At 49.3% G+C, this 122,341-nt stretch overlaps 4 protein-coding genes and 1 non-coding gene across 10 annotated transcripts in view; 2 read left to right on the plus strand and 3 right to left on the minus strand.

The window, feature by feature from the left end:
• NDUFAF1 (NADH:ubiquinone oxidoreductase complex assembly factor 1) overlaps nucleotides 1–3,732 on the minus strand; it is a 15,511-nt gene extending 11,779 nt beyond the window's left edge. Inside the window, exon 1 of one of the 3 annotated variants that reach the window (XM_019010259.3) lies at nucleotides 3,081–3,732. The gene's annotated coding sequence lies outside the window, so the exon portion shown is untranslated. Of the gene's footprint in view, nucleotides 1–2,780 lie in introns of all 3 variants that reach the window. The other 2 variants (XM_055362472.2, XM_019010258.4) reach the window with 2 other exon arrangements.
• Nucleotides 3,733–18,200: 14,468 nt separating this feature from the next.
• Nucleotides 18,201–89,249, plus strand: RTF1 (RTF1 homolog, Paf1/RNA polymerase II complex component). The gene is made up of 18 exons (XM_004056016.4): nucleotides 18,201–18,419; nucleotides 44,837–44,947; nucleotides 59,390–59,537; nucleotides 64,147–64,351; nucleotides 71,235–71,349; nucleotides 72,604–72,715; nucleotides 76,823–76,958; nucleotides 77,439–77,616; nucleotides 80,907–80,989; nucleotides 81,799–81,886; nucleotides 81,986–82,093; nucleotides 82,720–82,797; nucleotides 83,439–83,560; nucleotides 83,732–83,789; nucleotides 84,820–84,897; nucleotides 85,372–85,467; nucleotides 86,482–86,593; nucleotides 86,849–89,249. Exons 1-18 carry the CDS (start codon nucleotides 18,222–18,224, stop codon nucleotides 86,953–86,955), a joined length of 2,133 nt encoding a protein of 710 aa, XP_004056064.1. The 5' UTR covers nucleotides 18,201–18,221; the 3' UTR covers nucleotides 86,956–89,249.
• Nucleotides 55,237–55,338, minus strand: LOC115931009 (U6 spliceosomal RNA). The gene has a single exon (XR_004067584.1). It is a non-coding gene; the product is annotated as a U6 spliceosomal RNA (small nuclear RNA).
• Nucleotides 89,250–99,546: 10,297 nt separating the features above from the next.
• On the plus strand, nucleotides 99,547–109,769 carry ITPKA (inositol-trisphosphate 3-kinase A). The gene is made up of 7 exons (XM_031002543.3): nucleotides 99,547–100,645; nucleotides 107,681–107,777; nucleotides 107,853–108,069; nucleotides 108,215–108,419; nucleotides 108,620–108,721; nucleotides 109,006–109,077; nucleotides 109,181–109,769. Exons 1-7 carry the CDS (start codon nucleotides 100,157–100,159, stop codon nucleotides 109,382–109,384), a joined length of 1,386 nt encoding a protein of 461 aa, XP_030858403.1. The 5' UTR covers nucleotides 99,547–100,156; the 3' UTR covers nucleotides 109,385–109,769.
• Nucleotides 109,770–109,854: 85 nt separating this feature from the next.
• Nucleotides 109,855–120,038, minus strand: LTK (leukocyte receptor tyrosine kinase). 4 transcript variants are annotated; one of them, XM_055363429.2, is made up of 20 exons: nucleotides 119,853–120,038; nucleotides 119,163–119,306; nucleotides 118,893–119,064; nucleotides 118,301–118,451; nucleotides 118,003–118,149; nucleotides 117,623–117,779; nucleotides 117,365–117,547; nucleotides 115,223–115,321; nucleotides 114,276–114,428; nucleotides 113,769–113,864; nucleotides 113,302–113,497; nucleotides 112,130–112,220; nucleotides 111,928–111,992; nucleotides 111,617–111,746; nucleotides 111,425–111,522; nucleotides 111,189–111,281; nucleotides 110,990–111,091; nucleotides 110,723–110,857; nucleotides 110,559–110,649; nucleotides 109,862–110,461 (listed from the first exon to the last, which is right to left on the minus strand). In XM_055363429.2, the coding sequence occupies exons 1-20, from the start codon at nucleotides 119,893–119,895 to the stop codon at nucleotides 110,213–110,215; spliced, it is 2,595 nt and encodes an 864-aa protein (XP_055219404.2). In that variant the 5' UTR covers nucleotides 119,896–120,038; the 3' UTR covers nucleotides 109,862–110,212. The 4 variants fall into 4 exon arrangements, with proteins under 4 accessions (XP_063554548.1, XP_055219404.2, XP_063554550.1 ...); XM_063698478.1 differs by lacking the exon at nucleotides 117,365–117,547 and having other exon boundaries at nucleotides 109,855–110,461; XM_063698480.1 differs by lacking the exons at nucleotides 112,130–112,220; nucleotides 117,365–117,547 and having other exon boundaries at nucleotides 113,302–113,381.
• Nucleotides 120,039–122,341: the final 2,303 nt, after the last annotated feature.

The following is a 122,341-nucleotide window of genomic DNA, read 5'->3' on the forward strand; positions in this document are numbered from 1 at the left end:
TCTTAGGCAGGCATATGACTTGTCGTCAGGAGTTGTAGACCAGCCTGCCCAACATGGTAAAACCCCATCTCCATTAAAAATACAAAAATTGGCCTGGCACAGTGGCTCGTGCCTGTAATCCCAACACTTTGGGAGGCCAGGGCAGGCGGATCACCTAGGTCAGGAGTTCAAGACCAGCCTAACCAACATGGTGAAACCCCTACAAAAATACAAACAATTAGCCAGGTGTGGTGGCCCATGCCTGTAATCCCAGCTACTTGGGAGGCCTAGGCATGAGAATCGCTTGAACCCAGGAGGCAGAGGTTGCAGTGAGCCGAGATCGTGCCATTGCACTCCAGCCTGGGCGACAGAGTGACTCCAACTAAAAAAAAAAAAAAAATTAGCTGGGCATCGTGGTGGGCACCTGTAATCCCAGCTACTCAGGAGGCTGAGGCAGGAGAATCACTTGAACCTGGGAGGCAGAGGCTGCAATGAGCCAAGACTGCACCATCGCACTCCGACCTGGGCAACAAAAGTGAAACTCTGTCTCAAAAAAAAAAAAATACAAAAATTAGCTGGGTGTGGTGGCAGGCACCTATAATCCCAGCTACTCGGGAGGCTGAAGCAGGAAAATCGCTTGAACCCAGGAGTGGGACGTTGCAGTGAGCCAAGATCAAGCCACTGCACTCCAGCTTGGGCAACAGAGCAGGACTCTGTCTAAAAAATAAATAAATAAAAATAAAAAATTGTAAGGCCAGGCGCGGTGGCTCACGCCTGTAATCCCAGCACTTTGGGAGGCCAAGGTGGGTGGATGACAAGGTCAGGAGTTTGAAGCCAGCCTGACCAACATGAAGAAACCCCATCTCTACTAAAAATACAAAATTAGCCCGGTGTGGTGGCGCACAACTGTAGTCCCAGCTACTTGGGAGGCTAAGGCAGGAGAATAGCTCGAACAGGAGGTGGAGGTTGTGGTGAGCCAAGATCACGACACTGTAGTCCAGCCTGGGCAACAAGAGCAAAACTCCATCTCAAAAAAAAAAATATATAGAGAGATGAGGTCTTGTTATGTTGCTCAGACTAGTCTCTAACTCCTGGGTTCAAGTGATCCTCCTGCCTCAGCCTCTGGAGTACCTGGGATTACAGGCGTGAGCCACTGCACCTGATGAATACCACTCCTAATACTTTTTTTTTTCTTTTTTGAGACAGAGTCTCACTCTGTCACCCAGGCTGGAGTGCAGTGGCACGATCTCAGCTCACTGCAAGCTCCGCCTCCCGGGTTCACGCCATTCTCCTGCCTCAGCCTCGAGAGTAGCTGGGACTACAGGCGCCCGCCACCACGCCCAGCTAATTTTTTTTTTTTTTTTTTTTTTTTTTTTGTATTTTTAGTAGAGACAGGGTTTCACCGTGTTAGCCAGGATGGTCTCGATCTCCTGACCACGTGATCCACCTGCCTTGTTCTCCCAAAGTACTGTGATTACAGGTGTGCGCCACCATGCCCAGCCTACTCCTAACACTTTCATATCACCCTGATATATATTATCTCATGCCATCCACACACAAATCCTATGAAACAAGTCAGGTACATATTTCCTTTCTGTAGGATACAGACACCAATAGGTAAAATGACATTATCAATACTTTTTTTTTTTTTTTGAGACGGAGTCTTGCTCTGTCACCAGGCTAGAGATCTCCGCTCACTGCAATCTCCGCCTCCTGGGTTCAAGCGATTCTCTTGTCTCAGCCTCCTGAATAGCTGGGATTACAGGCGGGCGCCACCATGCCCGGCTAATTTTTGTTTTTGTTTTTGTTTTTTCAGTAGAGATGAGGTTCCACTATGTTGGCCAGAGTGGTCTCGAACTCCTGACCTCAGGTGATCCGCCTACATGGGCCTCCTAAAGTACTGGGATTACAGGCATCAGCCACTGCGCCCAACCTTTTTTTTTTTTTTTGAGATGGAGTCTCGCTCTGTCACCCAGGCTGGAGTGCAATGGCACGACCCTGGCTCACTGCAACCTCCGCCTCCCGGGTTCAAGTGCTTCTCCTGCCTCTGCCTCCCGAGTGGCTGAAATTACAGGTGCCACCATGCCCAACTTTTTTTTTTTTTTTTTTTTTAAGACAGAGTCCAGCTCTGCCCCCCAAGTTGGAGTGCAGTTGCGCGATCTCGGCTCATTGTAACCTCCACCTCCTGGTTTCAAGCAATTCTCTTGACTCAGCCACTGGGATTACAGGCGTGCGCCACCACGCCCAGCTAATTTTTGTATTTTTAGTAGAGACAGGGTTTCACCATGTTGGCCAGGCTGGTCTCGAACTCCTGACCTCAAGTGATCCGTCCGCCTCGGCCTCCCAAAGTACTGGGATTACAGGCGTGAGCCACCGCGCCCAGCCGACATTATCAATCAGGTTTGTTGATAAATCAAAATCATGTAAACAGTATGTTTTCACATGTATTATAAACGTAAGGGAACCAGGAAAAATTAACAGTTGATCTAAGGTCCCGGAATTATGGATAATATTTAAATTCCCCCGCGCCGGTTGCACTTAAATGATTTTACCTCTACACATACCGAAATTTGAGAAACAAATGATAGCTCATAAAATGTTTTCCAAACCCTCCGTAGTGTTATTTCTCTAATAATATAACTTTAATTATAAATGCTTTGTTTCATTTTTTTTTTCTACCAGTAAACAGAAAATCTAACCTATTAACTGGACAATACCGCCCTGAGGTTGACGGTGGGTTTTGACAACACAATCCAAGCAGCTAGAAGTGAGTAGAATTAGTAAAGCTATCCATGCCTTACCATGTGCCAGAAACTGCTCTAAGTGTTTCACTGACGGCTCACAACAATCCTGAGAGAGGTACTATTATTTCAATTAAAGAAACGAAGAAACTGACGTTCCAAGGCTAATTTACCCGAGGTCACACAGGTAGTGAGTGGCAAAATTCTTCCGCCTTGGCGTATACCTCCCGCACTCACGACCCGGCCTCCGGAGGCTAGACGTTCGCCGCGCTGGGGAGGCCCCCCTCAACCCTCAAGTGCCAGGGCTCTGTCGCCTCCCCACACCCAGGACACACCAACCGCCGGCCTGCCGCCGCTTACCTCCCCGAGCCTATAGTGTGCCTTCCGCCCAGAAGCCACTTTACCCGTATAGGTCCATCTGCTTTTCCCTTCCGATGCCAAACAAGGCGTCAGAACACTAAAGTTCCGGCCGAGTACAGAAGCCCAGGAAGGACAGCAAGGACCCCGTAGCCCAGCCAACTGAGGTTTTTGGAGGTGTTTGCTCCACTTGGTCGCCAGTTGTAAGGAAGCAGTGAGAATTCAGATAAGTTTTTCGCCTCTCTTTCCTGTATCCTTTCAGGCGGGAAACTCCATCCCTGCGTCTTTTTTTTTTTTTTTTTTTTGAGACGGAGTCTCGCTCTGTCGCCCAGGCTGGAGTGCAGTGGCGCGATCTCGGCTCACTACAACCTCTGCCTCCCAGATTCCAGCGATTCTCCTGCCTCAGCCTCCCGAGTAGCTGGGATTACAGGTGCGCGCCATCATGCCCGACTAATTTTTGTATTTTTAGTAGAGACGGGGTTTCACCATGTTAGCCGGGATGATCTCGATCTCCTGACCTCGTGATCCATCCGCCTCGGCCTCCCAAAGTGCTGAGATTACAGGCGCGAGCCACCAAGCCCGGCCCCCTGCGTCTTTCAAATAGAACCCAGTTATTGCTAACGCGCCTGTATCCCTTCCTTCCTTATCTGTCGCCTCAGTCCCCACAAGAACTGCCTGAGGCCTCAAAAGGCCGATTCTGCTGGAATTGCCCCCATGAATTCTTGAGGACCACCACGCACCTGGACAGCAGCCCCTCCTACCAGCCCTTCCCGAGTCTCGCCCCACAGGGTCGCCAGTTCCTCAGGGCATCTGTTTGTACCTTGTGCACACCTCTCTTAAAGCACTTTTTTTTTTTTGAGACGGAGTCTCACTCTGTTACCCAGGCTGTAGTGCAGTGGCGCGATCTGCAACCTCCGACTCCTGGGTTGGAGCAATTCTCCTGCCTCAGCCTCCCAAGTAGCTGCGATTACAGGTGTGCGCCACCACACCCAGATAATTTTTGTATTTTTAGTAGAGATGGGGTTTCGCCATGTTGGCCAGGCTGGTCTTGAAATCCTGACCTCATGATCCACCCACCTCGGCCTCCCAAAGTGCTGGTATTACAGGCGTGAGCCACCGTGCCCGGCCAAAGCACTTAAACATTGTTTGTTTTTGTTTGTTTGTTTTCTTACTGCCAGGGAAGACAGAATCAACATTGTATCTTTCACTCACTTCTCACTTCCTTTGCCACGCTGTGAGCTTTCTTGGATCCAGACTGCGCTGTTTTTCCTTTCCCCAGAATGTACCATAGCGGCGGGAATTTAGTGCTTAGTGTGAATTTGAGAGCATATAGTTCCGTAACACCTTTGTTCTCTAAGGTTCCGAAGGAGCTCACTAAATACAATAGCCCTTTCCATGTTTTCTCCTTCACTAGTTTCCGCGCCGCCTCCTCTTCCTCAAATTCGGCTTGGCTTCTCTAGACTCTACACTTGCCCCCTCAAACCTTCCCTTTCTGCCCCCATCACTGACTCTTCTATTCTCTTCCCACAACCTTTAATGCGGGCTGTCTCTCCATGGCCCATCCTGCATCTACTTCTTTTCTAGTTTCAAATATAAGTTATCGGCCGGGCGCGGTGGTTCACGCCTGTAATCCCAGCACTTTGGGAGGCCGAGGCGGGCGGATCACAAGGTCAGGAGATCGAGACCATCCTGGCTAACACGGTGAAACCCCGTCTCTACTAAAAGTACAAAAAAATTAGCCGGGCGTGCTGGCGGGCGCCTGTAGTCCCAGCTACTCAGGAGACTGAGGCAGGAGAATGGCGTGAACCCGGGAGACGGAGCTTGCGGTGAGCCGAGATCGCGCCACTGCACTCCAGCCTGGGCCACAGAGCCAGACTCCGTCTCAGAAAAAGAAAAAATCGAAATGTCTTTTTGTTGTTGTTTTTTAGGAAATATCCTTGAGTAATAAAGAAAATTAAATGTCTAAAACTAAATGTGTCATTTTTCCTCCTACCAATTCCTCCTTTCTCCCTATTTCTGTAAATGGCCACATCCTTCTAGGATGGAAATGCTTGACTGTCCTTGGCTCCTCTCCTTAAAATCTTCTCTTACTGATTTTAAATCCTGTTGCATTCTCTTGCTGTTTTTGATCTTTGATCTTTTCACACCTTCTTTCCAAGCCCACTGACACGTTTCTTGTATTTTTGGTTTTTAAAATATAGTAGCCATCCTAATGAGTGTGAAGTGGTATCTCATTTTGGTTTTGATTTGCATTTCTCTAATCATTAGTTGTTTGCTGCTTTTTTTTTTTTTTTTTTTTTGAGCCACAGTCTTCCTCACCCAGGCTGGAGTGCAGTGGCGTGATCTCTGCTCACTGCAACCCCCGCCTCCCGGGTTCAAGTGATTCTCCTGCCTCAGCCTCCTGAGTAGCTGGGATTAAAGGTGCATGCCACCACACCCAGCTGATTATTGTATTTTTAGCAGAGTCAGGGTTTCGTCATGTTGGCCAGGCTGGTCTCCAACTCCTGACCTCAGTTGATCCACCCACCTCGGCCATCCAAGGTGCTGGGATTACAGGCGTGAGCCACTGTGCCAGGCTGTTTGCTTGTTTTTTAAGTATAGGAAGCCCCATATGTGTTTATTACCAGTGGAGAAAGGAAGGCTGGAAGAGAGAAAAAAATATTCAAGTAGAAAGGAAGGACATGACAATGCCAGGCAGAAGAAAAGGTAGAGTCATTAGGGGAAGGAAATATAGGAAATAAAGGAAGGAAATAAAGGCAAAGAGCTGAGGGGAAATGATTATGTAGGTTAACCCAACCATGTCTGTAGCACCTTCTTCCTTGGCCTCCCAGACAGTGGTAGTGGGCTCCACCAAATCTTAACTATACCTTTGTTCACAACAAAACTGAAACCCAGCCAGGCAGGGTAGCTCACACCTGTAATGCCAGCACTTTGGGAGGCCTAGTCGGGTGAATCACCTGAGGTCAGGAGTTCGAGACCAGCCTAGCCAACATGGTAAAACCCTGTCTCTACTAAAAATACAAAAATTAGCCAGGGGTGGTGGCGAGCACCCGTAATCCCAGTTACTCGGGAGGCTGAGGCAGGAGAATGGCTTGAACCTGGGAGGCAGAGGTTGCAGTGAGCTGAGATCTTGCCATTGCACTCCAGCCTGGGCAACAAGAGTGAAACTCTGCCTCAAAAAAGAAAACAACAACAACAACAACTGAAACCCATCCAAATTAGACATGGAGACAACAGGGGCCCATCTATCTATTTGTGGACATAGGGCTGACAAATGCCATAAATGATAATATGACAAAGGGAACAAAGTGAGGGAAACTAAGAGCAGGCAACTACAAAGAGAAGCCCCTGCCTAAAAGGAAATGAACAGTAAGAGCATCATTCAGAAGCCTGGGACCGGAGGACATTGAAGCTGTTCTGAATCCGAATATGAATGGGTGAAGCCCTGTAGTCCCCTATAGTGCAGGCAGTGACAAAAGAGGCAGAGGTGTTTTTCAGCCCTGGCCAACCTTAGAAGGTAGCAGGATGATTTTTTGTTTGTGTGTTTGCTTGTTTTGAGATGGAGTTTTGCTCGTGTTGTCTAGGCTGGAGTGCAATGGCGCAATCTCAGTTCACTGCAACCTCCACCTCTCGGGTTCAAGCGAATCTCCTGTCTGAGCCTCCCGAGTAGCTGGGATTACAGGTGCATGCCACCATGCCTGCCTAATTTTTGTATTTTTAGTAGAGACGAGGTTTCATAATATTGGTCAGGCTAGTCTGCAACTCCTGACCTCAGGTGATCCACCCGCCTCAGCCTCCCAAAGTGCTGGGATCACAAGCGTGAGCCACCGCGCCAGGCCTGTTTTTGTTGTTTGGAGACGGAGCCTTGCTCTGTCACCCAGGCCAAGGTGCAGTGGCCCAATCTTGGCTCACTGCAACCTCTGCCTCCCAGGTTCAAGCGATTCTCCTGCCTCAGCCTCCTGAGTAGCTGGGACTACAGGGGTGTGCCACCACGCCCAGCTAAGTTTTGTTGTTTTAGTAGAGACAGGGTTTTGCCATGTTGGCCAGGCTGGTCTCCAACACCTGACTTCAGGTGATCCACTCACCTTGGCCTCCCAAAGTGCTGGCATTACAGGCATGAGTCACTGCGCCTGGCCAGGAGGGTATTTTTTTTTTTTTTTTTTGAGACCGAATCTCACTCTGATGCCCAAGCTGGAGTGCAGTGGCGCGATCTCGGCTCACTGCAACCTCCACCTCCCGGGTTCAAGCGATTCTCCTGTCTTGCCCTCCCAAGTAGCTGAGACTACAGGTGCATGCCACCACACCCAGCTGATTTTTTTTTTTTTGGTAGAGACGGGGTTTCACCATGTTAGCCAGGATGGTCTTGATCTCCTGTCCTCGTGATCCGCCCGCCCCAGCCTCCCAAAGTGCTGGGATTACAGGCGTGAGCCACCGTGCCCAGCCAGGAGAGTTTTTTTTTAATTTTTTTTTAAGCTGCTGAGTTTGTGTTAAGCAGGATCCTAATGTCATTTCCAATCAGTATTAAATGAAATAATATATGTAAAATGTTTGCATAATTATTGGAATTATTTGGTAAATGTACAAAAAAGCTAGCTATGATTGCTGAACTATAGGACAGTGTTCAACAAGTACACAGTCCAATAGAGGGCATGTCATCAAACAAATAACTGCAGCACAGTTAGAAACTATAGCAGAGGAACAAGACTGGCCCAAAGAAGGGTGTAATGAGTGCTTCTAGGCTAGACATTGAGTTTAACACTTCTCAGGCATTTTCTCTTTTCATTGTCAGAACAATTCTGTGAAGTAGATACTCATATTACACCTATTTCCCAGGTAAGAAAACAGATGTTAAGTAACATGCTAGTCACATGCTTATCACAGCTGTTGAAGTAGCAGAGCTGGGATTCAAACCATGTCTGTCTGCTAAATCCAGGATACATGCTCATTATTCACTACATTGTATCATGTCTGCTCATCCAAGTTAGGGAGTAGTTCCTAGAGGAAGAACATGAACTGAGCATTGAAGGATAAGGCATTTAACAGACAGATGAGAGGGAGACGGGCACTCCAGGTGAGGGAGCATGTATATGCAAAGGCAGGGAGTTATGAAACAGACCATGTGCCCACAGAAATGGAAGACTTCCGCTTGTCAGAATAGTGATGATTTCTACTGTCTTTTTTTTTTTTTTCCAGACAGAGTCTCACTTTGTTGCCAGGCTGGAGTGCAGTGGCGCAATCTCAGCTCACTGCAACCTCTGCCTCCCGGGTTCAAGTGATTCTCCTGCCTCCCGATTAACTGGGAGTACAGGGGCATGCCACCACGCCCAGCTAATTTTTGTATTTTTAGTAGAGACGGGGTTTCACCATGTCGGCCAGGATGGTCTCCATCTCTTGACCTCATGATCCGCCCACCTCGGCCTCCCAAAATGCTGGGATTACAGCCATGAGCCATTGCATCCAGCCCGATTTCTACTGTCTAAAAGCAACATAGAGTCAAGCCCAGGGCCATGCACTTACCATACCATGTCTCTTAAGACTTACCAGGGGCCTGACGCAGTGGCTCATGCCTGTAATCCCAGCACTTTGGGAGGCCAAGGCAGATGAATCACTGGAGGTTGGGAGTCTGACACCAGCCTGACCAACATGGAGAAACCCCATCTCTACTAATACAAAAATTAGCCGGGCATGGGGGTGCATGTGTGTAATCCCAGCTACTTGGGAGGCTGAGGCAGGAGAATTGCTTGATTTGGGTGGGATTGACTCTAAATCCATCCTTAAGGGTTGTACTAACTGGTTTTATCCAATCAGCATATCTCACCTCTCTGGCCCCAGGGATTGGCTCAGAAGTTGACAATTAACTCAGGTAGTACCAGGGAGGGCCAGTGACCTCTGGGAACAAGCAGCTTCTTCCTTCTTCCTTGGAGGCTACTGGAAGAGACCCTCTGTCTTCCTCTGGGTAATCTAGTGAGAGCTATTTTGTAACCATGTGGACAGAACCTAGAGCTGCCTGCCTGTGGGTGAGTTGGGATACCAAGGATTAAGGCAGAGCCAAGAACAGAAAGAAGCCAGACTTCTGACACCATCTGTGCTGCTGAATCAGGCATTCCCTGAGGCCAGACCTGCTTCTGGACTTTTCAGTCACGTGAGCCAAGATTATGTTGTTTAAACTAGCTTGTGTTGAGTTTTCTGTTACTTGTAGCCAAAAGCATCCTAACTGATACGGCTGTGGAGGAAGAAAACAGAACATGAAGTCAGCATGCAAGAGGCTTATTTTTTTTTAAATATATATTTTATTTTTCTTGAGACGGAGTCTCGCTGTCACCCAGGCTGGAGTGCAGTGGTGTGATTTCCGCTCACTGCAACCACTGCCTCCCAGGTTCAAGTGATTCTCCTGCCTCAGCCTCTTGAGCAGCTGGGATTACAGGCACGTGCCACCATGCCTGGCTAATTTTTGTAGTTTTAGTAGAGACAGGGTTGCACCATGTTGGTCAGGATGGTCTCGATCTCTTGACCTTGTGATCCACCCGCCCAGCCTCCCAAAGTGCTGGGATTACAGGTGTGAGCCACCACGCCTGACTGACATTTTTACTTTTTTTAATTTTTATTTTATTTTATTTTATTTTGAGATGGAGTTTCACTTTTGTCACCCAGGCTGGAGTGCAATGGCACAATCTCAGCTCACCGCAACCTCTGCCTCCCGGGTTCAAATGATTCTCCTGCCTCAGCCTCTGAGTAGCTGGGATTACAGGCATGCACCACCACGCCCGGTTAATTTTGTATTTTTAGTAGAGACGGGTTTTCTCCATGTTGGTCAGGCTGGTCTTGAACTCCCGACCTCAGGTGATCCGCCTGCCTCGGCCTCCCAAAGTGCTGGGATTACAGGCGTAAGTCACCTCGCCCGGCCCACGTTTTTACTTTTTATATGAAAGAGATATGTTAAAAAGGAGCCAGGGCACCTGTAATCCCAGCTATTCAGGAGGCTGAGGCAGGAGAATCGCTTGAACCTGGGAGGCGAAGGTTGCAGTGAGCTGGGATCCTGCCACTGCACTCCAGCCTGGGCAACAGAGTGAGACTCTGTCTCAAAAAAAAAAAAAAAAAAAAAAGGAGCCAGCTGAGAGAGACTGAAGGCACAGAAAATAAGAGCAATAATCAATAGAGTGATGCTTCTGAGAAACAGAAGTAACAAAACATAGGACATAGAAGGAGCTTTAGACAGAAGGGAATGCTCATCCATGCCTGCAACAAAGTAGGCGCTTAATAAATATTTGTAAATTGAGTAGATCAATGATTTGGGACCTTCTGAAAACTCTATATTGATAGAGGAATTTATAACTGATTTATAGAAGGCTACATTCTTCTGCATTTTGCATCTTGCCAAGTCATTCTCTGAGGTCACCCTAGCTTACTTAGGCTTTTGAAATACCTTGTTATCACATGCATGCAGACTTTTTCAGGAAATGTAGAGACAGAAAAGAATCTCTGATCCTGAACTCTTTACATGATTTTTAGGCTTCTCTCTGTGTGTCCAGTGTTTTTCAAAATGAGTCCCTCTCATAACTTACAAGGAAATCAGTCTAGGCATCTGTTAAAAATGCAGATTCTGGCCGGGCACGGTGGCTCACCCCTGTAATCCCAGCACTTTGGGAGACCAAGGCAGGTGGTTCACGAGGTCAAGAGATTGAGACCATCCTGGCCAACACGGTGAAACCCCGTCTCTACTAAAAATACGCAAATTAGCTGGGCGTGGTGGCACACACCTGTAGTCCCAGCTACTCAGGAGGCTGAGGCAAGAGAATCGCTTGAACCTGGGAGGCGGAGGTTGCAGTGAGCCAACATTGTGCCACTGCACTCCAGCCTGGCGACAGAGCGAGACTCCGTCTCAAAAAAAAAAAAAAAAAAAAAAGTGTAAACCAGGGAATCCTGTGTTGATAAGCTCACAAGTTTGGCTTTGATAAAGCAAGAATTTAAATTGCAGGGTTCACTTGTATTCATGGTTCCAAGCGTGTTGCAGTTAGCTGTGATATACATCTCAGGTAGTGAGTAATTAATCATACTCAATAATCAAAGTTGGCAAATAACTAACTTATACAAATAATTTTACTTTGGGAGGCCGAGGCAGGCGGATCACGAGGTCAGGAGATCGAGACCATCCTGGCTAACACGGTGAAACCCCGTCTCTACTAAAAACACAAAAAAATTAGCCGGGCATGGTGGCGGGTGCCTGTAGTCCCAGCTACTCGGGAGGCTGAGGCAGGAGAGTGGCGTGAACCCAGGGGGGCAGAGCTTGCAGTGAGCGGAGATTGCGCCACTGCACTCCAGCCTGGGCGACAGAGCAAGACTCCTTCTCAAAAATAAATAAATAAATAAAAATAATAATAATAATAATAATTTTAGCTGAGGTAGGAGGATAGCTTGAGCCCAGGAGTTCAAATCTAGCCTGGGTGACAGAGCAGAACCCCGTTTCTAAAAATATAATAATAATACAAATTAACACAAAAATACAAATAACTTTAAAGATATAAGATTGTTCCTATGGTAACATCCCTTTCACTCCTTGGTATTGTGATATGCTTTTCTGAAAGCTGTTTTTGAGTACAGTGGACACTTCAGGATATGTGTATATCCAATAAAAGACAGCCTCTGTTACATGTGCTGAGGTAGGAACAAAAGGTTATGAACTACAGAGCTATCCTGAGAGAGGCCAGAGAGAGGGCTGACCTTACAGCATCTTAAAATTAGTTCCCAGCTCAGCACAGTGGTTCATGCCTGCCCAACACTTTGGGAGGCCAAGGTGGGAGGATCACTTAAGCTCAGGAGTTTGGGATCAGCCTGGGCAACATATGGAGACCTCATCTCTACAAAAATAAAGAAAAATTAGCCAGGTGTGGTGGTGCATTTCTCTGGTCACAGCTACTTGGGAGGCTGAGTTGGGAGATCGCTGGGGCCTGGGAGGTTGAGGCTGCAGTGAGCTGTGATTGTGCCACTGCATTGCAGCCTGAGTGACAGAGTGAGACTCAGTCTCAAAACAAAATAAAACTTTGAGATGATGGACACTTGCATAGGAAAAAAAAATTAGTTCTCACTTACCAGGAGGAAACAATTAAATACAAAGAAGCCAAGGATTCCCATTTAATATATACTCACCATGTGTATTTTAGTCATGGAACTCAGGCCTCTGGTGGTAGACATTACCTCATGGATATACAAAGCATTTTCTGACACTCCCTGGTGCCACCTTGGCGTGGCACTCAAACCAGTCTAACGCTGCAGGGAGAAACCACATTATAGGATAACACATGTTGCATGATCCTGTTTTGGGGTGTGTTTACATGTATTCCCTAAGAGGTCTGGAACAATACACACTAAACTAGTCATAGGAGTTTTTCCTGGAGAATGAGATTGGGAGAGAAGAGGGATGAGGGTGAGGACCTCCTTTTTATTTTATATACTTCTGGATTTGGATTTCTTATTTTTTACTCTAAAAAATAAATTTGGCTGGGCATGTTGGCTCATGTCTTTAATCCCAGCACTTTGGAATTCCAAGGCAAGAGGATCACTTAAGCCCAGGAGCTCAAGACCAATGTAGGCACCATGGTGAGACTTTGCCTCTACAGAAATATTTAAAAATTAGCCGGGCATGGTGGAGTGCCTGTTGTCCCAGCTACTCTGTGAGCCATGATCCTGTCACTGTATTCCAGCCCGGGCAATGGAACAAGACTCTGTTTCAAACAAAACAAAACAAAACAAAACAAAAACCATAATAGTACATTATTTACAAAAAAAAAGTACATTATTTAAATCCAGGCACAGGGGCTCACATTTGTAATCCAAACACTTTGGGATGTTGAGGTGGGAGGACTGCTTGAGCCACGAGTTCGAGACCAGACTGGGCAACACAGGGAGACCCTGTCTCTGCAAAAAAATACAAAAATTAGCTGAGTGTGGTGGTGCGCTGTAGTCTCAGCTACTCGGGAGGCTGAGGTGGGAGGACTGCTTGAGCCTAGGAGGTTGAGGCTGCAGTGAGCCATGACGGTGCCATTGTACTCCAGTCTGGGGGACAGAGCAAGACCCTGTCTTTAAAAAATAAAAATAAATACAATTGGCCAGGCGTGGGGGCTCACGCCTGTAATCCCAGCACTTTGGGAGGCTGAGGCGGGTGGATCACCTGAGGTCAGGAGTTTAAGACCAGCCTGACCAACATGGAGAAATCCCATCTCTACTAAAAATACAAAATCAGCGGGGTGTGGTGGCACATGCCTGTCATCCCAGCTACTTGGGAGGCCGAGGCAGGAGAATTTCTTGAACCCGGGAGGCAGAGGTTGTGGTGAGCCGAGATCGTGCCAGCCTGGGCAACAAGAGCAAAACTGCCTCAAAAAATAAAAAATAAAAAATAAATAAATAAAAATAAATACAATAAATAAAGAGACTTTCAATACCTACAGTAAGAGGTCAAGGAAAGCTGAGCCTGAGGATAATCATCAGAGTAGCCGGAGCTCCAATAAGCTTAAACTCCCAAGCAAGGCAGTGTGCCTAAGCCAAAGGCCAGGCCCTAGTTGAGAAATAATGGGACCATGACAAATGGGATGGGGATATCTGGTTAATGCCCCTAAAGAATTTGAAATCCCAGGTACTCCCGAACCCTCTGAACCTGCAGAAATGATCTTCCTTCCAGCCTCCTCTCCTCCTTTTAGACACTGCAGAGGCTTGTCCCTGGCAGGACTGCAGGATTTCTCCTTCCCCTCAGAATCTGCTCTTACCCCTCTCCTGGCCACTAGACTTATATAGGGTTAAGTCACCACATAACCCAGTGGGGGACATATTGGGCCTAATAAAGGAGAAAAAGGACTATACGCCAAAAGAGCTGCAAGAACTAGCCAAGCAGGTGGTGGCAGGAGCTGGGAGAGTAGCAAACGACTGGATTCTGAGGGTGCCTGATCAAGAGGACCAAGTTGTAAGATTGGGCCGGATATGGTGGCTCATGCTATAATCTCAACACTTTTAAGAGACTGAGGCAGGAGGATCACTTGAGGATAGGAATTGGAGACCAGCTTGGGCAACATAGTGAGATCTTGTCTCTACAAAAAATAAAAATAAAAAAATTAGCAGGGTGTGTTGGCACATGCCTGTAGTCCCAGCTACCTGGTAGGCTGAGGTGGGAGGATTGCTTGAGCCCAGGAGTCTAAGGCTGCAGTGAGCCATGATCATACCACTGCACTCCAGCCTGGGTGACAGTGCAAGACTATGTTTCAAAAAAAAAAAAATTCCAAGATTAGATAATGGACAGTATTTTTTTTTTTTTTTGAGATGAGGTCTCGCTCTGTTGCCCAGGCTGGAGTGCAGTGAGTGATCTCAGCTCACTACAACCTCCGCCTTCCAGGTGCAAGCAATTCTCCTGCCTCAGCCTCCCGAGTAGCTGGGACTACAGGTGGGTGCCACCACGCCCAGCTAATTTTTGTATTTTTAGTACAGACGGGGTTTCACCATGTCAGCCAGGCTGGTCTCGAACTCCTGACCTCAAGTGATCCACCCTCCTTGGTCTCCCAAAGTGCTAGGATTACAGGCATGAGCCACCCCACCTGGCCTAACTTATTATTATCATTATTTTTTTAAATTTTGAGATGGAATTTCACTCTTGTTGCCCAGGCTGGAGTGCAATGGCGCGATCTCAGCTCACTGCAACTCCGCCTCCTGGGTTCAAGTGATTCTCCTGCCTCAGCCTCCCAGGTAGCTGGGATTACATGCGCCTGCCACAATGCACAGCTAATTTTTTTTTTTTTTTTTTTTTTTTTTTTTACTAGAGACGGGATTTCACCATGTCGGCCAGGCTGGTCTTGAACTCCTGACCTCAGGTAATCCGCCTGCCTCGGCCTCCCAAAGTGCTGGGATTACAGGCGTGAGCCACCACACTCGGCTTGGCCTAACTTACTATTTTTTTTGAGACGTGGTTTCTCTAAGTTGCCAAGGATGGATTCGACCTCCTCGGCTCAACCGATCCTCCTACCTTAGCCTCCCAAGTAACTGGGACCATAGACCTGTGCCTCCATGCCTGCTTTGTAAACTTACACCTTATAAGAACCCAAAGAGACAGACACTATCATTATCCTCATTTTACTAATTGGAAACTTTGACTGGTTGGGTTCTCTGGGAAGCTGACTCAAGAGGGAGTTTAAAGCAACGTTTATTCACTAAATTTAGACATTGATTAGACTCAATATGGACTAACTTCTGTAGGTGAATCATTAGAAGACCCCTTGCAGAAAGATCAAAATCTACAGATTTCGCTCAAAGAACATACTTTTATTAATTCCAGTCAAGGGCCACTGACCATGTCATGGCTTTCTTTTTAGCAGTACTGTGTATTAACACATTTAAAGAGGGTCCTCCAGAAGGGCACCACAGGCTTCAGGGTGGCTAGACATATGGAAGCTGGGCTGGTGATTCGGGGTCACCTTGGCCATTGTTCCAAGGATATGTCGGGGGAGAAAAGTCTATGAGCTGTATCTTAGGAAAACTCTTCTAGGGTAAAGAGGTAGTTGGACTTTATTTAGGTTGTTTTATTTATTTATTTATTTATTTGAGACAGGGTCTCACTTTGTCACCCAGGCTGAAGTGCAGTGGTGCGATTATTTTCTTTTTTCCTTTTTTTTTTTTTGAGAACAGGCTCGCTATTGTTGCCCAGGCTGGAGTGGTGGCACGATCTCGGCTCACTGCAACCTCCACCTCCCAGGTTCAAGCAATTCTCTGCCTCAGCCTCCCAAGTAGCTGGGAATACATGCGCCCGCCACCACGTCTGATTAATTTTTGTATTTTTAGTAGAAACGGGGTTTCACTGTCTTGGCCAAGTTGGTCTTGAACTCCTGACCTCGTGATCCACCTGCCTCAGCCTCCCAAAGTGCTGGGGTTACAGGAAAGAGCCACTGCACCCGGTCCAGATTATCATTATTATTATTATTATTATTATTATTATTTTTGAGAAAGAGTCACGTCTGTTGCCAGGCTGGAGTGCAGTGGTACGATTTCGTCTCACTGCAGCCTCCACCTTCAGGTTCAAGTGATTCTCCTGCCTCAGCCTCTCAAGTAGCTGGGATTACAGGAACGTGCCACCATGCCCGGCTAATTTTTGTATTTTCAGTAGAGACAGGGTTTTACCATGTTGGTCAGGCTGGTCTCGATTTCCTGACCTTGTGATCCGCCTGCCTCAGCCTCCCAAAGTGCTGGGATTACAGGCGTGAGCCACTGTGCCCGGCCTAATTTTTGTATTTTTAGTATAGATGGGGTTTTGCCATGTTGGCCAGGCTGGTCTTGAACTCCTGCCCTCAGCTGATCGGCCCTCTTCAGCTTCCCAAAGTGCTGGGATTACATGTGTGAGCCACCACGCCCGGCCCCTACTTTATATTCCTAATCACTAAAGGAAATAACTTCTGGAGCTGACCTTTTTATCAGCTGGCCTCAAACTTAAGTATAAAAGTGAACTTATTTCCTATACACACCAGTTCCCAAAACCTTCTTCTCTCCTCTTGTATTTCATTTTTTTGATGAAGGGCTCACCTGCCACTAGCTTCCTAAGCTAGAATCTGAACATCAATAGGTATCTGGGAGCACTCCTTCCCTTACCCCTATCCCAAATCCTAGGGATTCTACCTTCCAAATTATCCAGAGTCCATCCACTTCTTTCCATTCCCACAGCTTCGTCCTTAGATCAGGACACCATCATCTCTTGCCAAGAAGACAACAACAATCCAAGCGATCTCCCTGCCCTTAGTCCATTCGCCATACTGCGGTCAGAGTAATCTTTGAAAAACACAAATCAGGCCTGGGCGCAGTGGCTCATGCCTATAATCCCAGCACTTTGGGAGGCTGAGGCGGGCGGATCACCGGAGGCCAGGAGTTTGAGACCAGCCTGGCCAACATGCTGAAACCCCATCTCTACTGAAAATACAAAAATTAGCAGGGCGTGGTGAAGGGCGTCTGTAATGCCATCTATTCCGGAGGTTGAGGCTGGAGAATCGCTTGAACCCAGGCGGCAGAGGTTGCAGTGAGCCAAGATCGCGCCATTGCACTCCAGCCTGGGCGACAAGAACGAAACTCCGTCTCAAAAAAAAAAAAAAAAAAAAAAAAAAAAAAAAAAAAATTAGCCGCGCGTGGTGGCAGGAGCCTGTAATCCCAGCTACTCAGGAGGCTGAGGCAGGAGAATCGCTTGAACCTGGGAGGCGGAGTTGCAGTGAGCGCCACTGCACTCCAGGCTGGGCAACAAGAGCGACTCCGTCTCCAAAACAAACAAACAAACAAAAAAACACCACCACAAATCAGGCTGGGCACGGTAGCTCATGCCTGTAATCCCAGCACTTTGGGAGGCCAAGGCAGGAGGATCCCTTGGGCCCAGGGGTTCGAGACCAGCCTGGGCAATATAGGGAGGCCCCGTCTCTACTAAAACACAAAACCACACACAAATCAAATCATGTGGTTCTTCAGTTTAAAATCTTTCAACACTCAAGTTCAAACTCCCTAATTCAGCTTACTTATTAGGATCTGAGTGAGGCAGTCGCCGTGTCCTTCTCCAGCCTGGTCTGTCGCCTATCCCCACCCACAATCTCTGCTCTGGCCATAACTAACTTCAGTTCTCCGAACCTAACTTTATTATCGCCGGGCCATTTTGCCTACGCTGTTCTCTGCGTGCAACACTCTACTCTCCTTTTGGGTAATTCAGATGCATTCTCCAGGTCCCAGCTCAGCTGTCATTCGCACAGCCCGGGTCGGCAGGCTCCAGCCCCCAACCGGTGTCCACCGCGTGGTCCAGGCGACTTATGTCTTCCAGGCCGTCGGCCCCTTAAGTACACGCCATCAGTGTTGGACAGCTTGAAAGTAGGTAGACACGTGAGCCCCCTCAGAGAGAACCTGGATCCTTGCGGCTCCAGCCCCCGATAGGTAGAGAGCCCACCAAACTTCGGCTACGTAGCAGAGATATAGCCAAGGACTCCAGGGTAGTCGCGGGGGAAGCCATCACCATTCTCTGCCGGGAACCAGCGAGGGGGGAAGGCCCCGCCTCTTACGCTGCGTCGGGGGCGGGGCAGGGCGGGGCACCCGGCGACCTGCGAACGGCGTGCGGCGAGCAGGGGGCGGGGCCAGGGGCGGAGCGGAGCGCGCATGCGCGGTCGCCTTTGTGTGGGTCGAGCAGCGGCGGCGGCGGCGGCAGTGGCGGTCCCACTGGCAGGCGGGCAAGAGGGGAGTCCGGGCGGCGGCCGGCGTGGGAGCCGGGGGACCACCATGGTAAAGAAGCGGAAAGGCCGCGTCGTGATCGACTCGGACACAGAGGACAGCGGCAGCGACGAGAACCTGGATCAGGTAAGGGCAGGCCGCGGAGGCGCGGGCCGGCGGAGCCAGAGGGCTGTCGGGGCCGCGGGAGCCGGAGACGGCCGGGCCTGGAGCCTTCCTACCAGAGCGCCCAGCTCGCCCCGTGCCGTGGGCACCACTACAGCCCCTTTCCCGTCTTCCCGGAGTGTGCGGGGCCTTGGAGACCGGCCCGGGCCTGGAGACGGAGCCCCGAGGACTTGGCGCCTTGGGCGGGGAGGCGGGGCAGGGACCGGGCTGTTGGGCCTTGGGCTCGCGGGTAGCGAAAGGGGCCGCGATCTTCCGGGGCCAGATCGGGGCGGCGGGCTGTAGTCCAGGAGATCCGGGCTGGGAGAGATAGGAAGTATCGCCCGCCAACCTGGGAGGCTGGGAGGTTTTGGAGGAGGTGCAAGGGTGCGCGTCGAGCAGTGGGGGGCGAGGGCCAAGAAGATCCGGACTCTGGAAGATGGAAGTTTTTCGGACAAGGGGTGTGGACAGAGGGGAAGGACACTCGTAAATGTTCCTAGGAGCCTCTGCCATGCTTGCCAAGGATGACTTAGCTGTGGGCACGAGTTTATTTGGCGACTAGGGTCGTTTGTGTTTGAGAAGGGCCCCTGTTGAGGTGTCAGACCCAAAAAAACACTCTTGGGTGGAGGAAAGAGGGCAGATACTGGAAGTAATAGAGAACTATGTAGGACGACATGGAGGGACTGTGCATAGCCCAGGCCTCCTCTTGGCCCTTTCACGCAGCATCCCAGAATTCTTTCTTACTTGAAGACTGCAGGAAGCACTGAAAGTAACTTTTGGCCTCAGTGTCTTGGGGTTGAACTGTTTATATACTCTAGAAAACATTGTAGGGAGGAATCTGCTCTTTGTAGCGGTGCTCTAGTGATACCAGGCGATACAAAGATGGTCTCCTTTATGTTTAATGAGCAAATGATGTAAAGAAAGAATATGCAAGAGATAGTAGCTTTTGAGTAGAAAGAGTATTGAACTTGGAGTCTGAAAATTTGAATTCTAGGCTGGGCTTATGCTATTTTCTAGCTATGTATCTTTGGTCTTAAATGTAAAATGAAAATGTAACATCAGCCTTGTGTATCTAATTGGTTTATTGTAAAGATCAAGTGTTTGTAAAAATTGATGGCAGTGCAAGCATTTGCTAATTGTAAAGTTTTTCTATAAATGGCTTCTTGGGGGTCTTTTATATGAAGCCAGAGGTCTCAGTTTGAAAGTATTAGGGGCTGGGCGCGGTGGCTCACGCCTGTAGTCCCAGCACTTTGGGAGGCCAAGGCTCATCTGAGGTCGGGAGTTCGAGACCAGCCTGACCAACATGGAGAAACCCCGTCTCTACTAAAAATACAAAATTAGCGGGGCGTGGTGGCACATGCCTGTAATCCCAGCTACTCGGGAGGCTGAGGCAGGAGAATTCTTGAACCCGGGAGGCGGAGGTTGCAGTGAGCCTGGGCAACAAGAGCGAAACTCCATCACAAAAAAAAAAAAAAAAGAAAGAAAAAGAAAGTATTAAGGCATAAAAGGGGAGGACTTTTTATTTATTTATTTATTTTTTTGAGACGGAGTCTCGCACTGTCGCCCAGGCTGGAGTGCAGTGGTGCGATCTTGGCTTCACTGCAAGCTCCGCCAAGGGGAGGACTTTTAAGAAGAAAAGGACTGAGGAGGTGCTGTAGAAAGAAGACTGCTTTGAAAATGGTGGTAGGGAGGTGGAGAAGTAATGGGGCCTGTGTAGGACTATCTAAGGAATAGAAACTTTGTTTTGGGGTAGGAATTGAAAATGTTCTCATTGAAAGGCTCCTGAAGTTTACAAAAATATCAAAAGTATAATTTCGACTGTAAAAGTTTGATTGGTAGATAATTTTAGACTGGCAATTAGAAGGAGTAGAATCTATTTTTTTCTGTCTTTTCATCTACAAATGTGAATGTTTCAGATAATAACAACATTGGCTACCATTTATATAGTGCCTAGAGTAGGCACTTTAATTGTTTTGTTTACATTGTCAAGTTTTCACATTATGGTAAATTTGGAATTATTTCCTCTACTTTACAATGGAGGTTGAAAAAGTTAAATAACTCACAACTAGTAAGTGGTAGCATTGGGATTTCAACCCAGATCTGCATGAGTACAAAGCCTATACTGTTTCCACTATACCAACTCAATCTGTTAGTTTTAAATTTTTTTCATACTGCAAAATGATAATGTTTCACAGTCATTTTTCATGGTGCTAGAGTTCATGTTTATAAAGTACACTGGATAGTTTAGAGGAAATTGGTACATACATTAAAAGGATTATTTGGGGGGATTTCTTGGTAAAGCACTCTCAAGACATCTGTTCAAGTGATGAATGAACTGAACTGAAAATTATTGTCGTTAGTAGTTTCCCACAGAATTCTGATGAATAAAATAAGTTGAGTGCTTCTTTTCGTGGTAGAGATATTTCACCTGATCCACAAAAAGCTTTTTCAAAGTGGGAACTGCAGAGAATTGCCACTTTATTTATTTATTTATTTTTGAGACGGAGTCTTGTTCTGTTGCCCGGGGTTGGAGTTCAGTGGCACAATCTCAACTCACTGCAACCTCCGCCCCCTGGGTTCAAGCGATTCTCCTGCTTCAGCCTCCCGTGTAGCTGGGACTACAGGTGCCTGTCACCACACCTGGCTAATTTTTTGTATTTTTAGTGGAGACAGGGTTTCTCCATGTTGGCCAGGCTGGTTTCGAACTCCTGACCTCAAGTGATATGCCCACCTTGGCCTCCCAAAGTGCTGGGATTACAGGCATGAGCCACCATGCTTGGCCGGAATTGCAACTTTAAATCCAATTCTAAATATCTATTTGTAAAAGGAAATTAACATAAAATGTGTAAGTAATACCTAATACATTTTAACAACAAATTTAACTTCCTCCCCTTCAGCTTCTTATTTGCATTCTTGTTATCAGATGGGAACTAGATCAAAATTCCCTTTCCCTGCACATCCTAACGGGGTACTGATGTCTTCAGTTTGTCTGTTCAGCACTATGCCAGACTCTCAGAAGAATCAAAGAGGAAGATCTCTGTCCTCTAGACATTTTCACGAAAGACCTTTAGCACAAGTTCACTGTCAGTGCTGCTTGGGGGTCTTTAGGAATCCTAATGCATTCTGGATCTTTCCTGCCCCAAATACCTTGTGCTGCTCCATCTGGTTCTGAGTCTTCACTGGGGGTATAACATAAGACTTGCTGTCTAGCGTATGGTACTTGTGGAAGGAACAAACTATGACAGATCACCGAGTATCTAGTGTGGATTGGAACGCAGTTCGTAAGGAGGCCTTTTATCCCTGGGTTTTTCAGATGGGAATCTGAGCCATTATGTCAAAAATTTTACCTCCAGTTTATTCCTTACTGAAGGTGAGATAGATGGGCCTTCTAGGCTGGTTTTTCCTGGTGGTAGGGGCAGACCTCTGTGTCAGAAGCCACCTGGGTTGCTTATTTAAAATGTAGGTTGGGACTTAGAGGGTGCAGCAGTTCCCATCCTAGACCTACTGAATCAGACTCTCAGGGGATAGAGGTCTGGACTCTGCATTTGTAACAGGTATAGCTCAAGTAATTATGATTTATGTTAGTGATTAAGATCACTGCCTATATGCAAGTTAATCTTTTTAGTAACACACTATAAGTATTTAGAAGAGAAATAGCTTCCTGTGTCTGCCATAGTACTTCCAAGTTAAGCGTACATGTATAGGCTGGGCATGGTGGTTCATGCCCTGTAATCTCAGCACTTTGGGAGGCCAAAGTGGGAGGATCACTTGAGCCCAGGTGTTTGAGATCAGCGTAGGCAACAAAGTGAGACCTCATCTGTACAAAGACTTTAAAAATTGGCCAGGTGCAGTGGCTCACACCTGTAATCCCAGCACTTTGGGAGGCCGAGGCGGGCGGATCACCTGAGGTCGGGAGTTTGAGACCAGCCTGACCAACATGGAGAAACCTCGTCTCTACTAAAAATACAAAATTAGCCAGGCATGGTGGTGCTTGCCTGTAATCCCAGTTACTCAGAAGGCTGAGGCAGGAGAATCACTTGAACCCAGGAGGTGGAGGCTGTGGTGAGCCGAGATTGTGCCATTGCACTCCAGCCTGGGCAACAAGAGTGAAACTCTGTATTAAAAAAAAAAAAAAAAAAAAAGAATTTAAAAATTAGCTGGGCATGGTGGCGTGCCTCTAGTCTCAGCTACTTGGGAGTCTGGGGTGGGAGGATTGCTTGAGCCTGAGAGGTTGAAGTTGCAGTTACTTGTGGTCCCACCATTTCTCTTCAGCCCAGGTAACAGAATGAGACCCTGTCCCAAAGGAAAAAAAAAAAAAAGGCACTTGTATAACTAAAAGAACTTGACAGGGAGGTTTTAAGATGGCAAAACTGCTGGTTCTTTTTTTTTTTTTTTTCTTTTTTAGGCAGGGTTTCACTCCTGTCACCCAGGCTGGAGTGCAGTGGCACAATTACAGCTCACTGCTGTAGCGTTGACCTCCCTAGCTCAGTCATCCTTCCCCCTCAGCCTCTCAAGTAGCTGGGACTACAGGTGTGCACCACCACACCCAGCTAATTTTTAAAATCATTTGTAGAGATGGGGTCCCACTACATTGCCTAGGCTAGTCTCGAACTCCTGGGCTTAGGTGATTCTCAGGCTTTGGCCTCCCAAAGTGCTGGAATTACAAGTGTGAGCTGCCACACCAGGCCTTATTTATTTGTTTGTTTGTTTATTTATTTATTTTTGAGATGCAGTCTCACTCTATCGCTCAGGCTGGAGTGCAATAGCACGATCTCGACTCACTGCACCTTCCGCCTCCCGGGTTCAAGCAATTCTCCGGCCTCAGCCTCCTGGGTAGCTGAGATTACAGGCGCCTGCCACCACACCTGGCTAATTTTTTGTAATTTCAGTAGAGACGGAGTTTCGCTATGTTGGCCAGACTGGTCTCTAACTCCTGGCCTCAGGTGATCCAGCACCTGGCCTTATTTTAACCTTTGAAAGTTTTTAAAACTAAGACCTAGTTTGAGAGTTTGAAAGCTTTTCTTTTAGCATTTGACCTGATAGTGACTCTGTCCTTATTTTGACCACACCCTTCAACATTTTTAAATTTCAAGATACTTGCTGTTGGTGCCTATTGGGAAATAATAATTTGAGGCAAACCTCTGGGCTCTATGTCATCTCCCTTTATGGAATAATATTTATGCAGTAAGTCCTATAAAATGAAAAGCATTCAGGATAATAAAGGAACCAGAGTTCTCAATTCAAATCAGTACAACTCAGTATTTATAAAAATTTTACTCTGCCTTTCTAAAAAACTAAAAATTGAGCTATGTGCACACTGGGATGCTTTATTTTATAGGTTTCTTATTTAAAATGGAGATTATATTGTCATGTCCTGTTTTTCTCTGTTTATCTAACTTGAAGTAGCAATAATTAAATTTGTCTTTGAGAGAATAGGTCCCCCTAAGTATTTTCTTTTTTCTTTTTTTTGAGATGGAGTCTCGCTCTGTCACCCAGGCTGGAGTGCAGTGGCGCGATCTTGGCTCCTGCAGCCTCCGCCTCCCGGGTTCAAACAATTCTCTGCCTCAGCCTTCCGAGTAGCTTGGATTACAGGCGCACGCCACCACGTCCAGCTAATTTTTGTATTTTTAGTAGAGACGGGGTTTCACCATCTTGGCCAGGCTGGTCTTGAACTCCTGACCTTGTGATCCACTCTCCTTGGCCTCCCAAAGTGTTGGGATTACGGGCATGAACCACCGTGCCCGGCCAGCCCTGTAAGTATTTTCTAGGAGCTGTTTTTAGATACTACATGTAAAGAATATTATTATTATAAAGTATACTTCTATAAACCTTCCCCATAAATCTTGAGAAATTTAAAAGTTGTGCTTCTTGTTAATGTAGTGTTTTCCGCATTAATCAGAGGCAAATTTTGAAGTGTAGGAAGAGTTTGTGAGAAGTGTCAGTGTTAATTTGTGAAAACTTTGTGTCATGTTGCATCAAGCTTGATGTAATTCCCTTGTTAATTTCACTCTTTTCTTTTTTTTTTTTTTTTTGAGATGGAGTCTGGCTCTGTCGCCCAGGCTGGAGTGCAGTGGCGCAATCTCGGCTCACTGCAAGCTCCGCCTCCCGGGTTCACGCCATTCTCCTGCCTCAGCCTCCCAAGTAGCTGGGACTACAGGCGCCCGCCACTACACCCGGCTAATTTTTTTGTATTTTTAGTAGAGACGGGGTTTCACCGTGTTAGCCAGGATGGTCTCGATCTGACCTCGTGATCCGCCCGCCTCGGCCTCCCAAAGTGCTGGGATTACAGGCGTGAGCCACCGCGCCCGGCCAATTTCACTCTTTTCAAAGAGTGAGTCCCATGGGAGCTCCCTCCCCACCCAACCCCCGCCCAAGTTGGAGTCTTGCTCTGTCACCCAGGCTGGAGAGCAATGGCGCGCTGGGCTCACTGTAGCCTCCGCCTCTAGGTTCAAGTGATTCTCCTGCCTCAGCCTCCCAAGTAGCTGGGATGACAGGCACGCGCCACCACTCCCGGCTAATTTTACATTTTTATTAGAGATGGGGTTTCTCCATGTTGGTCAGTCTGGTCTCGAACTCCCGACCTCAGGTGATCCACCCACCTCGGCCTCCCAAAGTGCTGGGTTTGCAGGGGTGAGCTAACACGCCCAGCCCTGGGAGCTTTAACAGTGAGGCTTTTAGGAAAAATACAAAACTGATCTTCAGACACAGGTCATATTGGTGTATTTATTTTTATTTATTTATTTATTTATTTTGAGATGGAGTCTCACTTTGTTGCCCAGGCTGGAGTGCAGTGGGACGATCTCAGCTCACTGCCACCTCCGCTTCCCGGGTTCAAGCAATTATCCTGCCTCAGCCTCCCAAGTAGCTGGGATTACAGGCATGCACCACCATGCCCGACTAATTTTTGTATTTTTAGTAGAGATGGGGTTTCACCATGTTGGCCAGGCTGGTCTCAAACTCCTGACCTCAAGTGATCCGCCCTCCTTGGCTTCCCCAGAGTGCTGGGATTTCAGGCATGAGCCACCGCATCCGGCCTGATTGTTCATCGTTCAACAGATGTATTAGACAGCGTTAGACACTAGAGCTATTGGGTGAACAAAATGGAAGCAGTTTCCACCTTCAAGGAGTGTAAAGTGGAATGAGAGAGAGATGAGGTGGGGAGATTGCTCAGAGAGAGTAATTTCCTTACAATTGCACTACAGGCCATGAAGCAAGGACAAGAATACTGTGGAAATATTAACCAGGGACCCTATTCTAGCCTGATGAGAGTGACATTGAAACAGACCTGGAATATGTGTTAAGGAGAAGCAGATTAGAAGACTGAAGAGTAAAGGGAAGAGTGTTGAATGTTCGTGGTTGAGGCACCAGCATATATAAAAGAAATGAGGCAGGAAGGACCTAGAACCCTTATGAAACTGAAAGAAGCACAGAGTGAGTAACATAAACTAGTTGCATAGTTGCAGAGAGAATAGTACAAATGAAACTGTAGAGGTAGATTCTGTTTTGACCCTTTGAGGATGGAGAAGTCAGTTTACGGACTACACTCAGCAGTAAAAATAAAATTGAATTGATAGAAAACATCAAGTGTGTCATACATAGTAAATATAAGTGATGAAATTTGTGTGTCTCATATGTACATGTACGTGTATACTGGGTTATGAGGTATAATTTATCTTACTGTGGGCTGCGTTAAAAAGAGAAAAGTTTTTTGGCCAGGCGCAGTGGCTCACGCCTGTAATCGCAGCACTTTGGGAGGCCGAGGTGGGCGGATCATATGAGGCCAGGAGTTCGACCAGGCGGGCCAACATGGCGAAACCCCATCTCTACTAAAAATACAAAAATTAGCCAAGTGCGGTGGCACACACCTGTAGTCCCAGCCACTGGCGAGGCTGAGGCATGAGAATCCCTTGAACCTAGGAGGCGGAGGTTGCAGTGAGCCGAGATCACCACTGTATTAGCCTGGGTGACAGAGAGAGACTCGTCTAAAAAAAACAAAACAAAAAAAGAAAAAAATTTAAAGCCACTGGAGGGCGTCAGCCTCCCCAGTGGCTGGGACTACAAGTGTGTGCCACCACACTTCGCTAATTTTTGTTTTTTGTTTTTGAGACGGAGTCTCGCTTTTTTGCCCAGGCCGGACTGCAGTGGCGCTGTCTCTGCCACTGCAAGCTTCGCCTCCCAGGTTCATACCATTCTCCTGCCTCAGCCTCCCAAGTAGTTGGGACTATAGGCGCCTGCCACTGTGTCCGGCTAATTTTTTTTTGTATTTTTAGTAGGCACGGGTTTCACCGTGTTAGCCAGGATGGTCTTGATCTCCTGACCTCATGATCTGCCCGCCTCGGCCTCCCAAAGTGCTGGGATTACAGGTGTGAGCCACCGCGGCTGGCCAATTTTTGTATTTTTAGTAGAGACTTTGGACTTTATTCTGAGAGTAATAGGAAGCCATTGAAGGATTTTAGGTTGGAGAAGATTTTCAGATTTGCCTTACCCAGACTATTGTGGAGAGTAATATGGTGGGGGACACTAATGAAGTGGCAGAGAGAGGAGTCCAGATGAGAGATGATGGAGAACATAAGTTCCATTAGAATGGAAGCTCCAGGAGGGTAACCGTATGTGTTCACTATGCTGTCCCTGGCATCTAGAGCAGTGCCTATATGCAGTTGGCACCCAGTCAGTATTTATTAAATGAAGAACTGACTTGGATTGATATGGTTATTATAGAGATGACAGATAGTGGAATTGGTTGGACATAATGTTCAGTATGTAGAACTAAAAGGCCTTGAAGACTGAGGACTGATTAGATGTTAGGATGAGAAGAGGAGTATTTAGGATTGATGCCAGGCACTGGCATGAGATGGGGAGTGCTGGAGGAGCAGGTTTAGAGGTGAAGATCCTGCATTCAGTCTGGGATATGTGGAGTTCGAAGTGACTATGAGATGTCTAAGTGGAGACATCAAGTAGGTGGTTGAAAATAACACTTGAGGGCCGGGCACAATGGCTCACGCCTGTAATCCCAGTACTTTGGGAGGCTGAGGTGGGAGGGTTGCTTGAGCTCAGGAGTTTGAGATCAGCCTAGGCAACATGATGATGAAACCCGGTCTCTACAAAAAAAAAAATTTTTTTTTTTGAGGTGGAGTCTCGCTGTGTTGCCTAGGCTGGAGTGCAGTGACACCATCTTGGCTCACTGCAACCTCCGCCCTGGGTTCAAGCGATTCTCGTGCCTCAGCCTCCTGAGTAGCTGGGATTACAGGCACATGCCACCATGCCCAGCTAATTTTTTTGATTGTTTGTTTTTATTTTTATTTTTTGAGATAGAGTCTCGCTCTGTCGCCCAGGGTGGAGTGCAGTGGCACCATCTCGGCTCACTGCAACCTCCCCCTCCTGGATTCAAGCGATTCTTCTGCCTCAGCCTCTCGAGTAGCTGGGACTACAGGCGTGCGCCACCATGCCTGACTAATTTTTTGTATTTTTAGTAGAGACAGGGTTTCACCATATTGGCCAGGCTGATCTCGAACTCCAGACGTCATGATCTGCCCACCTTGGCTTCCCGAAGCGCTGGGATTACAAGCGTGACCCACTGTGCCTGGCCATTTTTTTGTATTTTTAGTAGAGACGGGGTTTTTCCATGTTGGCCAGGCTGGTCTTGAACTCCTGACCTCAGGTGATCCACCCCCACTGCCCGCCCCCCGCCGGCCTCCCGAAGTGTTGGGATTACAGGTGTGAGTCTACTGTGCCCAGCCGCTACATATATGTGTGTGTGTGTGTAATTTTTTTTTTTTTTTTTTAGGCAGAGTCTCACTCTGTTGCCCAGGCTGGAGTGCAATGGTGTGATCTCGGCTCACTGCAACCTCCACCTCCCAGGTTCAAGCAATTCTCCTGCCTCAGCCTGCCAAGCAGCTGGGATTACAGGGGCCCACCACCACACCCGGCTAATTTTTTGTATTTTTAGTTGAGATAGGATTTCACCATGTTGGCCAGGCTGGTCTTGAACTCCTGACCTCGTGATCCACCCACCTTGGCCTCCCAAAGTGCTGGGACTACAGGCATGAGCCACCATGCCTGGTCTACAAATTTTTTTTTTTTTTTTTTTGAGACAGAGTCTTGCTCTGTTGCCCAGGCCGGAGTGCAGTGGTGTGATCTCGGCTCACTGCAAGCTCCGCCTCCCGGGTTCACGCCATTCTCCTGCCTTAGCCTCCCGAGTAGCTGGGACTACAGGCACCCGCCACCACGCCCGGCTAATTTTTTGTATTTTTAGTAGAGACGGGGTTTCACCGTGTTAGCCAGGATGGTCTCGATCTCCTGACCTCGTGATCCACCCGCCTCGGCCTCCCAAAGTGCTGGGATTACAGGCGTGAGCCACCACGCCCGGCCCTACAAAATTTTTTAAAAATTAGCTGAGTGTGGTGGCATGCGCCTGTGGTCCCAGCTCTTCATTCAAAATAAAAGCTACATAAGCTGGGTGTAGTGGTGTGTGCCTGTAGTCCCAGCTACCCAGGAGGCTGAGATAGGAGGATCACCTGAGCTTAGGAGGTTGAGGCTGCAGAAAGCCATGATCACACAACTGCACTCCAGCCTGGGTGACAGTGAGACCCTGACTCAAATAATAATAACAGTAATAATAATTATGCCGATGCTCGCCTGACAGAGTAGGCACTTAATAAATTTTTCTTGAATAAGCAAATGCTACTTGGCATACCTATGGTGTCAAGTTTTATTTTTTTTTGAGACGGAGTTTTGCTCTTTGTTGCCCAGGCTGGAGTGCAGTGGGGCAATCTCAGCTCACTGCAACCTCCGCCTCCAGGGTTCAAGTGATTCTCCTGTCTTAGCTTCCCAAGTAGCTGGGATTACAAGTGTCCGCCACCACACCTGGCTAATTTTTGTATTTTTAGTAGAGACGGGGTTTCACCATGCTGGCCAGGCTGGTCTCGATCTCCTGACCTCAGGTAATCTGCCTGGCTTGGCCTCCCAAAGTGCTGGGATTACAGGCATGAGCCACCATGCCTGGCCGCCTTCTTTTTTTTTAATTTTATTTTTAGAGCTGGGGTCTCACTGTGTCACCGAAGCTACATGGTGGGACATTTTCTAACTTGGTTACATTGAGATTACTTGAAGACATAAAGGACACAGTCACTTTGGGGGTTCTTCTTCCAACCCCTCTACTGCAATACTGATATCCCTTTTTTTTTTTTTTTTTTTTTTGAGACGGAGTCTCGCTTTGTTGCCCAGGCTGGAGTGCAGTGACGTGATCTCAGCTCACTGCAGGCTCTGCCTCCCGGGTTCACACCATTCTCCTGCCTCAGCCTCCCGAGTAGCTGGGACTACAGGTGCCCGCCACTACACCTGGCTAATTTTTTTGTATTTTTAGTAGAGACGGGGTTTCACTGTGTTAGCCAGGATGGTCTCGATCTCCTGACCTTGTGATCCGCCCACCTCAGCCTCCCAAAGTGCTGGGATTACAAGTGTGAGCTACCGTGTCCGGCCCCCTACTCCTTTTTTTTTTTTTTTTTTATTATTATTATTATTTTTTTTTATTGATCATTCTTGGGTGTTTCTCGCAGAGGGGGATTTGGCAGGGTTACAGGACAATAGTGGAGGGAAGGTCGGCAGATAAGCAAGTGAACAAAGTTCTCTGGTTTTCCTAGGCAGAGGACCCTGTGGCCTTCCGCAGTGTTTGTGTCCCTGGGTACTTGAGATTAGGGAGTGGTGATGGCTCTTAACGAGCATGCTGCCTTCAAGCATCTGTTTAACAAAGCACATCTTGCACCGCCCTTAATCCATTCAACCCTGAGTGGATACAGCACATGTTTCAGAGAGCACAGGGTTGGGGGTAGGGTCACAGATCAACAGGATCCCAAGGCAGAAGAATTTTTTCTTAGTACAGAACAAAATGAAAAGTCTCCCATGTCTACCTCTTTCCACACAGACACGGCAACCATCCAATTTCTCAATCTTTTCCCCACCTTTCCCCCCTTTCCATTCCACAAAACCGCCATTGTCATCATGACCCGTTCTCAATGAGCTGTTGGGTACACCTCCAAGACGGGGTGGTGGCCGGGCAGAGGGGCTCCTCACTTCCCAGTAGGGGCGGCCGGGCAGAGGTGCCCCTCACCTCCCGGACGGGGCGGCTGGCCGGGCAGGGGGCTGACCACCCCCACCTCCCTCCTGGACAGGGCGGCTGGCCGGGCAGAGGGGCTCCTCACTTCCCAGTAGGGGCGGCCGGGCAGAGGCGCCCCTCACCTCCCGGATGGGGCGGCTGGCCAGGCGGGGGGCCGAACCCCCACCTCCCTCCCGGACAGGGCGGCAGGCTGGGCGGTGGGCTGACCCCCCCACCTCCCTCCCGGACGGGGTGGCTGGCCAGGCGGGGGGCTGACCCCCCACCTCCCTCCCGGACAGGGCGGCAAGCTGGGCGGTGGGCTGACCCCCCCACCTCCCTCCCGGACGGGGCGGCTGGCCGGGCTGAGGGGCTCCTCACTTCCCAGTAGGGGCGGCCGGGCAGAGGCGCCCCTCATCTCCCGGACGGGGCGGCTGGCCGGGCGGGGGGGCTGACCCCCCCACCTCCCTCCCGGACGGGGCGGCTGGCCGGGCGGGGGGCTGACCCCCCCACCTCCCTCCCGGACGGAGCGGCTGGCCGGGCAGAGGGACTCCTCACTTCCCAGTAGGGGCGGCCGGGCAGAGGCGCCCCTCACCTCCCGGACGGGGCGGCTGGCCAGGTGGGGGGCTAACCCCCCCACCTCCCTCCCGGACGGGGCGGCTGGCCGGGCGGGGGGTTGACCCTCCCACCTCCCTCCCGGACGGAACGGCTGGCCGATCAGAGGGGCTCCTCGCTTCCCAGTAGGGGCGGCCGGGCAGAGGCGCCCCTCACCTCTCGGACCGGGTGGCCGGCCAGGTGGGGGGCCGAACCCCCACCTCCCTCCTGGACAGGGCGGCAGGCTGGGCGGTGGGCTAACCCCCCCACCTCCCTCCTGGACGGGGCGGCTGGCCGGGCGGGGGGCTGACCCCCCCACCTCCCTCCCGGACGGGGCGGCTGGCCGGGCGGGGGGCTGACCCCCCCACCTCCCTCCCGGACGGAGCGGCTGGCCGGGCAGAGGGGCTCCTCACTTCCCAGTAGGGGCTGCCGGGCAGAGGCGCCCCTCACCTCCCGGACGGGGCGGCTGGCCAGGTGGGGGGCTAACCCCCCACCTCCCTCCCGGACGGGGCGGCTGGCCGGGCGAGGGGGCTCCTCACTTCCCAGTAGGGGCGGCCGGGCAGAGGTGCCCCTCACCTCCCGGACGGGGCGGCTGGCCAGGTGGGGGGCTAACCCCCCCACCTCCCTCCCGGACGGGGCGGCTGGCGGGGGTGGGGGGTTGACCCCCCCACCTCCCTTCCGGACGGGGTGGCTGGCCGGGCGGGGGGCTGACCCCCCCACCTCCCTCCCGGACGGAGCGGCTGGCCGATCAGAGGGGCTCCTCACTTCCCAGTAGGGGCGGCCGGGCAGAGGCGCCCCTCACCTCTCGGACCGGGTGGCCGGCCAGGCGGGGGTCCGAACCCCCACCTCCCTCCTGGACAGGGCGGCAGGCTGGGCAGTGGGCTAACCCCCCCACCTCCCTCCCGGACGGGGCGGCTGGCCGGACGGGGCAGCTTGCCGGGCGGGGGGCTAGCCCCCCCACCTCCCTCCCGGACGGGGCGGCTGGCCGGGCGGCGGGCTGGCCCCCCCACCTCCCTCCCGGACGGGGCGGCTGGCCGGGCGGGGGGCTGACCCCCCCACCTCCCTCCCAGACGAGGTGGCTGCCGGGCGGAGATGCTCCTCACTTCCCAGACGGGGTGGCTGCCGGGCGGAGGGGCTCCTCACTTCTCGGGCGGGGCGGCTGCCGGGCGGAGGGGCTCCTCACTTCTCGGGCGGGGCGGTTGCCAGGCAGAGGGTCTCCTCACTTCTCAGACGGGGCGGCCGGGCAGAGACGCTCCTCACATCCTGGACGGGGCGGCAGGGCAGAGGTGCTCCCCACATCTCAGATGATGGGCGGCCGGGCAGAGCCGCTCCTCACTTCCCAGATGTGATGGCGGCTGGGAAGAGGCGCTCCTTGTTTCCTAGATGGGATGGCGGCCGGGCAGAGAGGCTCCTCACTTTCCAGACTGGGCAGCCAGGCAGAGGGGCTCCTCACTTTCCAGACTGGGCAGCCAGGCAGAGGGGCTCCTCACATCCCGGACGATGGGCGGCCAGGCGGAGACGCTCCTCACTTCCCAGACGGGGCGGCAGCCGGGCAGAGGCTGCAATCTCGGCACTTTGGGAGGCCAAGGCAGGCGGCTGGGAGGTGGTTGTAGCGGGCCGAGATCTCGCCACTGCACTCCAGCCTGGGCACCATTGAGCACTGAGTTAACCAGACTCTGTCTGCAATCCCGGCACCTCGGGAGGCCGAGGCTGGCAGATCACTCGTGGTTAGGAGCTGGAGACCAGCCCGGCCAACGCAGCGAAACCCCGTCTCCACCAAAAAAATACGAAAACCAGTCAGGCGGGGCGGCGCGCGCCTGCAATCGCAGGCACTCGGCAGGCTGAGGCAGGAGAATCAGGCAGGGAGGTTGCAGTGAGCTGAGATGGCAGCAGTACCGTCCAGCTTCGGCTCGGCATCAGAGGGAGACCGTGGAAAGAGGGGAGAGGGGAGAGGGGAGAGGGGAGAGGGAGAGCCCCCTACTCCTTTTTTTTTTTTTTTGAAGACAGGGTCTCACTCTGTTACCCAAGCTGAAGTGCAGTGACGTGATCATGGATCACTCTAGCTTTGACCTCCTGGCTTCAAGTGATCCTCCCTCCTCTGCCTCTGGAGTAGCTGGGATCACAGGTGTGTGCCACCATGCCCAGCTAATTTATTTATTTATTTTGAGACAGAGTCTTGCTCTGTTGCTCAGGCTGGAGTGCAGTGGTGTGATCTCAGCTCACTGCAACCTCTCTGCTTCCTGGGCCCAACCAGTTCTCCCTCAGCCTCCTGTGTAGCTGGGATTACAAGCATACACCACCACATCTGCCTACTTTTTGTATTTTTAGTAGAGACGGGGTTTTGTCATGTTGGCCAGGCTGGTCTCAAACTCCTGACCTCAAGTAATCTGCCCATCTTGGCCTCCCAAAGTGCTGGGATTACAGGCGTGAGCCACCACTCCTGGCCGCAGCGAATTGATTTTTAATTTTTTGTAGAGACAGGGTCTCCCTATGTTGCCCATGCTGGTCTCAAATTCCTGGGCTCAAGGGATCCTTCCTCCTACCTTGGCCTCCCAAAGTACTGGGATTACAGGCCACCTGTAAGCCACCTGTGAGCCACCATGCCCAGCCAATATTCACTGTTTAAATCAAGCAACAGTTTTGCTATGAAAGGGACACTAGGAAGTAACTTCTCGGATTTAAAGCTCTGCGAATTACTGTTTTTTCTTCGTCATCTCGTAGATCCTTCTGCTTCTCTCTGTCCCTGTGGCTACTTGTTTAATGCGACTGCTGTGGGTTCCTTCTGAGTCCTCTCTGTACTTCCACCCTGGCCCCTCTAGTCTGTTCATCTACCAGTTGTAGTGCTCTTTTTTTTTCTCTCTCTCTCTTTCCAGGAGTGCTCTTTTAAAACCCTTGCTGGATTGGGTTACTCCCCTGCTTCAAACCATTTGATGGCTTCCCACTGCCTAACTTCCATGCTCCTCACCCTGTTTTATAAAGCTCAGAAAGATCTGGTTTCTTCTTACCACTAACCCACCACATTCAATTCTCCTGCTTGCCTGCTAAACTTCAGTCACAGTTTCTCTTTCAGTTCTTTGACTAAGCCAAGCTGTTATCAGCTTCAGGGCCTTAGCTGTTCCATCTGAAGGCCTCTGTCCAGAAAACTCTACCATCTTTTCCTCTCGTGAAGTTTCTAGTCTCAGCCTCAGTGCCTCAGAGAAGCCTCTCTAACCACCCTACTGCAGATAGCCCCTGCACTCATTTGATTCACTTCCTTCTTAACACTTACCATTAGATGGAATTCATTGTTTCTTTACTAGTTCATTGTTTGTCTCCCATACTTGATTTTAAATTCCATGAGGTCAAGGACCATGTATCTTTTCCTTATTTGTTCTTTGTTTTTAATTGAATTGAATTGAATTTATTTTTTCTTTTCTTTTTTTTTTTTTTTTTTGAGACAGGGTCTTGCTCTGTTGCCCAGGCTGGAATGCAGTGGCACGATATCAGCTCACTGCCATCCCTACCTCCTGGGTTCAAGCAGTTCTCCTGCCTCAGCTTCGTGAGTAGCTGGGATTACAGGTACATGCCACCATGTCTGGCTAATTTTTTTTTTTTTTTTTGAGACGGAGTCTCGCTGCCCCCTAGGCTGGAGTGCAGTGGCGCGATCTCGGCTCACTGCAACCTCTGGCTCACTACAAACTCCACCTCCCGGGTTCAAGCGATTCTCCAGCCTTAGCCTCCCAAATAGCTGGGACTACAGGCGCGTGGCACCACACCCAACTAATCTTTTGTATTTTTAGTAGAGACAGGGTTTCATCGTGTTAGCCAGGATGGTCTCGATCTCCTGACCTCATGATCCGCCTGCCTTGGCGTCCCAAAGTGCTGAGATTACAGGTGTGAGCCACTGTGCCCAGCCTAATTTATGTATTTTTAGTAGAGATGGGGTTTCACCATATTGGCCGGGCTGGTCTTGAAATCCTGACCTCAAGTAATCCACCTGCCTCAGCCTCCCAAAGTGCTAGGATTACAAGCATGAGCCACCATGCTTGGCCTCTTTTTTATTTTTTAAGGCACAGGGTTTCGCCCATTGCCCAGCCTGGAGTGCAGTGGCGAGATCCTAGCTCACTGCAGCCTCGACTTCTGAACTCAAGCGATCCTCCAACCTCACCCTTCCAAGTAGCTGGGACTGCAGGCTCCTATCACCACGTCCAGCTAATTTTTTTTTTTTGGAGACGGAGTCTCAGTCTGTTGCCCAGGCTGGAGTGCAGTGGTGTGATCTCAGCTCACTGCAACTTCCACTTCCTGGGTTCAAGTGATTCTCCTGCCTCAGCCTCCTTAGTAGCTGGGATTACAGGTGCCCTCCAACACGACCAGCTAATTTTTGTATTTTTAGTAGAGACGGGGTTTTGCCACGTTTGGTAGGCTAGTCATGAACTCCTGACCTCAGCCGATCCGCCTGCCTTGGCCTCCCAAAGTGCTGAGATTTCAGGTGTGAGTCACCATGCCTGGCCCACGTAATTTTTTTAAAAATCCTTTTGTCCAGGCGGGGTCTCCTTATGTTGCTGAGGCTGGTCTTGAACTCCTGGGCTCAATTTTCCCACTTCAGCCTCCCACAGAGCTGGAATTACAGATATGAGCCACTGTGCCCAGCCATATCTTTTCTTCACTACTGTTTACCCAGGGCTTGCTACATAATGGTTGCTGTTAGTAGGGTGACCAACCATCCTAGTTTGCCAGGAACTGAGAAGTTTCCCAGAATGTAGAACTTTTAGTGCTAAAACCATGACAGTCCTGGGAAAACCAGGATATTTGGTCGCCTTAGCTGGTAGTTGGTGACATTAGTTATATTGGTGGCATGAGTGAGAAAGATCTCAGCATGCTAATTAGCTATAAAACCTGTTGAGATTTATTCATATGGGCTTTTATTCTCCTTTCTTGCCTTGTTTCACGGTCTCAGTTTTGGCAGTCTAGTTTAATGTTAAATATGGCTTTTAAGCAATGTTAATGAAACTGCTGTAGAAGCCAGATGCGGCATCTCTGCACAGCCATCCTATAGTAAGTAGGTTGGGCATTGGCATTATTTCAAGTAGATCTTTAGTTCAGCCTTCATTTGATATACCATGCTGGCACCCCCTGCACCATTCCCCTAGAGGAATGTCGAGATAAATAGGGAAGGCTTTCACTGGATGGCTTGAAATACAGGGACAATGGTAAGAGATATTCACCAGACACATGAAATGTTGTCTCAACCAGTGTGGCACAGTGAAGTGGGCTGGTAGGAGAGAGTTGCAGATGGATTTACCTCTGTTGTGTGGATCAGTTTCAGATGGACTTAATTTTTTTTTTTTTTTAATTTCTTGTAGAGATGTGGTCTTACTGTGTTGCCCAAGTTGGTCTCGAACTCCTGGCCTTAAACAATCCTCCCACTTTGGCCTCCCAAAGTGCTGAGATTACAGGTGTGAGCCACTATGCCTGGCCAGATTGACTTTTGACTACAAGTGTTAGATAGGTCATCTCTAACTGATTAACTGATTGTCCCTAATCTGATGGTCTCTATGTGTGTAGTGTTGGAAAGACTTTTCTTTTCTTTTCTTTTTTTTTTTTTTTGAGACGGAGTCTTGCTCTGTTGCCCAGGCTGGAGTGCAGTGGCACGATCTAGGCTCACTGCAGCCTCCGCCTCCTGGGTTCAAGCAATTCTCCTGCCTCAGCCTCCCGAGTAACTGGGACTACAGGCGCACACCGCCACCGCCAGCTAATTTTTGTATTTTTAGTAGAGACGGGGTGGGAAGACTTTTTTGTTGCATATTGGTCTATTCAGCTACTACGAGCCCTCAGTAGAATATAAAGGACTCGCTGGGCATCGTGGCTCACACCTGTAATCCTAGCACTTTGGGAGGGTGAGGCAGGTAGATTGCCTGAGCTCAGAGGTTCAAGACCAGCCTGGGCAACATGATGAAACCCTGTCTCTACTAATAATACAAAATATTAGCTGGGCGTGGTGGTGCATGCCTGTAGTCCCAGCTACTTGGAAGGCTGAGGTGGGAGAATCGCTTGAACCTGGGAGGCAGAGGCTGCAGTGAGGCAAGATCATACCACTGCACTCTCGTCTAGGCGACAGACCAAGATTTCGTCTCCAAAAACAAACAGAAAGCATATAAAGGACTGAGCTAAAAAGTAATCTTACTGTGAGTTTTCCCAGTAACTTCCTATACAATCCTCAAGTTGTGGGAAGTGCATCTTGTATCTTTCACACTGTTAAGAGAGTCTTTGCTGTCTCCATAGTATTGTGGGTTTTCTTTTCTTTTTTTTTTGTATTGAGACAGAGTCTTGCGCTGTCGCCCGGGCTGGAGTGCAGTGGTGTGATCTCGGCTCACTGCAGCCTCCACCTCCTAGGTTCAAGCAATTCTCCTTGCCTCAGACTCCCAAGTAGCTGGGATTACAGGCGCCTGCCACCATGCCCAGCTAATTTTTTTGTATTTTTAGTAGAGACGGGGTTTCATCATGTTGGCCAGGCTGGTCTTGAACTCCTGACCTCGTGATCTGCCCACCTTGGCCTCCCAAAGTGCTGGGATTACAGTCGTGAGCCACTGCGTCCGGCGGGTTTTTCTTTTTTCTTTTTTCTTTTTTTTTTTTTTTTGAGAAGGAGTTTTGCTCTTGTTGCCCAGGCTAGAGTGCAGTGGTGCAATCTCGGCTCACTGCAACCTCTGCCTTCTGGTTTCAAGCAATTCTCCTGCCTCAGCCTCCCAAGTAGCTGGGATTACAGGCGCCTGCCACCACACCCAGCTACTTTTTTTGTATTTTTAGTGGAGACAGGGTTTCACCATGTTGGTCAGACTGGTCTCGAACTGCTGACCTCGTGATCCACCTGCCTCGGCCTCCCAAAGTGCTGGGATTACAGGCGTGAACCACCGCGCCCGGCCGGGTTTTTCTTTTTAAGGCAGTGTCTTGCTCTGTTTCCCAGGCTGGAGTGAAGTGGTTCACTGCACTCTCAACCACCCAGACTCAAACAATTCTCCTGCCTCAGCCTCTTGAGTAGCTGAGACTATAGGCATGTGCCACCACACCTGGCTGAGTTTTTGGATTTTTTGTACAGACGGGGTTTCACCACATTGCCCGGACTGGTCTCAAATTCCTGGGCTCAAACGATCAGCCCTCGTCGGCCTCCCAAAGTGCTAGGACTACAGTTGTGAGCCAGTGTCCCTGGCTCATACTTTTTTTTTTTTTTTTTTTTTTTTTTTTTTTTGAGACGCAGTCTCCCTCTGTTGCGCAGGCCGGAGTGCAGTGGCACGATCTTGGCCCACTGCAACCTTCGCCTGCCAGGTTGAAGTGATTCTCCTGCCTCAGCCTCCCGAGTAGCTAGACTACAGGTGCACGCCCCCATGCCTGGCTAATTTTTTGTATTTTTAGTAGAGATGTGGTTTCACCATGCTGGCCAGGATGGTGTTGAACTTCTGACCTTGTGATCCGCCCACCTTGGCCTTCCAAAATGCTGGGATTACAGGCATGAGCCACTGTGCCCGGCCATACTATTGTTAATATGGTATTTAATGTAGTAGAAGAGGGATTGTACTTATCAGATGCAGTTGTTTGTTGATGAAGGAGAGCTGTTTGTTAGGTTTTCTTTTTTTTTTTTTTGAGACGGAGTCTTGCTCTGTCACTCAGTCTGGATGGAGTGCAGTGGTGCAGTCTCGGCCCACTGCAAGCTCCGCCTCCCAGGTTCACGCCATTCTCCCACCTCAGCCTCTGGAGTAGCTGGGACCACAGGCACTCGCCACCATGCCTGGCTAATTTTTTGTATTTTTAGTAGAGACAGGGTTTCACTGTGTTAGCCAGGTTGGTCTCGATCTCCTGACCTCGTGATCCGCCCGCCTCAGCCTCCCAAAGTGCTGGGATTACAGGCGTGAGCCACTGCGCCCGGCCTAGGTTTTCAGTATGTAGAGCGGAACCTCCTTAACAGGAAGGCAGTACTAATGTCTTAACACTTAAGTTACAGTAACTTTTAACAGATGTCTACTATGGTTTGATTGATAGCAAATCCAAATTTCTCTTATAACGAATTGGTATTAAAACAGGCATACTAGGCTGGGCATGGTGGCTCACACCTGTAATCCCAGCACTTTGGGAGGCCAAGGCGGCGGATCACCTGAGATCAGGAGTTCAAGACCAGCCTGGCTAACGTGGTGAAACCCCACTTCTACTAAAAATACAAAAAATTAGCCAGGTGTTGTGGTGCGCACCTGTAATCCCAGCTACTTGGGAGGCTGAGGCAGGAGAATTGCTTGAACCAGGAGGCCGAGGTTGCAGTGAGCCGGGATCGCACCATTGCACTCCAGCTTGGGCAACAAGAGTGAAACTCCGTCTCACAAAAAAAAGAAAAACAAACAGGCATACTAAGGTCGGCTGCGGTGGCTCACGCCTGTAATCCCAACACTTTGGGAGGCTGAGGTGGGCAGATCATCAGGAGTTCGAGACCATCCTGGCCAACATGGTGAAACCCTGTCTCTACTAAAAATACAAAACTATTAGCTGGGTGTGGTGGCGTGCGCCTATAGTCCCAGCTACTTGGGAGGCTGAGGCAGGAGAATCACTTGAACCAGGGAGGCAGAGGTTGCTGTGAGCCGAGATCACTCCACTATACTCCAGCCTGGGAGACATAGTGAGAGTCCATCTCAAAAAAAAATAAATAAATAAAAATATAAAACTGGCATAATAATTAATGCATTTGTGAACCTGAAGGGGTCAGAGAAGAGATTACTTACCAGAAGTCTTTTTTGCCTTTTTGAGACAGAATCTCACTCTGTTGCCCAGGCTGGAGTGCAGTGGCATGATCTTTGCTCACCGCAACCCCCACCTCCCAGACTCAAGTGATTCTCCCACCTCAGCCTCCTGAGCAGCTAGGACAGGCGTGCGCCACCATGCCCAGCTAATTTTTGTATTTTTAGCAAAGATCAGGTTTCACCATGTTGGCCAGGCACACCTCAAGTGATATACCTGCCTCAGCCTCCCAAAGTAGTGGTATTACAAAGGTGAGCCACTGCACCCAGCCCAGAAGTCTTTAAAGCTTATAAATTTACATTGAAGTAATATGGGAAAAAAGGTAATGGTAAAGACCATAAACGTATTACTATATAACCCAGCAATCCCAGTCCTAGGTATTTACTCAAAGTGAAGTAAAAACTAATGTTTACATAGAAGACTATACATGAACATACAATTACCCACAAATGGTAACAACTCAGATGTTTTATTGTTGTTGTTGTTTGCTACCACACTTTTTTTTTTTTTTTTTTTGATGGAGTTTTGCTCTTTTTGCCCAGGCTGGAGTGCAATGGCGCTGTCTCAGTTCACTGCAACCTCTGCCTCCCAGGTTCAAGCAATTCTCCTGCCTCAGCCTCCCAAGTAGCTAGGATTACAGGCATGCACCACCACGCCCAGCTAATTTTGTATTTTTAGTAGAGATGCGGTTTCTCCGTGTTGGTCAGGCTGGTCTCGAATTCCCAACCTCAGGTGATCCGCCCACCTTGGCCTCCCCAAAGTGCTGGAATTACTGGCGTGAGCCACCGCGCCCGGCCTTTTTTTTTTTTTTTAAAGTAAAGACGAGGTCATGCTATGTTGCCAAGCTGGTCTCAAACTTTTGGGCTCAAGCGGTCCTCCCACCTTGGCTTCCCAAAGTGCTGGGATTATAGGCGTGAACCACTGCACCTAGCACAAATGTTCTTCAGCTGGTAAATGGTTCAACAAACTGATACATTCATACAGTGGAATACTTCTTAGCAAAAATAGAGACAAACTATAGTAATGATACATGCTGTAATGTGAATGAATCTCAAATGCACTATGCCAAATGAAAGAAGCCAAACTCAAAAGGCTAAGATACTGTATGATTCCATCTATATGATGTTCTATAGGGACAGAAAACAGGTCTCTGGTTGCCAGGGAATGGGAGAAGGGATGTATAAAGATGAGAGAATTGAGGGATGATGGAACTATAGAGTGTAGATGATGGGATATGGAGTGGAACCTCCTTAGCAGGAAGGCAGTACTAATGTCTTTTTTTTTTTTTCTTTTTGAGATGGAGTCTTGCACTGTCACCCGGGCTGGAGTGCAGTGATGCGATCTCTGCTCACTGCAACCTCCGCCTGCCAGGTTGAAGCAGTTCTTCTGCCTCAGCCTCCCGAGTAGCTGGGATTACAGGCGCACGTCACCATGCCCGGCTAATTTTTTGTATTTTTAGTAGAGACGGAGTTTCACTATGTTGGCCAGGATGGTCTCGAACTCCTGACCTCGTGATCTGCCCGCCTCGGCCTCCCAAAGTGCTGGGATTACAGGCGTGAGCCACCGCACCTGGCCAGCGGTACTAATGTCTTACTTTAGTTACAGTAACCCTTTTTTTTTTTTGAGATGGAGTCTTGCTCTGTCGCCCAGGCTGGAGTGCAGTGGTGTGATCTCAGCTCACTGCAACCTCTGCCTCCTGGGTTCAAGCAATTCTCCTGCCTGTAGCCTCCTGCCTACAGTAACTTTTAGCAGATGTCTACTGTGTTTTGATTAATAGCAAATACAAATTTTTGTTATAATCAGTTGGTATCAAAACAGGAGTACTAGTGTATTTGTGAACCTGAAGGAGTCAGAGATGAGATTAGATCTTCTCTGTATCAGAGAAGATAAAGATCTTGACTGTGGTCGTGGTTTAAAGTATTTGTCAAACTCATAGAACTATATGTATTAGTATATTAGAAAAGTATATTAGAAAGGATAAAATATATATAAATTATACCTCAAGTTTGGGTTTTTTGTTTTGTTTTATTTTGTTTTTATAGAGACTGGGTCTCTACAAGCAAGCCTCCCACCTTGGCCTCCCAAAGTGTTGGGATTACAGGTGTAAACCACCGTGCCCAGTTTACCTCAGGTTTTAAAACGACTGTAAACACACAAGTGTTGATATAATTTGCATTTGGTCCATAGAGTTAACATTTTGGTATGAAAAAGCAGAGTATGATTTCAGTCTTTCAGGAAGTTGGTATGTTAACTCTGTCTAGTGAAATGACAAGAGTTAACATTTTATGAGTGTTTATCAACAAGAGAGTCAGTTGTTTAATCTGAGAAGGTCATTTCTCATTTTAGCCAAGGAGGGAGGATATACTCCTAAAATAGAGACTGGAAGAATAAAACAGATACTTTGTAGCAGTCTATTATTTTACAGTCTGTCTTGGCACTTGATCCATAATTGTATAGCACCATCATCATTAAGGAATATTACTACTAGTGTTTATTAGCTGTATCTTCTCTCTTTTGGCAGAAGGGAAAAATGTTTTAGACTAGTAAGCCATGACTCAGTTAGGAGCCAGGATTCTGTCTGCCGAGGTTTGAATCCTGGCTCTGTCATGTACCAGCTGTGTTACTAGGTAAGTTACACAGCTTGGGTAAGTTACTTAAACTCCTTAGTTTCTTGGCCTGGTGTGGTGGTTCACACCTGTAATCCCAGCACTTTGGGAGGCCAAGGCGAGTGAATCACCTGAAGTCAGTAGTTAAAGACCAGCCTGGGCAGCATGACAAAACCCCATTTCTACTAAAAGTACAAAAATTAGCCAGGCATGGCCGGGTGCAGTGGCTCACGCCTGTAATCCCAGCACTCTGGGAGGCCAAGGCAGGCGGATCACGAAGTCAGGAGATTGAGACCATCCTGGCTAACACGGTGAAACCCTGTCTCTACTAAAAAAAAAAAAAAAATTAGCTGGGCTTGGCTGGCACCGGTAGTCCCAGCTACTCAGGAGGCTGAGGCAGGAGAATGGTGTGAACCCGGGAGGCCGATCTTGCAGTGAGCCGAGATTGTGCCACTGCACTCTAGCCTGGGTGACAGAGCGAGACTCCGTCTCAAAAAAAAAAAAAAAAAAATTGCCAGGCGTGGTGGTGGGTGCCTGTAGTCCCAGCTACTTGGGAGGTTGAGGCAGTAGAATGGCATGAACCCGGGAGGCGGAGCTTGCAGTGAGCCAAGATCACACCACTGCACTCCAGCCTGGGCGACAGAGCAAGACTCTGTCTCAAAAAAAAAAAAATAATAATTAGCCAGACATGGTGGCATTCTCCTGTAGTCCCATCTACTTGGGAGGCTGAGGCACGGCCATTGCTTGAATCTGGGAGGTGGAGGTTGCAGTCAGCAGAGATCGTGCCACTGCACTCTAGCCTGGGCAACAGAGCGAGTCTCTGTCTCAAAAACAATAAGAGACCAGGCATGGTGGCTCACGCCTGTAATCCCAGCACTTTGGGAGGTCGAGTTGGGCGGATTACAAGGTCAGGAGATCGAGACCATCCTGGCCAACTCGGTGAAACCCCGTCTCTACTAAAATACAAAAAATTACCCAGGTGTGGTGGCACGCCCCTGTAGTCCCAGCTACTCGGGAGGTTGACTCAGGAGAATCGCTTGAACCCGGGAGGCGGAGGTTGCAGTAAGCCGAGATCACGCCACTGCACTCCAGCCTGGGCGACAGAGCAAGACTCCATCTTGAAACAAACAAACAAACAAACAATAAAAACCAAGAACAACAAAAAAATCTCTTTTCTTTCATTATCTTTAAATGGTAATGATATCAGTTGTTGTGAAGATTAAATATCAGATGTTTAGAAAAGTACCTTGCATTGGGCCGGGTGTGGAGGCTCACACCTGTAATCCCAGCACTTTGGGAAGCCAAGGCGGGCGGATCACGAGGTCAGGAGATCGAGACCATCCTGGCTAATGTGGTCAAACCCCGTCTCTACTAAAAATACAAAAAAAAAAAATTAGCCGGGCGTGGTGGTGGGCGCCTGACAGCTACTCGGGAGACTGAGGCAGGAGAATGGCGTGAACCCGGGAGGCAGAGCTTCCAGTGAGCCGAGGTCGCACCACTGTACTCCAGCCTGGGTGACACAGCGAGACTCTGTCTCAAAAAAAAAAAAAGAAAAAAGAAAAGTATCTGGCATCTAGTGAGTACAGTATAATTGTGGACTGGTATTGGTATTAGCAGAAAGCAGAGCAAGTAACCTTTTGTTGCATTTTTGAGTGACTGGACTGAGTTGGGGAGACTTCAAGTGAGAAGGGAACCATGTGACAGAGCAAATCTTGGTTGTAGTCATGGCTTACTTACTGGTACTTCCTTCTTACTGTCATCTCGCTTAAATGACCAGGACAAGGCAGAGGTGGTGAATTGGGAGAATAGGGCTTGTGAAATTAGGATTCTGGTGTAGTGGCCAGCACACTTACTGCTTGTTGTCACAAACTGGATTAAACACTGGACACTTTTTTTCTGGTTTAAGTATTCAAAATATAAAATGACCTCAGAAATTACAGTTTGTAAGCTTATTCAAAACTGCCCCACAAATGCCAATTTTACCATTAAAATACTAAACTGGATAAAACAGTGACTAGGTTACCTTTGTAAACGTGTTTCTTACCAGTCCCAGAGAATCAGTGCTTCTGTTGTTTAGGGTAGAATCAGGAACAATTTGGGGATAGCCTCCAGTTTGGTTCCATTTCCTGTCCAACTTCAGACATATATTATCCATTAAAAAGGTGGGGCAGATTTTGTAAACATTTCTTCAGCACCTTGGAATCCTAGCAGTCAGTCTGTTCATGCTGATAGAAGTCCCTGTGACAATGTCCTTTAGTTGAAAACACAAAAATATAAAAAAGATCTAGAGAGGGTGGGCATTTTATTCTTGGATATTCTTTCTCTGTTGAACAAAACTGATGTGCCTATTTTTGTCCCATTAGGAGCTCTTGTCCCTGGCAAAGCGAAAGCGCAGTGACTCTGAGGAGAAGGAGCCGCCTGTAAGTCAGCCTGCAGCCTCGTCAGACTCGGAGACATCTGACAGTGACGATGAGGTGGGTGTGGAGGGTCTCGGCTTCTGGGACCATTAGATAGTTGAGGGTCCTCGCTTTGGTGGCTCCTGTTGGCCTAATTTCCTTAAATGGAGACTTACAGCCTAAGATCTACAAGAATTTATTGGGGAAAGAAAATGATGTAAGGAAGGCCGGGCGCTGTGGCTCTCTCCTGTAATCCCAGCACTTTGGGAGGCTGAGGTGGGTGGATCACCTGAGGTCAGGAGTTCGAGACCAGCCTGGCCAACATAGTGAGACCCTGTCTCTACTAAAAATACAAAAATTAGCCAGGCATGGTGGTGCACGCCTGTAATCCCAGCTACTAAGGAGGCTGAGGCAGGAGAATTGCTTGAACTCAGGAGGCAGAGGTTGCAGTGAGCCGGGATCGCCCCACTGCACTGCAGCCTGGGTGACAAAGCAAGACTCTGTCTCAAAAAAAAAAGACAATGGTGTAATGAAAGCAGTTGAATGTCATGTTCATTGTACTGCTAGTTACCTAGTGGGTCCCTCTGCAGGACATGCGTAGTCATTCTGTAGCTTTTTTTTTTTTTTTTTCAGCCTTATTGCAGAAGTGGTACAGTCAGTAATCCTATTTTTTCTTTTATTTTCTTTTTTTTTTTTCGAGACAGAGTCTCACTCTGTCGCCAGGCTGGAGTGCAGTGGTGTGATCTTGGCTCACTGCAACTTCCGCCTTCCAGGTTCACGCCATTCTCCTGCCTCAGCCTACTGACTAGCTGGGACTACAGGCACCCGCCACCAGGCCTGGCTAATTTTTTTTTTTATTTTTAGTAGAGACGGGGTTTCACCGTGTTAGCCAGGGTGGTCTCAATCTCCTGACCTCGTGATCCACCCGCCTTGGCCTCCCAAAGTGCTGGGATTACAGGTGTGAGTCACTGCGCCTGGACTCTCTTTTTTCTTTTTGAGTCATCTTTTTGATCTCACTTTCATTTTAGAAAATAAATTCTATCAAGGATGCTGTAGTTTAATGGGAAATACTTTAGTGAGAAAAGAAACTTTGGGAAGATTGATTCAACATCCCTCAGAGTGATGGTGTTAACTTCAAAGGAGGAAAATCCAACTGTTCATTGTCTAGACCAAGGTCACTTTCCCAAATTACCTACCAACAATGGCAGGCCCTAAAAGATCCAAAACCTTAATGGAAGACAGGGATGAGGGGAAAGATATTTGAAACACTTCTACATGTTTCTCATTTGATTTATTTATTTTATTTTATTTTTTTGAGATGGAGTCTCACTCTTATCGCCCAGGCCAGAGTGCAGCGGCACGATCTCGGCTCACTGCAACCTCTGCCTCTCGGGTTCAAGCGATTCTCCTGCCTCAGCCTCCCAAGTAGCTGGAACTACAAGCATGCACCACAGTGCTCAGCTGATTTTTGTATTTTTAGTGGAGACAGGGTTTTGCCACGTTCGCCAGGCTGGTCTCAAACTTCCGACCTCAGATAATCCACCTGCCTTGGCCTGCCAAACTGCTGAGATTACAGGCATGAGCCATTGCACCCAGCCTTTCATTTGATTTAAAGTATTTTCTTCCCCTTAGTAATTCCTTGCAGAGAAGCCGGATATCACCTTTCAGTGTGATTTCTTACCCTACAGCCTAGGAAAATATTTGTTAACAGTAAAGTAAAAAGTGTTTATTTAATATAATGAAATTTAATTAGCAGCTGAATAGTATTTACCGGTGCCCTGCATGTGCATATTGGAGTGATTGCCTTCTGATCAACTGTAGTGATAATTTCTTTTTTTTTTTTTTTCTTGAGACTGCGTCTCACTCTGTCACCCAGGCTACAGTACAGTGGCGCAATCTCAGCTCACTGCAACCTCTGCCTTCCGGGTTTAAGAGATTCTCCTGCCTCAGCCTCCTGAGTAGCTGGGACTACAGGCGCGTGCCACCACACCTGGCTAATTTTTTATTTTTAGTAGAGATGGGGTTTCACCATGTTGGCCAGGCTGGTCTCAAACTCCTAACCTCAGGTGACCCACCCCCTTGGCCTCCCAAAGTGCTGGGATTATAGGCGTGAGCCACCGCACCTGGCCTCTTTTTTTTTTTTTGAGACAGAGTCTCGCTCTGTTGCCAGGCTGGAGTGCAGTGGTGCGATCTCAGCTCACTGCAACCTCTGCCTCCTGGGTTCAAGCAATTTTCCTGTCTCAACCTCCCAGGTAGCTGGGACTGCAGGTGCATGTCACCACACCCAGCTAATTTTTTGTATTTTTGGTAGAGTCGGGGTTTCACCATGTTAGCCAAGATGGTCTCATTCTCCTGACCTCGTGATCCGCCTGCCTCGGCTTCCCAAAGTGCTGGGATTAGAGGCGTGAGCCCTGCGCCTGGCCAAAAGTTTATTCTTTTGTTTATTTTTAATGGACAAACTATAATTTCTCTCAAATTAACAAAAAATCAGTGGGGGTCTATGAAATAATTTGCTTTTTCATTTTGTTTTCTGTTTTCTTTCTTTAAATGCCTAGACAATACAGAAAAACCTTGAAATAATTTTCTCTCCCACTAGTCCTCTTTTTTTTTTTTTTTTTGAGACGGAGTCTCACTCTGTCACCCAGGCTGGAGTGCAGTGGCGTGATCTCGGCTCACTGCAAGCTCCGCCTCCTGGGCTCACTCCATTCTTCTGCCTCAACCTCCCAAATAGCTGGGACTACAGGTGCCTGCCACCACTCCCGGCTAATTTTTTGTATTTTTAGTAGAGACGGGGTTTCACCATGTTAGCCAGGATGGTCTCTATCTCCTGACCTTGTGATCCGCCCGCCTCGGCCTCCCAAAGTGCTGGGATTACAGGCGTGAGCCACCATGTCCGGCCTCTCTCCCACTATTCTTATAGCTACTTTTATTTTTCATGTTTCAGAAGTCAGCTGCTGTGGTCCACCCTTGCCACTCAGTATTGTATTAAGTTTGAATATGTGTTATGCCTGGAATACCCTGTAATGTGTTTGTGGTCTCTGGTATTCCTTAAGATAAAAGCAGTAAGTCTGCTTGGAACACATTCATTCTCCATATGTCTGTTGTTAAAATTTAGGTCAGAGTCCTAACTTTTGCAGTTACTACTGAGATTCCCTTCCTCCTTTTTTAGCCAAAGCATTAGAGGAGCCCACAACTTGTGTTAGAGGAGATCCACATCCATAAAATTCTTCATGGTTTAGGGTTCCCTTTGTTACTCACAGCTGCTTAATGAAGTAAAAAACTGCTCATCTTAGAACACTACCCAATGATTTGTGCACATATTGGAGAAAAAGCTGACAGCAAGCTCCACCCTGCCCAGCAAGAAATGAGCGTTTGAGTGACTTTTCCCCTACAGGATTCTTAGCTCCTGCTGCTGCCTTCAGATTCTAGTACTCCAGGCCCTCAGGCTTATTGTAACTCTACTCCAGTCCCTCTCTCACGAGAGCAGCAGCGTCTGTATCATGGTCATTCTGAAAGATGCCTGTTTTTCTGTTTCCATCATGTCTCTTTGGCCCAAGATACTAGCTTAGCACGAGCACCTCAGAGTTAGAGCAAATAGTTCATTATTTTGGACAGTTCAGAAAATAACTATTAAAATCTTTATTAAAAAATTCTTCCAGCCACTGTGTAACTCAATGTTATTACTGTGAGCTCAAACTTGTTGCTGCTGTGGACATTTTAGATTGGGTAGGGGACTTCTGAGAGATTCTTAGGATATAAAGTTTGAGACAGTGGCTCTTTTTTTCCCCTTTCATAATGATTTTTTTTTTTTTTTTTTGAGATGGAGTCTCTCTCTGTCACCCAGGCTGGAGTGCAGTGGCGCGATCTTGGCTCGCTGTAAGCTCTGCCTCCCGGGTTCACGCCATTCTTCTGCCTCAGCCTCCCGAGCAGCTGGGACTACAGGCACTCACCACCACGCCTGGCTAATTTTTTGTATTTTTAGTAGAGACGGGGTTTTACAGTGCTAGCCAGGATGATCTTGATCTCCTGACCTCATGATCCGCCAGCCTCATCCTCCCAAAGTGCTGGGATCACAGGTGTGAGCCACCATCATAATGATTATTAATACATCTTTCATGGGTGAAAAAACACATACTGAAGTAGTTTGCTATGTCTTCTCGTTTCTTCAACTTTTGTGTCTTTAACGCCTGCAGATTAACCTTTTAGAAATTTGGTTGTTAAAGTGGCAATTCTCGGGCCAGGCATGGTGGCTCACACCTGTAATCCCAGCACTTTGGAAGGCCAAGGCAGGTAGATCACTTGAGGTCAGGAGTTCGAGACCAGACTGGCCAACATGGCGAAACCCTGTCTCTACTAAAAATGCAAAAATTAGCCAGGCGTAGTAGTGGGCGCCTGTAGTCCTAGCTACTCGGGATGCTAAGGTATGAAAATCGCTTGAGCCCAGAAGGCAGAGGTTGCAGTGGGCCAAGAACGCTCCACTATATTCCAGGCTGGGCCCCAGAGTGAGACTGCATCTCAATAAAAATAAATAAATTAAATAAAGTGGCAATTTTCCATCAGAGGAAGCCCTCTTTGTACCAGAAGCTGCCCTGGAGTTTTTTCAAACTTATATATGTCTCTCATACCGTTTGTTTTCATTAGTGAGCCATTAATATAGGTAGAAAGAAATACGTTTGTCCCCTCAGATTTGCTAGGACAGAAAATTGGTCAAGAACAACTGAGCTAAAAAGTTAATCGGTAATTTGTTTATAAAATCAGAGACATGCACTGATTTTAGAGCAAAAAGATATTTAGCTAATTGATGAGGGAGAGGGGAAATGGAGAGAAGCTCTGAAAGTTTTCTATCCTGAAAAAAAATGGGTACACTGGACATTCAGTATAATGTCATATTAGTGAGGAAATAAGTAGATGTTTCACGTATAATGTATCTTGGTGGGGGGAAACACCAACATTTAATGACAGAGTATATACTTGTCCTATTATTTTTAGTGATTGAATTATTCTCGATATCTGGAGGCACATGTAAAACTAAGAAGCAAGGCTGTTTGTAAGATTTACATTGGCCAAGGTCAAGGTCAGAATGCTGTGGTGTGGCACTTTGATGCTGTCACTTCCTCTCCTTGAAAGCATTTGATCAGAGAAGAAGCATCAAGGGTTCAAACAAGAGTGATTGGAAGGGAAAATAACAAGGTGAAAAGGAGGGGAGCTAGCAGCCATTCAATCATGAGTTGGGGTTAAAAAAAAAAATGGCCAGCAGGGTGTGGTGGCTCACACCTATAATCCAGCAATTTGGGAGGCCAAGGTGGGAGGATTGCTTAAGCTGGGAAGTTTGAGACCAGCCTGGGCAATATGGCAAAACCCCATCTCTACTAAAAATACAAAAATTATTGTAGCTAGAGGTGCAATAATAGAAAAATTAGGCTGGGTGCAGTGGCTCACGCCTGTAATCTCAGCACTTTGGGAGGCTGAGACAGGCAGATTACAAGGTCTGGAGCTCGAGACCATCCTGGCTAACATGGTGAAACCCTGTCTCTACTAAAAATACAAAAAAATTAGCCGGGCGTGGTGGCGGGCGCCTGTAGTCCCAGCTACTCTGGAGGCTGAGGCAGGAGAATGGCGTGAACCCAGAGGGCAGAGCTTGCAGTGAGCCGAGATTGCACCACTGCATTCCAGCCTGGGAGACAGAGCGAGACTCCATCTCAAAAAAAAAAAAAAAAAAGAAAAATTAAAAAAAAAATTTTAATACAAAAATTAGGTGTGGTGGTGTGCATCTGTTACCCCAGCTACTCAGGAGGCTGAGGTGGGAGGATCACCTAACCTCGGGAGGTCAAGGGTGCAGTGAGCTGTAATCATGCCACTGCACTCCAACCTGGGCAACAGAGTGAGACTCTGTCTCAAAGGAAAAAAGAAAAATACTTGCTAGGTTTTTTTTTTTTTTGAGCCAGAGTCTTGCTCTGTTGTCCAGGCTGGAGTGCAGTGGTGCAATCTCAGCTCACTGCAACCTCCGCCTCCTGGGTTCAAGAGATTCTCCTGCCTCAGCCTCTCGAGTAGCTGGGATTACAGGTGCCTGCCACCACGCCCGGCTAACTTTTTGTACTTTTAATAGAGATGGGGTTTCACCGTGTTACCCAGGCTGGTGTTGAACTCCTGAGCTCAGGTGATCCGCCTGCCTCGGGCTCCCAAAGTGCTGGGATTACAGGCATGAGCCATTGCGGCCGGCCCGTTAGATATTATATGTAGTAGTTTTTCTGTTGATTTAAAGCCATGATTACGAATAACAGTTCTTGTACTGTGAAAAAATGTCTTCCAAAATATCCAGCTGTGTGGTACTGCTTTATACAGCTTCCTTTTTCCTCTGTTATATTGGTAAGAAGTGACCATTGTGCTCTTTTCTTGGTAATGTCTTCTATAACACTTCCAACTTACTGCATATTTTCTGTCGTGGGGTCAGGAAGCCAGAGAATGCCATAGAGTTTAGGCTGGAATACCGCGCTTTAATACTTGAACTTAGTGACAGCTGTTTAGATTGCTCGTGAGCTTTATTTATTTATTTATTTATTTATTTATTTATTTATTTTTTTGAGACGGAGTCTCGGTCTGTCGCCCAGGCTGGAGTGCAGTGGCACGATCTTGGCTCACTCCAAGCTCCACCTCCCGGATTCACGCCATTCTCCTGCCTCAGCCTCCCCAGTAGCTGGGACTACAGGCGCCCACCACCAACGCCCAGCTAATTTTTTTTTGTATTTTTAGTAGAGACGGGTTTCTCTGTGTTAGCCAGGATGGTCTTGATCTCCTGACCTCGTGATCCGCCCGCCTCAGCCTCCCAAAGTGCTGGGATTACAGGCATGAGCCACTGCGCCCAGCCTCATAAACTTTATGTTTTACATATTGGCTCTTAACTGTGTAGACAAATAGACAGTAACACCTTATCTTTCTAGACACCATTAAGATCTCATTGCAAGAATTTGGAATAAGGTGATTTTCATGGACTAGTAAATTGCTCAAATGTATTTTCAAGAAATTCCGACACTCCCAACCTAACAGTGTAATGTAGTATTAATTATATTGTTCATTTTTTGGTATCACTTCTGTTTTGTTTGTGCTTTTGTCTTCATAACTAGACTGCAAGTTTTTGTGATTGAGTGCAAGGATTCTCTATGCTTTCCAGTTAAATGTATGTGATTGCTTGATGATGAAATACAATAGTGTCTTTTGTACTTTATCTGATGACACAGTAGAAAGGAAAAGAAAGCTAAGAAAGCTAAGGTATTCTTCATGTCTTCAGGCTGACATTAAATTGCATTTACTGCCTCCTGTCACTTGGGATTAAAAAAAATTGCATTTACTCTTCAACTCCTGACCCCATTTTTTTTTTTTTTTTTTGGAAACAGAGTCTTGCTCTATCAAGAGGGCTGGAGTGTGGTGGCTCAATCTCCGCTCACTGTAACCTCTGCCTCCTGGGTTCAGGCAATTCTTGTACTTCAGTCTTCCAAGTAGCTGGGATTACAGGCACATGCTACCACGCCCAGCTAATTTTTTTGTATTTTTAGTAGAGACAGGGTTTCACTATGTTGGCCAGGCTGGTCTCGAACTCCTGGCCTCAAGTGATCTGTCTGCCTCAGCCTCCCAGAGTGCTGATCCCAGCACAGGTGTGAGCCACCACACCCAGCTTCCTCTGACTCTTTTTTTATTTTCAGAAAAAAACACCTAAATCAGGAACCTCTCAAACACATCTCTTTTGTGGCCATTGTCCGTATCTAGAATAATGACTATAGAACTTTTCTTATGATTAGTTTGACTCAGAATAACATTCAGTTCATATGGAAACCTACAATGTTACAGGGTCTTAGAGATCATCTGAACTTTTTTTTCCCACAGATGAGAGAACAGACAGACTCACAGAAATTCTCATTTTTGGCCGGGTGCGGTGTCTTAGGCCTGTAATCCCAACACTTTGGGAGGTTGAGGCGGGCGGATCACGAGGTCAGGAGATCGAGACCATCCTGGCTAACACAGTGAAACCCCTTTTCTACTAAAAATACAAAAAATTAGCCAGTCATGGTGGCGCACGCCTGTAGTCCCAGCTACTCAGGAGGCTGAGGCAGAATCGCTTGAACCCAGGAGGTGGAGGTTGCAGTGAGCCGAGATTGTGCCACTGCCTGGGCGACAGAGCAAGACTCCGTCTCAAAAAAAAAAAAAAAATTACTTTATTTTCATAAAATAGTACCTCACATGTATGTAGAACTTCCTGGTTTCTAGTGTGCTCTAAAACTTTTCTTATTCTCTCCCCTTTTAGTCTCACACTACCCTGGTAGGTGGTCAAAGCAGTGTTATTATTCCTACTTTACAGATAAGGAGATACTCTCTGGTTAGAGGCTTGGGCTCTATCCCAGTTCTTTAGACCCTAATCCCAGTGTAGTTTGTCACTAGCCCAGCTGTTATTTTTTTTTTTTTTTTGAGACGGAGTCTCCCTCTGTCACCCAGGCTGGGGTGCAATGGCACGATCTTGGCTCACTGCAACCTTCACCTCCCAGGTTCAAGCAATTCTCCTCCCTTGGCCTCCTGAGTAACTGGGATTATAGGCGCCCGCCACCAGGCCTGGCTAATTTTTGTATTTTTAGTAGAGTCAGGGTTTCACCGTGTTGGCCAGGCTGGTCTTGAACTCCTGACCTCAAGTGATCCACCTGCCTCAGTCTCACAAAATGTTGGGATTACAGGCATGAGTCACCACGCCCAGCCCCAGCTGTTATTCTTGAACCTTACTTACTGAAAGGTATTTTATTTCACTTGTAAATTCAGTTCAGAGTCACTGGGTTGGAATGGTTTCTATGCTGGGTCCTGAGACCTAGGAATATGGGTATTCCTTGCTCATTAGAGATAATTTGCTCTCTGAAATCTTGAAGTTTCTTTACTTTCCTGCCTTCATCATGCTCAAAATACTCAGCATCTCAATGCCACCCTATTCCAGAGCAACCAGTCCCCGCCTTGTGTTTCTTCCCATCTTTCAGTTGCGTGCCCAGAAGGATAGCTGCTTCACAGAATGGGGACCTGCTTATAACATTCTATACACACTCAGCGTGACATGGGGGAATATAGTACTCACCTTCCTTGTTTCACTAGGTAATTGTTGCCCATTAAAATACCTGTTACATCAGTGAGAGTCAAACTGCCGATCTCTGTTATTAGGAAGAAAACATATTCCATCCAGTCTCTTTTTAAGTTTTCTTCATTGCATATTTACAAAATACTTTTCTGGTGTTCTGTGGGGTTGCATACATGTACACCTAGGAAAGCAGGATGTCAGTGTGTACGAGTCCTGACAATGGATCCTTTCCTTTACCCAGATGGTTTTTGAGCAGTGGTCATTGGGAGATCCTCTGGCCTCTGTACTTGGTTCAGATGCAGACCAGTGGGTGCTCATTTTCTCATTCTTGGCTTATGTTTGGTGCATTTGAGGGCAGTTTGAAGGTTATAACAGAGCTTACCTTTCAGTAGAACCATAGTTCTCGAAACAGATTAAGAAGTGCCAGGTCATTTCCTCTACTTCCTTCTGGATGGGGAAAGTATAAGAGCATCCCTTTAATTCTTTCCTTTATTCTTTAGATCCCATTTACTACTACATTCTGGTGAAATCATTCATTTTTCCTCTGTCTCAGAATCAGGTGAATAAGATTTTTGCAGGGATGGGTGAGCCATCTCTGGACTAATAGCTGGATTAAGATATTTCCATATCAATTCTGCTTAGACTCTGTTCTTGGGAGAAGAGGTACAGAGCAAATATTTTAAGTGTGTGCTTAGACAAAAAAGCATTCAGGAATCTCTGGTTTATGGGAGTAAATGATCTATTCTTGAGAAAAAAAATCTTTGGGAGATTATTGGGACCTATTTGTGTCTCTTTCCCTGAATTAAATAAGAATAATACTGAGACTGGCTTCCAGATTTTTTAAGTGATCATTTATCTTTGAGTGGTGGCTATACAGGTGATTAAAAAAATAAAATTAAAAAAAATGGGAAATGTTGGCCGGGAGCGGTGATTAACGCCTGTAATCTCAGCACTTTGGGAGGCCGAGGCAGGCAGACCCCCTGAGGTCAGGAGTTTGAGACCAGCCTGACCAATATGGTGAGAGAACAGACTCACAGCAGTTCTCATTTTCGCCCGGGTATAGTGGCTCTACTAACCCTGTCTCTATTAAAAATACAAAAATTAGCTGGGTGTGGGGGCAGGTGACTGCGTTCCCAGCTACTCGGGAGGCTGAGGCAGGAGAACCCAGGAGGCGGAGGTTGCAGTGAGCCTAGATCACGCCACTGCACTCCAGCTTGGGTGACAGAATGAGACTCCATCTTGAAAAACAAAACAAAACAAAACAAAAAATAGGGAATATTTCACGAATTTGCATGTCATCTTTGCACAGGGGCCATGCTAATCTTTTCTGTATTCTAATTTTAGATACGTGCTGCTGAAGCGAGCAGAAGTGATTTTTTTAAAATTAATTTTTATATTAAATTAAATTTATTTATTTATTTATTTGAGACCGGCTCTCACTCTGTCACCCAGGCTGGAGTTCAGTGTCGTGATCTTGGCTCACTGCACCCTGGACCTTGTGGGCTCAAGCCATTCTCCTACCTTAGCCTCCTGAATAGCTGGGACTATAAGCGTTCGCCACCACGCCCAGCTAATTTTTGTATTTTTTGTAAAGACTGGGTTTCACCATGTTGCCCAGGCTAGTCTTGAACCCTGAGCTCAAGCAATCAGCCTGCCTCGGCCTCCCAAAGTGCCAGGATTTCAGGCGTGAGCCACTGCGCCCAGCCTATTTTATTTTTATTTTTTTGTCCCTGTTGTGGAGGCAGGTGAATTTTTTTTTTTTTTTTTTTTGAGACAGAGTCTCGCTCTGTCGTCCAGGCTGGAGTGCAGTGGTACGAACTCGGCTCACTGCAAGCTCCGCCTCCCGGGTTCACACCATTGTCCTGCCTCAGCCTCCCTAGTAGCTGGGACTACAGGCGCCCGCCACCATGCCCGGCTAATTTTTTTGCATTTTAAGTAGAGACGGGGTTTCACCATGTTAGCCAGGATGGTGTCGATCTCCTGACCTCGTGATCTGCCCAGCCGGCAGCAGGTCATTTTTTAAATTAAAAAATATATTTCCTTAAATAGAGGTGGGGTCTTGCTATGTTTCACAGGCGGTCTCCAACTCCTGTGTTCAAGTGATCCTCCGACATTGGCCTCCCAAAGTGCTGGGATTATAGGTGTGAGCCACCACACTTGGCCTGGTGATTTTTTTTTTTCCCCAACTTTACAAATACTTTTCTGGTTGTGCACTGTGGTGTGTTTCTCTAGTAATAGCTACTCAGGAGGTTGAGGCGGGAATATCACTTGAGCCCAGGAGTTTGAGTACAGCCTGGGCAACATAGTGAGACCTCATCATAAAAACGAGAAGAAAACAAAAAGCAAACAACTTTTCTATATTTTTAAGGCCTAATATAATGAACATTTATTATTATTAAAATTATATTTTAAAGTTTTATTAAAAATAAAATACAGGCTGGGCGCAGTGGCTTATGCTTGTAATCCCAGAATTTGGGAGACTGAGGCAGGAGAATTGCTTGAACTTAGGAGTTTGAGACTAGCCTTGGTAACATAGTGAGACCTCCTCTCTACAAAAAGTTAACAAATTAGCCAGGTATGGTGGCATGCACCTGTAATCTCAGCTGCTCAGGAGGCTGAGATGAGAGAATCTCTTGAGCCCAGTAATTCAAGGCTGCAGTGAGCTATGATCATGCCACTGCATTCCAGCCTGGTCAACAGAGCAAGACCCAGTCTCAAAAATAAAAAATAAAATGAAATAAAATGCAAAGTAAATATACAAGTAGTGGCACTCCAACTTCTCAGTACTGTAAGATATAAGAAGTTTCAGGCCAGGTGCGGTGGCTCATGCCTGTAATCCCAGCACTTTGGGAGGCCAGGGCAGGCAGGTCAGGAGTCCAAGGTCCAGCCTGAGGTTGGGAGTTCGAGACCAGCCTGACCAACATGGAGAAACCCCGTCTCTACTAAAAATACAAAATTAGCCAGGCGTGGTGGCATATGCCTGTAATCCCAGCTACTCGGGAGGCTGAGGCAGGACAATGGCGTGAACCCGGGAGGCGGAGCTTGCAGTGAGCCAAGATCGCACCACTGCACTCCAGCCTGGACGACAGAGCGAGACTCCGTCTCAAAAAAAAAAAAAAATTATCTTCCTTGAAATGATTAAAATGTGAAATGGTTGAAAACTCAGACTTAAAAGGGAAGCATTAGGGCTGTGCAAGGTGGCTTGTGCCTGTAATCCCAGCACTTTGGGAGGCCAAGGCTGGAGGATTGTATGAGTCTAGGAGTCTGAGACCAGCCTTAGTGACATAGCAAGACCCTGTCTCTACAAAAAAATTTAAAAATTAGCTGGGCATGATGGTGCACACCTGTAGTCCCAGCTACTCAGGAGGCTGAGGTAGGAGGATCACTTGAACCTCGGAGGTCAAGGCTGCAGTGAGCTATCATCCTGCTGCCCTGCACTCCAGCCTGGGTGACAAACGAGACCCTGGCTCAGAAACAAAAAGATTAAAAATAGCACCCTTTTACAATGTTTTGTGAAGGTAAACTAGCTGACTGTTGTTCTTAAGAATAGCTCATATGGAAAATTTCTAAGTTGGAAACATCTTCAGAACTACACCTCTACCCAACCCCACCCCCTCAAAAAAAGACCAAAAGAATTTACTTCTTTTATTACCTATTGTGAAATAGGAGGTTAATTTCTCATCCTATTATAGAAGGAACAAAGACTTTGTGCCTTTGTTGGATATTAGATGTAGAAATATTATGTTAATACCAGACTTAATATTCAGTCTGTGATAATAAAAGATGATTATTCTTTATGGTAATTAGAATAAAGTTTCTGACTAAAGTATTTTTCACCTAAAATCATTTTAAGTTGGCAAGTTAAAATATCAAAGGAGATATGGTTTAATGTAACTAAATAGTCTGCAAATTTGTAAAATGGTTGTATGGCCTTTCAACTTATAATTAAAGTGCTTGATGAAGATGGTTTTTTGGCCTTGGGGTAGTTAACTGTATTGCCTGCCTGTTTGACAGTGCAAATTACAGGTTCCTTATGTCTTGATTTCTGGGATTTCCTGTTTCTGATCCAGTTTAAATGTCATGTTATTGTGTAATATATGCCAATGTTTTAAAAAGTATATGCACATATATTTAATGATGTACATTACTTTCTGCCTCTTTGGAGTTAGTGCCAGTGCTGCCATTCATGCCAAAGAATGGCCTTCATCCTTTCTCTCTGTGCTTTCTGCAGTTTTCTCCTGGGCACAAGCTACATTCCCTGCCTTCCTGAGGACCCACCCCAGAACTAAACCATTCTCTGTACTGAAACCCAGACATATCAGCCATTAACAATTACTGCCATCTCTGCCACATAAAACATCAGAAGTGTTTTTTGACTTGCCATAAAGTTGATATCTTTTCTGTTTTCTATTGGCAATAAAACATACATGAGCTGGGTGCAGTGATGCGCACCTGTAGTTCCAGCTACTTAGGAGGCTCAGGTGAGAGGATCACTTGAGCCCAGGAGTTCAAGGCCAGCTTAGGCAACATAGCAAGAACCTGTCTGAAAAAAAAAAAGAAAAAATAATATTAAATTATATGTTTATTATGCAACTTTTCTCTTGTTTCTAAGAGATTCCAGACCAGAAGTTCTAAAGTTTTAAGCAAGTTTTCAAAAATCTAGGCTGGGGCCAGGCACAGTGGCTCACGCCTGTAATCCCAGCACTTTGGGACGCCAAGGCAGGCGAATTGCTTGAGCTCAGGAGTTTAAGACCAGCCTGGGCAACGTGGTGAAACTCCGTCTCTACAAAAAATACACAGCTTAGCCGGGTGTGGTGGTACACGCCTATGGTCCCAACTACTTGGGAGGCTGAGGCAGGAGGATAAGTTGATCCTGGGAGGTCAAGGCTGCTGAGAGCCCGAGATTGCACCACTGCACTCTAGCCTGGGTGACATAGCGAGACCTTGTCTCAAAAACAAAAATCTATGCCAGGTGCAGTGGCTCATGTCTGTAATCCCAGCACTTTGGGAGGCCGATACAGGAGGATTGTCTGAGCTCAGGAGTTCAAGACCAGCCTGGGCAACATAGTGAAACCCCGTCTCTACAAAAAAATACAAAAATTAGCTGGGCATGGTGGGGCACACCTGTAGTCCCAACTACTCTAGAGGCTAAAGTGGGAGGATGGCTTGAGCCTGGGAATCAGAGGTTGTAGTGAACCAAGACTGTGCCACTGCACTCCAGCCTGGACAATAGAGTGAGACCCTGTTTCAAAAAAAAATTTTTTTTTTTCAAAAATCTGTATTTTTTTTTCATATGAAGTGTATTTGTTTTGGATTCCAAGATGAATGCCAGAGACTCTTAACTCTTGAGTCTTCCAGCTTTTCCCAATAAAGTCCCTATTCCTATTTCAGTCTTCCTTTTTCTTTTCTCCTTATAGTGGACATTTGGGAGCAATAAAAATAAGAAGAAAGGAAAAGCCAGAAAAATAGAGAAGAAAGGAACCATGAAGAAACAGGCCAACAAAACTGCCTCCTCAGGCAGTTCAGACAAAGACAGTTCAGCTGAGAGCTCAGCCCCTGAGGAAGGTGAGCTGAGCAGCCTAGACCTGGAAGGTCAACTCCCACTCTTGTCAGCTTGAAGGTTCAAAGGCAGAAGTGGGGAGGAAGGGGGGTACTTGCATTCAGCATGACCTCTTCTTTAGAGCAGTGGTTCTTAACTTTTTCCATGGTCATGGATGCTTTGAGAATCTGAATGAAGCAAGAAAAATGCATGCAATTCCAAAGGTTGGTGAGACCCCTGAAACCTATCCCTGGAACCCACGAAGATTCCTGCATTAGTCTTGAATACCCTGAGTGCCTTTCCCTCCCCCTTTTTTCTTGCTTATGCATAGTCTGACTGAGGAGGGAATCTCAGTAGAAAATGTTCCTTTCCTGGAAGCCAGTTCCAGAATTTTTCAACACTAGTTTGAAAAGTGAACTTGGGCCAGGTGCAATGGCTCATATTTGTAATCTCAACACTTTGGGAGGCCAAGGTGGGAGGATTGCTTGAGCCCAGGAGTTCAGGACTAGCCTGGGTAACATAGTGAGATCCCATCTCTACAAAAAAATTTAAAAATTAGCTGGGTGTTATGGTATGCACCTGAGGTCCCAACTACTTAGGAGGCTGAGGCGAGAGGCTTGCTTGAGCCCAGGACTTCGAGGTTACTGTGAGCTATGATCACACCACTGCACTCCAGTGACAGAGCAAGACCCTTTCTCAACAACAACAAAAAAAAAAGTAGGAAAAAAAACAAAAGAAAAATGCAGGGACACTGGAAGAGAAAATAGAAGTGAACTTGTTCCAGGACTAGAGTGATAACCTGTAAATTATAAAAATTTTAAAAACATTTTAAAAAATAATGTTTACATAAAAGCTGACTTTATAAAATTGGCCTAACCCAGTTTTGAGCACATGCCTATGAATGTTAGCTCAAATTGAGTCAAGTGCAGTTCCTGTTAAATTGCTGACTTAGTTCAATACTCATTGTACTCACATACTTTTTCCATGCCAACATTTGTCCTATTAAGATCCACTGTTATGATAAATTCACTAATCAATTTTTAATTGTTCATTAAAATGTGTTTTTTTATTTTTTATTTTTTTAATTTATTATCGAGACAGTTTCGCTCTTGTCGCCCAGGCTGGAGTGCAGTGGCGCGTTCTTGGCTCACTGCAACCTCTGTCTCCCAGGGTTCAAGAGATTCTCCCGCCTCAAGTAGCTGGGATTACAGATGCCCACCAGCACACTTAGCTAATTTTTTTAATTTTTAGTAGAGATGGGGTTTCACCATGTTGGCCAGGCTGGTCTTGAACTCCTGACCTCAGGTGATCCACCCGCCTTGTCCTCCCAGAGTGCTGGGATTACAGGTGTGAGCCACCACACCCGGCCATAAAAAAAAATTTTTTTTTTTAATGCCAGCTAATAAATGAAAAAGAAATTATAGGGTTAGAAGAATCACCACTTTTCAATCATAGTGATAAAGTTGATTTACTCAAGAATCCTCAATGATTGTTAAAACCACTGGGTGAGAGTTTGTTGGAAAACAAAATTTTATAGTCTTAAACCTCCCTATACATACTATTACACAAAGAGGAAAAGGTGCCTTTACAAAGGGAAAATCTGGGAGACACCACCTTTACCAAGTAATCCAAATTAAAATAATGGGACAAACAGATGTTAGGGCTTCCTGATGTGATACATTGAAAAGGACACAATCACTTATGGAGTATTCTTGCCAGAAATTCATAACCTGAATTGTTTCTTAACAAATCAACCAAACCAAATGAAGTGGACATTTGATAACTGTTGCTATTTCAACTTAAATTAACTAAAAAGTAATGTTTAAAATTTAGTTTTTCAGTTGCACTAGCCACATTTGAGTTTGTGAATACCCATATGTGGTGACTGCTGTTCAGATAGACAAAATTTTCATCACCACCTCACAAAATTCTACTAGACAATTTTTTGGGGCTTATACTCTTCAAAAATTCAGTGCACCAACAAGTGGATAAAGAAAATGTGTATGTATGCCAGCCGGGCGTGGTGGCTCACACCTGTAATCCCAGCACTTTGGGAGGCCAAGGCAGGCGGATCACAAGGTCAGGAGTTTGAGACCATCCTGGCCAACATGGTGAAACCCCGTCTCTACTAAAAATACAAAAATTAGCTCAGCATGGTGGTGCATACCTATAATCCCTAATACTCTGGAGGCTGAGGCAGGAGAATCGCTTGAACCAGGGAGTTGGAGGTTGCAGTGAGCCGAGATCACGCCACTGTACTCCAGCCTGGTGACAGAGTGAGACTCTGTCTCCAAAAAAAAAAAAAAGAAAATATGTATGTATGCCATGGAATATTAGCCACAAAACGGAATGAAATAATGGCCTTTGCAGCAACTTCAGTGGAGCTGGAGGCCATTTTTCTAAGTGAAGTAACTAAGGAACGGAAAACCAAATATAGTATGTTCTCATGTATAAGTGGTGTTTAAGCCATCAGGATGCAAAGGCATAGAATGATATAACGGGGCCAGGTGTAGTGGCTCATGCCTGTAGTCCCAGCACTGTGGGAGGCCAAGGCAGGTGGATCACTTGAGGTCAGGAGTTTGAGACCAGCCTGGCCAACACAGTGAGACCCTGTCTCTGCTAAAAATACAAAAATTAGCCAAGCATGGTGGTCCGCTCCTGTGGTCCCAGCTACTCAGGAGGCTGAGCCCCAAGAATCGCTTAAAGAGGAGGTTGCAGTGAGCCGAGATCAGGCAATAGAGTGAGACTCTGTCTCCAAAAAAAAAAAAAAATGATATAATGGACATTGGGGACTTGGGGAGGGAGTGAGGGTTAAAAGAGTACATATTGGGTACAGTGTACACTGCTTGGGTGATAGATACACCAAAATCTCAGAAATCACCACTAAAGAACTTATCCATGTAATCAGGCCAGGTGCGGCGGCTCACACCTGTAATCCCAGCACTTTGGGAGGCCAAGATGGGGATCACGTGAGGTCAGGAGTTCGAGACCAGCTGGACCAACATATTTTCATCTTTACTAAAAATAGAAAAATTAGCCGGGCGTGGTGGCATGTGCCTGTAGTCCCTGTTACTTGGGAGGCTGAGGCAGGAGAATTGCTTGAACCCGAGAGGTGGAGGTTGCAGTGACTGAGGTCAGCCTAGGCAACAAAAGTGAAACTCCATCTCAAAAAAAAAAGAGGCTGGGCGTGGTGGCTCATGCCAGTAATCTCAGCACTTTGGGAGGCTGAGGTCGGCGGATCATGAGGTCAGGAGATTGAGACCATCCTGGCTAACATGGTGAAACCCCATCTCTATTAAAAAAATACAAAAAAATTAGCCAGGCGTGGTGGTGGGCACCTATAATCCCAGCTACTCAGGAGGCTGAGGCAGGAGAATGGCATGAACCCGAGAGGCGGAGCTTGCGCTGAGTCGAGATCGTGCCACTGCACTCCAGCCTGGGCGACAGAGACTCTGTCTCAAAAAAAAAAAAAAAAAACTGCTGGGGGCCAGGCGCAGTGGCTCACTCTTGTAATTCCAGCACTTTGGGAGGCCGAGGCGAGCGGATCACTTGAGGTCAGGAGTTCAAGACCAGCCTGGCCAACATGGTGAAACCCCATCTCTGCTAAAAATATAAAAATTAGCTGAGTGTAGTGGTGAGCGCCTGAGCTACTCGGGAGTCTGAGGCAGGAGAACTGTTTGAACCCGGGAGGTGGAGATGGCAGTGAGCCGAGATTGCGCTGCTGCACTCCAGCCTGGGTGACAAGCAGAAACTCCGTCTCAAACAAAATAAATAGGCCAGGCATGGTGGCTCACACCTGTAATCCCAGCACTTTGAGAGGCCAAGGTGGGCGGATCACGAGGTTGAGAGATTGAGACCATCCTGGCCAACATGGTGAAACCCCATCTCTACTAAAAATACAAAAATCAGCTGGACGTGGTGGTGTGCACCTGTAGTCCCAGCTACGCAGGAGGCTGAGGCAGGAGAATCGCTTGTGAACCAGGGAGGTGGAAGTTGCAATGAGCTGAGATCGCACCACTGCACTCCAGCCTGGGGCAGAGCGAGACTCCGTCTCAATAATAATAATAATAATAAATAAGATGGGGCCAGGTCTGGTGGCTTATGCCTGTAATCCCAGCACTTTGGGAGGCCAAGTCAGGAGGATTGCTTGAGCCCAAGAGTTCGAGACCAGCCTTGGCAACAAAGTGAGACCCCAATTCTATTTAAAAAGTAAAAATAAATAGGCTCAGTGGCTCACGCCTGTAATCCCAGCACTGGGAGGCCGAGGCAGGCAGATCACCTGAGGTCAGGAGTTCGAGACCAGCCTGAACAATATGGCGAAACCCCATCTCCAATAAAAATACAAAATTAGCTGGGTGTGGTGGCACACACCTGTAATCCCTGCTACTTGGGAGGCTGAGGCAGGAGAATCGCTTGAACCCAGGAGGTGGAGGAGCTGAGATTGTGCCACTGCACTCCAGCCTGGGCAATAAGAGCAAAACTCCATCTCAAAAAAAAAGTAAAAACAAATAAGTAAAATAACAAACTGGTTTCTTACTGTAGCTGAAAGAAGGGTGATGTTGTCAACATTGTGGAGCCGCTTGTGGCCTGTCTTCTGTAGCATAGTGTAATCTTGTGTTTGGGCCTTTGTTGCAGGTGAAGTGTCAGACTCTGACAGCAACAGCTCCTCTTCCAGTTCAGATTCAGACTCTTCCTCAGAAGATGAAGAGTTCCATGATGGCTATGGAGAAGACCTCATGGGAGATGAGGAAGACAGGGCCCGTCTGGAGCAGATGACAGAGAAAGAGAGAGAGCAAGAACTGTTCAATCGCATAGAGAAGAGGGAGGTGTTGAAAAGAAGGTAAGGTTGAGTCCTCGTTGTCGTCCCCCCCCCGCCCCCACCTTTTCTGTTCATCTCTTTTCTCAGACTTCCTCTGTCCTTCACACTTGACCTACACATGGAGACTGGCATTTGGAATTGACTGTGAACATGATGAGACGCAAGTGACATTTCAGTCACATTCATTATTTACTCAGTGCCACTGGCTTTGTTTACTAATGTACGTTATTCAGAAGGTTTTATTCATAAGACATTATTTATGTGCATTATTTAATCTTCACAACTGCTCTGTGAGGTTGGTTATACCGTATTACAGAGGTAGACGCTTAGGCTTAGAGACATTAGGTAACTAAAGAGTAAGCTGCATGAAGGGAGAGACTTTGTCCTTTTCGCCACTCTATTCTTGGTGCCTAGAACAGTACCTGGCACAGAGATATGCACTAAATACTTGTTGAGTGAATGAATGAAGAAACTTGCCCAAGGTGATTTAGCTGGTAAGTGGTAGAACTGGATTTCAAACCTGGGACCCTCTGACACCATAAAACACGCTGTGGCCATATCCTCTCCTGCCTCACGTTTCCTATCATTTTACCTATTCTGTAACACCGCACTACAGGCAGCATTCTAAAGGGAATTACATACTTTGGGAGGCCGAGGTGGACGGATCACCAGAGATCAGGAGTTCTAGACCAGCCTGGCCAACATGGTGAAAACCCATCTCTACTAAAAATACAAAAAAATTAGCCTGGTGTGGTGTTGTGCACCTGTAGTCCCAGCTACTCAGGAGGCTGAGGCAGGAGAATTGCTTCAACCCAGGAGATGGAGGTTGCAGTGAGCTGAGATGGCGCCACTGCACTCTAGCCTTGGCGAGAGCGAGACTGTCTCAATAAAAAATAAAAATAAATAAATAAAAGGAATTACAGGCCAAGTGTGGTGGCTCACACTGGTAATCCCTGCACTTTGGGAGGCCAAGGCGGGCCGATCACTTGAGGTCAGGAGTTCGAGACCTGCCTGGCCAACATGGTGAAACCCATCTCTACTAAAAATACAAAAAATTAGCCAAGCATGGTGGTACGCGTCTGTAATCCCAGCTATTCGGGATCCTGAGGCAGGAGAATGGCTGGAACCCAGGAGGCGGATGTTGCAGTGAGCCAAGATTATGCCACTGGACTCCAGCCTGGGCGACAGAGGGAGATTCCGTCTCAAAAAATAAAGGGAATTACAGGCCTGGCGCGGTGGCTCACACCTGTAATCCCAGCACTTTGGGAGGCTGAGGTGGGTGGATCAGTTGATTCCAGGAATTCAAGACCAGTCATGGCAACATGACAAAACGCTCTCTCCTACAAAAAATAGTCAGGCATGGTGGCCCATGCCTGTAGTCCCAGGTACTTGGGAGGCTGAGTCAGCAGGAGTATCATTTGAGCCCGGAATGTAGAGTTTGCAATGAGCTGAGATTGCACCACTGCACTCTAGCCTGGGTGACAGAGTGAGACCCTGTGTCAAAAAAAAGGGAGGGGAATTACAGAGATTGTTTTTGTCTTGATAAAGATCAGTACATGATTTGATTTCTACTGAGCAAAAAGTATTGAAGTAATCATAAGATTGCGTTGGTTTTAGAACATGAATACAGTAATGATTGAGAGTAATATGGGAACACATGAAATGATATGTAAAAATTAAATGAACAAATGGTGTTTTAAAGCTTTATATTTTACAAATTGGCTTCAAATTGTTCACGCTCCTAGGTTGAAATAATTTTCCAAAATTCATATTTGGAGCCCTGTCTTCACAGGATTCAAGACTTGGAATTTCTCCTCATTATGTACAAGTTAGGTATCTGACTATCCTCTAGCATGGTTTTTGTATTTTTTTAAAAAGTCAAATGTTAAATTACTTTTTGATATTTAGAAGCTGCTTCAATGTTTTGAACTTTTGCCATATTTTAAATGGAAAAGTTTTAAATATGGCAGTAGTTCTTCCTTATCTCCTAACAGAATTTCAAGGTAAAAATAAACTTGGCTTTTGTCTTGGAAATAAAATAGCCCTCAGAACAAGGATCCTACCTATTTAATCTTATGAAAGGAGAATAGAAGCGTTTTCTTTGGCAGCACTTAGTTCCTTTTCATCTGGGAGTTTTGTTTGTCCCTTCTGGAGACCATATTAAGTATGCTGAGTTATCCTAGAGAAGATGTTTTGGCTTTCAGTCAGCAGCAAGCAATAGACATTTGATTTTTGTTTTTGTTTTTTTTTTTGAGACAGACTTTCACTCTTGTTGCCCAGGCTGGAGTGCAATGGCACGATCTCGGCTCACCGCAACCTCCACTTCCTGGGTTCAAGCGATTCTCCTGCCTCAGCCTCCCAAGTAGCTGGGATTACAGACGCCCGCCACAACGCCCGGCTAATTTTTGTATTTTTAGTAGAGACAGGGTTTCACCATGTTGGCCAGGCTGGTCTCAAACTCCTGACCTCAGGTGATCCACCTGCCTCAGCCTCCCAAAGTGCTGGAATTACAGGTGTGAGCCACTGCGCTCGGCTTCAGCATTTGTTTTGAGTGTGAATCCTTCCAAGTTTACCTATATTGGAACAAATAGGACTTAATAAACTGTGCTGGAGTTACCAGACGGTTTAAAATTTGTATATCTGAACTGTGGAAAGCATAGCAAGATGTTGTCATGTAAGGCCAATAAGTCCTATGACAAAATCACAAAGTAGCTCAAGGGTAATAGGTGGCTTGTCTCAAACTTAGTTTTTATGTTTTTCACCTTATGTGAATGAGACAGTTGACTGATTCAGTGACTTCTTAAAAAAAATTTTTTTTTTTTTTTAGACAGAGTCTGGCTTTGTTGTCCAGGCTGGAGTGCAGTGGTGTGAACTCGGCTCACTACAATTGCCACCTCCTGGATTCAAGCCAGCCTCCCACCTCAGCCTCCCAAGTAGCTGGGACTACAGGCTGTAGGCTACCATGCCTGGCTAATATTTTTTCTTACTTTTTTTTTTTTTTTTTTTGAGATGGAGTCTCACTCTGTTGCCCAGGGTGGAATGCAGTGACATGATCTTGGCTCACTGCAACCTCTGCTTCCCAGGTTCAGTGATTCTCCTGCCTCAGCCTCCTGTGTAGCTGGGATTACAGGCATGCGCCACTATGTCAAGCTAATTTTTTTTTTTTTTTTTTTTTTGAGATGGAGTTTTGCTCTTGTTGCCCAGGCTGGAGTGCAATGGCACAATCTCGGCTCACTGCAACCTCTGCCTCCCGGGTTCAAGCAATTCTCCTGCCTCAGCCTCCCCTGTAGCTGGGATTACAGGCGCCCACCACCACGCCCAGCTAATTTTTGTATTTTAAGTAGAGACGGGGTTTCACCATGTTGGCCAGGCTGGTCTCCACCTCCTGACCTCAGATGATCCACCTGCCTTGGCCTCCCAAAGTGCTGGGATTACAGGCGTAAGCCACTGTGCCTGGCCCATTTTTGTATTTTAAGTAGAGACAGGGTTTCACTATGTTGGCCAGGCTGGTTTCCAAGTCCTGACCTTAAATGATCCTCCTGCCTTGGCCTCCCAAAGTGCTGGGATCACAGGCGTGAGCCACCACACCCGGCCTGGCTAATTTTTCTTTTTTTTTTTTTTTTTGAGACTGAGTCTCGCTCTGTCCCCCAGGCTGGAGTGCAGTGGCACAACCTCGGCTGACTGCAAGCTCCGCTTCCCGGGTTCACGCTATTCTGCCTCAGCCTCCCAAGTAGCTGGGCTTACAGGCGCCCGCCACCACACCCAGCTAATTTTTTGTATTTTTAGTAGAGATGGGGTTTCACCGTGTTAGCCAGGATGGTCTTGATCTCTTGACCTCGTGATCTGCCCGCCTTGGCCTCCCAAAGTGCTGGGATTACAGGTGTGAGCCACCATGCCCGGCGGCCTGGCTAATTTTTCATATTGGCCAGGCTGGTCTGGAATTCCTGACCTCAGGTGATCCACCCACCTCGGCTTTCCAAAGTGCTGGGATTACAGGCGTGAGCCACCTCTCCTGGCCCTGTAATTTTTCTTTCTTTTTTTTTTTTTTTTTTTAGAGAGGGGGGTTTGCCATGTTGCCCAGGCTGGTCTTGAACTCCTGGCCTCAAGCAATTCGTCCACCTCGGCTTCCCAAAATGCTGGGGTTACAGGTGTGAACCACCACCCCCAGCTTCAGTGACTATAAGAATGGTTTAGTGTGCTGATTGTTAAGACAGAGGTTCAGAGCCATCATAGAAAATTGATATTTTTGTAGTTCGTTTGTTTAGCTTCAGGGCAGTGCAATATGGAAACTCTGGAATTTCCTGAATCTTTTTTACTTTAAAAGCTCTTTATATGGATCGCATTTAATCTTTGTAGTCTTTTTTATGTAAGCACCATTAGCATCCTGTTCTCTAGCCAGCAGCACCAGTAGTGAGATGTCATTTTCAGTTGTTAGATTATTCATGGGGGCAGGAAGCATAAAAGGTAGCCTGGTTGTAGAAAGGGCACTGACATTGCAGTCAGAAGGTCTAGGTTCAAGTCAGATTCGCTGGAGGGGTGATCGGAGTTAAATCACTTTCTCTTCCTGCCTCAGCTTCCTCCTCGGGGTTGTTGTAAACCTCAAGAGAGATTATATACATAAGAACATTATGTAAATGTAAACTATCACTAATTCTAAAAAATAACTTTGTTTAAAATAACCCACTTAGAGTGTATAATTCAATGGTTTTTATATGTCCACAGAGTTGTGCAATCATCACCACAATTAATTCTAGAGCATTTTATCACTCCTCTATTTCCTCATAAGCCTCCCAGCCCTAGGCAACCACTAATCTCCTTTCTGTCTCTCTAGATTTGCCTATTCTGGATATGTTTATTATTATTGTTGTTGTTATCAAGACAGGGTCTCGTTCTGTCACCCAGGCTGGAGTGCCGTGGCATGATTATAGCTCATTGAAGCCTCGACCTCCTGTGTTCAAGCAATCCTCCCACCTCAGCCTCCCAAGTAGCTGGGACTATAGGCGTGTGCCACCACCTGGCCAATTTTTTAAACTTTTATTAAAGAAGAGGTCTCGCTATGTTGTCCAGGCTATTCTTGAACTCCTAGCCTCAAGCAATCCTCCTGCCTTGGCCTCCCAAAGTGTTTAGATTACAGGCATTAGCCACCATGCCCGACCTGGATATTTTATATAAATGAAATCATAATATGTAGTCTTTTGTGACTGACTTCTTTCACTTAGTATGTTTTTGAGGTTTATCCATTTAGCATGTATTAGTACTTCACTCCTTTTTATGTCTCAGTAATATTCCATTTTATGTATATACCACATTTTGTTTATCTGTCCATCTGTTGATTTATATTTGTGGTGTTTCCTCCTTTTTGCTATTGTGACTGGTGCTGCTGTGAACGTTTATATACAACAATTTGAATACCTATTTTCAGTTCTTTTGAGTGTATACTGGAAAGTAGAATTGCTGGCTGGTACGGTAATTCTTTCTAACTTTTTGAGAAACTGCAGCTGCATCATTTTAGATTTCCCATCGGCAATAAGTGTACTAGTTTCTCCACATCTTCACTAACACTTTAACACTTGTCTTTTCCTTTTTTTGTTGTTGTTGAGACAGGGTCCTACTCTGTCTCCCAGGCTAGCTAGAGTTCAGTGGTATGATCATGGCTTGCTGCAGCCTCAAATCTCCTGGGCTCAAGCAGTTCTCCCACCTCAGCCTGCCAAGTAGCTGGGACTACAAGCATGTACCACCATGTCCAGCCAATTTTTAAAATTTTTGTAGAGACAGGGTCTCACCATGTTGTCCAGGCTAGTCTCCAACTCCTGGACTCAAGTGATCCTCCTGCCTTGGCCTCCCAAAGTACTGGAATTACAGGTGTGAGCCACCGTGCCTGGCCTCCCTTTTTGTGATAATAGCTATCCTGGTGGGTGTGAAATGGTCTTTCATTGTGTGTTTTTTGTTGTTGTTTGTTTGTTTGTTTGTTTTCAAGACGGAGTCTCACTCTGTCGCCAGGCTGGAGTGCAGTGGCGTGATCTTGGCTCACTGCAACCTCCGACTCCTGGGTTCAAGCGATTCTCCTGCCTCAGCCTCCTGAGTAGCTGGGATTACAGGCACATGCCACCATGCCCAACTAATTTTTGTATTTTTAGTGGAGATGGTGTTTCACCATTTTGGCCAGGATGGTCTCAATCTCCTGACCTCGTGATCCGTCCACCTTGGTTTCCCAAAGTGCTGGGATTACAGGTGTGAGCCACTGCGCCGGGCCTGTTTGTTTGGTTTTTTTTTTTTTTTTTTTTGAGATGGAATCTCACTCTGTCTCACTCTGTCGCCCAGGCTAGAGTGGCACAGATGAGTACAGCAATACCCTGTATATGTTCTCTTTCTCTCTCTCTTTTTTTTTTTTTTGAAACAGATTCTTGCTCTGTCGCTAGGCTGGAGTGCAGTGGCACGATCTTGGCTCACTGCAACCTCCGCCTCCCGGATTAAAGCGATTCTCCTGCCTCAGCCTCCCAAGTAGCTGGGACTACAGGTGTGCGCCACCATGCCCAGCTAATTTTTGTATTTTTAGTAGAGACGGGGTTTCACCATGTTGGCCAGGATGGTCTCGATCTCTTGATCTCCTGATCCCCCTGCCTCGGCCTCCCAAAATGCTGGGATTACAGGTGTGAGCCCCTGTGCCCGGCCCATAGTCTCTCATTTTAAACATATTCCAACTTGATGCTATCAAATATTTTATATTTTGTTGTAATTAACATATTAAATATTTTTAATGTACTTAAAAGGTACACCAGAGTTTCTTGCAGGAAAGCCAAAATATCTATTAGCTCCTTTCCCTTAGTTCCTTTCTCCTATCTAATAGAAATCAGTTTTTATATACATTTCATTGCTACTTAAAAACCAAATATCTTTTAACCAGATTTGAAATAAAGAAAAAACTAAAAACAGCCAAAAAGAAAGAAAAGAAAGAAAAGAAGAAAAAGCAAGAAGAGGAGCAAGAAAAGAAAAAACTGACACAGATTCAAGAATCTCAGGTAGGAGATTCAGTGTTCCTCATTGTCCAAAGAATAAACCTGTTTTGAGTGTGTGTGTGTGTGTGTGTGTGTGTGTGTGTGTGTAAAAGGTGGATTTATATTAATCAGCCTAAGTTTATTAGTACAAGACTTGTGACATGGTTTCATTAATCTCTGGACATATCACCATTAGCTGTGCTGTTAACTCTTTAGCACTTTTTCCTTTGCTTTCCTTTTTCCTTTTCTTTTTTTCTTTCTTCTTTCTTTTTCCCTTTTCTTCCCCTCCCTTCCTCCTTTCCCCTTCCCTTCCTCCTTCCCATCCTCTTTCCTTTCCCTGGTCTCATTATGTTGCCCGGGCTAGAATACAGTGGCTATTCACTGGCACAGTCATAACACACTGAAGCCTCAAACTCCTAGTCTCAAGCAGTCCTCCTGAGTTGCTGAGACTACAGGCATATGCCACCGTGCCCGGCTTTCACTGAAGTCTGCATTTAAAAAGCAGCCCTCAACTGCAGTGACTCACATGTGTAATCCCAGCACTTTGAGAGGCCGAGGCGGACAGATCACTCAAGGCCAGGAGTTTGAGACCAGGCTAGCCAACGTGGCGAAATCCCGTCTCTACTAAAAATACAAAAATTAGCCTGGCGTGGTGGCTTATGCCTTTAATCCCAGCTACTCGGGGGGCTGAGGCACAAGAATTGCTTGAACCTCAGAAGCAGAGGTTGCAGTGAGCTGAGATCATGCCATGGCCCTCCAGCCTGGGCAGAAGAGCGAGGCTCTGTTTTAAAAAAAAAAAAGCAGCCCACTAGTGAGTGAGCATCCCTTAAGGAAAAGTTGGTAAACAACCTGTCCTAGGTAGCCAGATGCTTATGATGTTTACTTAGATGTATATCATCCTTTACTTGGTATAAATATAATCTCTGTATTTATCATAAATGAGACTCCATCTCAGAAAAACAACAAAAAAAGATAATGTGGGGCTGAGTGTAGTGGCTCATGCCTGTAATCCCAACATTAGCTGTGTTGTAGTGTGTTCTTCCAGAAAGAGTTTTTTCGGATAATTCTTGAACTTGCTGTTAGGCATTTTAGACAGGGCTTACTTTACTGCGCTATCCTCTTTGTCCACAAGAGGATGCTCTCTCCCCTTACATAAAAGCTCTAAGTTTTTGCAACCCATATAGATTCATGTTGGAGGACTAAATGCATTAAGTAGGTTTAGAGAATCTTATCAGCTGTTGGTAAAAAGGGCCATCCTATATATCCTTCCCTTCCTAGGTAACATCCCACAACAAGGAACGGCGTTCCAAGCGGGATGAGAAACTAGACAAGAAATCTCAAGCCATGGAGGAGCTAAAAGCAGAGCGAGAAAAACGAAAGAACAGAACAGGTAAGCGAGGGAAATATAATGGCTACTTATGTCTTTAGATGATTTGACTTCCTGGTGTCCATTTTCATTTTGCCCTCTTGTTATATCTTTCTCATATAAAATTCCAGCACATACCCAGAATAGTATAAACATCCACAAACCCATCATCCAGCCACAGCAGTCAGCTCTTGGCCAGTCTTGTTAAATCTATAATCCTTTCATCGATTATTTTAAAGCAAATACCAGCATTATTATATTTTAACCATAAATATTTCAATATGTTCCTCTAAAAGATAAGTACTTTTGTTTTAAACCTAACTATAATACCATTATTACACCTAGAAATAACAATGAACTCTTTGTCAAATATCTAGTCAGTGTTCAAATTTTTCTATTTGTTTTGTAATTTAAAAAACAAGATTTTAAAAACATTTCTATTGTTTTGTAATTTAAAAAACAAGATTTTAAAAACATTTCTATTTGTTTTGTAATTTAAAAAACAAGATTTTAAAAACATTTCTATTTGTTTTGTAATTTAAAAAACAAGACCACTTGAATCAGGATCTTAAAGTCCATACATTGTGATCTGTTAATATGTCCCTTAAGGCATTTAATCTGTATGTTTTCTTCCCCATCTCTTTGCCCTGCCTTGCAGCGTTATTTGCTGAAGGAACTGGGTCATTTGTCTTCTGGTTTCTCACATTGCTGACTGCATCTCATTTTTGTTGTTGAATGTGTTTCTGGTCCCTTGGGTTTCCTGTAAATGGTTAGTTAGAGCTACAGAATTGGTCAGATTTGGGTTTGTTCTGTTGTTGTCATTGTTGCTTGTTCTTGGGGAAGGCTGATTTTTAGGTACTGGTATGTATTTCCATCAGGAGACACATGATATCTGATTGTCTCTCAGTTTGTGATGTTAACAATCCTGTCAGTTAGCTCTTACACAATAATGTGAAGTAACAAACTAACCCCTGTTCTGCTCATGCATCTGAAGTTCAACTGCAATTCACCCGCCTGATGGCATGAGTTCAGCTGGAATTATCTCCAAGCTATAGGTGGTAGCCAGGTCTGTTCTACCTCTCTCTTCCTCCCTGGGCCAGTAAACCCCGAGCACTTTTATATGGTGATGACAGAAGTATAAAAGGGGTAAGCAAAGACACACATGCCTCTTAGGGCCTAGACTTGGAATTGGCATAGTGTCACTATGGGGCCGGGAAGAATGACTAAGGCGTATAGCAAAGGACATGGGTATAGAGATGGGTGAAGAATTAGAAAGGATACTGTGGGGCCGGTCGTGGTGCCTCACAATTGTAATCCTAGCACTTTGGGAGGCCAAGGTGGGCGGATCACCTGAGGTCAGGAGCTTGAGACCAGCCTGGCAAACATGGTGAAACCCCATCTCTACAAAAAATACAAAAATTAGCTGGCCATGGTGGTGCATGCCTGTAATCCCAGCTCCTCAGGAGGCTGAGGCAGGAGAATCCCTTGAACCCGGGAGGCGGAGGTTGCAGTGAGCTGAGATTCCGCCACTGCACTCCAGCCTGGACAACAGAGTGAGACTCAATCTTAAAAAAAAAACAACAAAAGATAATGTGGGGCTGAGTGTAGTGGCTCACGCTTGTAATCCCAGCACTTCGGGAGGCTGAGGCTTGAGGATTGCTTGAGGCCAGGAGTTCAAGACCGGCCTGGCCAACATGGTGTAACCCCATCTCTACTAAAAATAAAAAAATTAGCCAGGCCAGGCACGGTGGCTCACACCTGTAATCCCAGCACTTTGTGAGGTCAGAGCAGGCAGATCACGTGAGGTCTGGAGTTGGAGACCAGCCTGGCCAACAGAGTGAAATCCCATCTCTACTAAAAATACAAAAATTAGCCAGGCGTGGTAGTACATGCCTGTAATCCCAGCTACTTGTGGGGCTGAGGCACCGAAAATCACTTGAACCCGGGAGGTGGAGGTTGCAGTGAGCCAAGATCCTACCATTGCACTCCAGCCTGGGCAACAAGATGAGACTCTGTCTCAAAAAAAAGAAAAAGAAAAAAGAAAAAGAAATAATGTGTTCTGTCCTAGTAGCCACTGATGGTCATTACCTAGATAATTTAATTCATTAGGAGTTGCAAAATGGTGATATTTCGAATCTGTCATTCTTTCCTCATTCATTATCTAGCCTGCTTCTATAAAGAGAAACTTTTTTTTTTTTTTTGAGACGGAGTCTTGCTCTGTCGCCCAGGTTGGAGTGCAGTGGCGCAATCTCGGCTCACTGCAAGCTCCGCCTCCCGGGTTCACGCCATTCTCCTGCCTCAGCCTCCTGAGTAGCTGGGACTACAGGCAGCTGCCACCACGCCCAGCTAATTTTTTGTATTTTTAGTAGAGACAGGGTTTCACCATGTTAGCCAGGATGGTCTTGATCTCCTGACCTTGTGATCCGCCCACCTCGGCCTCCCAAAGTGCTGGGATTACAGGTGTGAGCTACCGCACCCGGCCTAAAGAGAAACTTCTAATCAGCTATTTAGTTACCCCCCAGGCACATTTTGAACAGGAAAGGCAAGATAAATGCTTGATTAATTTTCCTTTCGTTTACCAGTTTTTGAAAGAATGAGATAGTTCCTGGCAAGGTATAGTGGCTCACATGTGTAATTCAAGACCAGCCTGGGCAACATAGTGAGACCCTGTTTCTGCAATATTTTAGAGAGAGAGAGATAGTTTTTAGCAACTTCCAAAGATGACCGATGAGTTTTATTTATTTTGAATATCCTTGTGAATTCATCATTTTTAACATGCTTTATGTGTTTTAATCCATTGCAGTTATTTTTCCTTCCTTCCTTCCTTCCATCCATCTTTTTCTCTCTCTCTTTTTTGAGACAGGATCTCTCTCTGTTACTCAGTCTGGAGTGCAGTGGCGCGATCTCGGCTCATTGCAACCTTCACCTCCCGGGTTCAAGCGATTCTCCCACCTCAGCCTCTTGAGTAGCTGAGACTACATGCGTGCACCACCACCTGACTAATTTCTTTTTGTATTTTTAGTAGAGATGGGGTTTAGCCATGTTGGCCAGGGTGGTGTTGAACTCCTGACCTTAAGTGAACCGCCTGCCTTGGCCTCCCAAAGTGCATGAGCCAACACTCCCAGCCTAAAATTTTTTTATATTATTCTTTTTTCTTTTTAAATCATAAGTACACAGATTAACCTGCCATCTTAGATTAATGGTAGCATATTGTACACACTTTTCTCTCTCTTTTTTTTTTTTAGCCACCACTCCTGGCTTGTTTTTTGTATTTTTGGTAGAGATGCAGATTCACCATGTTGCCCAGGCTGGTCCCAAACCCCTGAGCTCAAGTGATCTACCCACCTCGACCTCCCAAAGTGCTGGGATTACAGGCATGAGTCACCATGCCTGGCCACGTTCCTTTTTTTTTTTTTTTGAGATGGAGTCTCGCTCTGTTGCCCAGGCTGGAGTGCAGTGGTACAGTCTTGGCTCACTGCAACCTCTGCCTCCTGGGTTCAAGCGATTCTCCTGCCTCAGCCTCCCAAGTAGCTGAGATAACAGGTGCCGGCCACCACGCCTGGCTAATTTTTGTATTTTAGTAGAGACAGAGTTTCACCATGTTGACCAAGCTGGTCTCGAACTCCTGACCTCAAGTGATCCACCTGCCTCTGCCTCCCAAAGTGCTGAGATTACAGGCGTAAGCCACCGCACCCGTCCCCACATTCCTTTTTTATAGCTGCATAGTAGTTCATTGGTAGATGTAACAGTGGTGATTTAGCCACTCTCCTATTTTAAATTTTCCTCAGAAGCTTCTGAAGTCATCATGAGTCTTTCCCCCTCTTTCCTCCCCATAGTCAAGTGTCTTGAGTGCCATAAAAGAGAACTGTCATTAGTGTTGGTGACCCTTTCTGCCCACCTAGTATCAATCTTCCAGCCCTTTTTTCATCTGCTGGGGCCTGACATTTGGCACCTGAATAATTTTAACTCTGTGTTTTAACTCATTTCTGTATATACCCCAAGTTAGCACAATCCAGTCTAGAGAGGACAGAGCTGTGTATTTGAGTCCTCTTCCATTTCCAGTTCTTTTTCAAGGATGAATTCATTTTCTTGTTGAGAAAACCTAGGTAAACATCTCTTCTTTCTTTCTAGCTGAGCTCCTTGCCAAAAAACAGCCATTAAAAACCAGTGAGGTCTACTCTGATGATGAAGAGGAGGAAGAGGATGACAAATCCAGTGAAAAGTCAGACCGCTCATCACGAACATCATCGTCTGATGAAGAAGAGGAGTAAGCTCTTGTACATTTTGGTCTAGTAGGCAGGATAGGTGGGTTTTTGAGGGAGAGCTTGGTATCGTTTCCAAAATCTCCCTGGTTGGGCCACTAACTCTGACGTGGTTACCTTTGGTTTCCTGAACTGAGTTCCCCAGCACGTCAGCCCATTCATTTGGCTGCTAGCCTGTACGCTTAGACATTTCACCTGGGCCTGGAAGGTAGGAACTGACTTCGTGTCATTTTCAGATTGGCCTGGAGCTTTCATTCATTTTCTTACTCTGATGGGTTATCTAAGATGGCAGCCTCATTTGAAACAGCTCACACTACTGGTCAGGAACAGGATCCTATTACAAGTCTTTGCTGGTGCTTCATTTACTTCTCCTCCTAGGCTAGTCACATGTACTTTGGTTAAGTTTTGAGGAGTTGATATTATTTTTCTGTCTTGTTCTGTTTTTATGATGAACATTTTTTCCAGTGCCCCTTTGTTCCTCTTAGGAAAGAAGAGATCCCTCCCAAATCCCAACCAGTTTCCTTACCTGAAGAATTGAATCGGGTTCGATTATCACGGCATAAGCTAGAACGCTGGTGTCACATGCCCTTCTTTGCTAAAACTGTCACAGGATGTTTTGTGCGGATTGGCATTGGAAACCACAACAGCAAACCAGTTTACCGGGTTGGTATTTCTTCCCTTGGACAATTGTCCATGCTTTCAGTATAATTAGTCTCAACTGAGGGCAGGAGCTACTGAAAAAATCGATCACTCTTCTGTCAGCATTTGATGGAAAGTAGACTCCAAGTGGGATCCCCATAGAGCAGTGAGGTGCCCAGGAATCCTTCGTGACTCGTCGTCAAGAGGAGGACTTGGAGCCCAAGGGCCTGGAAGATTTGGATGTAGAATAATTTTCTCTATTCTCCCTTCAGTATAAAAGGGAGAAGGGAGGCATTTATGAAGTGTTCATTGGGAGTTACATAATCTAAAAGATTTGTTCATTTGAAAAACCAATGAATGAAAAGTTTCATGTTGCATACCAAGTGACTTCTACGCCAGGGAATTGTATTGAGGTTAAAAAAAACCCTACAGACTAATACAGGTTATTATGTAGGTTCCAGCACTGCTTCTGTGGTCCAGGTGGACTGGGCACAGTGGCTTACGCCTGTAATCCCAACACTTTGGGATTTATTTATTTATTTATTTATATTTTATTTTACCATTATTATTATTATTTTTTTTTTTGAGACGGAGTCTCATTCTGTCACCCAGGCTGGAGTGCAATGGTGTGGTCTTGGCTCACTGCAACCTCTGCCTCCCGGGTTCAAGTGATTCTCCCGCCTCAGCCTCCCAAGTAGCTGGGACTACAGGCGCATGCCACCACACCTGGCTAATTTTTGTATTTTTAGTAGATACGGGGTTTCACCATGTTGGCGAGGCTGGTCTTGAACTCTTGACCTTGTGATCCACCTGCCTCGGCCTCCCAAAGTGCTGGCGTGAGCCACCGCACCTGGCCTATTTTTATTTTTATTTATTTGTTGTTTTTTTTTTTTCAGACAGAGTTTTGCTTTTGTCGCCCAGGCCGGAGTGCAATGGCACGATCTTGGCTCACTGCAACCTCTGCCTCCCGGGTTCAAGCAATTCCCCTGCCTCAGCCTCCCGAGTAGCTAGTGTTACAGGCGCCCGCCACCGTGCCTGGCTAATGTTTGTATTTTTAGTAGAGATGGGGTTTCACCATGTTGGCCAGGCTGGTCTTGAACTCCTGACCTCAGGTGATCCACCTGTCTCGGCCTCCCAAAGTGCTGGAATTATTGACATGAGCCACTGAGCCCGGCCTTATTTTTAATTTTTTGTTTTTTATTTTTGGAGACAGAGTCTCACCCTGTTGCCCAGGCTGGAGTGCAGTGGCACGCTCTCGGCTCACTGCAGCCTCTGCCTCCTGGGTTCAAGCGATTCTCATGCCTCAGCCTCCAAGTGGCTGGGACTACAGTGGGACTGCAGGCACGTGCCACCACACCTGGCTAATTTTTTTTTAGACGGAGTCTCTTTTTTTTTTTTTTTTTTTTTTTTAGACGGAGTCTCGCTATGTGGCCCAGGCTGGAGTTCAGTGGCGTGATCTCTGCTCACTGCAAACTCTGGCTCCCAGGTTCACGCCATTCTCCTGTCTCAGCCTCCCTAGTAGCTGGGACTACAGGCGCCTGCAACCACGCCTGGTTAATTTTTTGTATTTTTAGTGGAGATGAGGTTTCACCGTGTTAGCCAGGATGGTCTTGATCTCCTGACGTCGTGATCCGCCCGCCTCAGCCTCCCAAAGTGCTGGGATTACAGGCGTGAGCCACCGCACCCGGCCTCACTTTGGGATTTAAAAAAAGATTTTTGTAGCAACAGCCTCTCTCTGTTTCTTATGCTGGTCTCAAACTCTGGGCCTCAAGTGATGTTCTGGCCTCAGCCTCCTAAAGTGCTTGGTGTTGGTTTTTTGTTTTGTTTTGTTTTGTTTTTTTGAGACGGAGTCTCGCCCTGTCATCCACGCTGGAGTGCAGTGGCGCGATCTCGGCTCACTGCAAGCTCCCACTCCTGGGTTCACGCCATTCTCCTGCCTCAGCCTCCCGAGTAGCTGGGACTACAGGCGCCCACCACCATGCCAGCTAATTTTTTGTATTTTTAGTAGAGACGGGGTTTCACCTTGTTAGCCAGGATGGTCTCGATCTCCTGACTTCGTGATCTGCCTTCCTTGGCCTCCCAAAGTGCTGGGATTACAGGTGTGAGCCACCACGCCCGGCCCAGGTGTTGGGTTTGTTTTTTTTTTTTTTTTTTGAGACAGTGTTTTAACCATGTTGCCCAGGCTAATCTGGAACTCCTGGACTCAAGCCATCTTCCTGCCTTGGCTTTCCAAAGTGCTAGGTTTGCAGGTGTGAGACACTGTGCCCAGCCTGTTTGAGACAGGATCTCGCCCTGTTGCCCAGGCTAGCATGCAGCGGTGTGATCAGAGCTCATTGCAACCTTGAACTCCTGGACTCAAACGATCCTCCTACAACAGCCTCTTTGAGTAGCTAGGACTGTAGGTGCACACCACTATGCCCAACTAATTTTTTTTTTCTTTTTTGTAGAGACTGGGTCTCGGCTGGGCGCAGTGGCCCACGCCTGTAATCCCAGTACTTTGGGAGGCGGGCGGATGACGAGGTCAGGAGATCGAGACCATCCTGGCTAACATGGTGAAACCCCTCTCTACTAAAAATACAAAAAATTAGCCTGGCGTGGTGGCACGTGCCTGTAGTCCCAGCTACTTGGGCGGCTGAGGCAGGAGAATCGCTTGAACCAGGGAGGCAGAGGTTGCAGTGAGCCAAAATCATGCCATTGCACTCCAGCCTGGGCGACAGAGCAAGACTGTCTCAAAAACAAAGAACAAAAAAAAAAGAGAGACTGGGTCTCTCTGTGTTGCTGAGGTTGGTCTCAAATTCCTGGCTTCAAGTAATCCTCCTACCTCAGCCTCCCAAAGTGCTGTAATTACAGGCCTGAACCTCGGCGCCCAGCCTGGATTATTTTTGTTTTGTTTTATTCTTGTCTGGTTTTTATGTGTGTTATCCCCTTGTATGAGGACCTGCAGCCATGCCATATCCTGAAATGCTTGGCAACAGAAACTGACCTACATGGCTTCACATTTGGTTGATAAAAATCAACTGGTGAAATCCCAAATACATCCCTTGTAAGTCAGAATTAGTTGGAGGAAAAGCTTCCAGTGGGCCCCATCGGGCTCCTCTTCTGCTGGCACTTGCTCCTCCTGGGCACAAGGCTCCCTGTGCTTGGCCATCTGGATTCTAAACCTGAGAAACCTTTCCCAGAACCCCTGGCAGCTGTGGACTCTACTCAGCACTCTATCGGTTGTCTGCGTTCAGGTAGAGAGACGCAAAGGAAGAGTGTTGTGGAAAGCTCTGGAAGAGTCTGGTTTTGACTGGTGTCTCTGTCCTCTCACTTAGGTTGCTGAGATTACGGGTGTTGTGGAAACCGCCAAAGTTTACCAACTAGGCGGCACCAGAACAAACAAAGGGCTGCAACTACGGTAGGAGGCACTTCTGGGGCAGCTTCTGCTTCCACTTCAAACAGGCACTGGCTTTGGGGGCTGCTATTCTCTCTGTGTGATGTTCCTTGTTACCATGAATGCTACATACGCAATCCCCACAAGGTACACTTGGAGGGAGACTTGTCTATAGGGAAGGTAGGATATTCTCTCCTCTAGAGGGAACCAAATATATGAAGGGGTAGGACACAGAGAAAGGAAATGTCTGGTTGTGAGAGACCCTCCTAGAGCCTCGCTGTCATTTCCTTGGCAAGCATGGCCAAGAGGCTTGCTTCTGGTTCTGGCTCTATCTCATAACCTCATCTGTGACAAGAAAGATCATTTTTATGGACTTCATTTCCTCTTCAGTAAAATGAAAGTGTCATTCACTCAGCAAATATTTACCGAATGTACAGTGTGCCAGGCACTGCCCTAGGTGCCATCATAGTGCACTGCAGCTTGGAACTCCTGGGCTCAGGTGATCCTCCCACCTCAGTCTCCTGAGGAGCTGCGACCACAGGCATGTAACCCTGTCCCAGGCTCTGTTGCATATTGTTGATGTTGACTGTAATGGATTTTATTGTAAATTGACTTTTGAAGCACTGACCAAGCCCATTTGGTTTCCAGTGCTAGCTTTGGGATCTCAATCTTGGCAGCTCATTAAAACAGCCTGGGATGATTTTATAGGGTAGCTAGGATTGAGAACCACTGCAATAGGTATATATAGGTGGTACATAGTCTGGTAAGGTTGCTTTGCTTGTACTACAGTCAACATGCACATTTCTTGGAGATGCTGTCTCTCTTTTATGTAGGCATGGCAATGACCAACGCGTGTTCCGTTTAGAGTTTGTCTCAAACCAAGAATTCACCGAAAGTGAGTTTATGAAGTGGAAAGAAGCGGTACGTGGCTAGAGATTACCTAGCAGTTGTTCGTGCACGTTGAGAAAATATCTTTCCAAAATCCCTTACTAATAATCTCGTATCGTGTTTTTGATCCAGATGTTCTCTGCTGGCATGCAGTTGCCCACTCTAGATGAAATCAATAAAAAGGAATTATCTATTAAAGAAGCTCTTAATTATAAATTCAATGATCAGGACATTGAAGAGGTAAGAAACCTGGTGCCCCAGAACCCGGAGGTTCATCAAGAACCAGTGTTGAGAGAACATGATTCTCTTTTATTTCCCTATATCTTGACATTTTTAGCTATGCATGAAAATGAGGGAATACTAATATTACTACCTGATTATTTATAGTTCATCAAGCTTTTTTCTATACATTCTCATGTCCGGATGAGGCTAACATAGACTGAAGTGTATTCAGAGTTCAGATGAGACAACAAATGAGGCTACATACACTAAAGTGTATTTAGGGTTCAGGGGTCTGTATTCTGCTAGGCTTGATCCTTCAAGAGTTTTCCTTTTCTAAAACATCTTGGTAAAATTATTTGATCTCTGTTCTCTTGGACAGTGGCTAGCCTTACACTACCAGGCCCTTGGGCTGCTGTTTCTTGGTGCATGTTCCTTCAGCCTGTCCCAGAAGAATCTCCGTGACCCAGGAAGCAGCATAGTATCCCTTGGAATGAACCCGCTCTCTCTCTCTCTGGGGCATGACACTGCTGTAGGAAGAGCAGCCCCCTTGTAACTAGCTGTTTGCATCCAAAATGGGCTCACTTAGCCTGTCTACAAAAATAGCTTAGGAATACCTCACTGCTGGTATCTCCTCTCTGGTACAGATTGTAAAAGAGAAAGAAAGGTTCAGAAAAGCTCCACCCAACTACGCTATGAAGAAGACTCAGCTACTGAAGGAAAAGGTAAGGAGTTGTACTCGAGCCTCTTTCCTCATCCTGTAAGGAGATGTGGAAATCAAACTTGTTCATCCTCTGCCAAGTTAGTGGTGGCAGGATTGGGAGAAAATTCTGGGCTCGATTATAAGCACCACAGTGTGTTCTTGGCACCTGGGCAACGTTCCTTGGCCATTTTCCATTCCCTAAATTCAAACTCATCTTCTGCGTGTGTGCCAGTCTTCTTACTTTCTAGTCACTTCAGTTTCCTGTGTAATAAAATAGACCCTGGGGTGGTATTTAACACTGAGTCTGAACAGACAGATGACACTGTCAAGGCCACCTGTGGCTGGTGATTTTCCATTCTTCAGACTGGGTTGGGGTGGGCCTTGTTATGGTGGTTTAGCCACCCTATGAGGCCTGGGGTTCTACTGCCACCAGGGACCCACAGCCAGGTAGCTGTATGGGAAGGTGTTCCCCACTGTACTGTGCACTACTATAATATAAATTATATCTTGTATTTGTAAAGTACTTCTACAGTATTCTTCCACATCTCCTGTCCTTTGCTCACCACATGAGATATCTTTGCCTGTGCTGGAAGTAAGGGGATACCTGATACGGAGTCAGTTGTATGTAGCCAAGAACGAACTCACACATCTCTCTATGTGTAGGCCATGGCTGAGGACCTGGGAGATCAGGACAAGGCCAAACAAATCCAAGATCAACTGAATGAGCTGGAGGAACGGGCAGAGGCCCTGGACCGCCAGCGGACCAAGAACATATCCGCTATCAGGTGTGTTATGGAGCCTATTTTTGGCCCACAGACCTTGGCCAAAATTATCAGGCAAGCCTGTGGCCTGTACACTCTGTGCTGCACTGACCCCATAGATATCTGGGTTCAGGGCTCAGTGGTTCCCTCCCTCCCTTGTTTCACAGCCACTGACTTATCCCTCTTACCCCACAGTTACATCAACCAGCGGAACCGGGAGTGGAACATTGTAGAGTCTGAGAAGGCCCTTGTGGTAAGAAAACTTTATCTGAATCACTAAAACAAAGTTAATTAATAAACCATGACATCTTTTCTACATCTTGCCTAAGTTTATTTTTTAATTATTGAAATAACATAGGCACTTAACATATACACACTCTCTCTGTATGTCCATGTACATCGATATAATTTATTCATAATGAAAAGCAGCAGGCTTCTGCCCTGTCCTACCTCTTCCCACCCTTAGATTCTACTCCACAGGTATTTGTTTTTTCTCAATTTCTGTTTCTTGGTTGTTTCCCCCATATCTACTCTGGTATTCTTGAAGGGAAAAGGATAATATGCCGGGCGTGGTGTCTCAGGCCTGTAATCCCAGCACTTTGGGAGGCCGAGGCGGGTGGATCACCTGGGGTCAGGAGTTTGAAACCAGCCTGGCCAACATGACAAAACCCTGTCTCTCCTAAAAATACAAAAATGAGCCGGACATGGTGGTGCACGCCTGTAATCCCAGCTACTTGGGAGGCTGAGGCACGAGAATCACTTGAACCTGGGATGTGGAGATTGCAGTGAGCTGTCGGGCCACTGCACTTTAGCCTGGGCAAGAGAGCAAGAATCCATTTAAAAAATAAAAAAAATTAGCCGCGCACGGTGGCTCACGCCTGTAATCCCAGCACTTTGGGAGGCTGAGGTGGATGGATCACCTGAGGTCAGGAGTTTGAGAGCAGCCTGGCCAACATGGCGAAACCCTGTCTCTACTAAAAATACAAAAATTAGCTGGGTTTGGTGGCTTGCACCTGTAGTCCCAGCTGCTGGAGAGGCTGAGGCAGGAGAATCACTTGAACCTGAGAGGCAGCAGATGCAATGAGCTGAGATTGTGCCACTGCACTTCAGCCTAGGCGACAGGGCGAGACTCCATCTCAAAGAAAATTTAAAAAAAAAAAAAAGGAAAAGGATAATAGCTTTTTTTTTTCAGTCCCGTGCAAAGACTTATTTGCCTGTGAGCTTATGGTGAATGAGAAGAGGGGATGGAGGTGCAGTTCTGTGGTGCATGCTTTCTGTTTCAGGCTGAAAGTCACAACATGAAAAACCAACAGATGGATCCCTTTACTCGGCGGCAGTGCAAGCCTACCATCGTTTCTAATGTGAGTGCTGAAAGAGGACGTTTTAGTCAGGACCTAGATTCTAGGACACAAAATGAATTCCATTAGGAAATTAATAACGAAGTTAAAAATAATGTTTTCTTAGCTGGGATTTGCTTGTCTGAAGCTCTTGGGTCTGGATACTTCCTTTTTTATCTTGCTATAGGACATATCGGTAGTGAAAACGTGGCATGGATTTATAAAAACCTAGTGACTGATCCTCCTGTATCAGGGTGGGTTTACAGTGCAGCAGACATTAGTAATGTGTCCCTTAGCTAGGGCCTGGCTGGGCTGGGCTTGGCTTTCAAGCTTGTAATTGCCTTTTTTTTTTTTTTTGCTGCTTTGAGGAAAACCCCACTAGCTGCTGATGGGTCGGCTGTGGTGCTTGTGATGTTAGTTTGGTAGGTGGGAAAGAATCTGGCAGTAGGACTCTGTGAGTGTCAAACCATCTCTAAAACAACTTATTTTCTCTCTCAGTCCAGAGACCCAGCTGTTCAAGCTGCCATCTTGGCCCAGCTGAATGCAAAATACGGTTCTGGAGTGTTACCAGATGCTCCAAAGGAAATGAGCAAGGCAAGTGTGGTACCACCCTGTTGCCTGCTGAGTGAGGCTGCTGGCTGAGATACCGAACAAGTACCTTGTCTAGTTTGGGCTTGATTTTTCCACCTTGAGGAACAGGGAGTCCCTCTTGGAGTCCCTTCTCCATCCCAGTTATTTACAGATATAATCAACAGACAACCTTAATTCCAAACCTAACACCACTACTTACCTAGGGCCTTGACTATGTCCTTCAGCAGCTGGCTTCCAGCCCTCAGCATCCCCTTTTCTCCTGTGCAAAATGAGGGTACTACTATATACCCTGCCAGCTTCACAGGAGGAGAGATAACATACAAAGATCAGACATTGTAAAAGTGAAAGCTTGTTGAAAATGGCACATTTAAAAGCAGTTTTCTTGCTGGGTGCAGTGGCTCATGCCTGTAATCCCAGCACTTTGGGAGGCGGAGGTGGGCGGATCACCTGAGGTCAGGAGTTTGAGACCAGCCTGGCCAACATGGTAGAACCCCGTCTCTACTAAAAATAGAAAAAAATTAGCTGGGCATGGTGGCGGGTTCCGATAACCCCAGCTACTGAGGAGGCTGAGGCAGGAGAATCGCGTGAACCTGGGAGGGGGAGGTTGCAGTGAGCCAAGATTGCACCGTTGTACTCCAGCCTAGGTGACAAGAGTGAGACTCCCATCTCAAAAAAAAAAAAAAAGCAGTTTTCTGTCCAAGTTAAGTCTTTTCCTGTTGGAGTCTAACTGGTCTCAGGATTTCTGAAATCTTAGGTCAGGAAGTGACCCGTTGCTTAAGCCCACCCTTTCTACAACTCATACTACAGACACAAGCCTGCCCTCTTCTCTGTGCTTGTAGCCTTCAGGAGAGAAAGCTCTTTGTTTGTGGCCTCCCTCTGAGAGAAGGAATCAGAAAGGGGCCTTAGTAGGAAAATCTAATGAACTCAAATAAGAGCCTCGTACCGTTAGTGGCTGCTGCTGCTTGAAATCCCCTTGCATTTATGCTCTTACCATTAGCTTTCCTCTTCACATTCCAGGGTCAAGGCAAAGATAAAGATTTGAATTCTAAGTCAGCCAGTGACCTCTCAGAAGATCTGTTCAAAGTACACGATTTTGATGTGAAGATTGACTTACAAGTTCCCAGCTCAGGTATGTGAGGGTGGGGCGGGTGGTGAGGGCTGAGAACCAGATGGATCCATGGTTTTCTGGGGCAACAAGGAAGCCCACTTTTAGGGAAGAAAGGGGAATGCTGGCTCATCAGCATCCACAGGCCAGGCCAAGACAGGCTGCGGGTATGGTGAGAGGGACCAGGGCCACAGTCAGGAGGCTGCCTGCAGGAGTGCAGCACAGGACTAAGAGGACTTTGTGGGACCTCAGCTGCAAACTTGCTCTTCTTTCCCACAGAGTCAAAGGCTTTAGCCATCACCTCCAAGGCTCCGCCAGCCAAGGATGGGGCTCCAAGGAGATCTCTGAACTTGGAAGACTACAAAAAACGACGAGGGCTTATTTGAGCACACCCAGCCTGCTGCTTCTGACCCTGCATGCCCCATCGCAGCGTCCCACCTTTCCTCCTTTCCTTTGATTTAGCCTCTTTGGGCTGGAGCAGCTGTTGAACTGGGAAGAGACTCTAAATTGCCAGTCATCTGTAATATAAACCATTTGCTGTATAGACCTCCTTTGTCTGCACACCATCTCCCACCAGCCTCCCCTCCCCCAGGGCCCCACCCAGTGTGGGCCTGGGCTCTCTTGGGCTTTATCCATGTCTTTAGATTTGTGTTTGCCTTTTGTTTTTTTAACCGCGCAGTTCATTGGCCACTCTGCACGCATTCAGTATTACCATGGAGCTGGGAATCTTGCTGGAGCCCCTGGGGCAATAGCAGCAGCACCAGGCGGTCTCCTCTACAGACTGCCTTGGCCCACCCATTGAACATTCGGCACGTGACCTTGTGGAGGGAGCGGGGATTGGGCACCTGCGATCCTCTTTCCTCTCTTCATCTTTCTCTTCTGCCCTTCTTTTTGGAAGAAGGGGTTTCAAAACCAGTTTAGTTTCCAAAAAGTGTACATTTGTTGGGGGGGGCTCTAATTTGAGAGCGAGAGTGTGTATGTGTGTGTGTGTGTAAGTGTGTGGATTTTTTTATCATTTTTTTAAAACGCAGTACTCTTTGTATCAGTCTGTCATGGGTCTATAGCTGTTTCAGATTTTTTTCAGCTGTACTTGAGCATCTGAAACTGCAAGAAAGAAACTCATTAAATGTGATTCTTCTTACTAAACAGGCCTGACTGCTGTAGCTGTGTAACTTCCCCATTCCCACCTACTCTTCCCATCCCTTCCCAACTTTGGAGAAAACTCCCCAGTTTAGCCCCCTGACCTGCAGGCTGTGTCCTGGCAGGTGTGGGAGGGAAGCCCATGGCCGGGTACCAGGGAGGGCAGTGAATGTCTTGCTCATCCCATGGGTACAGCCCACAGCTTCTTGGCTGAACGTAGAACTTCTTTTTCTCACCCAGTATACCAGCCTCTTCCTGGTGATTCTGTTTTGCTGCTTTGGCAAGAATTACATTTTGTTTTTAAGAGAAATTTCTGAATATGAATGTGGAGAGCAAACACAAAAAGATTTAGGTTACGCCGGGTGCGGTAGCTCACGCCTGTAATCCCAGCACTTTGGGAGGCCGAGGCGGGTGGATCACCTGAGGTCAGGAGTTCAAGACCAGTCTGACTAACACGGTGAAACCCCATCTCTACTAAAACTACAAAACTTAGCCGGGCATGGTGGTGCGCGCCTGTAATCCCAGCTACTCGGGGGGCTGAGACAGGAGAATCCCTTGAACCTGGGAGGCGGAGGTTGTGGTGAGCCAAGATCGTGCCACTGCACTCCAGTCTGGGTGACAGAGTGAGACTCTGCCTCAAAAAGATTTAGGTTGCAAATGTTTCAAGCATGTGCAGTTTTGTGTGTGTGTATACATATATATGGTCAGCATATATATTGTGCAGCTAGGGCGAAGCCAGCAGAGGTGTGTGTATGTCTTTATGAAATGTTTGAAAAGAGATAAGCTGACTGCTTGATAATCACTCTCAGGTGTAAAGCTCCAAGTGTAAATAAAAGTGGCATTTAACAAATCTTTCAGAACAAAGTACAGCTGACTATATATACCAAGAGCTAAGCTAAAGGAACAGCTGAGAGCTCCGATCTCCATGAGAGACGAATCTAAAAGCTCTGCTTTGTATTTCCTCACCCTGCTTTCGTACAAGGAAGGGGGACGATGGGAAATCATGGACTTGTAAGTTGTATTTAAACATAAAAATGAACTTGGTAACTTCTGGGTTTAGTAGAGCCTCAGTGTCGCTTTAACTTAGTTTACTTTTTTTTTATTTTTAAAGCAGCAATGGATGGTTTTAAAGGAGTATTATGATTGTAAAATTGCTAAATATGACTGTAACACAGCTATGTGGTAGCTGCGACACAGTTCACTTGGGCAAAGGAGTGGTGATGGACTCGTTAAAATCATATATACTTGAATAGTCCATTGACCGAAACTCTTTATAGACTATTGTGTAAATGTGGAATCACAGACTGTTAACATTGCCTGGACTTCAGCAGAGTCCTGGAGCTGCTGGGACCTCTCCTATCATGATGAACTTGGACTTTTTTTTTTGATTTCTGGTTTTAAAAAACATAAAATTATAGAATCCAGATAATTTGCTGGAGTCATTCTGATCCACCATGTAGATCTGTATTTAGTATCATTTGGATTTGGAGAAGTGTTGATTACATTATGGCTGTGTAATAAAATTTTTATTAAAACTGCATCACACTGTAGCCACTTTGCCACCACCTCCCCACATGTAGCCGCTGAAACCCCCACGAATGCCAGTGCACACAGCAGGGAGAAAAGCCAACCAAAGAAGACCGAAGGGTATCTTTCCACCCGAGTAGCCTCTGTAGTGATTGGGACCAAGACTAAGGACTTGTCTCCAATCTCAGCTGAGGCAGTGCCTCTGAACCAAGATCTTGGCCAGGCATTAAGACACTGGCTTTGTCCTACCAACTAGGATTTCTTGATGGTTCACACTATTTCTTGTGCTGGGGAATTCCCTCACTGGGCCCCTCCTCCCTCCACAGTGTGGTTTCAGTGTTGAAGGGTGCAGCACCCACGGTTGTTTTTATGCATTTTTTCAGTTCCTTCCAAGAAGCAAAAAGGCCAGTGTCCATCTGCCTAGTTCATAATGTTTATAGGTCTGTTTGTCTGTCTTGCTTCTGGCAGGTGTAGGGAAAGTCTACTGCCTGCCACTCCCTTCAAAAAGAATGTTTTTGCTTTTGTGAAGTCCTGACTTGTCACTCAAACTGTACCAATATTGTAAATAAATGTTATGCCATTTTAACAAAGGGATCAGATTGAGTCTAAGGATTGCATCCTGAGTGGCAACTCCTAAAGCCATGTTTTGAAAGTCCAAGAGAACCTCTCTTGCTCCTTTTCCTTCTTCTCTTAGCCCCGTGCCCACAAAAGTGAAAGTGGCCATCGTCAACTCTTTAGCAGCCTGGTTCCCCGGAAGCCTCTCTGGTAGGGTAGTTGCCTAGACCCAAGGAAACCTCCAGTTGTCCTGGTTTACTTCCTGTCTTGGTAAGAGACCAATAAGTTTTAACAGAGCTAAGTAGACCCCTGATGTATTGCCTAACCCTAGTGAGAATCTGGGCCTTTCAACCTTTTTTTTTAAGCTGGGGTCTCTGCTGTCTAGGCTGGAGTGCAGTGGTGTAATCACAGCTCACTGCAGCCTCAACCTCCCGGGCTCAAGTGATCCTCCCACCTCACCATTCCAAGTAGCTGGGACTACAGTCATGCACCATCACACCCAGCTAATTTTTAAATTTTCTGTTGAGACAGAATATTGCTATGTTGCCCAGGCTGGTCTTGAACTCCTGGCCTCGAGTGATCCTCCCGCCTCAGCCTCCCAAAATGCTGGGATTGCAGGCATGAGCCACTGTGCTCAGCTCCTTTCAACTTTAAATTGGCCTAGGCACAGTTTCTTTGCTCTTCTTTTTTCTGGCTATCATGAGTTTGAAGGGGGTGCCCAGGGGCCATGAGTGTGGCTATGGAGGAAACACTGATCTTCCTTCATCCACTCCCCGCTCATGCTGGGGAGGTCTATAGGCCTCCCCATCCCCAGTGCCTGAGGCTGTGTCTCCAACCTTTCTGAACACATTTTAGCTAGGAAGCAAGAAGATCCTGGATCTTCCACACCCTTTAAGAAGGCAAGGGATGGCAATCACAGTGATAAGAGCCACGTCCAAGACCGCTTCTGGTGGTGGAGAGGTTGCTTACCTGCAAGTGCGTCCAATGAGGTTTTCTCCAACTCCCCAGCACTCCCACTACCTAACTGTTGGGAGCAGTGGGACCTAGAGAGCAGGGGTTCTGGGCAGATGACAACATAGCTTGCTTATCTTCCACGATTTGGGTGCTGTGGGGCAGCAACTTGCTACCTATCTCTGAGAAGCAAGAAAGACCACCTGGGGTGCAAGTGGAGAGAAGAAGGGTGCTGGGTTGGTCAGCTTCATCTCCCTGGCCACGTTTTTCCAGAAGGGAGATCTTCCTTCAGTAACTATAATGTGGCTGTGATCCAGCAGCCTTAGGAAGCCATCAACTCCCAGCTCAAATTTTTTTCACGATTTCCCTGACTTAAGCGGAGACTGCTGAGCTCCCTTGGCAAGGAGGTTGTTAAGGAGCTGAAGGGAATGGCAGTGCTAAGACAGGGCCAAAAGGCATGCCTTCTCTAAGGTTCCACAGGCCAGCCCCAGGGAACATGGAGATACGGCTTTTAGGCACTGGAGCATAGATAGGCATGTCTAGGGCTTCCAGACCATGCTCAGGATACAAGGGAGGGTCAAGAGCCAAAAGGCACCCAGGCTCGGGAAAGGGTTCAGATCCCCGCTCTGCCACTTGCTACTACCTAGGGCTGAGCTACTTAACACTGTTGAGCCACAAGTTTTCCACCTTTCAAAAAACAACCTGTCCCCAGTAGGGGTCCAATAAATGCTGTTGTTAATGAGAGTGAAGCCGCTGGACCCGGGAGGAGAGGAACGGCCCTCGGAGTGGGCTGATGGAGGGCGGAAGCACTGGGCAGTGGGCAGGACCCAGAAACTCCACTTGGGCTGGGGGTGGGGGTGGGGGAAAAGAATCCCTGACTCCAGATGGAGGCTCCCATTGGGAGACCCTGGGCTGGCCTAGGGATGCGTCCAGAGAAAGTGTGCTGCCTCTGGGCCAGGCCCTCGTTGCTGTCATTCCCCACAGGCCAATGCACACCACCTTTACTGACCAGGCTTCTGAAGGCGTTGAAGGCTTGCCACCTTACCACCCTCCAGCTGGCCCCAACTGAGGCCCGACCTACCCACAACCCCCAAGAGTAGTGAATACTCAAAATAGCACCAATAGTACCAAACCAGAAGGTAAGTGTAAAAGAAGCACAACAAAGCTCTGACCCTTCCCATGATGATTACCTTGATACTTCTTCAAAAGATAGATACTTTTGGGCCCTGCGCCATGGCTCCTGCCTGTAATCCCAGCACTTTGCAAGGCCGAAGAGGGAGGATCGCTTGGGGCCAGGAGTTCGAGACCAACCTGGTCAACATAGCGAGACTCCATTTCTTTTTTTCTTTTTTCTTTTTTTTTTTTTTTGAGGTGGAGCCTCGCTCTGTCCGCCCAGGCTGGAGTGCAGTGGCGCAATCTCGGCTCACTGCAACTTCCGCCTCTCAGGTCCATGCAATTCTACTGCCTCAGCTTCCCAAGTAGCTGGGATTACAGGCATGTGCCACCATTCCTGGCTAATTTTTGTATTTTTAGTAAAGGTGAGGTTTTACCATGTTGGCCAGGCTGGTCTTGAACTCCTGACCTTGTGATCCTCCCGCCTCGGCCTCCCAAAGTGCTGGGATTACAGGCGTGAGCCACCACGCCCGGCCTCTATTTTTTTTTTTTTTTAAATCGAATACTTTTGATTTCTTTTTCTCTTTTAGCGATGGATAGCCCTGCTTCGCTAAGCGCGTGCGATGCAGCACAGCCCTTCACCTGGCAAGCCCGGAAGGCTCAGGTTGACTCCATCAGTTTTGCCGGGAGAGCCCTTCGGCGCTCCCCGCTTGGTGTCTCCACCACCCCCCGCACCGGCCTGGGCGCCACCCGTGTCCGCGCCAACGGTCCCCGCATCCCTCGCCCCGTGCGCCTCCTGCGCCGTTAGCGCCCAGTCCACGCAGGAAGGGAGGAGGCGCGCGGCCGCTGCGTTCCAGGGCGCTCTGCCCTCGTTCCCCACTCCGGGCCCGCAGCCTCAGAGCCAGGGTCTCAGTGGCCCGGGGCCTGCATGCGTCTCCAGCCGTGGATCCCCCGGGGCGCGCGCCTTGGGAGTTGTGAGCTGGACCCCGGTTCGCACGCGGCCCACGCGGAGACGCATGGGCACTACGGTCCCAGACCCCGGGCCACTGCATGCTCTGTGGACTCGGTCCCCAGGCACACCCGAGGTGTGGAGGTCACGCCTGCAGGCGCAGAGCTCACAGATGGAATTAGGAGGCGCCTCCTAACCCCCGCCGCCCCCCCTCACATGCCACCGTGACTACACGATGCAGGGACCCCCGACGACGTCCCAGGCATTCCTATAGTGGTCGCCTCCGCAAGCTGAGTCCCTGACCTCAGACCCTTCCTGTCCCCTTCGCCTTCCCTCGCACTGGGTGAGGTTCTGCGGGTTCTGAGTTCTGGAGAAGAAGGAGAGTCACAGGAACACAGGCTCCTGAGTGGGATCGGAAACCTTGTTTCTGAAGTGTCAGGAGAGAATATGTTCTTACTGCGCACACACAGGTGTGGTGACACATTTTGTTCGTTTTAGACAAGAGTGACTCAGACTGTGGAGGGTCAATGAACACTGCTAGATCCTGAGCCCTGCTGAGGTAACCTTGCACCCAACCCTGGATATTCCCACAAAGTCTAGTCCATCCACTTATGAGGTCAGAGATTGCCGGGAAGGAAGGGAAACCTAGAGGCCAGGAAAAGAGGCTGGGGCTGGGAGCTGAGGGCTCGCCTGTCAGGTGAAGACCCATTCACGCCTCTTTCCAAGAGAAAGGAGACCCTCACCTCTCTCCCATTCTCACGTGTCCACTGGGCTCTGGCCAGCCCTCCAGCACCCTCTCTGGTAGGCCCTGACGGAGAAGGACATTGAACCCACCAGAGGTGAGGAATGTTTTGGATGCAGGAAGCAGCTGAGAAACCAAAATTCCCAGCGCCCACATTGACAACCTCTTGGAAAGGGAGAGAAGGCAGCCACTGAGCGTCCCAGGGCCTGTTTTCTTCTTGGGCCCTTTCTGGTTTCCTTCCTCGGTAAGACAATGAAAATGATACACTATCACTCCCGGAAACGGGCGGGGGCATCACAGGATCCACTCATTCCTGTGTCCTTTGCACCTAGCACAACAGCAGCTGCTCCATGGAAGTGTGTCTGCTCTGTGAATGCATGAGTGAATCACAGGTATTGTCACAGAATAGTGGGGTCTTAGGGTCATAAAGTCCCTTGGAAGGGCACCAAGTCCCACAGTGCATGTCTGGGAGTTGTTACTAGAATAAGACCTTGCACCACCGGGTCCAGTGGAACATGACAGCCCAACCCCCTCTCACCTCCCCACTCCTACCACACACACACACCGCACACACACTACACACACACACACACACCACACACACCACACTCACACCTACCACACCTACCACACACCACACACCACACCCACCACACATGCCACACTCACACCACACCCACACCACATACCACACACACACACCACATACAACACACAACACACACATACCACACACGTGCGCCACACATACATGCCATATACACCACAAACATAACCCCACACACACACCACACATGCCACAATGACACATACCACACACACACTAGAGAGGCTCTGCTCCTGCTGGAGAAGACTTGAAGTCTCCTCAAAGGAACAGATGCTCCATTCAGGAGGACAGGTCAAAGGCTGTGCCTTCCCTTCTCTCCCCAAGGTGAAAGGCCCTGCTTGTCATCTTAGGAAGCAGAAACCAGCACTGTGCCTGGCAGAGGGTGATGAGTGGTGATTTTGCTCCTGCCACTGGTGCTGCCCTGAGGATGGGACAGAGGTGGGCACAGCTATGAGGCAGGCTGGGGTGAGGACCCCAGAAACCCCTCACCTCACACATCCCATTTTCCAGGCCCTTTTTTCTTCCCTAGTTTTGTACCTGAGGGTGATGTTTCTCTAGAAGAGATGCAGCCCTCAGTCATGATAAATCCTGAAAAAAAAAAAATTTTTTTTTTTTTGATACGGGGTCTCTCAATCTGTTGCCCAGGCTGGAGGGCAATGGCTTGATCACAGCTGACTGCAGCCTCAACCTCCCTGGGCTCAGGTGATCCTCCCACCTCTTCCTCCTGAATACCTTGGACCACAGGCATGTGTCACCATGCTTGGCTAATTTTCTTATTTTTTGTAGAGATGGGTTTTCAGCATGTTGCTCAGGCTGGCCTCAAATTCCTAGGTTCAAGTGATCCTCTTGCCTGGGCCACCCAAAGTGCTAGGATTACAGGTACCAGTCACTGGGCCCACCCCTGAAGGTCTTTGATGGGGGTGAAGACTCAGGCACTTCAAGAAGCAGACCTCAGGCCAGGCACAGTGGCTCATGCCTATAATCCCAGCATTTAGGGAGGCCAAGGTGGGCAGATCACCTGAGGTCAGGAGTTCAAGACCAGCCTGGACAACATGGAGAAATCTCATCTCTATTAAAAATATAAAAATTAGCTGGGCATGGTGGCAGGTGCCTGTAATCCCAGCTACTCAAAAGCTGACACAGGAAATTTCCTGAACCCAGGAAGCAGAGGTTGCAGTGAGCTGAGATCACACCAATGCACTCCAGCCTTGGCAACAGAGCGAGACTCTGCCTCAAAAAAAAAAAAAAAGCAGACCTCTAGGGAACAGGAGGATCAACCAACTGAGATACCACAAGAAGATAGGTTCTGGCTGGGCACAGTGGCTCACGCCTATAATTCTAGCACTTTGGTAGGCCAAAGCAGGAGGATTGCTTGAGCCCAGGAATTCAAGACCAGCCTGGACAAAAGAGTGAGATCCCTGTCTCTACAAAAAATTTAAAAATTGGCTGGGCATGATGACACATGCCTCTGCCTGTGGTCCCGTCTACTCGAGAGGCTAAGGCAGGAGGATCACTTAGGCCCAGGAAGTTGAGACCGAAGTGAGCCGTGATTGTGACTCTGCACTCCAGCCTGGGTGACCGAGTGAGACCCTGTCTCAAAAATAAATAAATAAATAAAGGAAAAGAAAAAAGGTTATCTGCTCAGACATGTAAGCTGGCCTTGTGGCCAAGGCAGAGAGACTCTCATGGCCTATCTCAGAACAGCCACCTAATGACCATCAAAACCTTGACACACTGGCGGGGTGCAATGGCTCATGCCTGTAATCCCAGCACTTTGGGAAGCTGAAGGAAAAAGACTGTTTGAGGCTAGGAGTTCAAGACTTGGCCAACATAGGGAGACTCCATCTCTACAAAAAGTTTTTAAAATTAGTTGAGCATGGTAGTGTGTGCCTGTGGTCCCACCTACTCAGGAGGCTGGGGCAGGAGGATCCCTTGAGCCCAGGAGGTGGAGGCTGCAGTGAGCCATGATGGCACACTCTAGCCTGGGTTACAGAGTGAGTGAGACTTTGTCTAAAAAAAAAAAACAAAAACCCAAAAACAAACAAAAAACAACCTTGACACATTCCTCTACACCCCAGTGTCCCCCTTTTCTGTTGTTTAATTTTTTAAAAACTGTCTCTGGCGGTCAGGCGTAGTGGCTCACACCTGTAATCCGAGCACCTTGGGAGGCTGAGGCAGGCAGATCACCTGAGGTCAGGAGTTCGAGACCAGCCTGGCCAATGTAGTGAAGCCCTGTCTCTACTAAAAATACAAAAAATTAGCCAGGCATGGTGGCGCACACCTGTAATCCCAGCTACATGGGAGGCTGAGGTAGGAAAATCGCTTGCGCCAGAAGGTGGAAGTTGCAGTGAGCTGAGATCATGCCACTGCACTTCATCCTGGGTGACACAGCAAGACTCTCTCTCAAAAAAAAAAAAATTTATCTGGCCTGCTTAATGCTTAAGTGTTTGAACATCCCCACCATTTTTTTTTTTTTTTTATGGCACTCAAGAGGCCATCCCTTCCACCTCCATACTGGTCAGTCTGATTCTCTCCACATCCCTTCTATTCAAGCATCAAAGACTGAGAAAACTGAGTCATAAAAGAACAGATGTTCTAGGGTTTCAACGTTTATTCCTGGCATGACTAAGAGGACGGAAGAGCCTGCTGACCTCATCCTACAGCTATACAGGGACTCCCAGGCCTTGCCCCAAGACGTACCCTTATGTTTTCTGACTGTAGTAGGTGGGGGCAGACTCTACCTTCAGAAGGAACTACAAGATGTTTCTTTGTTTTGAGATGGAGTCTGGCACTGTCGCCTAGGCTCACTGCAACCTCTGCCTCCTGGGTTCAAGTGATTCTCCTGCCTCAGCTACCCAAGTATCTGGCATTACAGGTGCCCTCCACCATGCCCAACTAATCTTTGTATTTTAGTAGAGACGGGATTTCACCACGTTGGCCAGGCTGGTCTCGAACTCCTGACCTCAGGTGATCCACCCACCTCAGCCTCCCAAAGTGCTGGGATTACAGGTGTGAGCCACTACACCCGGCCAGGAAATACAAGATGTTAATGAAAGAATTTGAGAACATGAGCGAGGTGGCTCATGCCCATAATCCCAGCACTTTGGGAGGCCTGGGTGGGCGGATCACCTGAGGTCAGGAGTTCGAGACCAGCCTGGCCAACATGGTGAAACCCCGTCTCTACTAAAAATACAAAAACTAGCCAGGCCTGGTGGCGAGCACCTGTAATCTCAGCTACTCGGGAGGCTGAGGCTAGAGAAGCAGGCTGAGGCTCTTGAAGCCAGGAAGCAGAGGTTGCAGTGAGCCGAGATCACGCCATTGCACTCGAGCCTGGGCGACAAGCGCACAGGAAGTCAGGGGACCTAGCCAGGATACACTGCCTTTTCCATCAACTGGCTGTGTGTCCTTAACCTCCCTGGTGGAGCCACTTAACCTCTTTGGTACTTCCGTAATGTGAATGAGGAGGATAGATGGATATAAGGCCCCTTACTGCTCTAAGAATCTATGGGATTGGATTTCAGTTCAGCATCCATTTCCAGGTTTGCGCTCATCTTTCCAATGAGAGACACCTGGGCAGGTAGAGCAAAGAGCAATTCTCTGGCTGCTGGTATAGTAGACCTAAGGCTTGAGCAAGTGCCTGATACAAGAAGAAAAGGAATTGCACCTTTTTCTTGGCAGCCAGGACAGAGACCCAGTGCCCAGCCTGCTTATACCTCCAACCCTGCCCATCCATCGCCTGACACACAGGAGTGCAGGACAAGTTCTCGCCCCTTGTTGCCCTCCCTACCTTTCCAGTTCTGGCAGTTCCTTGCAGGCTCTCCCCACCTTGGGTTTCCTCCCAGCCCCGTCTCTGAAGGCAGCACCTTCCCACATCCTGCCGCAGGTCAGTGTAGCTGTGAAGGAGGCAGAGGAGTGAGTGTCTGAGACACGAGTGATCCAGGTCCTTCAAGCTGCAGAGTACATCCCTCACACACATACTCAAGATTCCTGCAGATGGTTGTCCTAGAGAAGGTGACGATGTGATTTCCCAGGTTCTCCGTGAAGGAGTCAAGTATTCAAACTCCTCTATGCCCTTCTTCCTCTTACCCCTTCATTCCCTCTATTTCTCCTGCCTCTCTCATTGCCATTCTTTCTTACATTATTTTGCTTCCTTCCTCAGTTCTCCAGGATCTTCACCTATTTGTTTATTTTGAGATAGCGTATGACTCTGTCACCCAGACTGCAGTGCAGTGGAATGTCATGGCTCTCTGCAGCCTCGACCTCCTGGGCTCAAATAATCCTCTCACCTCAGCCTCCTAAGTAGCTGGGACCACAGGTGCATGCCACCACGCTCAGCTTTTTTTTTTTTTTTTTGAGACAAGTTATCGCTCTGTTGCCCAGGCTACAGTGTGGAGTGTGGTGGTGGAGTGTGGTGGTGATCTCAGCTCACTGCAGCCTCGACCTCCCGGGCTCAAGTGATCCTTCCACTTCAGCCTCTCCCCGAGTAGCTGGGACTACAAGTGCACACCACCACACCTGGCTAATATTCTGTATTTTTAGTAGAGACAGGGTTTTGCCATGTTGCCCAGGCTGGTCTCGAACTCCTGGGATCAAGCAATCTGCCCGCCTTGCCCTCCCAAAGTGCTGGGGTTACAAGCCTGAGCCACTATGCTTTGCCGAAGATTCCCGTCTTCCCACTGAACCTTCCTCTTTCCTTCTCCCGGGCCATTCCTGAGCCCTGGCTGAGGGGAGAGAAGGGAAGGAAAGCCCCTCCTGCGGCCATCTCAGCATCCAAGGCAATCCTTCTGGGGCTGCTCTGTCTCCAGGGCCCCAGCCATCCCCAGACACTGAGTGCCTGAGGGGGGACCCTCACTCCTCTGGCACTATGGTAAGATAGGAAACAGTGGCTTCTCCTCAAAGCAGCCTCGCCGGTCGGTCAGCTGACTACCAACATGGGAAGTGGCCGAAGATCCACATGGAATGACACTGATAAGCACTTTGCAGTGTCTGAAACTCTTAAACATCAGTGCTGTCTTCCTAGTTTTACAGACACAACTCTGTGGGTTGGATGAGGTTTTTCTAAATGTACAAATGCAGAAATATACGGAGGGAGTAAAGGGACTGCCTACAAATCACATCTAGAGTGTGGTGTACCTGATTTCAAATCTTTTATTTTATTCTCGCAGCAACGGGAGAATCCGCAGTCGAGGGAGGTGAAATGACTTGCTGAACGCCACAGGGCGGACTCCAAGCCCCGAGCTCCTATAACAGAGGAGGAGGAAGGCGGGCTCAGCTCCTGCCACCCAGCAGCGGGGGAGATGCAGCCCGGGACTCGGCTGGGCCACGGGGACAGATCCAGGCCCCGCCCCCTGACCTTGTTCTCTGCCCGCCGGGAAGTGGGGAACTTGCGGGGAGCAGCCTCAGCTCGTCCCTGGGGCAGAGTCTCCACTTGGGTGCACGCCCTGGGGTGGGGCTTCTTCGGGAAGCCGGGGGCCTTCAACTCTGCTCAGGAGCTCGGGCCGGAGAAAGGCCCCGAGACTTGAAGCCCTTGCCCGGGAGGGATGAACACGCAAAGGAACCCGAGGAACGGGGTAGGGGACCAAGAGTAGGACCAGCTTCTCCTGCGCGGGGACAGGGCCTGTGGAGCGGCCTGGAGGAATCTCTCCCAGCCGCGAAGCCCGGGAAGGCTGCGAGGCCCCAGCGCGGAGCGGCCCCTCCCACCTCCCCGAGGGCAGGCGGAGCGAAGCCTCGGGGCCCGGGCCCAGGTTTTGTGCCTACGGAGGCTGGACTTCCCCGCCACCCCGAAGAGTCACCGAGAGCCTTCTCTCCCTCGCAGGGGCCCTGGGAGGCCCGCGCTTTCTCTGAAAGTGGAAGGAGTGGGCGGGGGGCGCGGCCGAGGCGGGGCGCGGGCGTGCAGCGGCGCAGGCTCCGCCCCGGGGCCGTCTCCAGCCGGGGGCGCCGAGCCGCTCCAGTCCCCGGCGCGCCGCGGGCTGGTGGGCTCAGCGGCGGCGCCGGCACTGGGAAATGACCCTGCCCGGGGGCCCAACGGGCATGGCGCGGCCGGGGGGCGCGAGGCCCTGCAGCCCAGGGCTGGAGCGGGCGCCGCGCCGGAGTGTCGGGGAGCTGCGCCTGCTCTTCGAGGCGCGCTGTGCGGCGGTCGCTGCGGCCGCCGCCGCGGGGGAGCCCCGGGCCCGCGGGGCCAAGCGGCGTGGGGGACAGGTCCCCAACGGGCTTCCGCGGGCTCCCCCAGCCCCGGTGATCCCTCAGCTGACCGTGACAGCCGAGGAGCCCGACGTGCCCCCGACCAGCCCTGGGCCGCCGGAGCGGGAGAGGGACTGCCTCCCGGCAGCGGGCTCTTCGCACCTGCAGCAGCCGCGCCGCCTTTCCACCTCGTCGGTCTCCTCCACTGGCTCCTCGTCGCTGCTCGAGGACTCGGAGGACGACCTGCTGAGCGACAGTGAGAGCCGGAGCCGCGGCAACGTGCAGCTGGAAGCGGGCGAGGACGTGGGTCAGGTACGGGCCGCGGGGGCGGGGCCAGCGCCGGGCGCGGGGGCTGCACGGGGGACCTGGCTCGGTGCTCCCGGAGGACCCGCTCCTGTCCATGTTCCCTCCAGCGGAAGGTCCTGTTCTCGCGGTTTAGGAGGAATCTGGGGGTCAGAGGGAGGCTCCTGGCCGACCTCTCGCCTGGGAAACTTTCACCTCGGCTCCGCCGGCGGGTCGTGGCGCTGGCCCTGGGGCGTCTAAGAAGCGGGGCTAGGAGCAGGCGACCCGCCGCGGGGACTGGGCGAAGCGGGGGTAGCGGACCTTGTTGGCTGTGGGTTAGGACAGGAGGGATCGGAGGGGCTGAGCCTTGCTGGGTGAACCCTCGGAAGGAGAGAGGCGAAGGAGAGTTTCCCTTACCCCCCGCCCCCTCTCCGGTGCCGCGGCCGCACCCCCGCCGTTGCCACGGTTTTCCTCTCCTGAGTGGGAGTGGAGCGGCGCTCCAGGCTCTGCTCGGGAGCCGCTGCCGTCTGCTCCCAGCGCCCGCACGAGGCGTGGACGCAGGGGAGGGAGGGGCGTGGGCCTGGGAGCTCTGGCTGGGAGCGGAACGCAGCCCACCCAGTGCGCGCCCTGCCTCCCATCTTCCCGGCTCGCCGCTCCTGAGCGCGGCAGAGAGGGGCGGTAAACTGAGGCTGCAAGGGGCAGGATCACTCTGCTAGTCTCTGCCTCTGATAGCCTGGGTGTTCTGGGACCAGGTCTGACCCTCGGAAAACACAGCCCTGGGCACTGTTAAGTCATTCCTGACGCCCGCCACTTAGGGATGTGCGGCTCCCGGGACACCCTCCTTGTTCCCCTCGTTTTAACCAAGGCCAAATACCTTGAATAACTGTCCGTGGTCAGCGCGAAGGACTTTCTTTAGATCCACGTTTCGCAAGTGTCCCTGAGGCCGAGGAAGAGGCGAGGGGCGCCCCCGGCCTCGGGCGTCTGGGGCCTGCCCAGAAGGCCGGGTCGGCGCGGCGGGGCGGGGAGAGCTGTGGCCGCGCGCCTGCTCCGCCGCACAATCGGCTGGGGCAAGGCAGGGAAGCTGTGGCGACCTGCAGTGGTTCACAAGCCCAGAGGCCGATGGGATTTATCAGTGACACCAGAGGGGAAAAGCCTCACAGAGCAGGAACACCCCCCGCCGCCAGGTGCTGGGTGCGCCGGCTCGGTCACTAGCCTGCCGCTTCCCCTTCTTCTTCCCCGGTGGTCAGGGCAGCCCCGGACCCAGGATCGTTTCTGGGGTAACCCTTGCCTAGGTCGGGGGGCGGATGTCGGGGCTTCCCAGGATGTGGAGTGTGGGGCAGTGAGAGGCCCCCCGCCCCGCCTCTTCGGAAAAGCCTGAGCAGCAGCTCCGGGGGCGCGGAAGCTCTGACACCTGAGAGGCGGTGCAGGCGAAAGGGCGCGAAGCGCGGGCGCGTCCCGCTTCCCTCTTCCGCCCGCAGGGACTCGGCGAAGTGCCTGGGAGAGGGAGTGCGCTAGGAGGAGGTCCTGCGGCCCAAGCCTGGGTGTAGAGGAGACCGCCCCGGTTAAGGTCAAGCCTCGGGGACCTGGGCGACCCCGCCGCCCCCCGAGCCGTCGGGAGCCGGTGCAAATCGCCGCTGAGGGCCCTTCCAGCTCCAAGGCTGCGGCTTCCAGGCCTTCCCCACCCCCAGGCCCGCCGCGGCCTCCCCGAAGGCAAACAGCCACAGCGGCGGCAGATAAGCCAGGGGCTGTTGACAGAGGCTGCCTGAGTCCGTGTGGAAGGGCCCAGGGCGGACTTTGCCTCGCCGCAGGTCCCAGAGCCGCACAGCGCGCCGGCCCAGGCCAATTTAGGGCTTCCCCAGGCAGGAAGCAAGGCTGGTCCGGCTGACCGTGAAGGATGCACGTGGGCCGGACTCTAGGACTCCTGGCTTACCAGCCCCTTACGCGCGGCCCAGGCAGGCCGGAGCCCAGGAAGTTTCTGCCTGCCTGCCGGCCTGCCTACCTCTCTGCCTGGGGCATACGTAGTCCCCTTCACCTCCTAGGAGCCCTCTCCAGCCTGCCCAGAGCAGGGAAATTGAAACTGGGCAGCCTCACTCCGGCAGAGGAAAAAGTCACGGGCAGGCTTTTCCTAACCAGCCAGGGGAGAAGTTGGAGGCCCACTCGCAAGGTCAGCTGCATGACTCTATGGCCTTGCCTGCCTCCTCAAACAATTGTGGGGTATTGCTGGAGGAAAAGAGAGGGTGTTTGGCTCCTGTTCATCTGGTTTTCTTCTTTCTGTGCTCCAGGATAGGTAAGGAGACCTGGATGCCATCCCCTCCTGGACTCAGAATTCCCACACATCGCTTTCCACTAATCATAGAGCAGAATTTAGGTTAACAGACTTCCTTTTTAAACAGCTAATGCCCATGGGAAGATGAAGTCGTGGGTCACTTATACCTTAGTGCAAATCGTTTTATAAATTTAAACTGATTGCTCTTCCCACCACCACGACCACAGGGAGTGCTAGTTTGATAGGGCAATTGGAACATGGGGAGGGTATTGGGCTGGTAGAGAGCTTCAACCAGAGCCTGGATGACTGGAGGCAGGGAGCAAGGGTGAGTGCCAAAGACAGAGCACTCACCCATCTGCTGGTCTGCTCCGGCAGAAGATACACTGTGTATCTGGCATGAGCAGGTGTCTTCAAGGCTTCCAAATGGAGTTTAGACAAAGGAGGGTCTGAGGCTAGTATCCAGCCAAGCCCTGCCCAGAGAGAGGTACTCCCTGTTCAGCCCTAGGAGTGAGGAATTATCAGAGGGCCCTCCTGTGACTTCATTAAAGTCTCTCACACAGTCAGCAATCCTAGCCTTTGCCTCAAGATACCCAGGTAGCCTCTGGCTGTGTGTTAGTCTCCCAGAGAGGGCACCTTCATGGAGGGAGGCCCGAGCCAGAGGATGTTCAAGCGTCTCCCGGGTTCAAGCGATTCTCCTGCCTCAGCCTCCCGAGTAGCTGGGATTACAGGCACCTACCACCACACCGGCTAAGTTTTTTATTTTTAATAGAGATGGGGTTTCACCATGTTGGCCAGGCTGCTCTCAAACTCCTGACCTCAAGTGATGCATCTGCCTTGGCCTCCCAAAGTGCTGGGACTACAGGTGTCAGCCACCGCGCCTGGGCTTACATTCATTTTTAGAAGCGTGATGTTCTCTGGGGGAGGTATCTCCCTAAGATGGAAGGTGGCAGTGAGTTGAGTTCCATGACACTTGCACAACTCCTGCCATGCTTGGCCATACCCATTACTAGCAGGGGGGCTAAATCCTGTCATAGCAACCTCAGGTGGTAGGATGGAGGGCTCAGATGAGATAATAGGTATGAAAATCTTTTGTAGGCTGGAAACAGTGGCTCACACTTGTAATCCCAGCACTTTGGGAGTCCAAGGCGGGAGGATCACTTGAACCCCGGAGTTCGAGGCCAGCCTGGGCAACATAGCAAAATCCTGTCTCTACTAAAAATACAAAAAAAATGTCACGGTGGCTCACACTTGCAATCCCAGCACTTTAGGAGGCCATGGCAGGTAGATCACTTGAGGCCAGGAGTTTGAGACCAGCCTGGCCAACATGATGAAACCCCGTCTCTACTAAAAATACAAAAATTAGCCAGGCGTTGGTGGTGCACGCCTATAATCCCAGCTACTCAGGAGACTGAGGCAGGAGAATCGCTCAAACCTGGAAGACAGAGGTAGCAGTGAGCCGAGATCGCACCACTCAAATAAATATGTACATACATACATACAAAAATACAAAAAATCAACCAGGCATGGTGACTCACATCTGTAGTCCCAGCTACTGTGGAGGCTGAGGTGGGAGGATCACCTGAACCCTGGAAGTCCAGGACGCACTGAGCTGTGATCGCACCACTGGACTCCAGCCTGGACAATGGGAGTGAGACCTTGTCTCGAAAAAAAAAAAAAAGTATTTTGTAACCTGCTAGCTAGGACCGGCCTTAGTTGCTGCTGCTCTTGATTCTTATGAGATGCAGAAAACCAAGGTCAAGAGAGTAGGTGATGACGCCATTTTACCCCTGCTTGGGAGCAGGTCCATCAATCAAATGGTAGTAGCCCAGGTTTTCAGACACACATCAAATCCTCTTCTGCCAGGCCCACCTGCCAGCCCTCCTCACTGTTTCTGCACAGTTCTAAAAGGATGGTTCAGTTCCCTCACCCTGCCTAACCCAAGGCAAGTTTCCTCTTCACTAAGTCCATTCTGGTCCCACTATCCCCTAAATTCTTCTAGCAGGTCCCTACAGCCATTAAACTCATTCTTTTGGATAAAGGCAAAGGTGGCCATCCAGTAGAGAAGGGCCCCCAGGCAGGTCTCAGTGTTCCCCAGAAGTCAAAACTCAGACTGCCTTATTGCTGCACATCACTTCACCACGCACAAAGCACTTTCTCAGGCCACATCCCATTTAACCCCCAAAGGGAGGCAGAATGGTAGCATCCTGCTGGGGATACTTTGGAACCTGCTGGGGCAGTTGGAACTTGGGGAGGGAGGATGGGCTGATAGCTTCAGCCAGAGATTGGGAGGCTGGAGGCAGGGCATGAGGGGATGTAACTCCCCTTGATTTCCTTCTGTAAAATGGGAATGATACCACTTCACGCACTTGCTATGCATGTGCATTCATTATGGCTCTCAAACTGAGTGTGGGAGAAGGGGGTACAGGATGGTGCTGCTGAATATACATGGCACATACATCATCTTCCTGGAATTTTACTTGAGGGTTTGGAGGTGGTGAGTTTTATAATAAAACTTGGATTTATTATGCAGCAGAATGCAAACCTGGTGTGTATTTAAAGATTTTAAAAGGAGTTTTGAAAGTGATGTCATGCTTCTAGTGGGCTGCTTCTGGCTACACCCCCAGATCCCTGGGGATTGGGCACGTGATCACACCATAGTGTGCCATGTAAGGGCTTCAGTAGGAAAGTGGGAGCAATGCTGCCTGATGGAAGATGAGAAAGTGCCTGACATGCAATAGGCAGGCAGCATTTGATGGTTCGTGTTACGGCAGTAGCTATGTCCTCCCAGGGGAAACAGGCCCACAGATGGCAGTACTTGGTTGGGTTCACTCAGCTGGAAGGTGACACAGCCATGACTGGAACCAACTACTGACTTCCCACCCAGTGCTCTACCATAACCTCCATCTCCTCCCCATGGGAAAGGGCTTTATGGTCAGCAGCCCTCTTCTACTTAGGCCACCTCCTCAGTTCTCTCTCTCCCTCTTAGAACTCCCTCTTGTCAGGGAGGTGTATTCCTGTGGGGGTACAACATGTGTAACTGTGCTAAAAGGCAAGTGCCTCTGTGGGGAGGCGGCAGACACAGTTGACATGAGCCAATCTGTGTACTTCAGAGAGGACACAGGGCTGCCGAGTTGCGGGTGGTAAGAGGAGAGGTCCAGAGGATGGGATGCTCTCAGGATTAGCTGGAGGCTAGAAGAGATAAGGGGCACACCAAAAAAAAAAAAAACAAAAACAAAAAAAAACAACCTTCGTCTCCTTCCCAGGTTTGTCTAAGTTGACAGGCCCTCAGGTTTGCACCTTATTTTCTTTCTTTTTTTTCTTTTTTTTTTGAGACGGAGTCTCACTCTGTTGCCAGGCTAGAGTACAGTGGCTCGATCACGGCTCACTGCAACCTCCACCTCCCAGATTCAAGCGATTCTCCTGCCTCAGCCTCCCAAGTAGCTGGGACCACAGGCGCATGCCACCATGTCCGGCTAATTTTTGTATTTTTAGTAGAGACGGGGTTTCACCATGTTGGCTAGGATGGTCTTGATCTCTTGACCTTGTGATCCACCCACCTCAGTCTCCCAAAGTGCTGGGATTACAGGCATGAGCCACTTCGCCCAGCCCGGCATCTTATTTTCATGGCTTAAGATTTCTAGGTCCAGATAAAAACCAAGGGTGCCCTGGGCCTTGCCAGCTAATGAGTGCATAGAATCCAGGGATAGCAAGAGAGGCTTGGAGAGCCTTTTCTTTCTCCAGCCCTGTTCTTTCTCCAGGCCCTGCCAGGCTGGCCTTCCTGCCCTGGGCCTGTGTACAGGTTTGTTTCTGTGTATGTCTGTCTCCCTAAATGAGAGGAACCAAGGTCCCGAGTGAAGGAATCAGTGATTGAGATTTGTTCAGCTTCTGCCTCATACCATGGAATGGGATGGGGGAGCTGGGCGCCTATCATGCTTAAGCCTTATGTACTACTCACAGCAACCCAGTAAGGATAGTTATTTCCTCATTTTGTAGATCTTTTTCTTACAGATGCACAGACGCTTGTTTCTTGGGCCCTGGAATCTTTTGAGGCATTGGTAGTAATAAAAATTTGGGGGGCCGGGCGTGGTGGCTCACACCTGTAATCCCAGCAGTTTGGGAGGCCGAGGTGGGTGGAACACCTGAGGTCAGGAGTTGGAGACCAGCCTGACCAATATGGTGAAACCCTGTCTCTACTAAAAATACAAAAAAATTACCGGGCATGGTGGTGTGCACCTGTAGTCTCAGCTACTCGGGAGGCTGAAACAAGAGAACCGCCTGAACCCGGGAGGTAGAGGTTGCAGTGAGGCCAGATCGCGCCACTGCACTCCAGCCTGGGTGACAGAGCAAGACTCCATCTGAAAAAAAAAAAAAATGGCCCTACTCTAGACCAACTTAGAATTTCCCTGCGGTAGGCCTGATAATCTGCAATTTTTAACAAGGGTGACCATCAGGTAATTCCGATGTTCACAACAGTTCAAAAACCTCGACAGAGCATTTTCGTAACCTGCCCACGCGTTCTTCAGTGGCAGAGCTGGAGCGCAAACCGGGGGCTTCAGATGCTAAGTCCAGGCTCTTGACAGCTCACTGGAGACGCTGGAATCACCTTCACTGCGCCTGTATCAGCACCCGCCACACAGGCGCACAAATAAACCTTCCCAGAGTGAATGAATGAATTAATGACTCATCCAGCCCCAGCTGCTTCCGGTGGGTCGGGGGCGTGGCAAGACCCTGTTTCAGTGGAGGGAGGGCTTATGCATTGCCGAGACGCCGATTATCAGACCTTGACCTGTCGCTTTCAGAAAAACCACTGGCAGAAGATCCGGACCATGGTCAATCTGCCGGTCATAAGCCCTTTCAAGAAGCGCTACGCCTGGGTGCAGCTGGCAGGGCACACTGGTGAGCTGTGGGGCGGGTGGGCGGGTGCCCGCGACGGGAAGAGGCTGGGCGGCGCTGACGGATGCCGGTCCTCAGGGAGTTTTAAGGCGGCGGGCACCAGCGGGCTGATCCTGAAGCGCTGCTCGGAGCCGGAACGCTACTGCCTGGCGCGGCTGATGGCTGATGCGCTGCGCGGCTGCGTGCCTGCCTTCCACGGCGTGGTGGAGCGCGACGGCGAAAGCTACCTGCAGCTGCAGGACCTGCTTGATGGCTTCGACGGACCTTGTGTGCTCGACTGCAAAATGGGCGTCAGGTATGCGTGCCCTGCCAGGTCGGTTGGGGGGATCAAGTGGGGGTCCGGGGCCGGGACAACTGCTTGAGGGGGACCCGGGGCGAGTGCTCGAAGGGGTCTCCGTGTGCACCCCCTCATGCCCTGGCCGCTGCCTGCGCCCCCACAGGACTTACCTAGAGGAGGAGCTGACCAAGGCCCGTGAGCGGCCCAAGCTGCGGAAGGACATGTACAAGAAAATGCTGGCGGTGGATCCTGAAGCTCCCACGGAGGAGGAGCACGCGCAGCGCGCCGTCACCAAGCCGCGCTACATGCAGTGGCGGGAAGGCATCAGCTCCAGCACCACCCTCGGCTTCCGCATCGAGGGCATCAAGGTGAGGCAGGCGCGCTTCGCTGGCACCGCCCCAGCCCCACTGCGCGCTGTCTTTCCTGATCCCCCGCTCCCGCCCCGCCTGCCCCTCCGCCCTCTCCCACCGCCTCGCCGTCCCCTGCAACTGGGAGGTACCGCTGCTCTACGCTGTCCTCTTTCCCACTGGCGGGCCCGGGGCCCCTGACACTCCTGTCCCACATCCAGAAAGCGGACGGCTCCTGCAGCACCGACTTCAAGACTACGCGAAGCCGAGAACAGGTGCTTCGCGTCTTTGAAGAGTTTGTGCAAGGAGATGAGGAAGTGCTGGTGAGAGCGGGATCCCAAACCCTGAGGTGTTGGGGAGCCTGAAGCCGAGGACTGCCCCTGTAATCTGGCCCAGTGCCCTCGGCTGTGTCCCCACTATGGCCCTCACCGCGCTGGCTCGCAACTGCTCTACGCTCCTTCCCTTCTGGGCCACGCTGGGCGGGGTCCTGGGTCCTCCTCCTGGCGGCATTTGCCAAGCCCAGCGTGGGTGCCGGCTCCTCATCGTTAGCAGGGGCTCATTTGGCGTTTAGTTAATTTGCCCTCCTCTCCCACCCCACCCTCTGCAGAGGCGGTATCTGAACCGCCTGCAGCAGATCCGGGACACCCTGGAGGTCTCCGAGTTCTTCAGGAGGCACGAGGTAAGCGGCGGCTGCCCGGGTGCCCGGGCCGCGAGGGCTAGGGAGGGAACCCGGCGGGGGCGTCTCTGGGCAGGGCCGCGGCCTGACGGTGCGGGGCTCGCAGGTGATCGGCAGCTCGCTCCTCTTTGTGCACGATCACTGCCATCGCGCCGGCGTGTGGCTCATCGACTTCGGCAAGACCACGCCCCTCCCCGATGGCCAGATCCTGGACCACCGGCGGCCCTGGGAGGAGGGCAACCGCGAGGACGGCTATTTGCTGGGGCTGGACAATCTCATTGGCATCCTGGCCAGCCTGGCTGAGAGATGAGGCTGGACTCCTGTCCCCGCGGGCCGCTCACCTGACATGTGGACCTGCAGCTTTGTCCCCACCGTGCATGCCGGCTTGAGACTGGAGCCCCGCGGTGCAGGGCAGTTCACCGGGTCCTGCAGAGCCAGGTGCCAGCCACTAAGGGGGGGCACCGCCGATGCCAGGGGTTTTGCCCACCCGGGCCCCAGCGTTCCCAGAGCCAAATGACACTAACTTATAGAAGGGGAGGGGGCAAAGGGCTTCTTCCTCAGGCCAGCTCTTATGAGGAGGCTCTGCCCTCTCCAGAGGTGCCAGACCGTGGATTTTATTTAGCAAGCCTAGACCTTCTGGTCTAACCTCTCACACTACAATGGACTCCCCTTCCTAATAAAACTCAAAGACAAGATGCAGCTTCCTGTGCCTCAGGCCTCGGCCCCTCCCTCCTCTGGCCCCGTCTTCCTCAGTTCCGGTCCCTGGCATCCACAGATCGCTGGAGGATGAGAAGAGCTTTTTATTAGAAGCATCTGCAGGGTGGGGGTCTGCCCAGATGAAAGACGCTCATAATGGGAGAGCAATCCAGTGCTCCCCATGGACACCTGGGGTGTGTGTAAGGCGGCCTCTGGCCCCAAGATCAAAAGCTGGAAGTGGCTGGGCCCTTCCCTGGGAGGCCTGGGCTGGTTTCCAGCATGGCAAGTGCAGCGCTGCCAGGCCAGCCCCGAGACAGGCCCAGACACACAGCACAGACTGCAGGGAACAGAGGCCGCTGGCATAACAGGCCACCCAGGAGCCTGAGGAGTATAGGGAGGGACCCTCGGTGCCTCAGTCCTTACCCTCAGGGCCCCTTGGGGCTCAGGAGCGATAAGTGGGGTTCCAAAGGTTCTGAGGTTGGAGGCCCCTGGATTTGAGGGGCTTGAGGCCAGAGGACAGCCAGGGGCCAAGAGGGCTACCTCCCCAGCTTTTCAACTTCTCTGGACTCAGTTCCTGGGGCTGTGGAGGTCTTAGGCACTCCAAAGATCTGTTCCCCAGCCCAGAAGTCCCTTCCTCCTCTGGGGTGGGCCCCAGCTCCATTGGCAGGAGTGAATTCAGCACATCCGGGTCCTGTAATGGAAGAGTCAGGGAGCAGGGGGACATAGAGTTTTCTGGCCCTCCCTCCTGACCCACAAGACCAGGATGTTAGATTAGGTCGGGGGCACACCTGAGTGCAGTACTGCAGACGCTCCAAGATGCTGGCAAAGCTAGGGCGGAGCTCAGGCTCGTGCTGCCAACACTGGGTCATGATGCGGTACCTGGGGAGAGGCAGGAGTTCATGCCCACCCATGGTTGTGAAGGACCTCCCTTCCCGGGCAGCACTCAACTCACACAGGCCCTGGGCAGCCCCTAGGAGGGTCCATCCGGCCTCCTCCAACGACGAAGTCCAGCACCTCCTGGTTGGTGCGCCCAGGATAGGGCATGTAGCCCAGTGAGAAGATCTCCCAGAGCAGCACCCCAAAAGACCTGCATCAGAAGTGGGGGAACCAAGTGAGGCCCGTCAGGTGTAGCCTCCCCTCACATGAGGTGGCTGGAAAGGACAGGATTAGCCTCAGGGGAGGGGAACAGCGGGGAAGGGGAGGGGAAGGGTGTTATCACCAGGAATCTGTCTTGGATGTGAAGATGCCCTCCAGGAAGGCCTCTGGGGGCATCCACTTGACTGGGAGCAAGGCCCGGTCCCCCCTGCGGTAATAACTGGCCCTACAGGAGGGAGGAGGTGAATGATGAGTTGTTTACCACCAAGGTGCAGGGAAAACCCCCTTGGAGCAAGAGCCTTCCCACCTCCCAAGTCCCGCACCGGTAGATATCTCGTGCCATCCCAAAGTCCCCAATCTTGGCCACTCGGCTGGGTCCAGCACAGCTCAGCAGGCAGTTCCGGGCGGCAATATCCCTACAGAGTAGGCAAAAAAAATCACTGCCAGAATCTAGAAGTTCTTGCTCTTCCTGATCTATTTCCTTAAAAGCTGTGTGGAAGGGCTGTTCCTTGGGAAGGGAGTTGGGATGGGGGTCCCCTGAGCCAGGACTGCTCCTAACCTGTGGATGAAGTGATTTTCTTCCAGGTAGTGGCAGCCCTGGGCTATGTCCTGGGCCAGTTGCAGCAGGTCCCGCATGACCAGAGGTGATGGCTGGCTCTGGGTCAGGCAGAGGGGGCATCAGTCCATGTAGGTCTCAGACACATGGACAGGGTCTTTAGAGGGGCCTGGGGGGCTGAGACAAGGGTCTCACCAGGTGTGGCCGACTGTGCCTCAGGAAACTCTTCATGTCCCCTCCAGACATCAGTTCCAGCAGAATGAGGCGAGGGGTGGCCCTGAGGCTGAGCCCCACACACCGCACAATGTTCTGATGGCTAAACTTGCTGAGTGGGGTGGGGACATATCCCGTTACCAGGAGGGAGACAGAAACCATGTTTTAGGCTCCACAAAGCTGGAGAGGCCTTCTGTGTCCCCTGACTTGCTACCTCAGCCTCAGGGTGAAGAGAAGCTGTTCCCGGGCATTCCCCTCCCGCCTTCCAGCCCTGCCCCTGGTCCCAGGTGCACCTGATGATGAGGGCCTCCATGAGGAAATCCAGCTCATCCTGAGGCGAGCAGAGTTCTGGCAGGGTCTGGGGAGGAAAAGGACATAGTTTCTGAGCTGCCCTGCACGCTTCAGGATGGGGGGTTAACCCTAGCTCTAGTCATTATCCTTCCCTTCAGGGTGTTCCGCTCTCCTACCCCCAGCCAGAAGTCCCACTCCTCTCACCTTGATAGCTACCTGCAGGGGACTGGAGTCCCCAGGAAGGCCAATTACCAGTCCCTCATACACCTCCCCAAAGGCACCATGGCCCAGGGCTCTGCAGGAAGACACGTTGGAAGGGAGTGGGCAGGTGGCCTGGAGAAGAGTCCTAGAGAGTCTAGTACCCCCTTTACCTCCCCTGCCATATGCCCAGCTGACCCTATATAGGCTCTCTCCATACCATGGCATGTCCCCAGGTAGAAGCCCTGCAAGGGTGATGCTCACTGGCATGGAGCCAGGGCAAAAGAGAGGGCAGGCGCGGGCCAGAGTCAAGGTGGGAGTGCATGATGAGGCCTTCCCTGGTCCCTGCAGACGCCCTGGGAGGGAGGCAATCCGTGGGCTCCAAGAGTCATGATTTTTTTTTTTTTTTTAAAGAAGTCTCGCTCTGTCACCCAGGCTGGAGTACAATGGCGCGATCTCGGCTCACTGCAACCTCTGCCTCTCGGGTTCAAGTGATTCTCCTGCCTCAGTCTCCCGAGTAGCTGGGACTACAGGCAAGCGCCACAATGCCCAGCTATTTTTTGTGTTTTTAGTAGACACAGGGTTTCACCATGTTGGCCAGGCTGGTCTCGAACTCCTGACTTCAGGTGATCCACCTGCCTCGGCCTCCCAAAGTGCTGAGATTACAGGCGCCAGATCATATTTTTTTTATTGAGACAGAGTCTCACTCTGTCGCCCTGGCTGGAGTGCAATGGCGCAATCTCGGCTCACCACAACCTCCGCCTCCCGGGTTCAAGTGATTCTTCTGCCTCACCCTCCCACGTAGCTGGGATTACAGGCATGCGCCACCATGCCCAGCTAATTTTGTATTTTTAGTAGAGATGGGGTTTCTCCATGTTGGTCAGGCTGGTCTCGAACTCCCGACCTCAGGTGACCTGCCTGCCTCGACCTCCCAAAGTTCTGGGATTACAGGTGTGAGCCACCACGCCCAGCTGAGAGATCATATTCTAAGAACTGGGATGGAGAGGTGACATTGAGCAAGTTACTTCCCCTTCTGGAGCTTCTCAGGGCCTCCCTCTCCCTTACACAAGGGATGTGGGCCAGATTTTTTCTGGGATTTATAATTCACTACAGCAGGGAGAGAATCAGAGGTGGGGATTCAGAGTGCATAGGTTCTCAGAAGGAGGCAGAAGACTCACCTGAGCAGAGTAACATTGGCTGGGGAAACCTCGGTGACACCTGGGGGCAGAGACCAGGACTGGGCCGGGCCAAGCCCCAACTGGCAATAATAGGGATTGGGGGCTGTCCTGATGGCAGAGGTTCGAAGCTTGCTCAGCTCAAGCTCAGGGCTCGGCAGCCTCATCTCCTGCAGGCCCTGCCACTTCTTCTGCTTCACTGGGGGTGGGAAGAATAACGGCACACCCTCCACCTGCCCATCAACTCTCCCTCCCCCACCTGCCCAGGACACCCCTCCAGATGCTCTTTAAGGTAAACGTTTTCCCCAGGCCTCCCCAGCTCCTTCCTATCTTAGAATCCCAGGGGAGTCTACCACGGCTCTGCTGCCGTGAGTGGTCTTGAAGTCAGCCCCGGGACCCCGCAGAAACCCATCCCAGCTCACTGGAGAGGAGCAGCCTTGAATCAACTGTGCCTGCTAGACGCTTCGTACCCAGAATCAGGACCCCACACACCATAAGGAGGCTCAGTGTTGAGGTTGCCACCACAGCCACCATCAGAACCAGAGGGCCTGGGGGCTTGTGCAGGTCTAGGGAGAAAGAGAGACACCTCCAGTGGGAAGGTCTTCTCTGTTCCTTTACCCTCAAGTTTTACCCACGCTTCAAGACTCAGCTCAAGTGTTAATTTTTCCATGATGCCTTCCCCCATTATCCTGGGCAAAAGCAACCTCTCCCTCTTGAACACCCCTAAAGCACTTTATACCTCCCACAACAATCGTCACTTGAGATATACATTTACATAGCTATATCTAAACATCCTCCCACACTGGACGACAGGCCTCTGAAAGGCACTGTGCACCGATGAATCTCCAATCCCCTGCCCAGCACCCACCACAGGGCCTGGCACACAGCAAATCTCTATACCATCTTTCCCAGTGGCCTACTGCTCCTCCCAGTCTGTGACCCCAGGAGTCCAGACCTTGGGCAAAGGTAGGACATACCCATGCAGGTGACGTTATCCACAGCTAGCTCCATGCCTTCTGGGCACAGGCATTCAGCCAACTGGAGCTCTGCCTGCCATTGGCAGTCTCTCAAAGGGCAGTGACTGCAGTTGAGGTGCCTTCGGATCTCTACCTCTCCGTGGTTCTCGGTGACTGTGAGTAAAAGAACTGATATGATATGGTGTGGTGGGGCTGGGATATATTAAATACATGCCTTTGGCTGGGTACAGTGGCACACGCCTATAATCATTGCACTTTGGGAGGCCGTGGTGAGCGGATCACCGGAGGTCAGAAGTTCGAGACCAGCCTGGCCAACCCCGCCTCTACTAAAAATACAAAATTAGCCGGGTGTGGTGGCGCACGCCTACAATCCCAGCTACTCCAGCGACTGAGGCTGCAGAATCACTTGAACCCGGGAGGCGGAGGTTGCAGTGACCCAAGATCGCACCACTGCACTCCAGCCTGGGTGACAGAGCAAGACTCTGTCTCAAAAATAAAAATAAATAAATAAATAAATAAATACATGCCTTTTCCAGCCACATGGTTAATTCTAGCCCAGGACTTTAGAGCAAAGAGCAGCACCAAGCTTACAAGGGTGGTGAGAGAAGCTGGGGGACTTCTGTCAAGCCTGCACACTCCCAGGTATTTGAAGCGAATTCATAGCAAGGGGGTACTTGAAAAGCACACAGCATGCCCTGCATTGGCGTCCAGCACAACTGGCAGCCCACTTTTCTTTTTTTTAAGACAGAGTTTTGCTCTTGTCGCCCAGGCTGGAGTGCAATGGCATGATGACAGCCCACTTTTCAAATGACCCTATGCTATGCAAGAATCCTGTGCTATGCAAGGTTATTCACAGTGCAGGTGGCTCTTCAGTGCAGTGCAGGAGTGGGCTCAGGGACTGGGGAAGAAGTCCAGGCCAGGCTCAGAGGTGGGGTTGGGGCCAATACCTGCCAGAGGCTGCAGGAAGAGCTCGCTGCTGGGGTGTATGAAGGATACTCCATCTTCCCCATCAGCCCAGAGGTTGTCAGTCTCTGAAGCATCGCCCCCTGGAAGTGGAGAGTGATGGAGGGTTTGACAACAAAAATGGGGGATGGGGGAGAAGCTGGAATCTCCCAGTGGAAATCCCAGTGTGGCCTTCTCTTCTCCAGCATCATGATGCAAGTGCTGTCTGTTCACAAGTGGGAGTGAAGGAGGTGAGGAGGGGGTAATCAGCTGGAGCCTGAAGGCCTCACTGAGGCTGGCTGGGATGCCTCCTGCCTGCCTGAGCCCCTCCTGTCCCATGTCCTCACAGTCTCTTTCTGTGAGAATGTAGATCATATGTGTATGTATGAGCAGTACAGCCCAGACAGGCACAAAGGCATTTACACTAGTTATTTGATCAAAACACAGATGACTGGGACTCTCCCCTACAGTTTCTGATTCAGTATGTCAGAGAAGGGCTGAGAATTCGCATTTCTTTTTAAAAATTAATTTTTAATTAAAAATAAAAATTCAGGGCCAGGTGTGGTGGCTCACGCCTGTAATCCCAGCACTTTGGGAGGCCGACATGGGTGGATCATGAGGTCAGGAGTCCAAGACTAGCCTGACCAACATGGTGAAACCCCATCTCTACTAAAAATACAAAAATTAACCAGGTGTGGTGGCACATGCCTGTAATCCCAGCTACTCGGGAGGCTGAGGCAGGAGAATCGCTTGAACCCGGGAGGCGGAGGTTGCAGTGAGCTGAGATTTGTACTACTGCACTCCAGCCTGGGCAACAGAGCCAGACTCCATCTAAAAAAAAAAAAATCATATATTTATTGTATACAGCATGATGTTTTGAAATATGTACACACTGTGCAATGGCTAATTCAAACCAATATATACACCACCTCACATGCTTATTTTCTGTGGTAAGAACACCTATAATCTACTCTCTTACCAATTTTCTTTTCTTTTTTTTTTTTTTTGAGACAGAGTCTTGCTCTGTCACCCAGGCTGGAGTGCAGTGGCACGATCTTGGCTCACTGCAACCTCCGCCTCCCGGGTTCAAGCGATTTTCCTGTCTCAGCTTCCCGAGTAGCTGGGACTACAGGCATATGCCACCACGCCCGGCTAATTTTTGTATTTTTAGTACAGACGGGGGTTTCACCATATTGGCCAGGGTGGCCTCAAACTCCTGACCTCAAGATCCACCTGCCTCCGCCTCCCAAAGTGTTGGGATTACAGGCGTGAGCCACCGCGCCCCGCCTCTCTTAGCAATTTTCAAGAATACATCGTCATTAACTACAGTCACCATGTAGTACAGTAGATTCTGGAAGGTATTCCTCCTATTTAACTGCCATTTTGCATTGTTTTGACCAGCATCTCCCCAACCTTCCCCCAACTCCCAGGATAATTTCCATTTTTTTTTTTTTAATCTTTGAGACAGAATTTCCCTCTTGTCGCCCAGGCTGAAGTGCAATGGAGTGATCTCAGCTCACTGCAACCTCCGCCTCCCAGGTTCAAGCAATTCTCCTGCCTCAGCCTCCAGAGTAGCTGGGATTACAGGCTCCCGCCACCACGCCCGGCTAATTTTTGTATTTTTAGTACAGACAGGGTTTCACCAGGTTGGCCAGACTGGTCTCGAACTGGTGACCTCAGGTGATCCACCTGCCTTGGCCTCCCAGAGTGCTAGAATTACAGGCGTGAGCCACCAGGCCCAGCTGATAATTTGCATTTCGAACAACTTAGGTTGTGTGGATATTACCTGTTCCTGGACCACACTTTGAGAACCACTGACTTAACCCAATCCTGCCTTTCTGCCCCTTTGCTCAGCTTGCTCACTCGGCCAGCTCTAAGTTCTGAAGACTGCTGCAGAACAAGGCAGGGACCTGCTGTGATGGGAAAGATCCTGGATTAAACGGAAATCTAGGGAGTCCTGTCTGCATGCTGATTTGCAGTGTATTTGACCTCCTTTTCTAAGAGCTCCTGCTTTTTGTTTGGAGCTGCTGAGCAGGGCTTAATGCCTCTCCCACACCTATCCTCCCGAGGGCTCCGGCCTGTACTTAGGTTCTAACATCACCTCACCCTCCGGCCTGCTCAGCTGCCCTCTCCAACGGTGCACCTACCCCTGTAGCCGCCGCCGCCTCCGCCCGCAGTGCAGGCCCCGCCGCCGCCCCCGAAGCCGCCGGCTGCGGCCCAGCCAAGGGTCGCCCAAGCCTCGGAGCAGCCCTGGCCGCCCTCCGCCCCCTCCTGCAGTGAGCGGCCGGCCTGCGGAGAGGGAGCCCGCGACGTCCAGCCGCCCCCACCACCTACAGAGCGACAGCAGGAAGGTTGGCAGCCACACGGGGAGCACGTCCGCCTCTCCCCGCGGCCCGCGCCCTCACCTGCCGCCCCGCCTCTCCCGCCGCTCCCGGGCGCCTCCGAGCGGTTCTCCAGTTTCTCGGGGGAGGCCTGAGTCCGGCCTCGGTCCCGCGGCCTCAGGTAGGCCCGACCGCCGCCTCCGGCCGCCACCAGCAACGGTTCCAGCTCGCCAGCGCGCACCTGTGGGGCCAGCGGCGTGTTCCAGGACGCGCCCTCCAGCCGTCCAGGGGCACTGCCACTGGGAGAGGGCTCCCGCCCAGGGGGCCTGGATAAGGGCAGGGGCCCCCAGCCCAGCCCAGCGCAGGGATAGGGGGACCCCAAGGGACGGACGGAGAGCGGGTGCGTGAGCGCCCCTGGGGAGAGGATTGGGACCCCAACGCTGAGCGCCGAAGGGAGCACGTACCCGGAAAACGTAGGTGGCGCCCCCGCCACCCCCGCCACCTCCCGCCCAGCGCCGCGACCCCGGGACCCCTTCGCTCCCATCCATCGCCTTGTGCTCTTCAACGGCTCGAGACTCCCCGAGGCAGACGAGCTGGCTCTCCGGGCTACCCTGCGGGCAGCGGGGGAGGGAATCGGCGGGGCCCGGGAGCCTCCCCTCGCTGTGCTGGTGACCCGGCACCGAGGAAAGCACGCTCCCCCGGCCCCCAGGCAGCCCTCGCCCCCGGCGCCGGCGCCGCCCCATCCCCACTGGCTGCGCTCACTCCGGGACAGGCGTCCTCTCCCTGCTGCCCCACCAGGATGTACAGCGACTCCCCGAGACCGAGGGAGAAGATTGCTGAGACGAAGACGCCATGCGCCCGCGACAGGTGGTTCTTGGCGCCTTTGCCGCCCGCGGCTCCGTAGGCTGAGATCCTGCGGGGAACGGACGGTGAGTCCCCGGCCTTCGGTGCTCAGGCCGGCCGCTCCGGGCAGAAGTTGGCGACAGAGGAGGCTCCAGAATTATTTTTTATCTGAGGGACTTGGAGGCTGCAATCGACTCTGACGGGATGGGAAGGGTAGGTTTGCACACCGAAAAATCAGATATTACACTTATTTCAGGAGGGTTCGTGGAAATGTGGGGAGGCTCAAGCACCCCTTGGCGCCGCCCTGGTTGGGGGCCTTCCGCTTGGTGTAAGAGGTTCCGGGTAAGGGCTAACTCGGTGGCGACTACTGCCACCTTGAAGGGCACTCAAGGTGGACCTCCCCGCGGAATAGTCCAAGACGCAAGTCGGTGCGCACGTGGACTTCGTTACCCTGAGGGTGAAACCTCCAACTAGCAGGTCACTGCACACCCTACCTCCGCCGTGCACTTACAGATACTGGCCAGGGCCCGGCACGCGCCACAGCTGCACGCCTCTCAGCTGCCCGGCGGCCCCCACGGTCACCACCACGCTGGTCCCCGCGTACGCCCCGTCACATTGTGTCTGTGTGGGCCCATGCCGGCCGCTGGCCCCGCAGGTAGAAAACAGCCAAGACCCCTCGGTGCCTGAGAGCAAGGAGCGAGGCAAGGGTCGTCGAGCCCCTGGCTGGGCCAGAGGGGTCTGGTATGGTGAGCGGAAGAGGAAGGAGGCGCCTAAAGCTCACCCGGAGAATTCAGCGGGGAGGCTGGCTCCAAGATACTAGGCGGGGCGCTGACTTTCGGGTCCCGGGGGCTGGGACTTGCCAGCGGCAGGGGCGAGGACGGCAGAAAAGGCTCCTGGGACCCCGGGCTAGAGCAGAGAATGGCGCCTGAAAGGTGTTGGGAGAAGGCGCAGGACGTTAAGGCGGGTGGAAATAGGATATGAAAGAAAGAGAGAACCCCGCAACAGCTGCCCTTGCGGTCGCGGCCACACCCGTCACCCGGCCCAGCCGCGCTCTCAGCCTGGAAGCCACTACCCGACTCCGGTCGCAGAAGCCCCGCGGGTGCGCGCTGATAGCTCTGCCAGTTTCTCTCCTCGAGCGCCTTTCCCAGTGAATAACTTAGGGGCCGCAATGAATTTGGTCCTGCAGCCTCCCCAGTGCTTTCCTCAACTTAGATTGGTGGCCCCGCCCCAAGGCGGTGCTGAGACCCCAAAGAATGTTCCTCCTTCCCAAGCTGCGTGATCCACACTCTGGGATTCGCACGCACTTGGCGCTTCTCGGCCCGCACTCCAGAAGCACGGACCGGAGAAATTTGGCTGTGAGAGTTCGAGGCCTCTGGAGGAACCACTGACACCTGGCCTGTTGACCGGCCACCCCCAAACCTAGGAAAGTGCCTCTGGCTGGACGGTCCCCTGACCGCCAGATAGCACTTACCCGCGGCTCCGAACCACACCAGCAGCTGTCCCCAGCAGCCCATCCCTGTTGGGTCCACCCGGCAACAAAAGCCCTTGCGGTCGCGGCCACACCCCTGTCAACCTAAAGTTGACAGCTCATTTTGCCACGGCAGCCCTGGCCACCACTTACAGGGGTGTGCTGCCGCTGGCGAGACACTCCCCGGACCTAAAGCCGGTCTGGCCACGCCCACCTCAGACCCCAGGACGCCAGAGGAGGAAAGGGAGGGGCGTGTGGGCAGCGAGGTCCCTACGCTTCCGGGAGGAGCCTTAAGGAGTCCCCACCCAGGGGTTGTAGTTTCCAGCCGTCAGATGTGCAGCAGCCTGCTGGGAGCTCGGGTAGGTTTGAGGCCGGAGAGGAGGTGCCCCACGCTTAAAGTGGGAGCCACACCTCGGACACCAGGTGGGGGCTTCCAGGTTCCTGAGGACAGGAGCAGTGGAGTGTGCACTTCATTTGTGGCAGTGGTGGTGGTGGTGAGTGTGTGGCATGCGTCACCACACGTGGGAAGTACTCTCTAAACTGCTCCAAGTAAGGCCTCATTACCTGCCATTACTTGTGCCTTTCAGTGGTGCCTTTGTGACCGCAAGGCTGAACCTCACTGCTACTCCCAGAAACCCGGATCTCTGTGTTTGCCTCATATAATTCCGTTGCCTGTGTTAACCCTGTGCACAGCTTCTCACTGTGATGGGGTGAAAGACTGGACCAGACGTTAGAAGATCCGAGTGTTTTTAGTAGCACTGAAGGTCAATAGATGATAGGTAGGTAGACCGATCGATCGATTGATCTTGAGCACTAGTACTGGCACCTCTGGTCAATGGGTGATGTAGCACAGGCCACAACTGCCCTGAGAGTTTCCCCACCACCTGCAAAATCATATGAAGGGAAATTGCTCTGTAAGGTACCCTACAAATGTGGGAGCAACTCCCTTCAGGTAGTTTTGTGTCTTGAGTCTTCGATCATTTGCTTAAATGATCATTTGCCGGGTGCGGTGGTTCATGCCTGTAATCCTAGCACTTTGGGAGGCCGAGGCGGGCAGATCTCCTGAGGTCAGGAGTTCGAGACTAGCTAGACCAACATGGCAAAATCCCGTCTCTACTAAAAATACAAAATCAGACACACGTGGTAGGGGACGCCTGTAATCCCAGCTACTCTGGAGGCTGAGGCAGGAGAATGGCTTGAACCTGGGAGGCAGAGGTTGCAGAGACGAGATCGCACCATTGCACTCCAGCCTGGGCAACAAGAGCAAAGCCCCATCTCAAAAAAAAAAAAAAAAATCCTAACTTGAAAGTCTGAGACCTATGTTTAATATAAAACACTTCAAAAGAGAAGTTATAGTAGTTAGCTACTTGGTAAAGTCTGAGTGTAATTCAAGGTGTAAACAGAACAGTGATTTTGTAAAAAGTCTGGTCTCAGCCAGGCGTGGTGGCTTACACCTGTAATCCCAGCACTTTGGGAGGCCAAGGGGGGGGTGGGGGTGGGGTGGATCACAAGGTCAGGAGTTCAAGACCAGCCTGGCTAAGATGGTGAAACCCTGTCTCTACTAAAAATACAAAAATTAGCCGTGCGTGGTGGCAGGTGCCTGTAATCCCAGCTACTTGGGAGGCTGAGGCAGAGAATTGCTTGAACCTGGAAGGTAGAGGTTGCAATGAGCCGAGATTGCACCACTGCACTCCAGCCTGGGTGACAGTGAGACTCCATCTCAAAAAAAACAAAAAACAAAAAAACCCTGGTCTCTGTGCCCTACTTAACACTAGATATCACACTATGAGATCACAGAATTTACCTTGCAAGGTCTCTTTAAGCCACTGCTCTTCAAATTGTGGTTGTGTGGTTTGTTCTGAACATCAGCATCAGTATTACCTGGGAACTTGTTAGAAATGCAGATTCTTGGGTTTCACCCCAGATGTACTGAATCAGCAGCTTCTGGTGGTAGGACCCAGTGATCTGTTTTAAAATATCCTCCAGATGATTTTTGTCACAAAGTTTGAGAATCATTGGTATTTGCTGATACAGTAGTTGCTTAATAAAACCTATTGGGGCCACACGCTGTGGCTCACGCTTATAATCCCAGCACTTTAGGAGGCTGAGGTGGGCGGATTGCCTGAGCTTAGGAGTCTGAGACCACCCTGGGCAACATGGCAAAACACTGCTTCTAATAAAAATACAAAAAACTAGCCGGGTGTGGTGGTGCACGCCTGTAGCCCCTGCTACTCGGGAGGCTGAGGCATGAAAATCACTTGAGCCTCAGAAACGGAGGTTGCAGTGAGCCAAGATCATGCCACTACACTCTGGCTTGGGCTACAGAGTAAGACTCTGTCTCAAAAAAAAAAAAGAAAAAAAGGCTGGGCCCAGTGGCTCATGCCTGTAATACCAGCACTTTTGAAGGCTGAGGCGGGTGGATCATGAGGTCAGGAGTTCGAGTTCAAGACCAGCCTGGCCAACATGGCAAAACCCCATCTCTACTAAAAATA

Source organism: Gorilla gorilla, chromosome 16, assembly GCF_029281585.2.
Source record: "Gorilla gorilla gorilla isolate KB3781 chromosome 16, NHGRI_mGorGor1-v2.1_pri, whole genome shotgun sequence".
Lineage (NCBI taxonomy): Eukaryota > Metazoa > Chordata > Mammalia > Primates > Hominidae > Gorilla > Gorilla gorilla.

Coding starts and splice junctions, on each gene's coding strand:
- ITPKA (XM_031002543.3), top strand. CDS start 100,157: ATGACCCTGCCCGGGGGCCCAACGGGCATGGCGCGGCCGGGGGGCGCG. Junction 100,646..107,680: donor CGGGCGAGGACGTGGGTCAG/GTACGGGCCGCG, acceptor TGTCGCTTTCAG/AAAAACCACTGGCAGAAGAT. Junction 109,078..109,180: donor AGTTCTTCAGGAGGCACGAG/GTAAGCGGCGGC, acceptor CGGGGCTCGCAG/GTGATCGGCAGCTCGCTCCT.
- RTF1 (XM_004056016.4), top strand. CDS start 18,222: ATGCGCGGTCGCCTTTGTGTGGGTCGAGCAGCGGCGGCGGCGGCGGCA. Junction 82,094..82,719: donor ATGATCAGGACATTGAAGAG/GTAAGAAACCTG, acceptor TCTCTGGTACAG/ATTGTAAAAGAGAAAGAAAG. Junction 83,561..83,731: donor AAGAACATATCCGCTATCAG/GTGTGTTATGGA, acceptor CTTACCCCACAG/TTACATCAACCAGCGGAACC.
- LTK (XM_055363429.2), bottom strand. CDS start 119,895: ATGGGCTGCTGGGGACAGCTGCTGGTGTGGTTCGGAGCCGCGG. Junction 113,865..114,275: donor GGATAACGTCACCTGCATGG/GTATGTCCTACC, acceptor CTTTCTCCCTAG/ACCTGCACAAGCCCCCAGGC. Junction 113,498..113,768: donor GTGTGGGGTCCTGATTCTGG/GTACGAAGCGTC, acceptor TCCCACCCCCAG/TGAAGCAGAAGAAGTGGCAG.